Genomic DNA, 144,179 nt, shown 5'->3' with positions numbered 1-144,179 from the left:
TGTCACCAAACAAATCTTGTATAGGATGATATTTTCCTTTCTGTATTAGTTATTATTACCAGCAACATTTTTACATACATGTCTAGAATGAAAGTGCACAGGTATTTACCATTTGTTATCTAGATATCAGCTCAAATATTTTCTGAAAATATTATAAAATTAAATATTTCTCAAGATAAAGAATAAAAAAGAAATTTGGTAAATGGTGGCAGTACTTAAGTTAAGCTGAAGAAAGATAAAACAAAACAAAACAAAACAAAACAAAACACTGTAGGTTGAAGGAACTAACAATCTCTAGCCAGTAACTTAGGGTCTACAAAGCAAAATATTCTTGGCAAAAAAATCATAAAATAAAAGCTATCTTCAAGTTTACCCATTACATTTGTAATGGATTTTGAGCATTCCCCAAGTGACTCTATTAAGAGCTACAAAGCAACATATCTCTCTATTGCTTTATTTCTACATTATTACTATTGTTTTATTATTATACCTTTGTAGCATATATTTCAGTGGACTAATATTATATGACAATGGTAATCTCTCCACTATTATTTTCTTTTAAAAATCTAGTTATTTATTCTTTTTTAGATGTAATTTATAATTACTTTTATCAAATTTCTAAAAAATAATCATTGTTAGGAAATTAAATAGAATATAATTAAACATATACATTTTAATAAATTTAATCTAAAAGAATTGACCACTCTACAATATAATATTTTCCCATCAAGTTAAATTGGATTTACTTACAATTATTTTTAGTTATGTTCTTTAGTAAACTTTTGATGTTTGCTTCAGAAAAATTACGCACTTTTGTTAAGTTAATTGCTATGTAAGGTCTTATTTCTGTTATGAAAACAATCTTTTCCATTATGTATTCTGAGTTTTATTGGCATATAAAAACACTTTATTTCTTTAATAAGTGATCGTCTTTGTAAATTCCTATATAATTTTCTAGTTAATTTTCTGGGTTGTTTTTTCCCCTCTAATCTACTGGTAATCATAATTTTGGCTCTCCTTTAATCATAATTCACAATCTCCTATCTGAAATTCAGTTTGAAAATGGAAAGTGCATAAGTTTGGCACTAAAATCTGACTTGAATGGATGTGATGCTGTTTATATCTATATGTTTCCACTTTGTGTTAATGATCATACATTTTAATCTAGAAATATTGCTGATTACAGAAATCTACGTCAGTTTCTATTATTACATGATACATAGTAATTAACTTGTCTAAAATATGAAAACTTCTAAATTCTAGAGTACATTCAAGCCCAGAGTCAAAAAAGGAATGTGGACTATATTAATATCTCCTTTCTTTTACTTTTTATATTGAACTAGAGGCCCGGCGCACAAAATTCGTGCGCGGGTATGGTTCCTAGGCCTAGCCTGAGATCAGGGCCATCTTCCCCGGCTGCCGACAGTCGGCCCCACCCCCCACTGCCACCCACCCCCGGTTCCCCATTTGCCATCGGGCAATCGAAGCCTGCTGGCCAGGGGGAAGGGACAGATTGGTTGGCTGGCAGGCCCCAATCAGGTAACTGGGACCTGCGGGCTGGGGGCAGCGCCTGCATTGAGTATCTGCCCCCTGGTGGTCAGTGCGCATCATAGTTACCGGTCGTTCCACCGTTCGGTCCATTTGCATATTACCCTTTTATTATATAGGATTGGCTAGAATTTTCCATGTTGAGTAAGTGATAACTTTTATATTGTTTTTTAATTTAATAAAAATGTAATGTCTTAAAATTGAGTATGATAATGGCTAAAGTCAAGATAGACATTCTTTATCATTATGGGGAAAAGTATCTTTATTAGATTGCTAAAAGAGATGGATTTTTCCCTTCAATTATATATTTTGTACTTATTGAGGTGATTCTATTATTTTTCTCTTTTAACTTTGTAGTAGTTCTCATCAATTCTTTACCCCGCACATGACTTGATAGTTCCTCCCACTTAAAGAAAAGAGTATTGTTTCTCCATCCCTTGACTTTGGATTCAGTCACGTAACTTGTTTTGGATAACAGAATGAGGCAGAAGTGCACCCGTCCTGACCGTGTGCCTTAAGAGCGTTCGATATTTCCATTTGCTCTCTTGTACCCTTGCCACCATTGTGAGAAGAATATGTCTTTGCTAGTCAGCTGGTCCAAAGAAGGTGAGAGACATGTGACTATGAAATAATAAGAGCTAATTTCTAACAAGTCACCTAGGAAGATTAATCTTATTAATTTAATGGTATTTCATATAACCTAATACTTTTTAAAAGTCTTTTGTAACTAAAGACACTATACACATGACAACTAGTCAGAGCTGGAACATTTTGGCAGTGATTTGAGAGGGATTGGAGGAGGTGTATTTTTGAAAGGCATCCTGCTGGATGTGCTGGCTTAAGGAGCAATATGGTGTTTAGGTTTTTTCATGTCCTGTAGCCTGCCCAGACTCATCTGAAATAAGGAGACTGGCTGAGTGCAGCACACAGTTAAGAAAAATGCCAGAAGTGCCATAAAAGAGGAGTTGGTGATTGACTACTTAAGCTCTGAGTCAGTCCTTACCTGTATATTTAAGGGCTATTGGTTCAACTAATTGAGGTGACAATTTGGTGACATCACAGAAAGTCTTTGTTAAAAAGTTCCAAAGAGATTTCTTTTCCGGGACTTCATCAAGTCCAAAGGGAGAGGCAATTTTCATGGCATCACCAAATGCATTTTTGGGACTTGTCTCTAAACCCAGTCCTCATAGGATGAATACTCACATACTATCGTGAGAAGGGGACAGTGTGAAGATTGAAAAGGCTACTTTTCTAAATTCTAAGATACTAGGGCACTTGCAGTTTGACCTGATAATTCTCTATGACACTAAAGGAGACCAACAGATGATCTGCGCTCTTTCCAAGTGAACACTCTGAAACGTAGGTCTCCCTTCTCCGAGAGGAGAGAGCAGTTCCCACTGTGAACATTCATAAGCAGACACCTCTTTTAAAATGGAGTTGGGAGCTGGAAGAGAGAACTCTCACACACAGTCACTCAATCCACACTACCGACCCCAAGAGGAAATCACTATACTTTGAACTTTCATTTTCCTCCAACGGACTTTTCCTTTACAACAGCTCCCCTAAAGTCCATAAAAGAGTGTTCCTCTTCTTCGTTTCTCTGCACTTGCATGTGGTTTGCCTTTAGACCCCATGCAATTCTCTGTCTCCCTGCTGGGAAACAGAAGGGCAGAAGCAGGCAGAAGGACTAGATTTGTTATTAAGCATATGTGAGCCCCCTACTGGAGATGCCGAGAAATACTTGTGCGATGGTAGGGATTTGCTAAGAGACTGGAAGTCCTATTTTAGCAGTTGAAGCCAAGCATCTATAAAATATGAACTAAAACTGCACCCTTATCCTAGCCATACCTATAAACTGGGAGATAGGTTTCAGCTAGGTATCACAGGAAGGTAATTGTAATACTTAGGATCAATAAAGGTGACTTCAAATTGGGAGCTGTTGATGTTCCTCTTGAGATCTTTGGCAAAAAGATGCTTGAATCATACTTATTTGAATCTAGAGGATGCAGAATTATTTTCTCAGGGGATACTATTATATTTGCAGCACTTGCTGGGTGCTATAGAAGATGCAAAAGAAATATAACTATCCCTGCCCTTGGAGGCTTATGGTCTAGTAGAGGAGATAACTCAGGTGCATTAAAAAACTTAGAAAAAAAAACAGAAGTGAGAGTTAGAAATACACAGATATTTGGTTGATTCTCATAACTAGTACTTGCAGAGCCCAAATTGGTGGACTTGAGGTGAGCCATTCCCCTAGGCCAGTGGTTGGCAAACTGTGGCTCGCGAGCCACATGCGGCTCTTTGGCCCCTTGAGTGTGGCTCTTCCACAAAATACCAAAGCCTGGGCGAATCTATTTTGAAGAAGTGGCGTTAGAAGAAGTTTAAGTTTAAAAAATTTGGCTCTCAAAAGAAAGTTTAATCGTTGTACTGCTGATATTTGGCTCTGTTGACTAATGAGTTTGCCGACCACTGCCCTAGGCTAACTTGAAATGAAAAAACAAAGCAGGTATTCAGCTTTCATTCAATCCATCTTCTAAACTCTTCTTCTCTTTGTTTGGATTTTATGTGTAACTGTCACTTTACTTTGTCACCATACAAGTGGAAACTTGCTGGGCTTATACCTATGGCTAACATTGACTCAACTTTACATGTATATTTCCACTGCTTAGAAATTCCTTTGTTTGTGCCAACTCCATAATTTTATTGCATTCAAACTGATTGGATAAATTAAATTTATAAATAATCACCTTTATAAAATATTTCATCTAATTTAGGAAGCCATTGATTGTAAATGCACCATTATTTTATGTACCAGTACCACTAAGGGGAAAAAAAACCCTGCCAATTAAACTATACCACTATGCTTTCTGATCATTTAGAATTTTAAACTAATGTTTATTAAAAGAGCTCTTCAAATATTTATAGAGAGAATTTTATCATCTATTCCTCTTGTGCTTATATAACAGAATATGTAAGCAATATAAATTACTTAAGATATTCCTGAAACTTCACATTTTAGAGTTCAACTCTTCTAAATCACTCTTTAAAAAATGTATGTGAGCTCTGGCCACTGTGGCTCAGTTGGTTGGGTGTTGTCCTATGTACTGAATGGTTGCCAGTTCGATTCCTCTTTGGGGTACATGCCCAGGTTTTGGGCACGATGCCTGATAGGGGGCATGCAGGAGGCAGCTGATCAATGTTTCTCTCTCACATTGATGTTTCTCTCCCTCTTCTCTCCTCTCTCGCTAAAAATCAATAAAAATATTTTTAAAATAATTTATTTGAGAATTTTACATGATAGGGGTTGGAATCCATTTTCATTTTTTCTTTGATGATCAGGTGTTCTGATAGCATTTAAAAATAATCCATACTTTCCCTACAGATTTGCAATGTCAGCTCGATCATGTATCAAGTTTCCATAAATGGATGGGTCTGATAATGGGATCTCTATTCTTTTCCATTAGTCTATTTTTCTATCCTCATGCTTCAATATTAAATTACTTAAAGATTAAATCTTATTAATTGACAAAGTAAGTCTCCCAGTCTTCCTTTTCTTTAAGCCTGCCTTGGCCTCTCTTTCTCAGCTGTTTGCTCTTCCCTATACGTTTTAGAATAAGCTCATCAAAGTTCTTGAAAAATCTTATTGGAATTTTGATTAAAATCTTATTGAATATGTAGCTCAATTATTGAATCATTGATATGTTTATAATAGTTTTCCTATTCATGTATATGTATTGTCTCTCAATTTATTATATCTTCTTTAGGTTCTTTCAATAAAGTTTTATATTTTTTCTCACCCATCCCCCACCCCTCTCCCCTCTGGCAAACAAGTTTATTCTCTGTATTTGGGGATCTGTTTTTGTTTGGTTTGGTTTATTCATTCGTTTTGTTTTTTTAAATTCCACAAATAAGTGAAAACATATGGTATTTGTCTTCCTCTGTCTGACTTACTTTACTTAACATAATACCCTCTAGGTTCATTCATGTTGTCACAATGGCATGATTTCCTTCTTTTTTATTAGTGAGTAATATTCCACATTCTTTATCCATTCATCTATTGATGGACACCTAGGTTGCCTTCATATATTGTCTATTTTATCTTTAAAAATATAATATATTTTATCTTATTTAGAGCACTTGGCCTCACTTCAGTCTGATTAGTTTTCCTTATTCTTTTATTCTTCCAATAAATATTTATGTTGAGCACCTACTGTTAAACCAAGAAGCTAGCTCAATATTTTTACCTCCGTTTAGCTTCCTTAAAATATTTTATTTTATTTTTTAAAATAAATCTTTATTCAGATTATTACAATTGTTTCTCCTTTTTCCCCCCATAGCTCCCCTCCACCTGGATCCCACCCCACCTTCTGCCCTTACCTCCCCCGCACTGTCCTCATCCATAGGTGTATGATTTTTGTCCAGTCTCTTCCTGAACCCCCCATACCTATTTCCCCCTGAGAATTATCAGTCCACTCCCTTTCTATGCCCCTGAATCTATTATATTCACCAGATTATTCTGTTCCTCAGGTTTTTAATTCACTTGATTTTTAGGTTCACTTGTTGATAGATATGTATTCGTTGTTCATAATTTTTATCTTTACTTTTTTCTTCTTCCTCTTCTTTAAGAATACCTTTTCAGCATTTCATATAATACTGGTTTGGTGGTGATGAACTCCTTTAGCTTTTTCTTATCTGTGAAGCTCTTTATCTGCCCTTCAATTCTGAATGATAGCTTTGCTGGGTAGAGTAATCTTGGTTGTAGGTTCTTGCTATTCATCACTTTGAATATTTCTTGCCACTCCCGTCTGGCCTGCATAGTTTCTGTTGAGAAATCAGCTGACAATCGTATGGGTGCTCCCTTGTAGGTAATTAACTGTTTTTCTCTTGCTGCTTTTAATATTCTCTCTTTGTCTTTTGCTCTTGGCATTTTAATTATGATGTGTCTTGGTGTGGTCCTCTTTGGATTCCTTTTGTTTGGGGTTCTGTGCACTTCCTGGACTTGTAAGTCTATTTCTTTCACCAGGTGGGGGAAGTTTTCAGTCATTATTTCTTCCAATAGGTTTTCAGTATCTTGCTCTCTCTCTTCTTCTGGCACCTCCATAATTCTGATGTTGGTACGCTTGAAGTTGTCCCAGAGGCTTCTTACACTATCTTCAACTTTTTGGATTTTTTTTTCTTTTTGCTTTTTCGGTTGAGTGTTTTTTGCTTCTTTGTATTTCAATTCTTTGACTTGATTTTTGTGTTCCTCTAGTCTGTTGTTGGGTCTCTGTATAATATTTTTTATTTCAGTCAGTGTATGTTTAATTTCTAGTTGGTCCTTCTTTATATCTTCGAGGGTCTCGTTATATTTATTGGCCTTTTCTAGGATATTATTGAAAAGCCTTATAACCGTGGTTTTGAATTCTATATCCAGTCGTTTGTTTTCCTCCATTTCTTTCGTTTGTGATCTGTTTCTTTGATGTCGCATTTTCACTGCTTCCCTGAGTTGGTAGGGTAGATTTGTGTGCTAGGTTTCCTATATGGCCCAGTGGGTCGGCCTCCCCAGTTAACCTGAGGTGGATACTCTTGGTGCACCCCTTTGTGGACTGTGTGTACAGCCTTGTTGTAGTTAAGTCTTGATTGTTGTTGGTATCACTGGGGGGAATTGACCTCCAAGCCAGTTGGCTGTAAGGATCAGCTGTGTCTACGCTGGGAGAAGTTCGGTGCTGGAGACAGCCTTATAGGATTAGACTTGCCAAATTGCAAAAGTTTCTGTGCTCAGCTTGGGTGGGGTGGAGTCTCAGGGCGGAGCAGACAGTCTTGGCTTCCAGTCAGCCTTGCCCTTGCACACACGCCTCCAGACCTCTGCCTTCGCGGTTCCCGAGTTTCCGCCTTATAGTCCAGATTTCGCCTGTAAGAGCATGGGTCCCCAGGGGCTTGCCTGGAACTGGGGTTCAGTGCAGTCAGAACTGGGTCTCAGTGCAATCAGGAGCTTCTGACTCCCTTCCACTAGGGAAAGCCTATGGCAACCTCCGCAGCCTTTGTGCGCGCTGGCACGCACGCGCCTTCAGACCTCTGCCTTCCCCGGCTCCTGAGTCTCCGCCCAAGAGTCCAGATTCCCGTGTGGGTCCCCAGGGGCTCGCCTGGAACTGGGGTTGAGTGCAGTCAGAACTGGGGTTCAGTGCAGTCAGGAGCTTCCGACTCCCTTCTGCTAGGGAAAGCCTGTGGCAACCTCCGCAGCCTTTGTGCACACTGGCACGCGCGCCTCCAGACCCCTCCCCCCCGGGGTCTCCGAGTCTCCGGGTGCCTTTCTCTCTACCTGACAGTCCAGCCTCCCCCTGTATGAGACTGGGTCCACGGGGTTTTGCCCAGAACTGGGGTTCAGTGCAGTCAGACCTGGGGTTCAGTGCGGTCGGGGGCTTCCTTCCCCCTCCCGCCAGAGAAAGTCAGCCAGGCTCTCAGCCACCCTTCCTCTCTGTGTGCACAAAGACCCTTTGCCGTACCTCCAATTCTCTGTGAGCTTTTCTCTTTCCTTCTAGTTGTAGAATTTTCACTCAGCCAGCTTTCCTGTGGTTCTGGATGGCGTCCGTTCTGTCTTTTAGTTGTAGTTTTGAAATTGTTGTGCAAGGCAGCAGTTTAGGTGCTTACCTATGCCACCATCTTGGTTTCTCTCATCCTTAAAATATTTTAATAAGACAAGATAGCTTTTTTCCTTGTTCTTCTTAGTCCTATGAGATCTTTTTTTTTAAAATATATTTTATTGATTTTTTACAGAGAGGAAGGGAGAGGGATAGAGAGTTAGAAACATTGATGAGAGAGAAACATTGATCATCTGCCTCCTGCACACCCCTTACTGGGGATGTGCCCGCAACCAAGGTACATGCCCTTGATGGGAACCGAACCTGGGACCCTTCAGTCCGCAGGCCAATGCTCTATCCACTGAGCCAAACCAGTTAGGGCCTATGAGATCTTTTTGTAATCAGTGTTTAGGAACAAATGACCTTGAAATCTGGATGCTTTGAGTCCATGTAATATTTTTATTCCGACTCACTTAGTTGCATCTCTCTTCTGCATTAATTATAAAACAATGAAAACTGGATCAATAAGTTTAGTCTCTAGGCAACAACAACAAAAAAGCACCAATAAATTTAGCCTTAGGCAGAGCCTTTTGTAAACCTGATTCTTTAAAACCACTGGACTTTTCTTAAACAAATAGATAAATGTAACAAGTTTTAAAACATTTGTTTTGTTTGATATTATTTTGTACTCTAGATATGAGATCTTTTAGGAATATAAAGCACTTAATAAGCAAGTTGAATCAATCAATGTTGAACATTTATTGAAGAGAACAAAACATTTTCATCTTCCTTGTCTCTTCAAAAACGGAGACTAAAAATGTAAATGCCATGCAAGACAAAGACAGACTAAGGATTCATTCCACTTTAAAAGAGGCTATGGAGATATGATAACTAAATGCAGAGTGGATCCTAAAGAAGATCTTGGAACAGGAAAAAAGTCTATAAAGGACATTATTGGCACAATTGGAGAAATTTGAATAAGGACTAAGTTAGAAAATAGTATTGTATTATGTTAAATTTCCTGATGTTCTCAGAAAATATATTCTGAAACATTTAGAGGCAAAGAGAAAGAGAGAATGACAAGACAAATAGTCACACTTAAATGGCACAATTGGGTGATGGGTATCAAAGAGTTCTTTGTAATATTTCTGTGAAATTTTCTGTAAATTTATTTTTCTTTTTTCTGTTAATCCTCACCCGAGGATATATTTTTCCATTGTTTTAGAGAGAGTGAAAGGGAAGGAGGGGAGGGGGGAGAGAAATAACATTACAACAAAGAAATATTTATATGTAAGTATCAAAGTTCTATAAATTTTAAAGTATCCTATACAATAAAAGCCTAATATGCTATGTGTCCGGTCGTCTGGTCAGTCATTCAACCAATCAAAGCATAATATACTAATGATATACTAAGGCCGCTCAACCGCTTGCTATGATGTGCACTGACCACCAGGGGGCAGATGCTCCAACCAGTAGGTTAGCTGGCTGGTGGGATCTGGCTGTTTGGGACTGAATGAGATGGGCTGGACACACCCTGGAGCCCTCCAGCAGTCCCTCCCTGGCTGGCCAATCTCCTGTGTCCCTCCCCAGCCCTGATCGTGCACTGATGGGGTCCCTTGGCCTGGCCTGTGCCCTCTTGCAATCTGGGCTGAGGGGATCCCCCCCCTCCCCAGAGTGCATGAATTTCATGCACCGGGCTTCTAGTTTTAAAATAAAAAAGTAAACAAACAAATAAAAATATAACAATGTTATAAATATGGTACCAGAGAGAATTCCCTTGGTAGAAATCAGAACCCAACTGTTAAGTGAAATTTGTGTTTCATTTATCCATGCTTCTTATTGTGAGTCAATATGTTATATTATTCTGGACTCAATGTAGCATAAAAACTAATTTAGCTCTTTTATAGTTAATGGTGATTGTAAGTTGTAGAAGTTTAAATTTAATTAGGGTAACATGTTAAAGAGCCTAACACATTTTAGGCTTGCAGTAAATCCTAGCAGCCTTTACTCCCTTCCTCCTTTTCTTTTGCAACAATTTTCAACTGGATGTTGGACACATAAATATGATACTATCAGTTATGATGTCTGGAGGAGAATTATGCATCATGCTCAAACCCAACTCAGAAGCATTTATATCAGTTTTTATGCTCATGAAAGTGTCTCATATCTGAATCAGAATTGAGATGAGAAAAAGATTGAAAATAGCTTCCTCACAATATTGATAAGTGTTCAGTCATATTCCATTTTCTAGAATAATTTCTTACAAATTCCATATCTTAGAGCTTAAGTGTCAAGAAAATGAAATTCTTTCTAGTGATTTTAGATGGTTTTCTTTTATATTCGGTTATGATCTCCTTTATTTTATTTACATATTTCCAAGCCTTTTCTGTAATTAGGTTAAAAATGAATAAGAGCAGGATCAATGTTTTTTCTTAAGGTGGAAAATAGGTTATCTGAATAAAGTGGGTGATCGTTTTCTAAACAGAAGAACAAGAAATATGACCTAACAACAAATTGTTTAAGACACAGTTTAGGAACTATAGCCAAACTTCAAAATGTTGGGAGCTTTAGGATATTTCAAAGGTACAGGGAAACAATGGGAAAAATATTGAAATTAGGATTTGTCTAGAGAATTTGGGCTCTATTTACTTTATTCAACAAGTATGTCCCAAACAGAATTCAACTTTCTTTCATTATTTCCTATTTACTAATATAGTAAAGACAATAGTAACATATTGACTTTCATTTGTGAAGAAACAACTTATGGATTTATTTAAAACTTTTAAAAAATATATAGATAAATATTTCTTTAAGTGTTAGGTTGTTATATTTTAGCCCAGAATATTGTTCCTCCAATCTGTGTTAATAACAAATTTGAATTACATTCTATAGGATTTATGCATTTAATAAATCATTTGGTGCAAATTATAAATAACTCCAGATCCCTTAAGGACAATATTTAAGAGAAGAAAAATGTAGTACTCTTATTAGAAATGGCTACTTGCTGGACTTGTTGGTGGTACATGTAGAGGTGAGTTCCTCCTGTTCAGCAGATCTGAGGGTGGGGCCACCGAGTAGACGCATTAATTTTATCTAACTATGGCATGGTCACCAGTTTTAAAAGACTTCCCGGAAGATTCTGATTATCAGTTAAGTTTAGGTAACATGGGTATATAGTATATATCTTCATATCTTATAAAATATTTTTTGGTTACTATATTTATTTAAGACTAGAGGCCCAGTGCATGAAATTGTGTGCGGGTAGCTTACTGCCGCTTGCCGTGGCTCGCCACCCCGCCTGCCCGCCACCGCTTGTGGACCAGGGGGAAGGGACCGAGAGGTGGTCAATGCACCTCATGGTGACTGGTCGAGCCGTCATTCCAATTGTTATGCTTATGGTCCCTGGCATTTTATTATATAGGATACTATGTTAAACCTGATATCTGGGGGAAATTTTATGAATTTAGTTCAACAAACAATAAATATCTACACAGCTCAGAAGTTTAATATAAGTTATCATGATATTCAGAATAATGGTGTTCACTAAAAAGAAAAAGTCTAAATTGACTTAAATAGATTAAACTTATTCAAAGTATATTGTTCGATCACAGTGCAAGGAAATTAGAAATCAATAACAAAGAAATTTAGAAAATTTACAAAGATGTATAAATTAAATAACACATGGTTAAACAATGCAGTCAAAGAAATATCACAAGAGCCCTAGCCAGTTTGGCTCAGTGAGTAGATTGTTGGCCTGTAAACCAAAGGGTCCCAGGTTCAATTCCTCCAGTCAAGGGCACGTACCTTGGTTGCATGCTCCTCCCTGGCCCGGGCCCTGGTCAGGGCTCATGCAGGAGGCAACCAATCGATGTGTTCCTTTCACATTGAGGTTTCTCTCTGTCTTTCCCTCTCTCTTCCACTCTCCCTAAAGAAAAGAAAAAAAAAAATCAATGGAAAAATATCCTCAGGTGAGGACTAAAAAGCAAACAAACAAACAAATATCACAAGAAAAATTAAAACACATTTTGAGATGAATGAAAATGAAAACACAACATGCCAAAACTTAGGGGATACATCTGAAGCAGTGAGTGGAGGGAACAGTATAACTGTAGACGCCTATATTATAAAAGAAGAAATAGAAACCAATACCTTAAACTATGACCTTAAGAAACTGGAAAAAGAAAACTAAACTGAAAATAAGCAGAAGGAAGGAAATAATAAAGATTAGAGCAGAAATAAATGAAATAGAAAAACAACAGAGAAATCAACAAAACCAAAAAAGTTGGTCCTTTGAAAAGATGAACAAAATTCACAAACCTTTGGCTAGACTTGCCAAGATAAAAAGAAATAAGACTCAAATTAATAAAACTAGTAGCAAAAAAAAAAGAGGACTTACTGACCTTATGGAAATAAAAATAATTACAAGGGAATAATCGTATGTCTATAAATTAGTTAACAGATGAAACTGACAAATTCCTAGAACACAAACACAAGAGAAATAGAAAAACTGCCTAGAACTTACTAATTAAAGAGATTGAATTAGTAATCAAAAGCATTCCTAAAGAAATGTCTAGGCCTAGATGACTTCATCGTGAATTTTACCAAATGTTTAAAGAAAATTAACAGCAACACTTCTACAAACTTTTTTAAGAACTAGAAGAGGAGGGAAATTTTTTCAATTCATTTTATGAAGCCAATATTATTATCCTTATACCAAAACCTGTAAAAGATATATCAAGAGAAGAAAACAGTAGACCAATATCTCTTTTGAATATAGACACAAAAATTATTAATGAAATACTAGCAGACCAAATTTAACAATGTACAAAAAGGATTAGACACATTCCCTAATGAAATTGATCCCAGGAATGGAAAATTGGTTCAGCATGTGAAAATCAGTCAATGTAATACACCATATTAATAGAAAAAAAGGACAAAAACATAATCATCTTAATAAATGCAGGAAAAGCATTCAACAAAATCAAATAGTCATTCATGATAACAGTCAAGAAACTAGGAATAGAAAGGAACTGTGTTAATATGATAAAGGGCATTTTCAAAAACCCCACAACTAACACACCACTTAAAGGTGAATGACTGAAAGCCTTTCCCCCAAGATCAAGAAAAGACAAAGATGTCTCTCTCACCACTTCTAGTCAACATTGTACTGAGGGTTCTAGCCAGGGCAATTATTCAAGGAAAAGAATTAAAGGCATAAAGATTGGAAAGGAAGAAATAAAACAATTCTTATTTACAGATGACATTATCTTGTATATAAAAGTGCTAATAAATCCACAAGAAAACAATTAAAGCTAATAAGCAAGTTCAGTAAGGTTGCAGGCAATATACAAAAATTAACTATTTTTATACAGTAACAATGAGAAATCTGAAAATGAAATTAATGAAACAATTCTATTTATAATAGCATCAAAAGACTAACATATTTAAAATAAATTTAATAAAAAAGTGTAAGACTTTTAAACTGAAAACTACAAAACAGTGTTGAAAGCAACTAAAGAAGACCTAAATAAATGGAAAAATATTCCATTCTCATGAACTGAAATACTTAAGGTTGTTAAGATGGTAATACTCCCAAACTGACCTATAGATTCAGTATAATCCCTACCAAACCTTTTTTCTTTTTTTAGAAATTGACACATTGTAAAATTCATATGGAAATCCAAAGGATCAATAGTAATCAAAACTATCTTGAAAAAAAGAAAAAGAACAATGTTTTGAAAGCTTCCAGTTTCAAAACTTACTGTAAGTCTACAGTAATTGACACAAAGATAGACATAAAGATCAATGGGATAGAGTCCATAAATAATACACTTTTAAAAGAAAACATGAAAATAAATGTTTATGTGTTGATTAGACAATGATTTCTTACATATGACACCCAAAGCAGGAGTAATAAGAGAAAAATGGATAAATTGGACTTCATCAAAGTTAAAAACATTTGTGTTTCAAAGAATATCATCAAGAGACTAAAAATAGCCCTGACTGGTTTGGTTCAGTGGATAGAGCATCGGCCTGCAGACTGTGGGGTCCCGGGTTCGATTCATGTCAAGGGCATGTACCATGGTTGCAGGCATATCCCCAGTGGGGGGTGTGCAGGAGGCAGCTGATTGATGTTTCTCTCTCATCGATGTTTCTAACTCTATCCCTCTCCCTTCCTCTCTGTAAAAAAATCAATAAAATATATATTTTTTTAAAAAGAGACTAAAAATACAAGTTACAAAATGTGACAAATATTTGCAAATTCAATATCTGATAAGGGAATTGTATCCAGAATATATAAAGAATTCTTACAACTTAACAATAAAAAGATGACCCAATTTTAAAACAAAAGCAAAGGATTTGAATAGACATTTTCCCAAAGAAGATATACAAATGGCCAATCCTATATAATAAAAGGGTAATATGCAAATTGACCCTAAGGCGGAACAACCAGGAAAACTGGTCACTATGATACGCACTGACCACCAGGGGGCAAGATGCTCAATGCAGGAGCTGCCCCCTGGTGATCAGTGCACTCCCACAGGGGGAGTGCCGCTCAGCCAGAAGCCAGCTCATGGCTGGCCAGCGCAGCAGCAGTGGCGGGAGCCTCTCCCTCCTCTGCGGCAGCGCTAAGGATGTCCGACTAACAGCTTAGGCCTGCTCCCCGCGGGCCTAAGCCATTAGTTGGACATTCCCTGATAGCTCCTGGGCTGCCAGAGGGATGTCTGACTGCCAGCTTAGGCCCGATCCCCTGGGGAGCAGGCCTAAACCATCAGTCGCTCATCCCCTGAGGGGTCCTGGACTATAAGAGGGCGCAGGCCAGGCTGAGGGACACCCACCCTCCCGAGTTCATGAATTTTCATGCACTGGGCCTCTAGTAAGCATATAAAAAGATGTTCAACATCATTAGTCATCAGGAAAATGCATATCAAAATCCTCTGAGATACCACTTTACGCCCACTGGGATGGCTATAATTTTTTTAAAAAAATGAAGAAAATATAAAGCAGCAAGTGTTGATGAGGACATGGAGAAATTGGAATGCTCATACTTTTCTGGTGGGATTATAAAATGATGCAGTTGCTTTGTTAAATAGTTGGACAGTTCCTAAGAATGTTAAACATTGAGTTACTATAAATCGTTGAAATTCTAACCCTAGTTATATTTCCAAGAGAATTGAAAACATATGTTCATAAAAAATGTGTACATGAATGTTCGTATCAGCATTATTCATAATAGCCAAAACGTGGAGACAACCTAAATGCCCATGAACTAATGAATGAATAAACAAAATGTGGTAAATCCATGTGATAAATTATTTAGCCATAAGTGGAATGAAGTATTGATACATGCTACAACATGGATGAGCCTTCAAAACATTATGCTGAGTGAAGAAGCCAGTCACAAAAAGGCTACATATGATTCCATTTATATGGAATGTTCAAAATAAGCAAAATCATAGAGCAGAAAAGGGCTTGGGGGAGAGGGGGAAAGAGGAACATTTGCTGGGGAGTATGGGATTTTTGAGGGGGTGATGAGTATGTTCTGGAGTTAGATAGTGGTGGTCTCACTGCAATACTTCTCAGAGACTACTTATAGTAATATATATTGTAATTCTCAAGTAGGGAATACAATATGCAGTGTTACTTAAATTTATCGGGCACTGAACCACTTTTTTATAGAGCATCTCACAAGCCCAGTGTGACACAGAGCACATGCTGGGAAATGATGCCCTACACAATAACTTAAGGAAAGCCCTTCTAGTTCTAACATTCTGGGGTGAGCTGCCTCCTGCACCTTAGAGTTGTCCAAGCTCAAGGACATCTGAACCTCTCTGAGTTTCAGTTTTATGTCTATAAAATGGGGACAATTGCTATCTGTTTACCTCACAACTTGGTGGGAGGATTAAAGAAGGTGTTTGAAAATGCCTTATAACTATAAAACACTCCAAAAAAGCAAGGGTCTCTTCATATCATTCTAATATTTTTTAAAAGATGAAGGTTTGCTGAGAATATTCAAGAAAATATAAACAACAGATGTATGCACATGTTTATACCAAATTCGAAACAGGAAAGTGTGCAAAATTTCTTTCTCCCACACCCAGAGAATTTCCTGCTTATTGTTTGGGCTTGGGTTTAATTAAAAGGAGGCATTTTTAAAGTATTTGTGATTTTTCATACTTCAAAATGCCTACTGATATAATTTCTTAACAAGTAATTAAACTGTGAAGGCCCACTGGGCTGTGTAGTTGCTGAGGGAAAGAGAACGCTCACAGAGGTTGTGTTTTCCATACCTGTTCTCACAGAATACTCCGTAGTTTCAATGCCATTTGTGTGTGGCAAGTAGAATGGTTAAAGGTTGATAGGTAAAGATATAGATATGTGATGAAACGGAAAGAATGTGTTTGGAGCCAGAAGAACTGAGTATAGTTCTGATTATTCCATTCACTGGCTGAGTGATTCTGGGCAAGACATATCCTTCTGACAATGAGATTTTTCCTCTATAAAATGTTTTATATTTTTTTTAAAAAAATAAAACATTGTATGTCTGCTGTGAAGAAAAATTGAGAAAACCCTTTGTAATTCCAATTTACTATAGAAATACTATTGTTATGGCTTGATAAGCTATTTGAAGTATATCGATTTTCTCTGCAATGATAAGTAATATACATATGGAAAAGCCATTGTGTTAGAGTGGAAGCTGGCATGGTCAAATGGATATAGTTAATATGGTCTGGCAAGAACTAGTATGAGCAGTTGACAAGAAAACAAAACAGTAAACAAGAGAGCCTAAAACATGAGAACGACAATGACAACTTGAGAAAACAGGTGACCTAGATTCTACTTTCCCATGGGCCTATGCATCTGGATCCCTGGGCGGAGTTCCTGGTGCAATTACAACATCACTAAAATTACATGATCAACTAGGGAAAACCCCAAAGACATTGATAGATTAGATGAATATACTAAATGGTGATGTACTAGAATCTTTCTATAATCTTAGGCTCTAAATGTGGATGTGACACATATTCTTAGACTTGAATCAAGAAAACTTGCCATGTATTTCTGAATGAGGGTGGCTCTAATGCAGTGAAGTTTCCAGTTTATTAATGGGAGAGAGATGTTCCAAATCCCTTTGGCAGATAGGTTTCTTGATGTTCAGGCCAAATTTATTTTTGTGACTTCAGGATCACGTTTATATGTGCTTTCTTATTTTTGCAAATTATATGTATACATAGTTTTTTATCCAAATGATATATTTTTGCTCATCTAATCTTCCTCTTTAAAGCAACCACCTAATTCCTTAACTTTCTCTTCTATGAACTGTTTTCAGATGATTTATAAATGCTTAGTAATGCCTGGGCTGTTCACCTCTTCTTTGGGGAAATAGAAGAAAAAAAAGGAAAGGCCATTACTTATTATTTTTGTCATGTTTTAAATTAAAATGACCACAAATTACTCCCCTTGTAATATGTGACATTACAGGTCCTCTCTTTAAGGTGTTAGTCTGTATCGTCACCCTTTGACTATGGGTTGGCCATGTGACTTGCTCTAGCCAATGGAATATTAGCAAACCTAAAGCAAACAGAGACTTGAAAACTACTTGCATACTGGGGATTACCTTTTTGCTGGGCTTAGAACCTTGAGACAGACCACCAGGTGAACAACCAGATCTAACCTGATAGAAGATGGAAGAGAAATGGGGATCCCTAGGCAATGGCCTGCCAACCATTAGATGTGAGTGAGGGCATCCAACATCATGCATTCACTATGGAATGTACCAGCTTACCACCAATGCATGACAAAGCCCAGGAAAGATTAAATGAACATGTCCAGTTCCAAAGAACTATCTAGCTGACTCACAGATTGTAAGATCAATAATGATGATTAAATAAAGTTCCCACCCTGTATAGATGTTCTATTGCTGTGTAATATACCTTCCTCAAATTTAGCAGCTTAAAACAATAAACATCTATGATCTCACAGTTTCTGTAGGAATCCAGGCACAGCTTAACTGGGTGCCTCTGACTTGGGGTCTCTCACAAGACTTAGGTCAACATGTCAGCTGAGACTGTAGTCATCTCATTCAAATGTCTACTGACAAACCTCAGGTCCTCACTGGTTGTTGGCTTCAGATATCAGTATCTTGTCACATGGGCCTCTGCTCACAGCTGCTCACATGACAGCTTACTTCCTTCGGAGAGATCCAAGTGAAAGAAGACCCCCAGGGCAGAAAACACAGTCTTTTTATAACCTAGTCCTGAAGTTAACATCCCATTACTTCTGCCACATTATGTTAACACAAGTCACTAAACCTAGCCCACATTCCAGGGAGGGAATTACACAGGAGCATGATAGCAGGAAGTCATCTTTGAGATTTCCTATTTCACATACCCTAGAAAAAGATAAATTTTTCCATATCCGTGGACATGAATAGTCACCATACCAACGTCTAACCCATTTAATACATCAACTACAACTTGCCTCATTAAACATGCTTTTGTAAGCCCAACCAATCAGTATTAGCTTCTCACTTCTGTAAATCAGTCAATCCAGAATGAATTCATTCATATAAGGACATCTCTGAGTGTGCCAACCCATCAACAAAAGTCTCACCCAATGTACTATGATTCAACAGATAATGTCAACTCACTTATGACTCTGAAAATCCACCAATATTTGAATTCCATGAATCCCCCAGACCCTTTATCAGATTGGCAGTCTGCTGTGCTTGGAGAGACTATGCCTGATCTGCATAATTCTCCCCTATCATATCAGCAATAAATTCATCTTTGTGTTTTGTTTGTTTGTTTGAGATATTGAGTGATGGTTTATCACCCTCTGACAATCCAATAGATGACATTTCAAGCCACTAAGTTTGGGTGGTAAATTGCTAGGCAGCAAAAGTTAACTCATTTACTCTGGCAATTAACAGATCCATCACAAATCATTCCGTTTTTTATCCTCAAAAGAGTAGGATCCTGGATCATTTAACATGTAAGTTGGAGACTATAGATTGTCAATTATTTATGGAAATTATGGTTTGTGAAAGTGGGTAGGAGTCAAAGATATCACTGTCGTAAATTCTGATTAATTTATGATTCAATACATTTTATTTTGTCATTCCTGTTAAAGTCTAGAACTTCAGATGTCTTAAATCAGCGGTCGGCAAACTCATTAGTCAACAGAGCCAAATAGCAACAGTACAACGATTGAAATTTCTTTTGAGAGCCGAAAACCAACTTCTGCGCATGGGCCACAAAGTTTCAATCGCACTGTACGTGCGCGCCCGCACGTGGTATTTTGTGGAAGAGCCACACTCAAGGGGCCAAAGAGCCACATGTGGCTCACGAGCCGCAGTTTGCCGACCACTGTCTTAAATGTTTCTGGAGGAGTTTTCTACTTGGCCTTTACATGCATTAGGGGCTTTTCCTTTATCTTAGAATAATAAGGATGCTGCTGTTGATCTTGTAAGGACATGTACTCTCATGTAAGTGCAGAATGATTTATGAAAAGCTGTTATCTAGAAGGCACATTTTAAAAGCTCTGATTTATTTTTATGGTGGAAGAAAGAGGAATTATTAGGAAATTCTTGGAAGTGGGCTATGGCTAGTTTTTATTCCCCTCCTACATACACAGGCTTTCATTTGAAGTTCCCTTAGTGAATCATTGCTCAAAACATGCTCCATGATATCTTGTGTTATTTTCCTGAAGAACAGCACATTTTTTGAAATTCTGAGGTTTGTCACATGCTGGTCTACAACCAGATGATCAGTGAAGGAGGAATATGGCAAGAAATAGTCTGAAAAAATAAAATTGTTATTCCCACAACCAATTATATTCATTACACATTTAACATAACATCTTGGTGTGTAAAATGAACTGGGTTGAGGGCTGGAATTAGAGATAAAACCAAGAAAGTTGAATCTTAAATGGTATAATAAGTAATTCTAAGTATATTTTTAAAGAGCACAGGGAGCTTTGGAAATGGTTTAAATACAGCAATGACATAATTAGGACTGTGTTTTAAGTATATCAATATGGTATGTGGGTAGGATAAATAGTATTGGGAAAATAATAGACGGAAGAACAGTTAGGAAACCATCACAGTACCGTATTTCCCCCTTATCCACGTTTTCACTTTCCATGGTTTCAGTTACTTACTGTCAACAGTGATCCAAAAGTATGAAATGGAAATTCCAATAAACAAACAATTCTTAAGTTTTAAATTGCTTGCTGTTCTTAGTAGCATGATGAAATCTCACATTGTCTGCTCCATCCCGCCCGGACTTGAATCATCCCTTTATCCAGTGTATTCACACTGGCCGTTGGTCACTTTGTAGCTATCTATGTTATTAGATAATTGTCTTAGTATCAAGTAACCCTTATTTTACTTAATTATGACCCAAAGCCATATGCTAAGTGTCCGACCATTCAGTTGACTGCTAGACCAGTGGCTGTGATGCACACTGACTACCAGGGGGCAGACGCTCTGACCGGTAGGTTAGCTTGCTGCTGGGGTCCGGCCGATTGGGACTGAGCGAGAGGGCCATACATGCCCTGGAGCCCTCTTGTGGTCCCTCCCTGGCTGGCCAGCCCCCATTGGCCCCAAACAGGACTGGGCAAGTCAGCTCGGATCGCCAGCTAGGCCGATGGACCCCAGCCATGCAGGAATTGGTGCACCAGGCCTCTAGTATTATGATAATTTTTATTTTATTATTGTTGTTGGTAACCTCTTACTGTATCTAATTTATAAATTAAACTTTGTCATAGGTATGTATATATAGAAAAAGCACTATTTATAGGGTTTGGTACTATCCACAGTTTCAGGCATCCACTGGGGATCTTGGAATGTGTACCCTATGGATAAGGGGAGACTAGTGTACTCCAGGTCATGAGTTCATATCCCTGTTCTATCACTTATCAACCATGTAACCTTAGAAACCTAACAGTGGCACCTCCACCACTCCATCAGTAAAATGAAGTGACGTTGACTTATATGATCCCTATGGTCCTTTGTTGAGCCTGAAAAACCAAAGCCTAACTCTTTAACACTCTGGGTTCTATGAAGCAAAATTAAAGCAACATCAGAAATGGGTCATTGAAAGAGCAAAAACAGCCTTGGTAAGTGTTGGTCAAGGGAAAGCCTCCTTTGTTTACTTCAACCACCTCCCAGTGCAGAAATACTGCCTACATAATAGTTGACAGATGGCCCCCAGTCTGTGCTGCAATACCTCCAAGTGATGGGGAACTCACTCTTTTGAAGGATCCCACTTCATCCCTTACTGGGCAGCTCTAATTGTGTTTTCATTTGCTTTTATGTTGAGGTAAAATCTGCTCATTATTTTCAGGTCTGCTATCTGGAATTACACTGAATAAGGCTATTTTCATCAGCATGACTGTAAAACTTGAGATTAGTCCCTGTCAGGTAACCACTCTAAAGTATTTTAACTGCTTTCTGAGGATGTGTGTTTTGTACCCTTCCTCATCTTGAGTATCCAGAGCACAATGGGTGCAGTTTTGTGAATATCTGAATGCTGCTGGGACAGCCCCAGGCTCTTCCACCCTTCTGCCACACACCCTTCCATTGCTGAAGGAGCGAGCACACAGCTCAGACTCTAACTCCCTGATCAAAACCTGTGGCTCTTCAGGGATGGGGCTGGTGGAATCACCCAGGAGCTCTCTGTGGATTGTTAACCACTGAGCTAGCTGGGACTGAAGGTCCCATTTTCCCAGTGGGATGGGCTGTACCTGAACCCAACTTGCCAAGAATAGGGTGGCCTCGGGACTGCTGGCTTCTTTCCCACAGCAGGAGGGGCAGCTAATTCCCATAGGCCCTCAAGGTCTATGCCCCTACCCCTCACCCCCAGCAGCTAGCATTGTCAGTATTTCCCTAATCAGCAGGCAGTTAAAGTTGGCTCAACCCCTGAGTGCAAAAGTGATGGTCTCGTCCACTACAAAGTTCACTTTCCAGTTTATACTATCAGGAGAGCAGGGGGCTTCAAGCCCCCTCAGATTACTTGTTTCCCCAGTAAATCTTGCCCCTGATGCCTATTCTGAAGTTGTAGAATTCACCTTCATCCACTTCACCGCATTGTCCCACCCCCCGTCCCCCGCCCCACACTTCCACGCATGCGCGCGCACACAGACATACACACATATATGATATGCACGCAACCATTTCCCCTCCTAATTTCTTCCCTTTACTGAGGAATTAGATTGGAGTTTTAGCATTGGATGTAAATTCTGTTCTTTAAACCATGTGGGTTAAATTTTTCACTTATTGGTTTTTCTGAAAGCAGAAGTATTAATTCCAACCTTCATCAGGAGGTGATACACGTTCTTAACCCCAAGGACACACTGTTATCCCTAGGTATGCCTGCTGGCTGAAGGTAAGGTCTGGGGGAAGGAGTCGGGGGCCTCCCCAGGCTTCCAGAACAGCCCTCTTTGGCTGGCTTTTCCATCCATCTGCCTTTGGAGAGCAGCCAAGCAGGAATCAGGGGCTGGTGCTTGTCTAGGCAGATTTTAATCTGTGAATTTAAGGGTTCTGGAAGGTGAGGCTTTTAGTCCCCAAGAACCTGAACTATTGTTATTCAAGCTGGTTTCTGGCCTTCCGTCCACCATGATACAGTTGATCCTCCAAACACCAGCAAGCAAGAAAGGGTGATGTCTGCTATTGACTGGGGGTTCCAGGGTGGCAGCTGGCAGTCTCCCTCCTGGGGTGGAACTAGGGAACCTCATGGAGATGAGGGGCATAGAGGCATCATCCAAAGTACAGGAAATCTAAGGGAATAGTTCACACTTGTTCTTTATCATTTGCTAAGAAAACACTATATTAACTTAACCAGGTAATGAAGCAGAGCCTTTCCTCAGATCAGAAAGCCTCATCTACCTTAGTAAAGGCAGATCATGTTTCCTCTGAAGGGTAAGCATTTGAGCATGCTTCCTGGCTGTGACACTTCATGATGACTTATGTCAGCCTGCTAATAAGAACTAGTTAGTGTTTATTGGACTACATGCAGTCACAGTTCTAATTGCTTTACAAATTTTAACCCCTTTAATCCACAGAGCAGGACAGCTGAGTGGCAAAGGCACTGTATTAACTCTGTTTTACAGATGACAGAATAGAGGCACTGGGAGTTAGTATCCTGCTCTGTGTCACACGGTGAATAGATATGGCAAAAGCAGGAATGGGACCTAAATAATTTGACTCCAAAGCCCAGGCCTAAGCACGGTACCACCCTGCCTTTCCAGGTCCTGCCACCGCTGCAGAGTGGCCCCCATTTACCTTCCCAAGTCCATCTCTTCTTTTTCTGTACAAGAACTGGAGCATCTTCTGAACAAAATCCATTCTCTGTGTTCTTTCGTGATTTTTTTCTCTGCCTAAAATGCCCATCTCTGTGCTCCATCTCACCCCTGTTTTTAGGGAGAGTTCATCTCAAGGATACCATCAAAGCAAAAGAAATTAACATTTGCTAACTTCCTACTATCTTTTGAGTACTGTCCGAAGGACATTAAAATAAAATATTTTAATTAATACTCAATCTAACCCTTCGGCATGGGGTAGGTAAGGAGTGGCTCTGAGATGAGTAAAGGGCAGAGCTGCCCTGACCGCAGCATGTGCCCAGGGGCATTGTGGGCACTGGGCGTGTCCTCCTTTTCCTTGTTGCTCTCACTTAGCACTCTGTGCATCCCTCAGGAAACTTGACCACACCTCACAGTGCAGGTATCTGTGTGATACCCCAACAATAAGACTCCGGCAGGAGAAACTGTATCATGCCCCTTTTCCTTGGGTGTCCAGCCTAGTTCCTGGTGCCTAAGTCAGTTAATAAATATTTATGTAATTGAATGTCACCAATCGAGGATCAGGGAGGCAACCTTCGTGGGGAGGACAGGCTCACGCTTGCCAACTCCAACACTTCTTCCAAGTTCCAAAATAATGAGTTGTCAGTTCCCTTGGGTTGCTAAGCCTTTTGGGAAGGAAGAAGTGAGCAAAACAAGCAAGTACATGCCTCAATCCAGGAGAGGAAGCTCCTGCTTTCAGACATGACGAGCTTCCAAAATATGTGGTGTTAACTCCAACAGTGTGCATCTAGCACAACTTGCGACTGTACAGGCGTGTGCGAACCAGCTCGGGAACAAAGAGACACCCTAACCCTAATATGCCAAAATACATGAAAACACCACAAAAGCAGCTTAACTTGAATATTACATGGCTCCTGTAAAAGAACATAATTTGTTTGGTAATTCTCTTTTATCATATGCCATGTTTTCACTTAACTGTGTCTAATAAGCCTGTTTGTTGTGTGCCAGGCGTGTAAATAATTACTAGCAGATAAGGAGCCCAAGGCATTATGTCTGTTCCACCATTCCTGGATCCCGAGTTCCAGAAAAGGAGAAGCCTAAAACCAAGAAATGAAAAAAATGCTTTTCTTTTCATTTTCTGCTGCTTTTCCTCTCTCATTCTGAAGCAGAAGGCTGAGAGCCATAAAGATAATCTATTTTTTAAATGTATTTTTCTTTCAATCTTTATTGTTGAAACTATTACATAGGTCCTCCTTTTCCCCCCATTCACCTCTTCCAGCCCGCTCCCATTCTCCTCCCTCCCCGCCCCCCAGGCCCTCACCACCCCATTGTCTGTGTCTGTGGGTTATGCATCTATGATTTCTTGCCACCCACCCTCCCCTATCTTCCCTCTGAGGTTCAACAGTCACTCATATGTGGGATCTAATGAACCAAATAAACTGATGATCAAAGAAAATCTATTTTTTTTTCTTTTCAATTACAATGTACAGTCAATATTATTCTGTGTTAGTCTCAGATGCACAGCAAAGTGGTTAGAAAATCATGTGCTTTACAGAGTGGTGCCCCTGCTGCTTCAAGTACCCACCTGGCCCCATACATAGTTATCTCGATATTATTGACTATAGTCCCTGTGCTGTAATCTACTGTAATTGAAATATTAAAGTAAAAAAATTATGATTGTGGATGTATAGATCCATTTCTGGACTTTCATTTCTATTTCATTGATTATATGTCTGTATTTATGCTAGTACCACACTGCTTTAATTACCGTAGCTTGTAGTAAGTTTTTGAAATCAATAAATGTGAGTCCTCCAGCTCTTTTTGAAAAGAAAGAAAGAAAGAAAAAAAAGATAATCTAGCCATTCATGAGCTGCCAAAGAGTTTCAAGATGCCAGCCCTCTTTATCTTGTTTTGATCCCAAGGGTCTGAAAAACAGGATTGGTTTTAAAATACATAAACCTGATGATACAATCACCAATAAAGTACTGGAGGAAGAAAAGGAGCTTAGTTAACTTTTATCCTACACATGAGAACACAGGAAGGCAAAGCAGTGGTGATAGGAATTGGATTTAAAGTCGATTAAAAAGGCTGTATTTGGAGGGAGGAAAAAACCTGATTCGAGGCAACCCAGAGGAAACCATTGCAGTCGTTTCTGAAAGATATAAGGTCATCAGAGGCCAGTGTTAGAAGGAAAGATGAGGCAAAGGTGGGAAGCATTGTACTTGAGAGGGGACAGGGAAGTGCTGGAAATTGATTAAGGATTGGTGAGGGATGAAGGATGATTTCCTTCTGTAGGCTGAGATATAAAACACAGGAGCAGCAGGAGGTGTGAGGAGAAGATGATGTAGAAGTTGTATCAGCGTAAGGCTGCTATCTCCAGTTTTCTGGGTAGAGTACGGTAGGAAGTAGTGCCACCTGCTAATAATGAGAGGAGTGGGAGTGTGTTAGGGCAGTGGTCTGCAAACTCATTAGTCAACAGAGCCAAATATCAACAGTACAACGATAGAAATTTATTTTGAGAGCCACATTTTTTAAACTTAAACTTCTTCTAACGCCACTTCTTCAAAATAGACTCGCCCAGGCCGTGGTATTTTGTGGAAGAGCCACAATTAAGGGGCCAAAGAGCCGCATGTGGCTCGCAAGCCGCGGTTTGCCGACCACTGTGTTAGGGCCTTGAGGATGATGAGGATTTACAATGGTAAGTGAATATAGAGAAGATGCTGACCAAAGGTAACCAAAAATGAAGAGCAGAACTGAGGCCTCGGAGCCGGGAGAAGATAGCCTGGCAGGGCAGTGTGATTTTCTCCAGCAGCGTCAACTGCCAGGCTGTTAGAGGAGAGAGCAGAGCGTGGCAGCAATAGGCATAGGTGACCTTCCGCATGATGTGAGATTACTTGGTTTAGCATTTTCTGATCACCAAAATCCTGCCTGAGACAGACAGGTAATATCTACCGAGGCCAAATACTGACCCAAACAATTTGTGTTTTAAGCGAATCACTGTGTAAAACAATATGCTTAGCGTTATTGGTTTGAGAAAGACGGAAGGGAGCTGTGCCTGGAAGAAGGGAGACTAGCCAGGAGAGCAGGCAGGGCAGAAGATAAGGTTCTGGTCTCAGGCAGTGTTGGTTGACATATAACTCAAGACTTTATGACATCAACAGAAAGATGGATTTCTTTGTATTTTTATTTGTTTGTTTGTCTGCCTTAATGTATGATTGAACCCTTAAAAGATAAAAAATGCAGGATATATCATTTTTAAGAGGCAGTATGCTTTGGCAGGTAAAACCACAGGTGCTGGTAAATCAGCTCCCTGGGTTCAGATCCCAACTCTGCCACGTTAGAGTTGTGCGATCTTCAACAAATTACCTAATCCTCATCTATAAAGTGGAAATAATAATCTTACTTAGTTACTATATGGTTGTTGTGAGAATTAAATAGGTTAATACATTAAAGGGCTTGGGAAAACGGCCTGGTATATATTAAAAACTCAGGAGCAGCAGGAGGTGTGAGGAGAAGATGATATAGAAGTTGTACCAGAGTAATTAAATATTGATAATTAAATATTAACCCAAGTAGCCTCATCTCAAAGAATCATCTTGTTCTTGATAGTAAAATGAAAACGGCCCAGGGTCTGGTCCTATCTGTAGTGCCCCGTCGCATAGATTTTGATACATTCCTGTAGAAGATTATAGCAGCTCTTGCTCACTAAACTCTTCTGCTCATTTCTCATGTCCTGTGGTTGTTCCTTCTTTTCCAACTTTGTTGGCCCAAATGTAGACCACAATCTCTTGTCCTAGATTTCCCCAAAGTATCTTCATCAGAAAGCAAGGTAGAAGAATTTTAAAAATTATTAAAAAATAATTCACTAAAAAAATAAATGCTGCTGTTGACTTTTAAAATAAGTTTTACCTCATTAAATGCACTATATTACAATTAACAAATGCTACATAGTGCTGTTCTAATATAAATGTCCACCTCTGTATATCAATAATTCATGTACTCTAGTAAAAAGCCTCCTTTTATACATTGTACTACTATTTTGTGGAAGTTCACATCAATGTTTGTGAGAGAGATTAATTTACAATTTTCTTTTATTTTACTATTTTAAACAGTATTTTTTGTGTCCAGGTTATACTGGCCTAAGAAAATGGGTTGGGAATGCTTATTCTTTTTCTCTTCTCTGGGAGAGTTTTTGTAAAGGTATTATTATTTCTTCTTTAATGTGCATAAGAGTTTACAGGTGAAAACACTGAACCTGGATTTTGTGTGTATCTTTATGTATGTAAAAGTTTGTTGATGGGGTGTTTCTTATATAAACTTTTAATGTTTCTTATATATAAAAAAAGAAAAATTAGTTATAAATTCCTATAGTGCTGGAAACCGATCATTGTCTCACTAATTAGAAAGGTGTGGACAAGGAACCTTGGAAGGCTGGTCAACCTTGAAGCTCTGAAAGGTCAGAGCCAACCACTCCCTATCTAATTGAGACAATGGTAATTGAGGCAACTTCCCCATCTTGTAATCATGTAAATCCTTACTGATATGATAATCCGCTTATTACCTGCTTAAGGGCTATGGGTGTTTCCCAAAGCTGCTTAAGGGTAATGGGTGTATCCCATAGCCTCAATAAAAGGGATAGCAAGGCCAGAGCCTAGCGGTAGTCCTCCCACTAGAGGTGGGCTCCCGCCTGGCCCCCCATTTTCCCAAATTAATAGTTTTCCAAGTCTCTTTTCATTTGTGTGCGGCCTTCTCCAGAACCCGAACCCTGAACCGGAACCCTGAACCACGCAGGACGTGAAAGGGGTTCCCACACTATAGCCCATAAAACCTATACAAGCATGAGAAAAAATAAATTTATCTGCTGAAAATCAACAATGCTGTAAAAACCATAATATTCAAAATTAACAATATTATTTCAGTGTGATGGATAATTGTTTTCCTTGGCTAAGTTGCAATTTCAAATGTGAATGAGGTGTTGTTTGGGTCTTCTGAGATTGCTCTATCTAAGCTCTCTTCCATCAAAGGATTACTCAAGTTTCCCATCCCTTTTCTTCATTCAAAATATGAGAAACTTTTCTTATAAGGTACACAGTGACCTCCCCCATAGGTTTGCGCAGGAGCTAGTCTGCAAGGCCGGCCGGGAGAGAGTGCACTGCCGCCCTGCTTCCATGCAGCACCACTGGGCGGCCCAGAGGCCCACTCTGCGCCCCCGGACTGCAGCGTCCGGCTGCGCTCACTGCATCTCCACGTGGGGACTCGGGCGCCATGACTCAGGTGGAGGGGGCGCTCAGAGGCCCAGGGCCCAGGTGCTTCCCAGAGATCAGCTGGGACCTGCCCTTTCACGCCTGATGCTAGCGCTTCGATTGCCGGCCAGGCCTAGGCACCGCACCCGAGCACAAATTTCATGCAACAGGCCTCTAATCCTATCTAATAAAAGAGTATGCAGATTGACCATCACTCCAACACACAAGATGGCTGCCTTCATGTGGTCAAAGATCCTGCCCCCATGTGGACACAAGATGGCCACCACAAGATGGCCAGCAGGGGAGGGCAGTTGGGAGGGACCAGGCCTGCAATGGAGGGTAGTTGTGAGTGATCAGGCCAGCAGGGGAGGGCAGTTGGGGGCAATCAAGCCTGCAGGGGAGGGCAGTTAGGGGTGACCAGGCCGGCAGGGGAGGGCAGTTAGGGGTGACCAGGCCGGCAGGGGAGGGCAGTTAGGGGCAAACAGGCTGGCAGGGGAGCAGTTAGGCATCAATCAGGCTGGCAGGGGAGTGGTTAGGGGGTGATCAGGCTGGCAGGCAGAAGCAGTTAGGGGCAATCAGGAAGGCAGGCAGAAGCAGTTAGGGGCAGGCAAGCAGTTGGGAGCCAGCAGTCCTGGATTGTGAGAGGGATGTCCGACTGCCCATTTAGGCCCGATCCTACCGGGATTGGGCCTAAACGGGCAGTCGGACATCCCTCAAGGGGTCCCAGATTGGAGAGGATGCAGGCTGGACTGAGGGACACACCCCCCCCATGTACGAATTTTGTGCATCGGGCCTCTAGTGGATATATAACATTGTATTGGTTTAAGGTGTACAACATAGTGATTTCATATGTGTATATATTGCAACATGTTTACCACAATTTTAGTCAACATGTATCACCTCACATAGTTATAAAATTAGTCTCTCCCTGATTCAGGCAACCACTAATATGTTCTCTGTATCTATGAGTTCTGTTTTTTAGATTACATGCATAGTGAGATCATACAGGACTATCTTTCTCTGTCTGACTTATTTTACTTAGCACAATGCCCTCGAGATTCATCCATGTTGTCGCAAATGTTGCAAAATGGACTTATTTTATACTAACTCTTGCTCTTGAGTGTGATTAGAGGGTGATTTCAATACTACCATGACAAAGATCCTAAACATCATTAATGCTGTAGCTGATATAGTGCAGGGAGAATCAACTGATGCTGAACATTAGGTCTAATTTCATGTGATTAAACTTAAATATTATGCATAAAAATAACTCCGTTGTTTTAGATGCTCAGCTTTGCATTTCTTTTAATACCCAGTTTCACACATATATTTCTGCTTAACAAGATTGGATACTGGTTTTCCAGAAAAACTCAGGAATAATTGAAAGGGAACTACACACCTATTTATCACATACATATATGTATTTGGGACAATTTTAATTATAACCTAAGTGTGGGGATTTTTTAAAGGACCTTAAAGATAGTATGAGAGTAGAGGTATATTTACAGAGTCAACACTTGCAAGTCAGAGAGGATGTACTGGAATATGCATTCAGGCCGACATCCTGGAAAGCTCATAACCCGGAAAGCCTGGCCTGTAAAAGATGTTGAAAACTTGCAGGATGTGGAGACAGGATTGAGTGGGAAACCCTTACTCAGGCTCACCTGGGCCCTTAACAGCTCTCAGCTGCTTTGTTTTCCTGCACTTCAAACACAATTGGTTTAATACGTTTGTTTGATGGTCTTTTCATCTACACATGCTTCCCTAGGTTTTCCTGAGCTTTGACCTGCCCATATGGATATTATGTGCAGAACTCTCAGCCGCCAAAATGGCAATTTACCTCTTAAGTTCCTTCAAAGGAGCATTTTACAACCTCTGCCCCTCAGCTTTTGGGTGTGAGGAAATGATCATTTTAAACAAGGGTTGCAATAGACCTCAAATTTGGCACCTTCTTTGTTAGATGTAACCATTTTAGGAGTAAATATGATGGCAGAGTGGGAGCTCTCATCAAGAATGGCCATTAGCAGAGCTTAATTCAAGAACTAAGGACCCTGATGTTTGTAAACTGTCCTTTACATGGAAGTACATAATTTGCAATGTAAATTCTTCAGCAATGCTGATGAAAACCCATAAATGATTTGTGACCAAGCAAGGATCCAGCTGTTTCCTCCATCCTGACAGCGCCCTATCCAGCAAAGTGAGTGTGACTGACAGATGACTATCTCACAGGTAGAATGACCATATATCCCCATTTCCTACGACAGTCCTGGTTTATGCATATTGCTTCCACATCTGTCCAGTTAATAGCTCTTTCATTCTCAAGCATGTTCAGATTTGGATAATAAACTTAATAGACAACTTATTTATAAACAAACAAGAGGTCAAGAAAAAGTTACATCAGGATATGTAGCATCTGCTCTTGTCCTATAGGATTTTTGGGGTTTTGATAAATTGTGATTTCTGCTCACTGAATTAGAAACTTAATGGAAACATTAGGGACACAGTGGGGGTGGGTCCTTCACACCAATCTGTACTCTACTGAGCACTGTATCCTCCGCTTAAATCATCACTTTGCTTCCTTCCCACTCTTTCTCTTCCTCTTCTTCTTCCTTCTTCTCAATTGTTTCAGATTGTTTTATTTTTACTTATTTTAATTTTTTGTTAATCTTCATCCGAGGATATTTTCCCATTGATTTTTAGAGAAAGTAAAGGGAAGGGGACGGGGAAGAGAGAGAGAGAAAGAGAGAGAGAGAGAGAGAGAGAGAGAGAGAGAGAGAGAGAGAGAGAGAGAGAGAAACATCAATGTGAAAGAGACATATCTGCTGGTTGCCTCCCGCACGTGCCCCTGACTGGGGCCAGGGATTAAACCTGCAACCTAGGCAAGCCCCCCTGACCAGGAATCAAACCCTCCACCATTTGGTGTGTAGGCCAATGCTCTAACCACTGAGCAAAATCACCCAGGATTATTTATTTATTTTGTTTTTAAAATTAAATGTATTGGGGTGGCATTGGTTAATAGGATCATATAGGTTTCAAGTGTACGTTTTTATGATACAAGATCATTATGTTGCATTTGTATTTATCAGTGATATTGGTCTATAGTTTTCTTTTTTGATGTTATCCTTGCCAGATTTTGGTATCAGAGTTATGCTGGCCTCATAAAATGTGTTAGGAAGTATTACCTCTTCTTCAATTTTTTTTGGAGGAGTTTGAGGATAGATTTCAAATCTTCTTTGAATGTTTGGTAGAATTCACTAGTAAAGCCATCTGGTCCTGGACTTTTATTTTTTGGGACGTTTTTGATGGTTGTTTCAATTTCCTTACTGCTGATCAGTCTACTTAGATTTCCTAACTCTTCATGATTTAGTCTAGGAAGGTAATATATTTCTAGAAACTTATCCATTTATTTTAGGTTATTAAATTTTGTTGAATATAATCTTCATAATATTCTGGTATGATCCTTTCTATATCTGTGATGTCTATGATAACTTTTCCTCTTTCATTTCTGATTTTGTTTATATGGGTCATTTTTTTATTTTTTCCTTAATGAGTCTAGCCAGGGGTTTGTCACTTTTATTAATTTTTTTCAAAGAATCAGCTCTTGTATTAATTTTTTGTATAGTCTTTTTCTATTTCATTCAACTCTGCTCTAATTTTTATTATTTCCTTTCTTTTGTTGCTTTCATTCTTCTTTTTCAAGTGCTTTAATACATAATGTTAGGTTGTTTACTTGGGATTTCTCTTGTTTCTTGAGGTAGGCCTGTCATGATATAAACTTCCCTCTCAGTACTGCTTTTGCTGCATCCCAGAAGTTTTTATGTTGTATTGTCATTTTCATTTGTCTCTATATATCTTTTTTTAAATCCTCACTTGAGGATATGTTTATTGATTTTAAAGAGATGGAGAGAGAGAGAGAGAGAGAGAGAGAGAGAGAGAGAGAGAGAGAGAGAGAGAGAGAGAAACATTGATGGGTTGCCTCCTGTACATGCCCTGACCAGGGATTGAACCTGCAACTTAGGTATATGCCATGACCAGGAAGCAAACCCAGAAGTTTTTGTGTATAGGATGGCACTCCAAGCAATTGAGTCACTCAGCCAGGCTGTCTCTATATATCTGTGATCTCACCTTTTATTTCTTCTTTGCCCAGTAATTTTTTAGTAGTATGTTGTTTATTCTTCACATATTTGTGGGTTTCTTTACTTCCTTTTTGCAGTTGATTTCTAATTTCAAGGCATTGTGGTCAGAGAATATGCTTAGTGTAATTTCAATCTTCTTGAATTTGTTGAGACTAGTTTTATGACCCAACATATAGTCTATCCTTGAGAATGTTCCATGTACACAGGAGAAGAATGTATAATCTGATGTTCTGGGTTGAAAGGCTCTGTAAAAGTTAATTATGTCCATTTGGTCTAATGTGTCACTTAAGGCTGATATTTCTTTATCGACTTTATGTTTGGATAATCTATCTAGAGCTGTCAATGGAGTAATAAATTCCTCAACTATGATTGTGTTTTGGTCAGTGCTCCCTGGTTGGGTGCATGTATATTAAGAATGGTTATATCTTCTTGATGTAGTGTTCCCTTTATCATTATAAAATGTCTATCTGTGTCTCTTTCTACTTTTATTATCTTGAACTCTATTCTGTCAGGTATAAGTATGGCTACACCTGCTTCTCTGTAGATGTTATTTGCTTAAGGAATCATTTTCCACCCTTTCATTTTGAATCTACCTTTGTCTTTGCAGCTTAGATATGTCTCCTGAAGAGAGCATGTGGCGGGGTTTTGTTTTTGATCCACTCTGCTACTCTGTGCCTCTTTATTGGTGTATTCAGTGCATTTACATTTAGGGTAATTATTGATGTATGAGGATTTCCTATAGCCATTTTATCTTTTGTTTTCTGGTAGCTCTGTGCCTTCATTGGTTCTTTTCCTTTGTGTTCTTATCTGTAATTTCTGTTTAGTGATATTACATACTCCTTTGCTCTTTTTTTAAGCTGTTTCTCAGTTCTGGTGTTTTGTGTGTAGTTACCATTAGGTTTATGAAAAAAGTTTCATGTATATAGTAGTTTTTTTTTTCTTTTGAATGCATCTGATCTCCACTCTCCTTTGCAAATTCAGACCTTTATTCCTTCCCCTTTTATATTTTTGTTGTCACAAATTATCCCTGTTTATCTTGTAAGTTTGGTGGTAGTCTTACTTATAGTGTTGTGACCTTTCATTCTATGTTTCAGATAGAATAACCTCATTGAGTATTTCCTGCAATGGAAGTCTTCTGGTGATAAATTCCCTCAGTGTCTGAAAAAAAAAACACCTTTATTTATCCTTCATATTTAAAGGATAACTTTACTCTATGTATATTATTCTTGGCTTGTAATTTTTCTCTATCAGTAGTTTGAGTATTTGGTGCCACTAACTTCTGACTTGTAGAATTTCTGCTGAGAAGTTCTATGATAACCTAATGGACTTTCCTTTATAGGTTACTTTCTTCTTTTCTCTGTCTGCCTTGAGAATTCTTTTGTCATTAATTTTTGGCAGTTTTAACACAATGTGCCTTGGAGAAGGCCTCTTTGGACTGAGGTAACTAGGTGTTCTGTTTGCTTCTTGGATTTGAGGATCTACTCTTCCCATAGGTTTGGGAAGTTCCCATCCACTATTTGTTTGAAAAAGCTCTCTGTTCCTTCTTCTTCTCTTCTTTTTTCTGGTATGCCTATTATTCTTTTTTTTAAAAAAAATAAATCCTTATATTTCAGATTATTACAGGTGTTCCTCTTTTTTTGCCCCCATAGCTCCCCTCCACCTGATTCCCCACCCCACTCCATGCCCTTACCCCCCCACCCCCCGCCACTGTCTTCATCCATAGGTGTAAGATTTTTGTCCAATCTCTTCCCGCACCCCTCACACCCCCTTCCCCCTGAGAATTGTCAGTCCACTCCCTTTTTATGTCCCTGATTCTATTATATTCACCAGTCCATTCTGTTCTTCAGATTTTTTATTCACTTGATTTTTAGATTCACTTGTTGGTAGGTATGTATTTGATGTCATTTTGTTGTTCATAATTTTTATCTTTATCTTTTTCTTCTTCTTCCTCTTCTTAAAGAATACCCTTCAGCATTTCATGTAATCCTGGTTTGGTGGTGATGAACTCCTTTAGCTTTTTCTTATCTGTGAAGCTCTTTATCTGACCTTCAACTCTGAATGATAGCTTTGCTGGGTAGAGTAATCTTGGTTGTAGGTTCTTGCTGTTCATCACTTTGAATATTTCTTGCCACTCCCTTCTGGCCTGCATAGTTTCTGCCAAGAAATCAGCTGACAGTCGTATGGGTACTCCCTTGTAGGTAACTAACCGGTTTTCTCTTGCTGCTTTCAAGATTCTCTCTTTGTCTTTTGCCCTTGGTAATTTAATTATGATGTGTCTTGGTATGGTCCTCTTCGGATTCCTCTTGTATGGGTTTCTGTGTGCTTCCTGAACTTGTAAGTCTATTTCTTTCACCAGGTAGGGAAAGTTTTCTGTCATTATTTCTTCTAATAGGTTTTCAATATTTAGCTCTCTCTCTTCTTCTGGCTCCCCCAAAATTCGGATGTTGGTATGCTTAAAGTTGTCCCAGAGGCTCCTTACACTATCTTCATATTTTTGGATTCTTTTTTCTTTTTGTTTTTCTGGTTGGGTATTTTTTGTTTCCTCATATTTCAGATCTTTGGTTTGATTCTTGGGGTATGTTGATCTACAGTTGAGTTTCTGTATATTCTTTATTTTAGACAGTGTATGCTTAATTTTTGACTGGTCCTTTTCCATTTTTTTTTGGGGGCATTCTCATTAAGATCCTTAAAGGTCTCACTAAGTTCCTCAGCGGTTTTTAGAAGATTCTTGAGTAACCTTATAAATGTGGTTCTGAACTCTATGTCGTCCAGTAGTTTGCTTTCCTCCATTTCTTTCATTTGTGACATGTTTCTTTGTCTCCGTGTTTTGGTTGCTTCCCTGTGTTGATGGAGTGGCTTTGTGTGGTAGGTGACCTATAGGGGCCAGTAGCTCAGCCTCCCCAATCACCTGAGGTGGACGCTCTTGGTACACCCCTTTGTGGGCTGAGTGCAAAGTCTTGGTGTAGTTAAGCCTTGATTGCTGTTGGTACACTGGGAGGAATTGACCTCCAGGCCAATTGGCTGTGAGGACCCGCTGTGTCTATAATGGAAGAACTGCTGTGCTGGAGACATGCTTATGGTGCAGGACTTGTGTCAGTGGGGCTTTGGTGCTCACTGAGTCTGCCTCTTGAATGTGTCACTTATGGATGTGAGGAGTTGCAATCTGGTGTCTCACACTGACCACTAGGTACACTGGCTTCTGGATCTCCAAGGGGTGCAGGTCAGCTACTGTCTGAGGCCACCCAGCAGGCACTACAGCGAGACTACAGTTTTCTCCTCTTTGCTTGGGGTTTGGAGGTTTTGGTGCTGTCTGACCCAGGCTGCAAGTTTGCTAGGTTAAGTTGCGATAAGGCAGGCCATTCATTTGCTAAAGCCGCTGCTTGGAGCTTGGGTGGGTTTATAGGTTGTGCGGGGCGGGGTCTCAGGGCATCACTAGGCTAGGGCATGGCAAACAGCAATGGCTGCCAGTTAGCCAGCTCTGCGTCCCCGCGTCCCATGCCCCAGCACAGTAAACAATTATTCCTGCGCGCAGCTCTGCAAGCAAGCCACCCTCACTTTCCGACTTGATGGCAGACAGTCCAGCTTCTCCCCGTAGGAGTTTGGGTCCCCCGCGTCTCCCCAGAAACTGGATTTCAGAGTAATTGGGGGCTTGTCTCCCTTCGGGTTGAAAAAAGCAACACCTGCCGCCAGCCTGGATCGCGTGCCTCCGTACCTCAGCTTTTCTGCGCTTGTGCACGTCTCAATGCTCTTTTCTCTTTCCTTCTAGTTGTAGAACTTCCACTCAGCCAGCTTTCCCATGGTTCTGAGTGATAGACGTTTTGTCTTTTAGTTGTAGTTTTGAAATTGTTGTGCGAGGCAGCAGTTTAAGTGTTTACCTACGCCGCCATCTTGGATCCCTCCCTATTATTCTTATTTTGATTTTTTCTGATTGAGTTAGATAGTTCTCATAGAGCTCTTTCACATTTTTTATGGTCAAGTCTCTCACTTATTCCCTTTGTATCATTTATAGATTTCTATCTTTAATATCATTAATCATTCCCTCCATATGGCTGGCTCTATTTCCTATGCTCTCTAGTTCATTCCTGATCTTTTTTATTGAGTTCTTCATCTCCAGAATTTCTGTTTGGTTCTTTTTTAAAGTTCTAATATCCTTGGTAAAGTACTCATTTTGTTCATTAATTTGTTTTCTGAGTACATTAAATCACCTGTCTGTATTTTGTCACATCTTACTGAGTATTTTCACAGCTGAAATCTTGAATTTCCTGTTATTTATATCACATATTTCCATTTATCCAAGTTTACTTTCTGGAGACTTTTCATTTTCTTTTTGAGCTGCCTTGCTACCTTGGTTATTCATGATATTTGATGGGTTCCTTCTCTGTCTAGGCATCTAAGTATAAGTGGCATTAGTCTAGCAGATTACTACAAAGAGGTCTTTCTGTTCTTTTCCAAAAGGTGGCACTGAATCACAAGTTTTTTAGCTTTGTGAAATCCAAAAGCCGACACCCCCCTTCCCCCACCCTCCACCCCATTGACTGCCATCAATGGTCAGTGTAGCCACAATGCTTGGGAATGGTATTGTCTGGGGGAAACCTGCTCCTTTTTTTTGTTTTGCGCTCTCAGTAATGATGATCTTAGAGCTCTGTGGTGGTCCTCCCTCCCCCATGTGCCCCAACCAAGGATCAGTCAAAGAGTGCACCCTTTGTTCTGGGAAAATAGTGATTCTATAGTAACACTTCTTTTGTTTGCAGATTATGTGCTCTACAACCCAATACTGAGAGTGACAAGATGTGAGTTTTGGGGGTCTATAGGATGACAGGGTGCCCTGGCTTTTTTTCTTTGTCCAGAATTCCACTCTACAACCACGGCAGAACCCCTGGGCTGTGTTCTTGCCCAGGTCTCTGGGCAAGGACACAGCTGCACCTTGCACTGCTCACTCCTGCAGGAGTGCTCACTGAGGTTTTCTGCTCCTCCTGGCTGAAGGAAGCACCAGCACAACTAGCTTCCTCCTCTCTCTGGGCTGAGCCCTGCCATGAGCTCCTGGCTGCAGGCCTGCATCTGTGGCTAGTCTGATCCCTCCTCCCTCTCCCCCTCGCCTGTTTGTTCCCTCTTGCCCACTTTTAGATGCTTCAGTGCAGGGATCTCTGAGGCATGCCTATATGTTGAGCAGGGGATCCTTATTGAATTACAGCTGCTCAGATGGTTGAAATTTCAGGGGGCAAGACCAAGGGGATTTCTCACACTGATTTTCTCTAGTAGTTTTTAAATTACATTTTCTATTTTAGGAATCTTTGCCCAACAATTGTAATACATAATACAGCTGCATGTTAAAAATTTGTCTTAATTATATGCTTTACTGGTTACTTGTTCTATTTCTTCTATTCTTATTCTGTTTCTTGTATCCTATGCCATTCCATTTCTTGGATTACATTTTTACATTGAGTAATATTTTCAGAAGGTTATGTGGGTGAAAAAATTTCTAAATTGCTTGCATATTTGAAATTATCTTCATTTTGCCTTCATACTTAAATGGTAATTTGCCTGGGAGAAGTTTCCAAATGCTTTTCACTCATAATGTTTTGCCTATTTCTCCATGGCTTTCTAGCTTTCCCTCTTGCCAATCAGAAGTCTGATGCCAGACTCATTCTAATTGATTTTTCCTTCCTTCCACCCTCTCTGATTTTGAAACTTTGTGGCATTTTATTTTTATCCTTGGAAGTCATAAAAATCACCAAAATGCATTGTTTCTTAATATTTTTATAAAGCACATGATCAGCCCTTTTAATCTGAACACACATTTCTTTCTTCAGCATATGGAAATTTCTTCCATTTTTTTTTTATTTTATCTTTCCTCTATGCTCTCTGTTCTCTCATTTTATTGGGTAAATATTAGTCCTCTGGATATCACTCCATATTTATTAACTTTTCTCTCATTGTTTTCATTTTTCTTTCTTTTTCTGTGTTCTTGGTAAAGTTCTTATCTTAAACTTCCAGGTTACTAAGTATGCCTCTAGTCCTCTCCATTCTTCTATTCATACCTTCTACTGAATTTTCATTTGAGCCACCAGATTTTTTAACTTCCAAAGAATTATTTAGTGTTCTCATACTTGAATTTCATATTTTTTTCTTATCATTTAATAGATATGATTTTCTTGAATTCTCAGAAGACATTTCTGTAAATAACTTTTTAGTATTTACTTAATTTCTTGCATTAATTGTGCTTCCCTTGAAAGTAATCCCTCTGTTTATTCCAATAATTGGCTTTCTTTTTTCTTAAATGTTGGGGCTTGGCTCTATAGTGGGTGGGCCTGTGTGATGGGTAGGTTCCTCTGAAGGCTTGAATCTTTGTGGTTTCTGAAGGGGCAAGGTGGAGCACAAAGTGATGCCAAAATGTTAGACAAAAAGTTGACCAGTCCTCTGATGATGGGGGCACATTTAGGGCTTTAGCAGTACAAGTTTGATTGTAGATCGTGTTCCTACAAAATTCTTTCAAGAAGTCAAAGAATGTTTGGAAAATGAATTTCCCGTGGAATCCTGTGTGTAGTTCATGAAGTTATGAACTTCTTTTGCAGATTGTATTGTATATGTGAATGTACTGTGAAGAACTAAAACTATGCAAGATTGCTATTAATCCTGATGAAATTCTTTTGACCTGCTTTTCTTTTTTATATTCCCAGTCACCTAACTTTATAAAAGCTAAATTTTTAAAAAACAAACACTCCATATTGTAGGATTACTTCATACTTCACCCATGTACTTTCAAGTTCACAGACAGTAACATCACACTAAGCACTAAGGAGAAAATTTCAAATAAACTATAAAAATTATGAAATACTAATGTTATAACTTGATGAAAGATTATGAAAACAAAATAATACACTCAAATTTTTAAGCTGTAACTTTATTTGGAGCAGAATTATTTTTACAAAAAGTTAGCAGTTTTAAATACCTCAGAACAAACTATTGAAAAAGTAACACTTTATTTCAAAAGGGTCTTGCTTATGTGATCTACCCTCTTTTTGTTATTGTGAATATTTACTTTATAAATATATTCTCACTGTAATCAAATCAGGTGACTACTGGTACTGAGATATCTGATATCAGAAAACTTTGTTCAGGTCATTTAGGATTCACATCAGCACAATGTCTATAAGAAACTGATAATACATATTAATGTATAAAAAAAGAAACATTCACACAAAAAATGGGCAAAGAATATAAGCAAACCACTTTCCAATGGTTATAAATATATCACTAAATATATAGTCAGATTTATGCTAATTAAAATAATGAAATACTATATTTGCTCACATAAAGACAATTATTAAATAATGAGACTACCAAGAAGTTATCAAATTATAGGAAAATTAGTACTCTTGTGTACTACCAGTGAGAAAATAAATTTATGCAGTGATTTTGAGAGTAATTTGACAGTTTCTATTAAATTAATAATGTGCAGGCTGTATGACCCAGCTAGAAAAATATTTGCACATGTATATAAGAAGATATGAATGATAGCTGCATAATTCACTGCAGCGTTTTTGTGATGATAAAAATATTAGAAACAACAAATAACTCTGACTTGAGGAGTAGTTAAATGAAATGTGATAATTCATACACTGGAGTTACCATAATTAAAGCAATAAATGAAATCTTTATATAAATCAACAAAATATACCTTAAAAATACATTGAATAATAAAAAGAAAGTTATAGAATAAATATACCATATAAACTTACCTTTTAAAAGGACACAAAACAATTTTATGTTTTATTTATGATATAAAAACATAGAAAAAGTTCTGTAAAGATTCACAGAGAATGTGAAAGAAGCTTCAAAGTCTATTAAGTGTCCAGAACTGACATAGGGTCATTTCAACTATTGGTCAAAGAAAGTCTCAAGGCCAGCTCAGATTCAAGGGGACTTCATTCCTTGATGGGAGGAGTGGCAAGTGTATGGGCAGTGGTGGTGGTGGTGGTGGTGGTGGTGGAGGAATTGATGGGAACCATCTTTGGAGACTATCTACCATATTTTCCTTTCCCTCTTTAAAGAAGTTAACATCCTCCAGTTCTTGGCACTTTAACTCTCCCCTATATCTCCATCAAAGCTAGCTTTTAAGATTTTATAGGATTCTTTTACTTTAATTGTGAACTTGAAACAAGATAAGCCATTCTAATGGACCATTTACATTTTATATCTCTCTCTGATTGTGGCAAGAAATGATTTATCTTTCTTAAGACAAGTTCGGGCATTAACTAGAGGGGAAAGTGCTTTTCAGAGTTTTGCGTTTGAGTCACACCTCACGGTTTTCTAAGTGCTTCATCTCCTGTACCTTCTTAAAAGCCTGCTGGGGATAAAAGGGTAATATTACCCTTCAGGGACTGAGTTCTCCATTCACGGATGCTGCCCAGAGCTTGGCTCTGAGCTTCTGAAAGGTGTTCTGTTACCTGAAACAGAAGTGTACTGTAACCACTTTCCCATGGCTTGCTGAGCCACAGTTAGTTATTGGCCACGTTAGATATCAAATGGGAGGGGAGGGACAACAAGAAGTCAGTGAGTCATCTACTCAAAACTATTTGTTGAGGTCAATGTAGCTGGATACTATACAAGGCACTGGGTGTACCAGAAGTGAACAAGACAGTCAGGGTCAGCTCTCACAGAGCTTATAGTCTCGTGAGATATAGAGACAAGGAAACAAGAGTAATATGTGTTAAGTACAGATAAAGGGAAATTATAAGGTGCTATGGGAAGACTGCAGAGGGATCTAAACAGTGGTATGCTGGTGTTTAACACCTGGCTCTACCAAAAAGACAAAACAAAACAAATGCCCCCCAATCGTTTGTAGCATTTGTCAATTCCCATGGTCTAAAGACTCCAACCAGTTTCAAGCAACCATCATGATGTCACTGATGGAGTTGTAAAGAGGTACAGACCTTGAAAGCCAGCACAAGACCACTGTAGCACTCCACTGGATCTAAACGAGTTGGGGTAGGGGGAGAGGGATTTCAGATGTCAGAAAGGATCTCTGGAGGTAGAACCACCTGAGGTGAGAACTGAAGGATGGGGAAGAATGAACCAGATGAAGAGGATCACAGAGAAATGCTCCATATAGAGGGAACAGCGTGTGTCAAGGCCTGAAAGGTGAGAGAGGGCATGGCACACTCGAGAATTACAGAGGATCAGTGTGGATCAAGGGCATAGTACTGAGTAGTATGTATGTGTGGGTCAGGGAGGGAAGGGGCACGTGTGTATGTGTTGTGTGGTGTGTATGCATTCATGGTGTGGTGTGTACATGTATGTATCTGTGTGCATGTGTATTCATGGGTGTTGTGTGGCAAATATATGTGTACATGGTACAGTAATGGGTGTGTGTGTGTGTGTGTGTGTGTGTGTGTGTCTTGGCTCTAGCCGCTATAGCAAAATACCATTGACTGGGTGGCCTAAACAGTAGACATTTATTTCTCACAGTTCTGGAAGTTGGGAAGTCCAAGATCAAGGATTCTGCAAATTTGGTATCTGAGAAGGGCCCTCTTCCTGGCTTGCAGAAGGCTGCCTTCTGGTTGGGCCCTCACATGTGAGAGAGAGAAAGAGCCCTGTTCTCTCTCTCCTCTTCTAAAGGTGCTAATCTCTTTATGGTGTAATGAGGTCATCCTCATGACCTCAGTAGTGGAAGCCCTGAAAGTTGTTTTTGTTTGTTTTGTAATGCAAGTGGCTGATTTAACACTTTGATTGCCAAAGCATCTATTTCAAAGAGGTACCCACTTCTAAGACAGGTATCTCAAACAAACACAAGCCAGGCGCTAAAAAAAGAGCCAGGCTGCCTCCCTGCACTGAGGATCCTTTGTTTTAGAGATCTTGGACAATTTCAATAACTGATCATATGGAATGCTTGTGTGGTTTCTCTCTCTCTTCCCATGCTTTAAATTCCCACTCTTAATGTTTTAAATTCACAATAGAGAATGACCTCACAAAAACTTAGTTCTCCACCCTTCACCCTAATAAAAACAGAATCCCAGACTCATCTTCTATCTATCTATCTATCTATCTATCTATCTATCTATCTATCTATCTATCTATCATCTACCTACCTATCTCTATCACTCTCTCTCCTCCCTGCCACCTCACTGTGTGGCCCCAGGTGTACTATGTAATTTCCAGATCCCATGATAATAAACCCTTTTCTTTTTTTTTTTTTAAGTTTCCTGATGGTTATTTCTGAAAGGCATCTTGCAATCATAATAAGAATCACAAGGCTGGGCTGGCCACTATTTTGGTTATGGATAGGCTGAGACCAATACAAAACACCTCATCTAAACCTAATTACCTCCCAAAAGTCTAACCTCCGAATACCATCAGATTGGGAGTTTCAACATGTGAATTTGGCAGGGACACATTCAGTCCACAGCAGTATGTGTGTTGCTGATGAAAGAAACATGGGACTGGGATTTGAAGAGTTGTATAAACCAGGACGTTATATCCTGGCCCTTGAATTTAACACAAGATCCTGCCCAAATTGTGGGGCAATCTGTCTTTCAGGGAGATTTTGATAATACCACAAGAACCAGGCAATTTTACAACTTTCACTTGGTAGGTTTTCCTGTAGCTGAAGGCTCCTCTATAGACTCAGAGGGTTCCTAGGGAGGATCCAGCCCAGTTCATTTGTGTTTTCTGTGGGGAGGGCTTTGATGAAGGAAGGGCCTTTTCCAGGTCACCTGGCAGGGAGGCGAGAGATAGAGATAGATAGATAGATAGATAGATAGATAGATAGATAGTTCTCAAACTTGCAGCTCTCCCATGAGAGTTGGGGTTGGAAGTAAAGTAATGTAATTTAGTTAGATCATGCTAAATAAATAGCCCAAATCCTTCCGAAGACTCTACTAAACAGTACTTTATTTAATAGCATTATTAAATAGAAAATGATCCATGTGATAAGCATCCTTCATAGATATACAATCATTTGATGACATAGTCTGTCTTATCCTTTCTTTCCTGCAAGGCAAGGTGAGGACTACTGTCATCTTAGCAGCTATACCCCTTCAACAACCTATCAGTGGCTGACCAAGATTTGTACCTTTAGAATAAAAGATAATGCAAAATGGCAACTATTTTTGGCCTTCTTTAAATTGCCGCGTTCGCATAGGCTGAAAGAAATGCTGATTATACATCTGGGAACGGAGGTTTGGGCTGCAGACCAGGTTTAGACAATCTCTTATTCACCAAGTAAAACTTGGTGAGTTTCCAAAATTTTAAGTTGAAAAGCTGACAGTAATGGAAGAAATATGCCCATCACTTTATGGAGAACAGTCACATTTTCCTGTTGAGATAATAATACCAGAACCTGACTATAAAGTAATCACTCTCACATGACTTATTCACAGATAATCCTGATAAAATGCTCCATGACCCTGTGCCAGGGAAGCTTAACAAGAAAGTACTGGGTTTCTGTTTTTATCTCTCCAGGGCTGGTGGAAAAACCCCACCTGAGTGACACAAACGTAAAGTCAAACTGAAGCAGGATAGTAAGAAGCTAGGGAAATTTCTTGACAAGTGGAATAAGGGAAACTGAGACAAAATAATTAAACAAGGCCAAACACTTAGGGCAATTTTACAGCCTGCTAATGAATCACAAGGTCTTATCTTCCCTGACCAAGGACATAAGGAGCAAATGGTTTACATATTCCAGACTCTCTCAGGCAGACCAGCCTTCGTCAGGTCCCTCTTCAATTCTTCCTTTAAAAATTAAGCTAATCAGCCCTAACCGGTTTGGCTCAGTGGATAGAGCGTCGGCCTGCGGACTGAAAGGTCCCAGGTTCGATTCGGGTCAAGGGCATGTACCTTGGTTGCAGGCACATCCCCAGTAGGAGGTGTGCAGGAGACAGCTGATCGATGTTTCTCTCTCATCGATGTTTCTAACTCTCTATCCCTCTCCCTTCCTCTCTGTAAACAATCAATAAAATATATTAAAAAAATTAAGCTAATCATAAAATAACCCTGAACCCTCTATACACACATCATAATGAATCAACATATGAACGGACACTCGTGAAAAGCTAATGAATATTCTGCTAAACCCTCCCCTGGACCTCCCCTAGGATTCCCAGGTGCCTCAAGACCAAGAATCACGGTGTAGCTCTCACCAGCGATACATCCACCTTGTATCTCTGCTCTCTTTCTCCTAAACTCTAAGGGTCCCCATGAGACTTGCAACCAGCAGGGCAGCTCATCCAGGCTAACCCCCTGAATCTGCCTTCAAGGCCCCCCTTTTCTCTGACTTTCCAATGAGATGACAGCAGCCCTGCCTTGGCTCACTTTTTCCACTGTGACTTTTACTTCTCAGTGAGCCAAAGCAGCCCCGCCTAGGTCTCTCCTGTTGCTTCTTCTATCTTAAGCATTTTCTTTGTTTCACTGTCCCCAGCTTTAATACACATCCTCTCAAAATCACATGGACTCATATTATGAAATCTTTCCTGCATAAAGTCAAGAACCCACACATGACTGGCTGACCCGAGGCATTCCTGCTCTGGGTCCAGTCCCCATCCAGTAACAAAACTAAGAGGAACGATTGCTGCCACGGAGCCTACTGCTAGAACTACACACTGCCCTGGCCAGGCTTGAACTTAGGAGACCATGAGGTCAATTGCAGTGTGGTGACCATTTTGCTATTACTCCTTGATTTCTGGGCCTCCATTTCCCTTTTATAAAATGGATATAATAATTTCTTCCTAATGGATACAGTAATTTTTCTACTAAGCTAATCAATTAAACTGAAATCAGATTGATTTGGAAAATAATTCCAATTGCAGTGAGTTCATGTTTTATTGGGTTACCTTCTGTAACCCTCCTTTGGTCTGGCCTGGCCCCCTCAATCCCACCTCACACACACACACACACACACACACACACACACACACACACACTAGAATTCGAGTGGCATATGCTGATGGTTACCATACCATTTTGTACTTCCGTGCTCAGAAACTCTAGAAAAAATGAGCCCCATATCCTTTTGACCACAGAAAGCTAATACATTTTTTAATTGACTTTAAGAATTTTTATTTTAAGGTGAACCATTATTTTATATGCCACTAGAAGAGGAAAACTGCTGCCAATTAAAATGATATAAAATGCTGTCTTTTCTCTTTTTATTTTTGTCAGTCTAGCTAGAGGTTTATCATTTTTATTAAGTTTTCCAAAGAAAAGTTTTGCTTCATTGATTTTCTCAGTTTCCTATTTTCTGTTTCCTTGATATATGCTCTTATCTTTATCTCTGGGTTAATCTTGTTCTTCCTTTTCTGGTTTCTTAATGTAAGAATTTAAAATACGGATCTGTGCCCTAACTGGTTTGGCTCAGTGGATAGAGCGTCGGCTTGTGGACTGAAAGGTCCCAGGTTCGATTGGGGTCAAGGGCATGTACCTTGGTTGCGGGCACATCCCCAGTAGGAGGTGTGCAGGAGGCAGCTGATGGATGTTTCTCTCTCATCGATGTTTCTAACTCTCTATCCCTCTCCCTTCCTCTCTGTAAAAAAGCAATAAAATATATTTAAAAAAAATAAAATACGGATCTGAGAGCTTTCCTCTTTTGTAATATAAGCATTTAGTGCTATAAATTTCCCTCTCAGCACTGCATTAAGTGCATCCTACTTATTTTGACATGTGTATTCATAATTACTTTTGTGATTTCTTCCATTGTGTTTTGCTTTCATAGGCACCTATCAAATAGTTCTTTCTAAACTGTCTACTGGTTATGTTTTGGCTTTCATATTGAATTTTTTCATTTTGGTGTGTGATGCAAGAGAAAATAGCAACTCTTTACATATGAAAGAAATATGTCAAAATAATTTCAATCAATTAAAATATAATATACTAGAGGCCTGGTGCACAACATTTGTGCACTGGGGTGGGGGGGTGTCCCTCAGCCAGGCCCTCTCATAGTCCAAGACCCCTCGGGGGATGTCCGCGGGGAGTGGGACTAAGCCGGCAGGCAAACATTCCCCAACGGGTCCTTAGCGCTGCTTGCAGAGAGGCTGCCACTGCGCTCGCCAGCCGTGAGCCTGGCTTCTGGCTGAGCAGCGCTCCCCCTGTGGGAGCGCACTGACCACCAGGGGGCAGCTCCTATGTTGAGCGTCTGCCCCCTGGTGGTCAGTGCGCATTATAGCGACCTGTCATTCCGCCCGTCAGTCAATTTGCTTATTAGGGTTTTATTAGACAGGATATTTATAATTCCAGGCCCCAAAAGCTTATTTCTAAACTTATTTCTTCTTTCAATCAGTTTCTTCAACATTGTCCATTAAATAGTTAGTGCAACATTTTTATTGGGAAAAGACAGTCAGGAAGGTGCATCCTACAGAAGCCAAGGCTGTACATACTGCTTTTGCACAGGAGGCAGAATGCTGAGTCAAGAAAAAAATGGCAAAACTTGCAATCTGGTAAATAAAAATCAAATGAAACAATTTCTCCTATTTCATTTATATGTATCTGCAACAAAGGCTGAGAAAGCTAATAAAGTTGATTTTTTGTTATCCTGGGCCTGTCTAGGTAGTACTGGGTCTCAACTAAGATTCAAAGTGATTTAGAAAAAGTTACTTTTAATGAAATATCTGTATAAGACAAGAGTTATATTAGCATACATTAATAAAGCAAAAAAGAAAAACCAACAGAAAAAAAGAAGACTCTTACACTCCAAAGTTGAAAATTTCAACATTAATTACAACAATACCATTTCAATTAATCGTATCCTGGTTAGGCAGGAATTGTAGAGCTCCAAGCTAATCACACCTGGCCCCAGAGAGATGTAAATAAGACATATTAGAAAAATGAGTAGCATGCTATATACTGAGAAAATATATTTGCAGTCTGACAAAGGACATATATCCAGAATACAAAAAGAATTTGGCAAATCAACAATAAAAAGACAAGCCTCCTAATTTTAAAAATAAGCAAAATACTCGAACAGGCACTTTACAAAAGGAAACGTGACTGGGCATGGAACACGTGGAAGTTGCCAACACTAACCATCAGGGAAATGAAAATGAAAATCACAACAACATACTATAGGGTGTCCCCCAAAAATGTATACACACTTTGAATGACTATAAAGTCAGTGTTTATTAACATATAGTTCGTTTTCAAAATTTAAAAGAATCTACAGTAATGAATAATTTTTTTTGTCAATGCCTGCTTTCAAACTGATGAGTGTTCTGGTCCAAGCACTGCTAATAACGTGAAGCAATGGAATAGCAAACATCAAGAATCATTTCCTTCGGTATTTGTGACCCTCAATTAATCAACTGTTGCCAGTTTTATACCATAAACTTTATCCATTATGTATCCCCATAAAAAAGTCTGGTGGATAAATTTTCTTTGTTCAAAGCTTAGTCTAGCTTCACCCATTATTTCAACCAGTTAAACCTGAAAAGGAGTGAAAATTAAGTGAGTTATCAGAATTTGTTATAATTATAAAGGCAGTGTTTGTACTTCAACTGTGCTTTCAAACTTCCAGTAGCCTTTTAGGATGAATTTCCTTTGTTCAAAGCGTAGTCTGGCTGAAAATAAAGAAACATCAATTCAACCATCAGCTGTTAACATATGACACATGTTTTGGGGACACCCTGTATTTCACACTAACTTGAAAGGCTATCAAGTACAAAATACAACAGCGAGTGTCAGGGATGTGGCACAACTGGAGCTTGTATACATTACTGGGGAAAAGGAAAATGGTAGAACCACTCGAAGAACTATTTGGAAGTTTCTTAGGAAGTTAAGCAAACACTTTACCATATGAGCCATCATTCCCACTAACAGTCCATTTCTGCCCAAACCTCAACACTTGCGTGTTGCTTTCCTCTCTCCCAAATCTTCCATGTCTTCATCTTACTATTCTCATGTTTCTTCTAGTCCCTCTTTTTTTTTTTTATCTCAAATGAATTCTCCCTAATTAACCATAAAGGGATGCATTTCTTCCACATTTATTCTAAGAGGTATATGTGTGATGATATAAAATAAATATGAATTAGGATTAGCTGTGTATTTTGCCTAAATAAGATGGCAACTATTTTTGACAGTTACAGATGTTAGTTCTATGTCAAGAGTAACAATGAAAATAGAACAAAGACAATATTTAGATTAAAAAATTTTTTCTTATATAAATTATTCAGAGTCTTTAGCAATGGAAAAAAATCACATCATAGTCATTTTGAAAAGTTCATTTATTATATACCAATATACACTTTCTGTAATAAAAAAAGCCTCCCAATACATTGAACCCTCTTATAAATGAAATAAGAAAATAAAATTTTCATCTGTTTACAAATGGGGTTAAATTAACCATATGTATGTCTGCCCTGCAGTCTGAATTCATCCCGAAATGGCCATGAGAAAGAAATGGTGCTTCATTATGGGGCACTGTAGTACTGCTCTTGAGTATTTATATAATTACATATGTTGACATTTTTAAGTTAGTCATTTCAAATGTAAAACATTCAAAATATATACAGATTTTACAGTTTTCCATTTTTTTGGTTAATCATTGATATTTACATTTAAAAACATTAAAATTAAACATTTTTTTAACACTCAGAAAGTACCTTTTTCACTTGCTATCTCTTCAGATGAATGGAAATATATCTTAAAGATGCTGTTTGGAAAATTTTTTCCAATAATAGTAATTTAAAAGTTATGATAGTTTCTAGTAATGTTCAATTTCCATAACAAAGTACACCATTTTACAGTATTGTGCCTCTAGAAAAGAATACATAAAACAAATATATATTTTCTTACAGCACATTCCAGAAAAACTATTGGAATATGATTTAATATTATCATACTTATATGATACTTGTATTTCATACTTGCCTTTACTAAAATATAAAATATAGAACAAATGTTCTTGCTACTGATTTGAAAAAAAAAAAAGTAGCAAATCCAGAAATTCCAGGCGGTAAGTACTATTTTTTAAATCCATTTTATGTATGTTGTAGAAGTGAGCAAAAATAATAGTTTGCTTCTATTTGTAGTGTTAGCATTTATTTTTATGGAGAACCACTCAACACTGTATTAAATGGCAAATAAATGTCAGCAAACACCTGTCTAAGATATAATGAACTAAATGCTATTGTTATGCTAAATTAAATGAACATTATTATTAATAATTATTTGCAAATTAAAACTTATTTTCTTGTAGGTGATTATGATATTACTGTAAACATTGAAAAGGAACATTACTGAGCTATGTATAACTTAGGTTTCAAATTTAAAATATCCCCAATAGACAGATACATACAAATGGATTTTTGAGCCCATCAACTTAATTCCCTGCCCTCACCCCAAATAATATAAATGTTTTAACTGTAATGAGAGAAAAACTACACATGTAAAAAATAAAAATCAAATGTACCATACGTTAAAATTCTGATGACTACAGAATAAGATTATATACACAAACATATAGCAATCACAGTTTCCTGCACTGAATGTTTATCAAATAAAAATGTATCAAACAATACTGGGTAGTGTACCTCCACATGAATTGTGGTCTTCTAAAAATTCTGAATGAGAATGGAAGACGAGAGGGAGAGCATTGTTCAATGATAAAAGTATGATAAGAGGACTAGGACTAATATGAAAAAGCAAATGCTTCCAGAACAGGCAGTTTAGCTATAAGCGTTATTTTTGTTGTTGCTCTATAATTTACATAAGACCCCTCTCTTGATGTTTAAAACAAAATCTAAATGAAGAAGTCATTAATTCAATGTCACAAATAGGATGGGCAAAATATTCTTTTACTATTGACAATATGATATTCTAGCCTAGTGTCTGATCATTCATGTATCTTACAGGGACAGTTTGTAAGACATGCCTTTTGTCTCTGTTATTAAATAGATTCAAAGTGTTTAGTGCAAGATTAGGGGAAGGCATTAAGTGGTGATAGCTTTGCCACCAGGGCATTTCGTTTGATGCTCTGAGAATACAAGTATTTGGTACTATGGAAAGGGGGCGGGGACTATCTGATGACCATTACACTCAGCTACCCTTATTCTGCTTGTACAACAGCAAAAATACATCATCTGGCAAAACCTGGGTAGAAATGTGCACCACAGATTTTAAACACATAAGCAGCCACTCTCGACAAAAATGATTTTCTCTTCTGAAGGTGCCTGGTGATGTTACTGGTGAGCATCTTTGGAATCTTCTTGTTATTTCCTATGAATAACATTCCAATCATCAGGGTAAAATAGCTCATATGTCCTTTGGAGCATAATTTGCAACCACTTCCAGTAGAAAAAGGAAGTATTTTTCTTTGGGTTAGTGATGCTTGGAATTCGGGGGGTTGTAAATCCAGTCAGTGATAATGAGCGCCATGCTTCCACTCATGAAGATGATGCCAACCACGAGGAAAATTAAAGCCTGTAAGTCAGAGAGACCTTGTTAGGAACACAGAAACCATCCTTACTTAGCAAAGCTTGTGCTAAGTCAGTAAACAGTAAATTGTTTACCTAAGCCAGCAATCTGATTTGCTTATTGAACTGTATTATTCTTATAACTCAGCTATCCATGCCTAGCAATTCAGTCAATTTAGAACCCTAGTTCAGGAAAGAGGGTGAATACATTAGAGAGATTTTAACCCAAGTGTTCAAAATATGGTAACAGTTCATTGATTTGGTACATCAAAATGGAATACCCTGTAGTCATTAAAAAGTCAAGCAACAGAAAACAATTTAATGACCAGGGGAGAGCTCACAATCTTTTAGGTGAAAAAAAGGCAGGTCATAAGAGAGTAGTAGGTGTGATGAAAATTTATAAAGCAAACAAATAAAAATAAAATCCTAAATATGTTGCATATTCCTTGGGGAAAAAAAAACGAAGTGTGTATGTGTGTAATACAATGTTTTAGAATAGCAACACTAGAAACAGCCTTATTTAGTACCATACAGGTCAATCTCCCAATTCTATATACTAAGAAGCAGCTGCTAATTTCTTTTTAACTTGAAAGAATCTAGAATATAATTTTACTCATTTTTACATCTGATAAACTGAAAATGGGTCACAAAAAGGACAAGTAACTTGCCAAGGTCACACTGCTAGAAAGCCCAAGGAAGACTACATAGAGTAGAAACTTGGGGGTGAGATGACTGGAGGAACTTTGATACCAAATTGTCCTGAAAAACCCCAGAGGTGAATGACTCCCAGGCAAAATTCAGGGTAATTCAGTAAGAGGCATTATTTTCAAGTCTTAATATCAGACTTTATTAAGCAGTCATGGATAATATGTAATTATTGGAAAAACTATTATTTCTAGTATATTTTCTGTAGCTCTATTACAGAAAACAAGTACATACTCTCTAGTTTCATAAAACTATATTTTATATCTAAAGAGGTTAACTGGCAAAGAAGTGCTTCTGCTCTGGATCTCAGTCCACACCAGAGGACAACAAGCTCCTGCGGAGGGGAAAACAAAAGCAACATCTTTTCTTTTGGCCTTACAAACCTAACGGATATGGCCAAAATGTTTACATTCTTTCTTAACACTGTCCTTCCTGCGTGATTTCCCATAAAATAGTGCCACAAAAGCTGTGTGGGGAGACTAGGATGCATGTGCGCCTGTGGGAGAGCTCCATTAGCCTCTGACAGGTAGGAAGAACTCAGGTATTTGAAGAGAAGAAATCCTGGAATCATCTGAGCCAGAACTCCAACCCCCTTTCTCTCCACCAGAGAATTCCAATTCATCTTTGATTGTTCATTCTTGTTCAGCAATTCACATTTTTTTTGAACCATGTGTATTTTCAGGTTTATTCTGAGTAGTCAAAGAACAACTTAAATAGGGAAAATTGCAAGCCTTACTTACCCCAACCTTTTGGGGTGACTGAAGTGGTTCTTTCTTGACAAGTTTAAGATAAAAAGCTGCTGGGAGAATGAAGATCAGCATAGTGGCAGAAGAAGCCCCTGAGGAGAGAAACACGAGACAGGTCAACGTCTTACATAGCAGGTCTGACTCAGCAAGGCAAAGACCGGGGCCACAAACTTTAAAGACACCAGATCTAAAGCTGCCCTAATCTTAGCACTAAATCCACTATAAGATCCTCTGGGTGCTTATTCAAAGAAGATATGTTTATAAGGAAAATTAAACTGTACCTAACATCAATAGCTGCATACTAAGTACACATAACCTATAATCAATAATAAAACGACCAAATGTTACAAATTTACAGGAAATTAATAATACTATAAGCATCTACTAAGGAGACTGAACTCACCACACACCCTTCCTATTTACTTCTAACTTTTCAAGTTGCTTATACCTAAGTTTTAGAAATTTTATACAGTATTGTATTTAAAGTTGTAGTAAACCCCCAAATCAGCAGAATAAAAATATTAAATACTAGAGGCCCGGTCATGAAATTCGTGCACGGGGGCAGGGGGGAAGTGTCCCTCAGCCCAGCCTGCACCCTCTCCAATCTGGGACCCCTTGAGGAATGTCCGACTGCCTGCTTAGGCCCGATCCCAGGCCTAAACGGGCAGTTGGACATCCCTCTCACAATCTAAGACTGCTGGCTCCCAACCACTCACCTGCCTGCCTGCCTGATTGCCCCTAACTGCTTCTGCCTGCCAGCCTGATCACCCCCTAACCACTCCCCTGCCAGCCTCATCGACGCCTAACTGCTCCCCAGCTGGCCCAATTGCCCCTAACTGCCTTCCCCTGCCAGCCTGGTCACCTCTAACTGCCCTCCCCTGCCAGTTTGGTCACCCTTAACTGTCCTCCCCTGCAGGCCTGGTAACCCCCAACTGCCCTCCCCTGCTGGCTCAGGAACCCCTAACTGCCCTCCCCTGCTGGCCTGGTCACCCCTAACTGCCCTCCCTTGCCAGTCTGGTTGCCCCTAACTGCCCTTCCCTGCAGGCCTGGTCCCCCACAACTGCCCTCCCCTGCTGGCCTAATCTCCCCCAACTGCCCTCCCCTGCTGGCCCGGTCACCCCTAACTGCCCTCCCTGCTTGCCTGATTGCTCACAACTGCCCTTTCCTGCAGGCCTGGTACTCCCCAACTGCCCTCCCCTGCAGGCCTGGGTCCCTCCCAACTGCCCTCCCTTGTTGGCCTGGTCACCCCCAACTGCCCTCCTCTGCTGGCCTGGTCACCCCTAACTGCCCACAACTGCCCTCCCCTGTAGGCCATCTTGTGTCCACATGGAGGCAGCCATCTTGTGTCTTGGAGTGACAGTCAATTTGCATATTACTCTTTTATTAGATTGGATATTAGCAGGCCACACAGTAAAGGGAAATAATATGCTTTACAAAATCAATCTCCTCCTCATCCAAAGATATCCTTAATTCTCAGCTAATCACAGACCTGAGAGAGCATCCCGAAGGTAAAATCTGTCTCCCTTACTTTTTGATGCAGACTTAAGACCTAATGCAAACCCTGGGTCCACTCCAAGGTATAGGACTTGACTTCTATGGGGCTCAGTCTCCTCGTCTGTCAGAAAAGGCAGCTGGACTAGACCTGTAAGGTAGCTTTTGGCACTAACATTTCCGGATCATGTGAGTAACTTCCATGTCACCTGGGAAGGAGGGCAGGTGACAGCTGGCGCCCCCCCGGGACTATTAGGAAACCTGGAAGCCTGAGACAGATGGGGATTCTTGGCCTCCCAGCAGAGGCTCCCTGTCTGCCATTTAAGGGGCTATCAGCTTGAGCTGACTACATGAAAAGGTGGAGGGATTAAGAAGTATAAGTCGGTAGTTACAAAATAGTCACAGGGATGTAAAGTACAACATAGGGAATATAGTAAAAAATATTGTGATAACTATGTATGATTTCAGATGGGTGCTGGAAATTTCAGGGGGAACACTTCGTCAAGTATATGGTTATCTAACCACTATACGGTACACCTGAAACTAATACAAATTAATGATGAATGTAAACTGTAATTGAACAATAATTTTTTTTTAAAAAAGTAGATGGAAGAAAATAAAAGCCTTTCTGAAACTTACCTATGAATCCAAAGATGTATTTTATAGTTGGCACAAGGATGACCAAAATATTGTTAAGTGCAATAAGCATGGCTGCAATCAGGATATGTCTTATCCAGCTGAAGGGCCTTCTGGGAAATAACAGTGTTGTCACTGACGTACGAATCTGCAACAAGAAAATTCAAAGGCAAGGTCACTGCTTTGTTTTTTACTTTATTATTTAAAACTAGAGATCTGAGCTGATCGATGTTTCTCTCTCATCGATGTTTCTAGCTCTCTGTCCCTCTCCCTTCCTCTCTGTAAAATATCAATGAAATATATTAAAAAAAATAAAAATAAAATAAAACTAGAGGCCTGGTGCATGAATTTGTGCACGGGTGGGGTCCCTCAACCTGGCAGGCGATCAGGGGCAATCAGGGCCGATTGGGGCCATCGCGCCCAGTCTGGGAGGAGGGACCATGGGAGGTTGACTGGCCAGGGGAGGTTGTCTGTGGGAGCACGCTGACCACCAGGGGGCAGCTCCTGCATTGGGCGCCTGCCCCCTGATGGTCAGTGCGTGTCATAGCAACCGGTCGTTCGGTTGACCGGTTGTAACCATTGCTTAGGCTTTTATATATATAGATAATCTCATTACTCTGGAGCATTTTCTTTGTTTCTCCTTTTTCTCCCAGAAAATACCTTGATGCTGATATTTTTTAGAATTGTCTTACTGTGGTAAAATACACATAACACAAAATTCACATCTTAACCATTTTTAAGTGTACAGTTCAGTGGTAATAAGTAAATTCATATTGTTGTGCAACCTTGATGCTTATTTTCAATGTGTTATATTTCCTTAGTGATATATTTATCTTGTGCTCACTTTCATAATTTTTTCTTAAAATCTCAGTCAGAAAGAGATAAAATAATAGACAAGAGACATAATTCAGAGACAGTAAAACCCTTGTTGATTTCTAATTATGTCTTGTCAGACTGGATCAGGCATTAAGGGCAAGCACTGAATTGATTTGCATGGAATTGCAAATGGAATCTTTACAAACCTGGGTTTTTCTTAACTTTGCATTGTACTTAACATGTTTTCTTCCACCTGATTTTTAAAAATTATACTGTATTTACTCCTTTCTCTTTCTACCTATTTAGTGCCCCCCCCCCAATTATAGATTATAAATGCACAAAAGACAAAGAACAGGACCTAAGAATGTTAACATTCCTCATAGTTTCTAGCTTAGAGTCTTGCATACAGCAGGCACTCAGTAAATGTTGAATTAAATGGAACAGAACCAATCTTTCCCCTCTTTTCAGGGTCCTTGACAGATTTCAGTCCTATTTTAGTGACTGAAATAAGTAGGTGAAGGGTCAGCAGAGGCTCCTTTGGCAGCAGCTGCTCAAGTTACTCTGATGTAACTGGATGAAAAGGTCCTTTTGAGTAGAGGGAGCGCCAGTTATGTTTGAACAGCTTAACAAAGTGGGAAATACTCTTATCTCTGGAATCTTAGAAGACACTTTTGACTTTGTGGAATTAGTCTATTGGCTTTTCAATAAGCGAGCACTTCATTTAAGCTAGAACGTCACATTTATAGAAATGCTGGGATTGATTTACACTTTAAAATTTTACTTCTGAAGTTTCCTAATGGCATGGAGATTGGAATTTACTTAAAAGAGAAAATGTAAAATAAAGTATTTTGAAACACATGTATGAATGACAAAAACTTCGAACTGAATTGCTTGCAGTTTCTAATGTGACATTCCTTTCATACCACTCCACCAAAATGAAAGCCATCTGTTCAGGTTTAAAAAGCAATTTCATTTCCAGAATGGCAAACCAGAGAGTCTCTGGAAATGGTTTAAGAGCGACTTTGTAACGGGTTTTAAAAATTGGATTAGCAAAAATTATGAAAGTCATTGTGAAAAGGACTGAGGAAAGCAAATGCCTTGATTTTGTTTTCCCAGCAGCTTATAAATTCTACATTATGTCCTATTTAATACTGTCCAATCTGGTCTAATTAGTGGGCTTGAAATGAGCTTTCTATGGTACATACATAGTGCTGAAGGGTTTATTTGTCTGCAAGTGCTAAATTTATAGAATAAACAACTAGAATATAGGTTATTTCCAGGCAGAGGTCACATCTCTGTGCTTTTTAGTCCTTTGTTAAAATAATGCATTTAACTGAATAAGCTGAGTTAGAGGCAATCCTGTATGTACAGTATAAATGGTTTCTTAAGGTCATATGGCTCCCAGAAGGATGAAGGTTTAGCATAATGAACACTGGCTGGAGTGAATGGTGAAAGCTTGCTCCTCATGGTGAATAAGGAATAACAAAATCCAAACGGAACTGGAGATGGATAGAGTTGCCAATGTATTCTTGAAGAGGGCAACAGGGCAAACAGAGAGTCAGCAGGCTGCTGGTGATGGCAGGGGGAGGTGGGAAAGAATAGAAAGAAACCTGCTGGCCATTCCATGTTAAAATGCAGCCTTGAGATGTGAGCCTGGGATCAAAAGATCCTCAGCAATTCTGTTTACCTATGTCAGGATAGAGATCACTCTGGCTTATTACCCACAAAGCACTGCCTGCTGTTTCACTTATCTAAGTGCCCTTTTCTCTACAGACACCAACTGATAAAAACCTGGAAATGTGGGTCAGATGCTGTGGGTGGGGGAAGTCCCCAGCAACCGCCATAGCTTCCAACTCTGGATGATTCCAGAAAAGTTCCAGAGCTCTAGAGAAAACTTGTTATTTCCAGAGAGAGTGTTCTGAACAGGAGCCTTACTTAGGAGGTGCTATGTTCTAATGTAGGACCCAACGTGAAAGTCAGAAATGCGGAGGGAGAGGAGAAAGTGGGAGCCTTAGGTCTAAATTCTAAAAAAAAAAAAAAAAAAAAAAAAAGTGAAAGTGAATTCTATTGCTTAGGAGTAAATCACAGTTTCACTCTGTAGGTTTGGTTAGGACAATACCTACGGATCACGATTCTATTCCAGTTTTCGTAGCAGCATCTGCCATATTTCTATGCCTACATCTACATACACTTAAAAACAAATCTGAAGGCAACAGACATGAAAAGAATGACTTTACTATGATAAAATGAAATAGAAATAGCTAGAGAATCTGAGAATTGATCTCTCTTATCTCTTTTTTGTAAGGTGTGGCAGGTGGAATTTGAGTCTCTGTGTTCTTGATAAACCTGTAGAATCATTTGTTTTTCTGTTTTTCATGGTGTTGTGTGTACTATGTAAAGGGAAGTGTAAGCTAATATGCATTATTAGTCCTTGGGGAGGGCTAATAGACACCCTGCCCCATATCATCTCCCTTCTACTACTAAGAAAGAGAAATGTTGGGCTGCCACTGAAAAAGCTCGCGTCTTAATTCACTTCATTTATTCATCTGTTCAACAAACATTGCAAGCTCTCACTATGTGCATTTGACTAAGAAGGGAAAAAACTAATCTAACTGAGAAAAGAAAGATAGTAAATGGATTGATCAAAGGAAAAACCATCCAACCATCATACAGCAACAAAACCATTCTCATATCTTCCTGGGTTTGTAAGAAAGAGAGCCCAGTTACATGTTGAAAGAAAAAGAATAAAAAAAACGAAAACCAAAAACCCAACCCTAAAATTGACATATTTTAATCCAGGTTAGGTTTTATTTGCTTTTTTGTTTTATTATTTATATGGGGATATTGAGGCAAACTAAATAAAATTCTTATTGGTCAAGAGTTTGTTAACACATAGAAACCTGTCAAGAGAACCATGCTGAGACTCAGCATTTGACACATTGAAAATCCTGGCTCTAAATTGTAAGAAACAAATAAAAACAACACTAACAACGTCCTCTGTCACCTTGGGGGAAAGTGAATGTCGCCTTGTGGCACTTGGCTGGGACAAGGAGGCTGGACCCATCCATCACATCCACAGAGCTGGGTTTATTCCGCCCAGATCCTCACCCAAACTGGAATTGCTGACAGATGTCAGCAAGGGGACTGGCCTAACACTTTTGCTAGAAAAGGGCGTTTGTACATCTCAGGAAAAGGCAGATTAATTTGAAGATGGTTTTCCTTGGAAAACATTGCTGATACTGTCCTACGCCAGTCATTCCCTAACCTCCAGGGATTCACAACCAGGAGAGAGGTGGACAGGTATACAGATCATCTCAGTGTAACAGTGTAAGGGCAAAACAGAATTACATGCACCGTGTTTCCTAAATGCAAAGGTTGAGTGAAAATAAATAATGAAGGATAGTAGTTACTTTTCTGAAATTTGTTTCTAATAGTCAACTCTGGTTCTAACAGACATTGGGGGATATTTCCAACCTACTGCCCTTCCTGATGGTAGTGGTGCCTTACCTATCACATAGAGGCAGAATTTCCATGGGGGTGTTGGGATTATTAATGCCAAGGTGAAATGGTCATCAGTATATGAAAAGCTGACTTTTACTTTGCATTGCCACATTAGTTTAACTGGTACTGATTAGCTGTGTGACCACAGCCAAGTCTGTTAATCCCCTGACACCAAGACTTAAAAGCACTGTATTCAGGGTTTATGAATAAAGCAATACAGAAGCACATACCAGATTTCTTTTACAAAATTCTTTGATTCAACAGTGATGTGCCTTCTATGTGCCAAAATGTAGTTAGTGATCTTTACATACAAAAAGAAGGGCTCCCAATATTCTTTCCCAGTGATGTGATTTGCTTAGAAATTCTACCCTATAATACACTTTCTGTTTACAGCTGCCTCCTGTCTTGTCTCCATGATGGAGCTGATTTTAGGCTAAAGCTGTATACCTGTCATTTGAAATACGTTCAGATATATGAGAGGCAAGACATTATTTAACAGAAAATATTAGCCAACATAGTAATAAGGATATTATTTCATGCACTCATGAAAAAGGAATGTGCCAAAAATATTTCAGCATACACACTGCATTTAAAGTGACCACAGAGTCATTATATGTGCAGTCCTCCTCTGCTTGGCCCTGTATGGAACGTTCTGTACAGGACAGTGCCGGTTACTGTGTCGCTTATTTCCCCCCCTAAAATGAATGAGTAAATTCAGTGTTTATGAAAGGAGAAGAGTTGGCAGGAGAGCACAGACCTATGTTTATCCATAGGTGGTGGTTTTAACTCACGCAGCCCAAATCTCTACAACCAGCCCCGCTCTGTGATCCCAGAAAAACTGACGCCAACGCACGTGCCGGGAAGGGGCACATCAATGAGGACATGTGTCAGCTTGGGGGGCAGTAGAAGAGCTACATGATGGATAATGTAACTTTTCCAAAAAACTTGTTTTTAGGATGCCATTTACTTCACATGAATCCCTTTTAATTAGTCTTCAAGGAATTAAGTTAAGTAATGCGACTTTTGGATGTTACTGTGTCACAATAAATTGGGGCGGGGGGATGAAATACCTTCAAAACTGTGGTGAAATGTAATATGAGTTAAGAGTTATTGTGGTTTTGGCTTTCAAGTGTCAGAAGTTATATGAACTCCTACTCATTTCTACTAACCCACATGATAGAAGTTCAAGATCTGTTTTTTTAATTTGAATTTAAAAATAAATGTCAGCCTCAATAAGGCTGGAAAATAAATAAAAATAAATTTCATGATTCCCCCCCCCCACACACACACACTTTAAAAATACCTAACATCTAAAAATACTTGCTCTATAGTCAATTTTAAGTGGCTCCAAAATGCTGTATAGAAATAATAATATTCCTCGGGGATTGCAATTGCAAACTCACATTATAATTAAGCCCATATCAAGTCAGAACATATGCACTAATCTACAGAGTCAAGCAGGATCCTTTCATCAAAGCTCCATGTACTTACTGGGAACAGGACGATGGGCACAGTTAGTGTTACTGCCACAAGGACCGCCAGGCGTACCATGAGGAGAGGGGTGTCAAAGGTGTACACTTTGATGTAAGCATGAAGTAATTCATCTTCAACTTCTCCTACAAAGAGGAAGAATAGAAAGAGTCCATTTTGGTTACCTCTGGCAACATTCTACAGAGGGAACATAGTACAGTAGAAACAGCTCATGTCATTGAATTCCGACACTTCTGTTTTTACCATGTCTCTGAGCTTATTGGCTGTGCGACCACTGAACAAAGGGGCCCTGAAGCTTATACATTGCAGAAGCTATTATGAAATTGCTGAGGGGCTTCTCTAGCTCATTTGCATGGTGATAAATTTATTTCTGCTCTACTGAAGCATCACAAAATAGATGATAGACTGAGGCGCTCTGGTTCAAGGTTATGAAAGGCCCAAGCACCACCAGTGTCCCTCACATCCTGTCACCACCACCCCCTGCCCCCACCTGCCAGGTCAGCCTGAGGCAGCTTATCCTAACCCAGTATGGAAACCCTAGTACAAATGATCTATAACATTTTTCAAGCTCAATGATTATGACTCCATGACAACACTGAGACACATACATTTGGAATTTTCAAGTTTTTGCTTGTCTTATGAAACTCAGAGTCAATATAAGTAACATGCAAGGATGAGTTAGTATGAGTTTTACAGGGTCTCTCAATGAATATTGCGCTAAGATTAAGATGGTGCCCTCCTGGAAAACACAGTCATTTAGAATTTCAAGCACAAATGACAAGGAGATGCTGATAGAATCAGATTCAGTCTGTTTTTCCCATTACTCTCCTCAAAATCAGACAAAGAGGATAAAAAAATATATTCAATGGTATTGACCGGACTTTCATTAATTCACAACCAGCAAGGACTTAATGCCCACTCTAAAGCAAGTACTTGGTTAATAGCCAAATATTGGTCAAATAGAATAAAACTCAATCAAATGGTGCTTTCCCTCCCCCTGTCTTTTCCCCCAACTTGTCTTGCAAACACTTTAATTTACGAAGTCACTCAGAAAAATGCAAAAAGTTAAGTTTATACAAAAAGTATATTTATGATTGGTCTGAACAAATACTAGCAGGCCAATGTTTGACTCCCTGAAATTTGTCTGTAGGGCCATGCTTCGTGGAAGGGGATGACAATCCTATTCCTTTTGTTTTCTGTTAAGATGCCATAGAGGAAGTGTTTTAGGCATAATCTAATGGGGCCATGTCACATTTTGTTTTGATAGTACATTCCCAGATTGAAGGGAATTCTGGCATGTACTTTTCTTTCTTTAGGAAACCTTCATTATAACAGAATGAACAGGATGAGCAGAAAATGTTGCCTAATGCTCCAAGCCCTCAGATTCGACTTAACTGGTAAATGAAAAACAGGTTCTAACTCTAGAATGTTGTACTTTTTCTGCCATTTGTTTGGTAGGTAGTTATTCTACCAGTAGAGCTTTACAACATGCAATTGGATTCACTCTCATTGCTTCTAGCCTGAAATGGACTAGGGAGTCAAGCCAAAGAAATACCACCTATCCCAGAAGGAAAATACTTAAATTTGAGGAATTAAAAAAATATATGAATTTACAAATTGTTGTAACTTGTTAGCCAAGCTGGTTCAGGTTTTATTTTTTGGGGTCAAGTGACATGGTTAAGAGAGCATGTTAACCAAGTACTTGTATTTACAGTTCATGCTGCTTAAGAGGGTAATTAAAAGAATGATACCTACTGGGGTTAATGACCATTTCAGCCAGGATTTGCACAAAGAGAATGACTTTGACAGAGTGACCTACCATAAAATGTTAGGTAACCAAAGAGGGCAGCAAGCAGGTACATGATGAGCATCCCCGTGATGGAAATATTTGACACTGTCTGCATCTTCCTCCGGGACCGACTGGAAATAAAATGAACACTGAGTTTTGTTTTTTTAAATTTATGAACAGATCACTGTTTAAAACTAAAATAAGAAAATAATGAAAGCATGTATGTCATTATAAAACCTCATTTCTGATGCGGAAGCATAGCTTATTTAAATTTGTCTTATAAAGGATTTGTTTCCATTTTTCTAAAACATTACTCCTTCGGTCTGAAAAACAACCACCTTCCTAAAAGAGGACAAGTTTATTTCCTGTTAACAAGTAGCTTGTCTACTGAGTATTTAACAATGTAATTAACATGAAAGCCTTAATATTTCATAGTGAGGTGGGCTTAATGAGGACAAGTACCTACGTGAATCAGCAAAGCCCTGCCTCTAGGAGTTCTGATATTATTACCAGGATACTTGATATTATTACCTAGACAGCTTCTAGAAACCATTCAGGAAGGCGTCCAGTGGCTTGACATCAATTGTCAGGCCTCTAGAGTAACTGCTACATGTGATTTTCCAAGTTAATCAAAGACGTCAAAATAATTTAAAATTCCAAAACATTTTTATGAAGTAAATCAGAATTTATGGGGAAAGTTATTGCTATTTAGTAAAAACGAAGACTGAGATTGTTGATGTCTGTGTTAGAGAAGCTAAAAATTATTATATGACATTGTCCCTTAAGGGCAAAGAGGAAAACTGCTATAGTGGGCTCAGATCCAACTCATCCTCAAGTGGATGCAACAACCTCAAAGGGCAAAGAGTATTAATGACATACAATATCAGCTGGAAGAAACAAGATTGTCTAGCCAGTGACTCCATTGTACAGTTAAGACAATGGAGGCCAGATATTGGCACATCTCTGTGGTCAATGTCTTCTAGACAAGGGGTAAGGACTGACCACAGGTGACATCAGTGGCCTAGTAAGGTCACCCTAACCATAATTTTTTTTATCTTTATGAGTGTGGTAGTTTCCAGTTCAAGTGACATCACTTCTTTCCACCAAAATTAAAATTTGAATTCTCCGTGCCTGCCAAAATCCTTACAGCCACTGGCTTCTCCCCTTCCCGGGATCCTCCCCTGGACCATTAGAGTGGAGGAATAGAAGAGTAGGATGTAGAGAAGGTAGTGCGGTGAGGGGTCTGACTCACACCTTTCTGAAGAATAGTTATAGCACAGACTCTCTGAAGAGAAAGCTATAAACCATGCTACTGAATAAAGCACCTTTGAATATATGAGCCCATTTTCAAAGCAAATTAGAATGCTGAAATGATGGCTGCCTTACTTTTTAAGTTCACTGTAGATGGGAAGGACCTCAGGGTGACACACAAAAGCAAATGCTAGGATAGGAATTGCATAGGCCGTCTGAAAAACAAAAACAACACCGCATGTTTAGCATGCCAACACGGATGGCAACCCCAGGCCACCTCAGCTTATGAAATAAACGCTCAGAGGCCTCGTTGCTAGGCTCATCAGAGACCCAGGCCTCACACTTACCCGGGAGTTGAATACAAAGTATTTGGGTTGACACTTGTCATCACTGTGTGCTTCATACTCTACTCCATTGCCATGAAGAGAGTCCTTGGCCTGGTTGTCATCGAGCCCTGCAGGATTCTGGTGGGTGTAATCTATCATGAAGTTCACACCACTGCTCTCAGAGTTGTTGGGTAACATTACCATGTGCATTGGAAATGTATTGTTGAATGTCACATTTCCAACATTGTGATCCAGATTGGGCAGAGGGCAGGGTATTTGGAATTTCTTATAAATCACCTAGACCCAATCATAAAAAACAACAGCATTAGCCTTTTGAACACAATGAAATAAAAATCTGTATGTGTGCCTTATGGGATGAAGGTGAGGGGCCTCTGCTGAGGATTCCGTTTAGACTAATGGACAATGGAGACTCCCTCTAGCCTCTGTCCTAAGGAAAGAGCTGGAACTATGGTTGGAAGCCCTACCCCTTAGAGTCAGTAAGACAGTATTCTGCATGAATCCATCCTAAGCTTCATTCATACTCTTCCATGAGAAAGATGATCATTTCCTTGCTCTGCTTCATGTCTTTTATTTTTTCAAACTAATAGTAATATGGGTTATTAAAAACTCCCTTCCCCTCCTTTACCTCTTTGGAGAAATGCTGTATAAAATCTGGCACTCATGATCTTACAAGAAATTCCTTTTTGGTGGGGATTAGGGAGAGGTGAGGAGAGGGACTTCTTTAATTCCACTGTGGTTGCCCTCTCTTCATAGGTAGGATGATTAAGAGAAAATGGCTAATTCTTGTGGATATGGCTAATTCTGTAGCCTACTCATTTCTCTTCTGGGACTCTTCTTTTTCTTCTTCTGCCACCTTCTAAATACTAGGTTATTGTTATGTTCCCACTTGAAGTATTCTTTTGGTCCAAATATACATTGGGTGCCTAAAACATACTATTAGCAATAGTCTTAACATTCTAACTCAACTATTTTTAAACTCATGACTGTTTTTTCTCATTCCAAATTAGAATACAAAAAAATATATATATTGTTTGTGATGCAAGAACTATTTCATACGAGTGATGTGCTTGAACAACAACAAAAAATAACACTAATTCGGGCACTAGACGCATCTCATGTTCCCCAAGCTATAAGAATCATGTCAATTAATCACTTACCACGCTGACAAAAAACACCATGCAGGTAAGAGAAAATCCACTGGTATAACCAAGGTAACCTAGAAGTTAGCAGAGAAATTCTGGAAGGTGAATATGGCATCTATAATCAGCTTACTATAAATAAAAAACAAAAATTAAAATTAAAAACATCTTTACCTAAATTTTTAAGTAAAGAAAGTGGGAGAATGATTCCAACAGACACAAATATGACGAGGTAGTTGCCATCAAGGTACCATTCCCTAGAAGAGAAAGACAGTCCAGAATATTGGGATTGGAAAAGACCAACTAGAAAGTCACTTGACATCACAGAGATAACATAAGACCTACCCAGTATTTTCTTCAAGTCCCATGAATGCTTTGATTACTTCAGGTAGTTCATATTTAATGATGAAGAGGTAGCTTGACATTGCTAAAATGAAAAGCATGACAGCTTAGTAGAGTGCACAGCATTAAAGTCACGGGCAAGTTGTGAGAAGTCCTTGCATTTGGGATATACATTCTTCCCAGCAAGGTGCACATTTAGTCCCCCAAATGGCAAGGAAAGTTACCCACTGTGTATTCTGTACTGCTTCCAAGTTCTTTCCAAAAATAGCCATTTGGCCCTCTGGCTCTTGCGTCTGGAACTTCACTAACAGTATCAATACGATTCTGTGTTCATCTTGCTCTGAGGTTTTCAGTGAAGCTGCACTTTGAATCTTTTCCCCTTATTAGTTACAAGTCATCATGGACTGTGCTGGGTGATCCCGTCTTAATGTCTATAACTCAAGGAGAGGCCTGGCAACAAAAGGCCTGGGTGCATCAGGGTAGACTACGTGTCTCTCTAGCTCTCCCCAGGTGGATGCCAGTCTAGTCCTCTGTATCCAAACCTCAGACCACTGTCTCAACTGCCGTCATACTTGATTGATAAAAGAATATAGGAGTGGATAGCTCCTCTCCCCCGTGGCCAATGAAGTTTTTCCTCCTCCGCATCCTGGCCTTCCTTTGGCCAAATAAGAAATTATACAAAGTGGCAACATTTCTTGAGTGTTTAGAGAAGTGATAGATGTGTGATCATGCACTCGTCTAAAAACCTGATAAAATCTAAAAACCCAATCCCTGGAAAAACGTACAGTATATGTGTATATATGCGTAATATATAATTTTGCCTACAACTGTCGGGATTTATGCAGCATCCCTTTCTCAATTCCATCCACTCAGTGATTTGTTATTTGACACACCGTCAAAAGTCTCAATTAAAAATAAACGGACGGGTTTTACATTGGCAGCTTCAGCTGAATGCTACATCCTTCTGGCGAATTTTTGCTAACACATTTTAAAGCAGTTACTAAGTTGTAAATTAAACTATTAACATTAAACTAATGAATATTAAAGATATCTCCTTAACCTCAAATGGAAGTAATAATGGTGATAATAATCCCCCACACTTTTAGTTCTGCACATCACTCACTTAAACAGCAAGAGGTACATTATTATCTTCATTCTGCCGCTGAGGCCAGAGGGCTTACATGGCATGTCCAAGACCATGTAGCTTGAAACTGACAGACCTCATCCAAAATGCAAGTTCCCTGCTTTCAGGCCAGTGCTTCTCCTCTATTGTGGAGTGAAGTGATTCTTACAATACCTGCTGTATCTTCTGCAAACACTATTTGGTTAATCTTTACAAAGCTTGGCTAAAGTGAAATCTTACAGAGAGTAAACAGAGGAGGTATTTCTGATTAACTGGCTTCGTGCGGTATCATTCAATTTTAGAGAGCTATTACTGCTGACTTTCAGTGACGTTACCACTGTTAATGTGTTTGGTCTTCAGAAATTCAGAATGATCCCGACCTGTCTGGGTAATGTCAACATTATTCTGCCAGTGTTGAAACATCCATGGTAAATGTTAATTTTCAGGGGACTGAGAAAATTGAACGTTCTAAATGTGGAGTTGCTAAATACAGAAATACAAGTGATTCTCCTTAGGGCAAAATAACCACTCATCAAATAGAGTAACCAAAGTGAGAGCGTTTTTAGGAACTATATATAAAATTTTATCTTTCTCCCTTAAAGTCACACTTCTTGTCATGTGTGTGGCTTCATCACGAGACCACTTTATAGTTTATGCCATTATTGAGAAGCATAATAGTAGCTATACTTTGAACAATAGACGGTGCTATTGCCACTTAGCCTATTGTAGTCAGGGCTAAATATGTGTGAGGTCATTTCAGTTGTCTAAACAAATAAAATAGATCAACTGTAGCTAATTTTATGAAATGCTTGATACTTTAAATCCTAATAAGGCTGAAAATTTGAACCAAATGTAGAGCACTCTATTTGGTGGAGGATGGGGGGCTTACATGCTTATGACCCCAAACCAGTAAAATGAATGAAGCAATCCTGTCAATACTGCCAAATTCTGCCCAAGATTGTAGTCTTAATATATAAAAATATGAGAAGAAACAAATATAAATCAATATATTCCTGGATTTTATCTGCTTAACAACTATCCATTATCAGGAGCAGATATAGTTAGATAAGCTTATTAAAAGAATTGCTGCATTCCAGAAATCCTAGAAAACTCCAGTGATTTTATTTGTCAAAAAGGGATACCTATTTGCAAGATCTCTGTGCAAGTTTATTTACTGCAGCATCGTCTATAAGAGTTAAAAACGGGAAACAATCCAACTGTCCATCAATAAGGGATCCAGTAAGCCAATTATGCTACGCTGGCACGATAAAAAATACAAAAGCCACTAAAAAGAATAATACGTGAATACAGTCAGGGCATATTGTTAAATTTAAAAAAAACAAACTGCAAATCAGTATTATAAGAAGATGCAATTTTAACAGAAACAATATATTTATTAAATTTGGCATACAGAAAAACCTGAAGTTGTTATTTCCAAGGGTGACTTACATAAACACGTCTTTGTCATCTATATTTTTAAGTAAATTTTAGTTTTTCACAGTTAGCATTTATTTGCCTTATAATTATAAAAATGTCCATTTAAAAAATAAGCAGAAGGGCTCCAGACATGGACATTGGATCCGAGAACCAGGGAGGAAGGAAGCATGTGCCATATGTTGTCTTCTTTCATCCTTGCAGTGACCTTGTGAGGATGGAATATTACTCCCATTTTCACAGATGGAAAATTGGACTCAAAGGAGCAATGTAACTTTCCCAAGGTCACAGATAGTGACAGAAATGGACTCAAATTCAGGTGCATCAGAATCCAAAAGCCTACCATCTATGCAAGAGTTTTAAATACCTTTTAAAAATAGTAACAGACAAGATACCTACAAAGAGAGCTAAGGGAGCCCAGAGGAACTAGGGAACACTAGTTCCTAAAAGCTTAGAGAAGTGGTGGGTTGTAGGAGGGGAGAGAAAGAGAGAGAGAGAGAGAGAGAGAGAGAGAGAGAGAGAGAGAGAGAGAGAGAGAGAATCTGTGTAATTGTGTTTGTGTGTTAGGGTAGAGAACCACAAAAACAGGGCAACTGAATATAGTTTGTTATGGGATGACACAGGACACAGAAGATAGATAGATAGATAGATAGATAGATAGATAGATAGATAGATAGATAGATAGATGATAGATGATAGATAGATAGATAGATATAGATGATAGATAGATAGATAGATAGATAGATAGATAGATAGATAGATAGATAGACAGATGATAGATAGAGTTGAGGGGGTTGGAAGGAAAGGTATCAGAAAGGTAGGGGAAAGATGATGAAGGCCCTTATGTATCAGGCCAAAGAGTTTAAATTTTACCTTGAAAATAACGAGGAAGAATTTTATGCACAGTAGAAGAAAGAATAGATTTGATTTGAGAAAGTTAATCTGTAGGATGAATTAGAGATAGGAGCAGGGGAAACTCAAGTTCAGGTGATCACTGTAGTGGTGAGAACAGAATGAGAGGAAAGATTGAAGAGGTAGGTAAGAGATAAAATGAACAGGAGCTGGTTGGCATTTGATTGGATGTTCAGGGTTAGGGAGAGAGTGAAAAACTTAGGCTGACACTCAGATTTCAAGGAAGGTTTTACTCTATATTTTAATTCTAGAAGTCATTGGTAGGGTTTTATATAGTATTTCATTGTTACATATTGTTATTTTTAATTAAAGAGGGACAGCTAGTCTATTTTTAAAACTTATTTTTTTAATTTAGAAACTACAAAACAGCTATTTTTTCTGTATGTAAAGTGCTCGTGTATTGCCATAAGAGTTTTCTTACATAGTAAACATTCTTTAGAAAGTTTAAGTAGCCTGTTGAAGGCTATATCTCCTTACCTCCAATGTTCTGCATTGTAATGGAAATAAAAGCTGCAAGTTTCCCAGGCCATCCAAATGCTTTTTCCCCCAATTTTTCATAAATCAAAGATCCTACAATCAAAGATAAAATAACCTTGTTTAAAAAGATTGTTTTAATGGCTAAAATATTTCTGTAATATAAATCTACACTGGAGTCTCAAATGTATGAATAAGAACCATTTATAAATGATAAACTCAAAAGATGCACTATCAAAAACCAATGCAAAATATGTTAAAATATTCTGCACACAAGAAGCAGTGGCTTCATTCATGTGAGCTCCATGCAGCAAGTTGAAACTCATTATTTGGATTATTCACCAAAATCTTTTTATCTATTTGGCTTCAACTTGAGCCAGTTGACTTTCACGTCTCTAAGTTGCTCAAATAACTAAAAACATCGAGAGACCATGTCATTGGGCTCAAAAGAAAATGAAATGTGAAATTGACCAAAATCATCCTATAGTTATGGAGCTATAGACTGAAATACCCTTTAAAGAGAATCAAAATAGGACATTTGGACTTAACGGGTAGCATACCTCCTTCCTTTGAAGTCTTTAATAAGAGGTGAACTGAATAGAGTGATAATATTGCCACAGCAAGCAGCATGATTCTGTGAGGGGAATAGAGAATAGAAATAAGTTTCTATAATACATAAGACATAATAACAGATGTTACAATAAATTATCACATTGGTCTTTTCAACCATTAACTTTCCGAAAGTATGGATTTGGGGGAAGCTGAGAAATCCTTTTCAGAACTCCACACATACTCTTTAATGTTACAAAACTGGAATGTGCTATTACTTATGTACCAAAACCTACTACTTTTTTTTTTTTTTTTTTTTTAGTGTAACCCAGTAGTAAAATCTGGTTCATAACTTAGGTGCTAAATTAGCAAATACCATATCTGCTTACTCAGCACATGGGTCTATATACATCATATTTGCATGATAATTGTACCAGCATTTATAGGGCTATTCAAGTCTGGCTAAACCTTAATCTAAAACCTAAAAATAGAAAAGCCGAAGCGAGCAGAGTCTGAGCTCCATTACTACTATTCCAGCACATTAGGGGTCAAGTGGTGAACGAGAGGGTCAGGCAATAGAGAAACAGAAAGGTAAGTGTAGGGTGCAGGGAAATTGCTTTCTTGTATTAAAAAACATCATTTCTGGTTCAGGACCCTCCACATGTCTACATGCATATATGATTTCTTTAACGAGATAGTTATCAGTGTCTCTCCAAAAACAAGACTTGAAAAACAAAAATAATATAGAGGCATTTATGTAATAACTTAAAGAGCAATACTAAATGTTATCTGACATTTAAAAAAATCATATTCTTTGTCTGTTTTCACATGAAGAGAGCACACTAAACATTTTCCCACCGTTGATCACGTCCTTTGGTAACTCCCGCTGCAGTCAGTGTAGCAACTGTACATTTGGACCACAAGTTACTAATTTTTTAATGACTCTAACTTTGTTGTGCCAGAACTGACTAATCAGTGACTTGTTCATGTGCTCTTCTGTGTGCCTTATGAACTTACCCGTTCTTAAAGAATTAGATAATGCAGATGATATTATTTTGTTTCTTGGAAAAATACTGGACATTCCCAGTATGAAACACGGGCTTGCTTTGGCAGAAAGTACTCAGAGTAAAACCAATGAAACGCTGTGTCATTTGCTGTGAATTGAGGGAGAGGGCTGAATCCAGTCTGTGCTGCTTACACATAAAACATACCCACAATGTAGAGCAATTTAGCTTCTCTGGCCAAATTAATCTGCCACGTTTTTGTAAGCCTGAAGTAAGGCCCTTGTTTCTAAAACTGGAATATTCTCCTCCCATGAAAATGATCTGTGGCTCTGGCATTGGGGGAAATGTTTAGTTTTTCTGTTCATCAGTGATCTATGCTAACTTCCTAATTATTGATAGTATGTGTAATTAATGAGAAGATATTATACATGCAGCTATATATGTGAATACATCTCTAGCTGGGAAGATTCAGAGAATTTAAAAAAAATGAGTTTATTTCAAACATGGCTTATAAAAGTAAAGTTGATATAAAAACCCATTCAGCTAAAAAATATTATAACTAAAACACTTGAATGAAAGCACTAACTCAATATAAATATTTATAGTCCTGCCTGATCCTTAGCCCTCAAATAGTTGTGTGATTATCTAATCATAAGTGATGTTCAGAACATAAATAGCATATATTTGTAATATAAATATTGCATTCTTAGACAGTTATTTAATGCTGTAGCATTGCATTAGAGATTGTGATCTGCATTCACACTGATGCCTGACTAATATCAGACTTGATTCCTGTGAAGAATTCCAGTGCTGCCAACTGTGTCTTGGAAAATACCAGGCAGAACGTAATGCACACAAGCATCTGTGGCTGTCTGTCACCGACAATGCAGTATCCTCCCTCCAGGTCAGCTATGTGACATTACTAATCTTAGGCAGCTTTTGACCACGTTTGATTAAAGTGCGTAGGGTTAGGAATAAACTTGGGCCACTCCCCAAATATTCCCTGTGCCAAGCCTGTACCAGGTCTTGGGGATACAAACATGTGATGAGTGAAAACAGACTTGGACTCTACTCTCTGGAAGTTATAGTGTAGCAAGGGAGATAGACATTAATCAAATCATACAACTACACTGAAACATTAAAAATGGTGAGTAAGTGTATAATAAAGGTGGTAAGGTGGTTTGTCCCAGTCATGGAGGTCAGGGAAGGCAGCACGGATGTGAGGCTGAGCTGAGCTATCAGGAGTTAACTACATGAAAAGGAAAGAGGATTTCCAAGAGCATGTGCAAAGGCCCTGTGGTAAGAGGAAACATGGCACCTTCGTGGAATGGAGAGCAGGCCAGTGTGCACAGTATATCTGGTGCCCCGGGACATGAGGGATGAGGTGTGACACAGAACCAGGGTATGCAAGGCCCTGCTTTAAAGTGGATCTTTTTCCCAAAAGTGTTAAAAAGTCAGCTTTGCTTCTGAGAAAGATCTTTTGACTATTAAACACCAAATTATTTTAAGCAGCCACTAAATAATGAACTAGTGTTTTTTAATGGTCCTATAGGCTGTGGTGGGGAGCTTCTCCATCGCTATGGTTGGTTGAGAACATAAAGTTTCTGCCATTTGATTAGGGACAGTTGGTTGAACATGTACTATGATTTGACTACTCTGATTCTTCCTCAGGTTGCTGTTTTATCTAAAATCAAGAAGAATAGGCTAATTTCTCAGATTTATTAAAGATCAAATTTCAGATTGTTAATTAAAAGAACACCAGGTATATATGGGCTTCAAACCAAATGTGGACATGTCCATGCACTTACACAAACAGTATGATCCCTGTGTTGGCCATGGCATAGGACAGGCCCAAGATTCCACTGCCCATAATGGCATTACTCAGGTTAAATGAAGACATTCCAAACGAGGTGTTGCCAGGATGCTTGAAGAAAAAAGGGACACATTATAAACAAATATCTACCAGAGAATGGATTATTCTTATTTTCACATTATCTTTCCTAGAGGAGATTATAGCCTGAGATTGAAAACTAAGATAATAAATATCACATGAATAAAAGCTTTTTTATTGACTCAACTTCAATAAATGCATGTAATTTTCAATGGAATTCAGTGCTTAGCTCTAGCAAGGATCTCAGTAAAAAAAAAAAAAATACAGGTTGAGTAACACAAAGAAGGGAAAACATGTATGATTGCAGATTACATTTGGGTTAGAATGATTTCTCCAAAAAACAAATAAATTTCATAAATGATTTATGTAGCCATATGGCGAACAGGAAAAACAAGCCTTTATTCCAGTAAGGGCCTGAATAAACAGAGAATGTGCTGATCAAGGCTTGGAAAATTTCAGTCACACTGTTTTCCCACAGAGACCTGGGTAGATCAGACACCCTCAAGTCCTGTTTATTGCCTGAAAACAGAGATTCACTTACATGTTCATCATCATAATCTGCCAGCTTCTTTTTCCCCAAAAATCCATTTGTCAGGAATTTCTGACTTTCATCATCTTCATTAGTAAATTGACTGAAAGAGAATAGAAAAAAGAAAATAAGAAAGTAAACACATTTAAGCAAATGCTCTGAATTATATATATTTCAAGTGATTTAAGTAACTGAATAAGGGGAGGAAAAACAGGACGTCTAAAACTTTTTTCTCTTTTCCTCCATATAAGCGTCCCTTCCAGCCCAATGACTGAGCTCCAGTTAGGGGAAGGAAGGAGGAAGTTATGAAAGAAGAAAATATTGGTGCTTTAGTTAGAATTTTTAAAGCCACATTTCTTCTCCTCTTATTAACTATGCAATAAAAAGAATAATTAGAGCTCACTTTGTTCCCACTTAGAGCTCTTCCAAAGGAAAGATAAAGACCAGTAATGGAGGTTTTTCAACTATTCCCACACTATAATCAAATCATTTTATTAATTCAATAAATGCTTATTAACTGACTAGGCACTGTGGTCCTCACCTCATTTGATGCTCAAATATACCCATGAGAGGGCTTTTTGTGCCCTGAGTCTAAGGACAAGGTGACTATGGCTCATATAAGTGAAGTCACATGGTTACACCCACCAGACCCCAAGTCCAGCATCTTCCACATGCCGTCCCAGGCAGGGGCCTGTAGCTGATATTTTCCTCTTTTCTGTCTCCACCTGTTTATTCATATAACCCTCTCTAGAAAGTAGTTCAATGGTAGCTCGATGCTGTGTTTGGTTGTTTCTGTTGTGTGTGTTTGTATATTTTAGTCACTCTGAAAATAGGCTTGGGTGATTAGACAATGGATGAAACTAAGAAAACATTAAAGAAACCCAGTGAATTATTATAAGAGTTGAGAGGAAAGCAGGCCATTAAAATGTCACTCTGGATAGAACATGTGCTTATGGTTTACTTGTGCACAGGCTGGAAGCTACACACCCCTAACTGTGCTGGTTGGTTCTTATAGTTGCTTGCCAGGGGCTTTGAGGGTATGAACCTAGTACCAGCCACATTTCCAAAGGCTTGACGAATGAGTCCAGCTGCCACCATTGCATATGGATACTGCACAATATCACACAGGGTTTCTTCTGGTCATATGAAATGCTCAACTATGCATGCTTCTTCTAAGTGCCTTATAATGAGATGGATTGTGATTTTTAGGACATTTCTTACATGTTAGCATAAGATAAAAAAATTGGGGAATGTTTTATTAAAATAACCCTTATAAATAAAAGAGTGGAAAATAATAATTATGGGAGATCTGTGCCAATTATCTATACTAATAATAAAGGAATATGCAAATTGTCTGAGACGCCATCAAGTAATGACCAATCAGGATGGGGGCAGGGCCACAGGGGAGAGCTCTCAGCATGCCTGTGCTGGGGTCTGAAGGGCACGGAGAGGAAGGGAGAGCAGATAGGCAGTCAGGGGAATCAGGCCAGGAGGGGAGCGCAGATAGGCAGTTAGGGTGATCAGGCCAGGAGGGGCGTGCAAATAGGTATTTAGGGCAATCAGGCCAGGAGGGGAGTGCAAATAGGCAGTTAGGGTGATCAGGCCAGGAGGGGAGTGCAGATAGGCAGTTAGGAAGATCAGGCCGGCAGCAGAGAGCAGATAGGCAGTTAGGGGGATCAGGCCAGGAGGGGAGAGCAGATAGGCAGTTAGGGGGATCAGGCCAAGAGGGGAGAGCAGATAGGCAATTAGGGTGATCAGGCCAGGATGGGAGCACAGATAGGCAGTTAGGGTGATCAGGCAAGGAGGGGAATGCAGATAGGCAGTTAGGGGGATCAGGCCAGCAGGGGAGAGCAGTTAGGGTGATCAGGCTTGTAGGGGAGGGCAGTTAGGGCCATCAGGCCAGCAGGGGAGCAGTTAGGGGCATCAGGCAGTCAGGCAGGGGAGTGGTTCCGGATTGCGAGAGGGATCCCAGATTGGAGAGGGTGCAGGCCAGGCTGAGGGACCCCTCCCCCCATTATGCACGAATTTTGTGCACCAGGCCTCTAGTATTTAATAATATGAACTAATCCTGAAATGAACCTTGTGAGGAAGAGGGATGACGAGGTTACTTTTTGAGAATAGAGAACAATTATCACAGGTGTTGACAGACCAGCATACAAAATCACAAAGTTCTATGTGCTTTCTAGAACCTAAGGTGTGGGTTTTCAAGACCCTCAAGTGTACATCCAAGTTGGAACATTTCCTGGCATTGTCCTCCTATTTCCCATAGGAAGTGTAACACCCCCAGATGCTGCCTTCTTCCATCTCCACCCCTTTGTGTTTTATTTAGTCTGTAGTATTTAGTCTGTACTCCACGCCTTTGTGTTTTATTTAGTCTGTAGTATTTAATGTACTTGCTATGTGGAGACTGGTATATAATATTCATAATTGGAATATGAGACAATAAGATGAAATTGAGCCTAAAATGGGCCTAAGGATAAAAACAGAAGTGATTTAAACTCTGGAATACCCAGCATTCTACTTTTTACCTTAATCAATAAACTAGAATCCTTTAGTCCATGAGAAGTTTTTAAAATTTAGAATGTGGAAGTAATTAGATTTTTCTCTAAGGCATTTTCATGCTCTTATTTTGGCATGGGATGAATTGTGCTCAAGAAACATGCCAAGATTGTACAAAATATGAGGAATGTCCCAGTGTCTTAAATGTTTTCATACTGAACCCTGATATTGAAAACACAGTGTAATGATTCCAAATAAATGTATTATGTTGAATTTCTCAAAAATTTACATTTCAAACCAAATAAAAACAAAACCCATTTTAAGGTGATTATAAAATTGGAAACCGATGACCCCTGTTTGAATCAGAAGTGCAAAGGTAAGGCACTGTGAATGGTCCAGAACATGCTGTATGACGCTTAACAAAAGCGTTCATTCTCTTTCCATTACGGCTTTTAGAGGAGCAAATGGAACGGCTCCACAGGGCTGTTCTTGGGACGGTGTCTCCTTCAGCTTGGCCACTCTGCAGAGCTCATCTCTGTGTGCATCCTTCTCAGAAACAAAAGAGCCCTCAGACTTGGGTCAGTTTACCAAGGGTGATGCAGTAGAGGAGAAAGAACAAGTTTGCTGAGTATCATCTATATTCTAGGCATTCGTTTTATGCTCAGAAAAGTGGGTGCTCGTTTGCCATTCTGCATTTTCTACTAACACCCCAAGAAGATAAATACCTTCTCCAGTGTTAGGCAATTACTATGCAGACTCCAAAGCCCCATGTTTTACCACATTGTTTTTTCTGCTGTAGAAAATACCATCATTTACATCTCCAAGGTCTTTCTTTTTTATTTATTATTAATAATCCTCACCCAAGGATATTTTTCCATTGATTTTTAGAGAAAAAAGAAAGGAGGGAGGGTAAGAGGGAGGGAGGGAAGAATGGGGGGAGAAGGAGAGAGAGAAAGAGAGAGAGAGAGAGAGAGAGAGAGAGAGAGAGAGAGAGAGAGAGAAGAGAGAAAAGCGAGTGTGAGAGAGAAATATCAATATGAGAGAGACACATCAATTGATTGCCTTCTGCACATGCCCCGACTAGGGCTGGGGATAGAAACTGCAACTAGGTATGGGCCCTTGACCAGGAATCAAACCCAAGATCCTTTGGTGTACAAGCCAACACTCTAACCACTGATCCCACTGGCCAGGGTTCCAGGGCCTTTCTAGTCCACCAACTAAACTCACTGCATTGACTCCTTAGGCAGTGGTTCTCAACCTTTCTAATGCCGCGACCCACAGGTTGAGAACCACTGCTGTAGAGCCTAAGACCATCGGAAAACACAGATATTTACATTACCATTCATAACAGTAGCAAAATTACAGTTATGAAGTAGCAACGAAAATAATTTTATGGTTGGGGGTCATCGTAACGTGAGGAACTGTATAAAGGGTTGCGGCATTAGAAAGGTTGAGAACCACTGCCTTAGAGGAAGAACAGTGCTTCCTCCTGATGGCCTTTCCTAGGTGTTGTGAATAAAATGAGACATCCTTGTTTGAAGATAATATTCTTTTTGTTTGTTTGTTTGTTTGTTTGTTTGTTTGTTTAAAGTATTACATATGTCTCTTTTTTCCCTGATTGACACCCCCCCTCCCGCCACTCCCACCTCCAGGACAAGCCCCCATGAAGATAATATTCTTTACTTCAAAAATTCCCTTCTGGGTATCTTAAGTCATGCATAATGTGTATTATATAACATTGTTTGAGAAATTAATTTACTTATCAAGTAACTATTGTGCACCTGCTATGTACCAGGCTGTGGGACATATGCTGGGACCACAGAGGCCATTAGCCTGCTGTAGTGGCATGATGAGTATCTGGATAGGGGAGGGTGTACACAGGAGGGGGTGCCACTATTCCCTGGGGGAAGGCTTCATAGGAGACCTGCCCTTAAGCTGAATCTTGAAGGTGAGTGGAGTCACTAGAGAGAAAGGGAAAGGTGGGTAGGTGATACTAAAAGAGGGCATTCCAGAGAGACCGAGAAGAATGCGTGAAGGCACAAGGATCTGTGAGCGGCTCATCAAGGCGAGATAGGAGGGTAACACAGGGAGCAGGCAAGAGATAGGACAGGAGAGTGAAGTAAGGGACAGATCGTGAAGGGGCTTACATGCCAAACAATGTATAGTCTCATCCATCTTTATCTTACAGTTAATGGGGAGCCATGGAAAGATTTTACCCAAGAATGAAACATGAGTCAATTTGCATTTGTAAAAGATTACTTTTGCTCTAGCTGTTTTGGTGCAGTGGATAGAGCATGGGTCTGCGGACTGAAGGGTTCCAGGTTCAATTCCTATCAAGGGCACATGCCCAGGTTGTGGGCTTGATCCCCAGTGGGGGGCATACAGGAGGCAGCCAATCAATGATTCTCTTTCATTGATGTTTCTATCTCTCCCTCTCCCTTCCTCTCTGAAATCAATAAAAATATATATTTTTTAAAAAGATTACTTTTGCAAGGAGGTGGAGGGCTAGTTAGAGGAGAACAAAATGTATAACAGGGAGCCCAATCAGGTGATAGACAGGTGAGAGAGGGTGAGGGCCTATAGTAGGTAGCAATAGAATGCATACAGAGAAGAGAGTGAATTTGAAACATTAATGAGGTGGACCCAACTGGATGTGTTGTTTGGGGTAGGAGATATGTGGTTTTACAACTGAGGTCTTTTGGTTGAGTTGTTGAATGACAGTGGGGACTTTCACCAACATGGGAATTACTGGAAGAGGAGCAGGGTTTGAAAGGAATCACAGGAGTTCCATGTTAGACATTACAACTTTGACCTCATAAATAAGGCAGTTCAGATACATGAGTCATCCAGTCGAGATGTGTAATAGACAGGGGATATAATGATTTGGACTTCAGTTAAGAAGTCTAACAGGCTAAAGATACGGCATATATTTAGTGGGTAAAAACCATGATAGTTATGAATGAGCTTCCTGATAGGGTGCTTTTAGTGAGAAAATAATCCCTACAGCACTCTGGAGATGGAGCAAATGTTAAAGGGTAGTCAAAGGAAGAAGACTCTAAGATAGAATGGTCCAACAGGTAAGAGAAGTGTTATGCTAATATCATTTAAGTTATTCTATATCATTAATGAGGATAGGAACAACGTAACTTCAATTCTAAATTAGCCACACAAAGGACTGACATATAAAAATGGTTTAATAATCAGTACTTTCGGATCAGGGAGTTGATGTGTTAACATCAATATCATTGTTATCTCTCAAATAGGTAATGCAATCAATTCTTCCTGACAAACACCTTGTTTTCCATGTCCATAAACCTGTCTAATTTTCCCATGGAACCTGATCATTTTAACCTCATACCTGCTCATTGCTGCCTTTTCTAAGTTTCCCATCTCAGAGTAGCTATCTTGAGCACTTTCTCCACTGCTGCTCTCGTCATCGGGTCCCATGTTCACATTTGTCAGTTCCACAGGATCCATTTGAGCCGTCAGCGCTTCCTTGTCCACACACGAGCTCCTTCAGTGTCAACAATATACTGTACCTCCAGCTCAAGGCTCTTCCACTTTGTGTTGGTGTTCAGTACACTCTGTTCTGCAAATAGAACATAAAATAACTCATTATAATTTTCTTTAATGATAAAATATGAATCACCTATTTTGTGTATATTCTCTCTACAAACATGGAAAGGAAATAAACTCCTGAAAACTTCTCATAAATATTCACAGAAAGATTGACTTGAATTGCAGGAAGAAAGAAAATTATTAGTAAATTGCCAAATCAGCACATATTTATATAGTGCCTATGTATGTGAACTTGGCAGGTGCTTTGCTAGTAACCATGGGAAGAAAAAAATAAATCATAAGATGTAGCAACAGTCTTCAAGAAACTTTAGCTATGTTTTTTATTTTTATTGAATGTATTGGGGTGACCTTGGTTAGTAAAATTACATAGGTTTCAAGTGTACAATTCTACAATACATCATCTGTATACTGCTTGTGTGTTCACCACCTAAAGTCAAGTCTCTTTCTGCCACCATTTATCCTCCCTTAACCCTCCTCTACCTCCAAACCTTTAGGTATTTGTAATCAGATTGCATGACTTAAAAGAAAGGAAACAAAAGTAAGTTGATGACAAATAAGATCTACCAATGCAGAATCTATCAATGTCTCTAATAGAAGTAACATCCCAAAATTACCACTTAAATTTGCTAATCGTGCATGAAAGAATTAACACCACCAAAATGCTTGATAACATGCAACCCAGGGTAGGATTGGGCTCAGGGAGCTACTTTCTAGGCACTTGGATCATGAAGCCAATGGTAAGAATAGAAACAAAAGGAAGTTCAGGTTTATCTTTGAATCAGCATCAGTCACCATCTACATAAAATTAAAATACATTTTAACAACAAAGATATTTAGCTTTTAGACTCCCCTCTATCTTTAATTCATGAAATCTCAGCACAAGTTATTTAATTATTTGCCTCTTAGTTTCCTCAGTTGTAACTAAAAAAGGGTGGGCTGGCATTGAGTAAAAAAAGAAAAGAAAACATGCTATGAATCCATCATGTTGTTGATACAATTTCATATGAAATTTCTGTTATTAGACTCATTCATTTTTGTTGAACCATTATATTGGGGGAAATACTATCACTCTTGGAAGGTGTGGTTCTTGGATGTGCACTACCCATTTGGTAATGAAATCCTGAGCAGAGAAACAAACATAAAAATACTTCAGAACTCATTAGACCCATAAACCCCCTAACAAATATATGTATATATAAGCACATGGAAATGCTTACACAATCTGGTGTTGATGCAGCATATTTGTGGAAGGCAACTCATCTACCAAACACATATGGAAACTCCTTGGGAGAGTGTCATAGGCATGAGAACAACAGCATTCACACCTGAGTTAACTACAGATAGCAAAGCAATTAAAAAGGGACTTTAAATTAATATAATAAAAATAATAAATAGAATCTTTAGAATAGAAGATCAGGCTGGTTTTTAAAAGAGCCAAAAGAGAATTCTAAAAATAAAAAACATAGTTATTGAAATAAAGAAAACCACTGAAGGGAGAGTAATGAAACTGGAAGATAGGTCTGTGGAAATTACTCAAATTATATCACAAGGAGATAAAGAAAAATATGACGTTAAGAGACATGGGGGAAAACAAGAATAAGAAGTTTAAACACACTGTAATAGGTATTCTAATATGAGAGAATTGTGAGACTAGGGAGTCACAAAATAGAAAGACATAATGGTAGAGAATTGTCTGGAACTGGAAAAAAGATGGTAGTTCTTCGGGTTTAAAAAAAACACATAGTACTTCAAGCAGGAGGAGTGAAAATGAATATGTTCATTAATATGAGGTAGTTCAAGACGTCAAAGATATAGAGAAACATCTTAAAAACCACCAAAAAGAATAGAAGTCAGAGGGTTGGAACTTTCAGCACCACACCCTCAACCTCCTGGGTGTGGGAAGGGGCTGAAGGTTGAGTGAATCAGTAGTGGTCCATGATTTGATCAATCCTGCCTAAGTAATGAAGTCTCCATAAAAATCTTAACAGAATTGTTGCCAGGGTGGTACACCAGGAGAGAGTGTGGAAGCTTACACCCTTTCCCCATGCCTTGTCCTAGGCATCTCTGCCATCTGGCCGTTCTTGAGTTCTATATTTTTATAATAAACCGGTAATCTAGTAAGTTCTTGAGTTTTATATTTTTATAATAAACCAGTAATCTAGTAAGTAAACTGTTTTCTGTAAGCAACTCTAGCAAATTATTGCATTCAATTTACAGCTGGTTTGTCAGAAGTACAGGATGTCTGAACTTGCAATAGCATCTGAAGTAGGGGCAGTCTTGTGGAACTGAGCCCTTAACCTGGGGATCTGACAGTAATGCCTAGTAGATAGTGTCAGATTTGAATTGAATTGAAGGATATCCAGCTAGTGTTAAAGAATTGGTGAGTGTGGGAAAACACACACACACACACACACACACACACACACACACACACACACACACAATCAGACAGAAGTATTGAGAATAGAGTAGAAAAACATTATTTACTTTTAACCTGTATCCATTTTATTTTTCAACCTGTCCACTAAATATTTTTCACAATCATGTTTTTAACTTCTAATAATTTGTTCCTATCTTATTCCTCTTTTTTCATATTACCTTTGTTGTCTGTTTTCAGATGCTATTATTTTCTTAACTCTTTCTCAGAATATTGATTGGAAGTTTCTAAGGGTTCCTTTTGTTCCTTAAATTATGTATTTTTTTTCTGGAGTTGTTAGTTATTCTGCTTGTTCATTCTTGGCTGTTCTCTTTCATGCTGCTGGTTTTCCTTACATTCTTAGCAATCCTCAGTTGTCTAGTCATATTTATGAATGGAGAGGATATTGGTTAACTTCGACAGCGAGTACTCAGGTTGCTCTGATGTCTTGCAGGCCTGTCATTGATGGCTGCTCTCTTGGAGGGCCTGTCTGTGTGGAGTGCCCTTGGAGGAGCCCACGCCCAGACACAGCTGGCCCTCTGGGAGAAAGAGGTTCCTCTGGGAGCAAAATGCTGTGATGTGTTTTCCTCTTGGTGGAGCTTCCAGTCCTGCTTGTTACCCATCTTTGTCGGCTGTGGTGGCCCTTACACCTATTCTAGAGTCCATCTTTAGATTTCCTTTACAACCAGCCTTATCCTATGGGCAAAAGTGGCAGCCCAAACTGACCAAGATGTCCAAACGGAGCTTGCTTGGTGAATACTGGGCACTGGCTGCCTGTGATCCAATCCTCCTCTTTGTATACATTGACTTAACTTGAACTGCTACCAGGCTCCCACGGTCCCTCCCACTCCATACCCTGGTTGACCCTGGTTTTTTATTTCATGGATTTCCCAGCTCTATCTGCTTCCTGGCTCCTAGGAAGTCTTCAAATTTTCTGTTTGTTAATAACACTGCTGTTATTTTTCAGAGCTTTTGTTTTGTTTTGCTCTTCTTTTTAAAAGTATCGTTTTGATTGAAGTTTCACTGCTTGAATTCCTCAAGGCTAGGCCCTGAGCCCCCCTTCTTCCAATCCACTCCTAAGATTTCATACACCTCAAGGTCATCTTCAGCCCAGGCCTCTACTCTTGTCTCTAGGCCCATGTGTCCTGTGGCCTAACTGATGTATACACTTGCATACCTCAAAGGTAGTTTAAACTCAATGTGTCCAAAATCTAACTGGTGCCAGTTTCCTCTTCTTCCAATGTTTCCTATCCAAAGAATGTTGTCACCCCTTATCTAGCTACTCAAACCAAGAAATAGCAGTCTACTATTATAATGTTTTCTTTCTTCCCCTTGGCATCCAGTCCTTCACAAAGTCTGAATGACTTAACAAATAACTAAAGTATTTCTTAAATTAGTCTACTTGCATTTCTTCCACCATCAGTCTTGGCTGGTACTATTTTTGTCCTTATTCCCATTTTACAGATGAGGAAATGGAGGCACAGAGAGATTAAGTAGCCTGCATGCTCTGCCACCTCTGGACTGCTTGCTATCTCTGCAACAAAGAACTCAAGCCCACATGGGGAATAGAAACTCTGGCTTTGATGATAAATAAAAGTGGGTATAAATCCTGGTCAAATTAGCTAACTTCTTACTTGTGTCTTCCCACATGTAAAATGAGGAAAATATCATTTACCATGAAGCAGTACCATGAGGGTTTAAATTATACTATGCATGTCCAAGTTTGGTGTGTAGTGGGCCCTTAATAAATTTAAATCCCTTTTCCCTCTTCCAATAATCAGTATTTTATACCTATATCTACACATGCATATAAGTATACCTTAGGCAATTACAAAAGAGAACTTTACAGTTCTCAGAACTCTCACAAACATTGTAAGAAAGGTAGGTACCCTTCACAAATAAGGAAATTGAGACCTAAATTTAAAGCTACTTTACCATATATAAAATACTTATTCCACTCTCTTTTGAGGTGATATAACGTGATGTTATGCCCCTTGTAGTGGTTTAAGACCTGGGCCCCTCATCCTAATTTTGGCCCCAGTCAAGAGACATCTTCTCACAAAAGTTGGAACACTTTTGCAGAGCTCACATATTTAGCTCTGAAGATTCTATTACTATTTTAAGGGAACAACAGCTAAAAGCAAAATTTTTAAAAAATGGAACATTAGGAGAAACTAGATATTCTGAACCATTTGCCTGCAGCACAAAGTACATGCTTTGAAGCATTTACACTACATCATAATGGCTAAAATTTATTTTCATGATTAATTACACTATTCTACTTCAATGCAGAAGTATTTTACAGGTGGCATTTATTTATTCATTCAAACAATATTGAGAATGAAACACGAGCCAGAAACTGGATTTTCCCATTCCACCCCAGGACCTTTTAACATTCTGTTCCCTCTGCCTGGGATGCTCTTCTGAACCCAGGTTTCTCAAAAAGTTAGTTAAAAGAACCTGAAAATCTTTAAGTGCCACGTGGTCACAGAGGCCCCACATTGAAACTAACTCCCCTGTTACATGTTCTCATAGCATGTTCTCCTCTGCCTCAGAGTACTTGTCACACTTCGCACTTACATTTTTAGTTGTGCTTGTTTAATAAATAACTGTCTCTTCCACTAGGTAGAAAGCTTCATGCAGGTGGAAATGATGTCCAGTTTGTAGACTCTACATGTTCCGAACATCTAGCACGTTGCCTGGTGTTATATTCTACTAAGACCAATGTACCTTTATATGGTTTCCTTTGTAGATACAAGTATGCATGGGTTAATATTTCAAAGTGAAATGGAAAAGTTTTCCTCTGGTTACCAGAAGAATAGCTTTGTTGCACAATGAATGTTCAAATTATTCTTAAAAGAAAAATCAAATTTGATTTGATGGAACTTTGTGTAGTCTAATCTTTCTTTCTGATGAAGTTGTTATTCTGTGATACAAAGATGTTTTGCAGAAACAGATTGGATATTCCAGTGCAGAATTATTGCTTCAGTTCACTCATTCATGAAGATGCAAAATCAAAACTTGAAAAAAAAAGTATTTAGAATATTATCAGCATTAGAAGATCTTGTTTCATGACATTTATTAAGAGATGTCTAAATATTCCAACTAGCTGATTCCTTATATCCAAGTTCTTGTTTTTTAAACACTATATTGTCCTGTTCTTTGAAAAGGTACCTAAGAAACTCAGTATAGAAGATTCTCAAAAAAGCAAATTTCTCAAATTTTTACTTATGTTGTTCAAAGAAGAACATCAACAATCTGGAAGCAAACCTGTCCTTGAGTCAAGAGACAAAAGTTATGACCTTCCCTAGTTACTGCAAACATTTATTTTGCCTGATAAGTGAGAGTGAGAAGGGAGCTTACGTGGCCAGAGCATTTCCCACCATTCCTATCTGTTCTGTCTTTCATGCCAACCAGCTCTGACGAATCTACTCTGAAATCTAGATTAAGGTAGCAGATAGCCTCCCATGCCATCTACCCTTTGGTTGAGCAAACAGGGTGTAGCTGGTCATGCAACTTCTAAAAGCCAACTATGTTGGATCCAAGGAACTGATTTAAATCTACATACAAAATGTATTTGAGATCTATGAACATAGCTTTGGCAATGAAATCAATCTAATATCATTTTTTTATTAAATTCTCTTAAACAACCTCCCAAACAATACTGTTCTAGTCGTACATTGATAGTCAGATGGCTTGTTAGTCTCTGACATGATTTCTCACAGAAATTAACTTCCAGAGAAGCATTCACTACAGTCAGTCTGAGGTACATCTTAGAAAAGAAATGACGTCCAGTAACAGCAGAACTGTGTTTACTTGACTACTCCCTATTGCTGGTGCTAATATTATAGCATTTTCATTCCTTTCCTCTACTTAGACACAGCTTAGAAATGATATCTAGGGAGAATTAGAAAAGTTAAAATAACCCCATATTGAGGCATTTTCTTTTTTCTAAGAATATTACATGCTTGCTAATATAAGATTTAAAGCAACCATTTGAAGAGGTATAAAGGACTGTTCATAAAATCTGAATATGTTATTTTGCTTACAAACTTTCTAGTTCTGTTCTTTGGAAACATGAATTCTCTAGTCATCTTAAACATGAAGAAACATCTTAAATTCCTGCTTAATTGTAGTTCCTATTTCCCCAAACAGTAGTTTCCATAAATGTACAGGGATATGTAGCATATATGATATTAACATAGTAAACTCTTTATGCTATACATGCTAATGCATGATATTCAATAACTTACAATAAATTGTGGGTACAGTAAGTTCCAAAATGTGTTCATTCTACATAATTGATAGTGAGCCACCCCTGGAGGTAGTTTTTCTTTATGAAAATAAATAACATAGTTAAAGAAAACTCAGGAGTTTAGCCGCAATACTATACACTGAGTGGCCAGATTATTATGATCTCTGAATGCATAATAATCTGGCCACTCAGTGTATATCCTATATAATAAAAGGCTAATATGCAAACTGTTCCGTTGACCAGGAGTTCGACCAGCAGGCAGGCCGGCCAACCGCCCATGTGCCCTCCCCCTGGCCAGACTGGCCAGACCCCACCCATGCATGAATTCATGCACCAGGCCTCTATATATATATATATATATATATAGAGGCCCGGTGCATGAATTCGTGCATGGGTGTGTGTATATATATACACACACTGAGTGGCCAGATTATTATGCTTTCAGAGATCATAATAATCTGGCCACTCAGTGTAAGTCTCAATACTTAAACATTGAAGTGTTTATACTTCTTAAAAATATAAATAGAAAGACTTGTAAGAAAAAAACCCAAAACATTATCTAAATATAAATCTGAATGAGTAGAAGAGGTTGACCTGTAAAATAAATGCCAATCTTTTCTAGAATACACACCTAAATTTCTTTAGTTTATCAAAAAATAAAAATAAAACTTTCAACCAACTGTCCATGAATATGATCTAGGTCATCAGTCAAATTAAATTTTCACTGAGTTATAAAGCACTGTTCATTTTATCACCTGGGCATTTAATAAAAACCATCACCATAGGCTCTATAAGATGCCCCAAATGCAAAGATACCCACATCCCCTGAGAATTCTCCTCCTGTCTAATTAATGCGAGTATAGCTCTAATTTTAGATAATTGATTTCAGTCCTTCACAATCTAAAGCTGTGCTTCTATTCAATTTATCCATTTCTTCCAGTAAATAGCTCTAAAAATACTATATTAAAATGGTCACACGAGAAGACAAGGTGAGACACACTCTCTCTTTTTCATTTAACAGTGACACAGCCCAAGCCCTTACTTAGCCTTTCCCATTTGCTGCATGTGATATTCCTTCTTGGTTACTCTTTTTGTTTTCAAGATAAAATCTTCAATGTTATAAATTGAGAATGTATTTTTAAAACTTTATATTTTTGCCTAAGACAAATTATGTTAACCCTTCACTTTATTCAGTGACTAACCAAAAGATGTAAATAACTAAACCTTTCTACCACTAGGTTTGGGCTGTTTTCCTTTCCTATTATCCACTGTCCTGATTTTATGCTCAAACGTAAAATTATCTGCAAAGGAAAGCTGCAATCAGAATCTGAGTAAATAATTCCAATGTCTGACATTATATTCAGTGGATCCTTTTTTTTATATTGAGAAAAAAACGACCCAAATAGTATCTTTAAACTTTTAAGTTTGTAGTAAACAATAAACACTATAAAAAGAAGAAAGGAAGCATTATTTTAACACTGCATATATTCATGTAAAAATAGCTTTACCTTAATTATTCATCCAGTCCTGGGCACTCTTTCCAGAATTGTTTGGAATGCAGAACCCTGAAACAGAGTTGACTTATATGAACCTCTGGGCATCTAGACAATGATTTAAAGACCAGTGGGCGTAAAAAAGACAAGCCAATCACCACCACCACCTTGCCCCAACACCTCCCTCTGTCCAACTTGCGTCAGTTCTTTAAAAAAAAAAAGAAAGAAAGAAAAGCTAAATCAGTTTACTGTTTTTCATTTGGATTAAACACCAGTTACACCAATTTCTATTTGCTTTTAGAATTTTGGCTTTTATTCAACAAAATACCCATTTACTGAAAGTTCTACCTTGATCGTTGTCATTCTGTATCAAGATTCTGTAATCTGGTTGACTGGTAAATCTAGAAATGTTAATTTTTCCAAAGTAAACTGAAGTCAAAGTAAAACAACACACTAATTATAGTTGTGGAGTTAGACTGTTAAATAAAATATTATAACCCGAATACATAGAAAAAATTAATTACACAGCAGAAGAATGGTTTTCTTTTGAATTGTTGACTTATTTAGAGAAAATGTAATAGAATGACAGACACTTCCAAATGGCACCAAGTTACTCAAGGTGCCCTGAGGTTGGAAATAAGCCTGTTATTGCTGCTACCATTCCAAAGGAAGTGTGCAGAGTAAGCAAAACTCTACTTGGAGTTTTTAAAGAATTTTTAAACAGACATTTTTAAAAAACGACTTAGCTTTCCACGTATCAGAGAAAGAATTAAAATGTGTTGGCAAATAATTTGTTCTGTTACTAGAGGCCCGGCGCATGAAATTCATTCACTCAGGGGGGGTGTCCCTCAGCCCAGCCTGTGCCCTCTCGCAGTCCGGGAGCCCTCAGGGAATGTCCAACTGATGGCTTGGGCCCGCAGGGAGTGGGCCTAAGCCATCAGTCAGACATCCTTAGTGCTGCCACGGAAGTGGGAGAGGCTCCCGCTGCTACGCTCACCAGCTGTGAGCCCAGCTTCTGGCTGAGCGACCGGTTGTTCTGCTGCATATTAGCCTTTTATTATATAGGATAAAAAAGGATCAAATAGGCTTAGTCTGAAAGTAAAGTGAGAAAAACATATTAGAAATCATCCATGCCCTGGCCCTGGTTGGGGTGAGTGTAGGAGACAACCAATCAATGCGTCTCTCTCACATTGGTGTCTCTTTCTCTCTCTCCTCCCTCCTTCCCTTCCACTCACTCTGAAAAAAAGCAATGGAAAAAAATCCTCAGGTAAGGATTAACAACACCAACAAAACAACACCCCCAAATCATTCAGAATTAAGGGTTGTTTGCCTTTTCAATATATCTTTATACTGTATATTGAAAAATGTTATACTTTTTCAATTTTAAAAATTGAAAATTTGTAGAATGAAAATCAATTTTATAACATGAATGAACAATCTGATAAGCTATTAGAAGGAATGTTACATTGTAAGAGTTGTGTTAATTCCCTGTTTCTAGAAAAAACAACTAAATATTGTTCTTAGAGCAAGAAATTCTAAGTTAATGCAAGATCTTAAATAGTAAATAAAATGCCCAGTGCTCATTTCTCTTTTCCTTATCAAATGTGCCCATTTGGTCTATTAACTTTGATATGGTATGTTTCCTTTTATTTGTCTTTTAGTTAACTTGTTCTTTATTTTTCAGGGTTATCCTGTAGTTTTGTTATCAGATGAAAAGTATTATGGTCTAGGGAAAAATAATAACAAATGTGCTATTTTAATATATGGAAAATTTGAAGAATATTTCTTTTCAAACAATTTTTGTCATTTAATTGTGATCTTTTCAACTTAAAATGTCCATCTGTTTGCAAAGTTACCAAATGAGTATAAGATTAAGCAAGCACAGTCCTGAAATAATTGTTAGCAAATTAAATACTTGTATCCTAGTAAAATCCCACTGGGTAGTGGGTCAACAGAAAAAGAATGAATGTACTACAAAATGGGAATTTCATGCTATGATACCTTCATATAAAATCGGATAGAAATAAATGTATATATACCTCAAGTTTTACCTCTTTAAATCTTTAAAGTTCTAAATTCCTTATAATTCTGATCTTCTTCAAGTGTAATAAATAATTTCAGTAAGTTAGCATGTTGGATTAAAATAAAAAGCACGCAAAGGGACTTCTATTTCTTTTGAAACTACTCTAATTGCAAAATTCTTATCATAAAACTTGCCTAATTCTGACTCAAAAATTGAATATACACATGAAAACTATCTTGACAAAAGTTAGCTGAATTAAAATAGCTCAGGGACTTGTTTATTTAGATATGCCAAAATTAATGAAGAAAGGTATGGTCTTGACAAAACTCACAGTAATTTTCCTTCCATAAGGAAAACACAGACTTAAACATTATAGTTTAATGTTCTGAATATTTCTTAAAATCATACCATAATGTAATTTCATATACATTTGGTAATAGGTGTAGGCTCTTTTGATATTTAGAACATGACAAAAGTAGAGAGGTAATGGACCAGAATATGTCTAGATTTTACAAAATGAAAAATACGTCAGTAGTGAACAATGAAGGAAGTCTGAGCAATGAATGGGATGACAAACACTTTAACTGATCCTTCACATATGGGATTCACATAAGTGCCACCAAGAACTGGTATATGAGACTTGGCGTAGAGCGGGGCACAGTGAGTTGCAGAGGGTAAGAGATATACACATATAGGGATAGCTGGCTTTTCAAACTATAACAATTAATGTTAGTAGAATTACACAATATGCCCAGGACTCGAAAAGAGTCCCCAGGGGCTGAGGCCATCCACAAAGCTTTCAGGGAGCCCATGTACCTTGAGGAGGGCCTTAAAGTCCAGGTGAAATCCCAATAGATAGAGAGGAAAGGGAGAGGCATCCTGGACGAAAAATGCAGACATGCTAAAAAGATATTCTGGCAACAAAGAGAACCAGTCTGGCTGCACTGGAGACTTTTTGGACCAAAACGGAACCAAATGGAATCATCCAGACCGTAAAAGGCATTTAGTATAGGAAACCCATATTTTTAGTGATGAGGATCTCTTGAAAGCTTCTAAAGGAAATCAGGGAAGGAGTGCAAGTGGGATGATGGGATAGAGACGGAGGCCAAGACTGATAGATGGCCTTGGCAATGTTTGCCCGTCTGAGAATGATGGCCGAGGAAAATGCACATGGGAAGAATTTTAATTGGGGTCAAAGGTAGTTTGATTCTTTCTTGTAGTACTGTTTCTGTTTATCATTTCACTAGCTATACTAGTACATGCTATGAAAACTTTTATGTAATCATCCAATAAGAAACAGAAACTTGCAATAAAACCTTCATTTTTATTGACATAGAGAAAGAGAATATACGGTATGATTCATGCACTTCAGCACCCCTTTCCTCTGTCTCTGGCTGTCGTTTTCACATAGTCCAGAGAAGGTCCTTACAGGGGTGGGCAAACTTTTTGACTCGAGGGCCACAATGGGTTCTTAAACTGGACCGGAGGGCTGGAACAAAAGCATGGATGGAGTGTTTGTGTGAACTAATATAAATTCAAAGTAAAGGAGCGGAGGGGAGAGCAAGAGAACCCTCCGCTCTTTCGGCTCCGCGGGCCGGATAGAACAGCCAAACGGGCCGGATCCGGCCCACGGGCCGTAGTTTGCTCATGGCTGTAATGTACATTCCAATATACTATCTATTGAATGTACAAAATTGTTTGCTCAAAGAAAACAAAGTGATTCAGATCATACTTATGCCCATATTTAAAAATTACTGATCATTTTTAAAAAAAATTTCTACCTTCAATGATGTCCTCAAAGAGAACGTGCCAGCTGGACCAAGTCAAAATGAGTCAACAATTAAAAAAAAAATCCCTTAACCAGACCATCATGGCATTTTGCAATGACACAGGGAAAGATAACCTCTTGTTCTAATCACGACTGTACCCAAATTTCTAATTTTAGTCACAGGACAAAATAATACTTGGAAACAGAATCTAGTTATAGCCAAATTAGAAGAAAACAGGTAGAAATAATGATAACTAAGAAACCAAATTCCCTAATTTTTAAAAATTTCATATTCCCTTTGTACCTGCATTCACTTGCTTTTTTTTTTTTTTTTCTTCTCCCACTTCAAATACCCTTTAGGTCACCTTCCTTTTTTCTCCTTTCTGTTTCTTTTTAACCTTTCTATACTACCCTGCTTTTACTATGCCTTACTAGAGGCCCGGTGCACGAAACTCATGCATGGGGGGAGGGGGTGTCCCTCAGCCCAGCCTGCACCCTCTCCAATCTGGAACCCCTTGAGGGATGTCCGACTGTCCATTTAGGCCTGATCCAGGTAGGATCGGGCCTAAATGGACAGTCGGACATCCCTCTCACAATCTAGGACTGCTGGCTCCCAACTGCTCGCCTGCCTGCCTTCCTGATTGCCCCTAACCGCTTCTGCCTGCCAGTCTGATTGCCCTAACTGCCCTCCCCTGCAGGCCTGGTCACCCCTAACTGCCCTCCCCTGCAGGCCTGGTCCCTCCCCTGCTGGCCTGATCACCCACAACTGCCCTCCCTTGCAGGCCTGGTCCCTCCCAAATGCCCTCCCCTGCTGGCCATCTTGTAGCAGCCATCGTATGTCCACATGGGGGAAGCCATCTTTGACCACATGAGGGCAGCCATCTTGTGTGTTGGAGTGATGGTCATTTTGCATATTATTCTTTTATTGGATAGGATTCTCCAAGAAGAGTTAGTTACCTTTCATCACTTTCAGCCTTCAGATTTATAAATGCAAAATTTAATGAAGTAGATCAAGTCCCAAGAGTATATGTCTGTCTTCATCCTATACCCACTATTAGTGCTTCCCAATATAATAAACACTTACATTGATCCAATTGTTTTTATAGTATTATAGGTAAATGTCTATCTGACCCACCAAGTTATTCCTAAAATTGGAAGACACTAGCACAACTGCAGTTAAGAACAAGATTTTGGTGATTCCTTATTAGCCTAGGATTTACCCTCTAGCCTTTTGGGTTTCAGACTTACAGTGATGAAGAGAATTTGTGATCTCTTTTAATGACCTACTTTGGCACTCCAAATCCTTTATTTTATCCCTCTTAATATGGATATGGGCAAAAAGGACTAGGAGGAAGAGGAGGAGGAGGCGAAAATTCATACAGAAATATTACAGAAATCTTCCCAAATCATTCAAATAGCAGAATCCCATGTTATTCTGAAAGTGAATTGAGTACTTACATACTTGTGTTACTATATCATTTTCAGAGTGATGAAAGCTTAGTATGCTAATAGGTATCTCTCTTCATAATTATGTAGTTATTAACCTCAACTTACATAACAAAAATCTAGACCTGGCCAGTGTGGTTAGAGTGTCAGCTCACACACCAAAAGGTCACAGGTTCTATTCCTGACCAAGGGAACATACCTGGGTTGCAGGTTCAAACCCCGGGGTCCCAGTCCTGCCTAGTGCGAGAAGCAATGTGTCTCTCTCACTTAAATCTCTCTCTCTCTCTCTCTCTCTCTCTCTCTCTCTCTCTCTCTCTCTCTCTCTCTCCCCTCCCCATTCCTCTCTCCCTCCCTCCCTCCTACTCTTTCTAAAAATCAATGGGGGGGAAATCCAAAACAGGATTACTAAGTTGTAGTACATTTTCAATGTTCCTATTTAACAGAACACCACCTTAACACACTTATACTACAAATGATGATACCTTCAAAAAGTCTAAATCTGGGACCTTCCTGAATATAAGGCCCCAAAGGGGTTCCCTGTCCAGGCCCCTTGGGAAAGGCCCTGCTTTTCTGTTCTGAAAACTTCCCTACGAGAAATGTGATGACCCAGGTGTGCTGAGGACATTGCAAAGTGGATGGCATGCCCCTCTCTTTAGCCCAGCCTACACCACCTTTACAGTTATACAATGGTGCATTTGGGAAATGTTTGAATAGTCAATTGCTTCGTTGCAAAATTAGCAAACAAGTTTGGTGAGGGTTAACAAACTTACTGACTTTGCCACAGACCTAAATAGAAAATTTCTTTTAGCCTCAGCTGACAAACAAAACAGCTCATGTTGTTGATGATATTAGCTCTCTGCCTTTCCCTTTTCAAGCAACTCACATCCTTCTGGTCAATTCCATTTCTTGATCCCACAACGAAAGGATGGAGAGGAAAGAGTATTACAAGTTCATTCCCAGCTTCTACCTAAGCAGATAGATCCTGGTGAAGAAGGAAAACAAGGTCTGTAAGCCTCATGGCTGAAGTAATGTACTGATTCTAAATGTTAAATTAGAGCTTTTAGAAGCTTGCTTTAAAGAATGATTCCTACCATTAAAAATGCCTGCTTGAGAAAATAGCACCACTAAGAGATATATAATTATACTGATAACTATAATGTAACTTCCTAAACCACTAAATCATCTTGTTAAATTCTTCATATAAAATGCTATATTAATGCAGTGCTAGGTTGATTTAACTGCCTTACTAATTCATAATAGCAATTGATCATTTTTAAAAATTTTGGACACAGCACATTCATTTCCATTGCTCTCTTTCATGTGCTACCCATCCCTTTCCTTTAAAAACAAATTCCCTAGCAGAATGGTGTCATTGCATTTTGATTTTGTAGGTTCATCAGTGACTGTACTTTGTAAACCTGTCATCTTGCTTAAATTCGGACCCCCAACAGTATCTTGAGCTGTGACCCACTAGGCTGAGTGGCTAGACTGGGATGAGACAGGGCACAAGCGAGGGCGAAGAGCACTCAGCAGGCTCTGTAATGGGGAGGCTCTCCTAGGAGGTGATAGCGCAGACCTATGCTGGGAAAGAAGCAGTGTCACTGATAATGAATGGTATGCTAGGCTGGCATTTTCAGTATCCTATTCAGAATGTTGAAATAAGGAATGCATGTCGACCATAAAGTGGTCTTCAAAGGAATTTAAGCAGAGTGAGATATATATATATATAATAGATAATATATATATATATATATATATATATATATATATATATATATATATATATTAGAGATTAACATTTCTTAATGGACTTTTTGGTGACTGCAAACAAGGATTTCCTGAGTCAGGTCTCCTAATGAAGAGGTAGGTTTCCGCCTGGGGTGCTTGCCTCTCCTGCTGGTCTGTAAGCAGTTCCAGGGCTGGGCCCTGCTGTAGGCAGAGCTCCAGGGCACTTTGCTACAAGGATCAGCAGTGACCAACATGGCAAGGTTAACTGAGCTTGTTGTTGTCTATGGGTTGCACGAGTTGGGAAGTATAATTCCTGGAGGGCTGGGTATAAAGTTGGTAGTGCACTCTTTCTTTAAATATAGAAAAGCTGTCTCAAAAAAAGTAAATGTCTTTTGACCTCATTCAGGATGACCACAGCAGAGGGGGGATGTCCGGGCAGATGGTATATTTAGTAGGATTGGGATGGATCCAAGCATTCCAGACAGCCAATTTCGATTAGTGGTGAACAATATCTTTTGTCTGTTTACCATTAGGCCATGCCTGGTTCATAGTAGGTACTTTATAAACGTTGAATAAATGAAAGTCTTTATTAAAGGCACCGATTCAATCTGTACCTCCAAAACAATTCTTTAGAACTTATTTAAGGGTTTCAATAAGAAACATTCTAATAAGTATCCCAATTGGTGGATCCTGCCTTGTATTAATGCAGTAGTCTGCTCTTATGGTCAGAGCCCACTGTGAGATGGTAAAGTGAAAGTTCATGCTACATGCAAGGAGCCATTAGTCCCTGTATAGAGACCTGCCTTCCCGGAATTCTAAGCAGTAATTACCAATCATGTGTTCAAAGAATATTCAAAGAATAATAAAAGCATGGCAAAATTATAATTATAGTAAGGTTTTAAAAGCAAGATACAAAATCTAATAGTAATATGATCCCTGTGCTATTTTTAAAATTATGCATATGATATATAAAAGTATTTGCAAAAAAAAAAATGCCTGAAAGAACACATACCAAAATATAAATAGTGGTTATTTCCAGATTGTGGAAATGTGGATCATTTTTATTTTTTTCTCATCTTTATTTGTCAACTAACCTTTAAAAAGTATGAATTGCTTTTACTCCAAAAAAACAGTAGTGTTGTTTTTTTAAAAAGCAGCAAAACCAAAGAGTTCTCTCTTAGGTTTTTTAACAATTGTTAATCAATCCCAGACATGAGCCACTAGCTAAATCCCCATTTTTAATGAGAATGTTTCACATGCTCGACCAGCAACAATCAACTCTCTAAAAACATCTTCAGTTCTGAGTGGGCACTTATGAGTTATTTAGAATCTACATAAAATTATATATGTCCAGTTTGTTCTGGAAGATGGATTGTCTTTTTCCATCAGCAAGAGGTACTCTAATAGATCTCAAAATATTGTTGAGAAAAGTGGAGATTTTAAAATATATTTGGAGCCTCAATATTGTTCATAATGCTGTGAGATCGTCAATTTTTATTATAGCATAAGGAATAATCCTCATTTATTCATTCAATACATATTATTGAACACCTATGTGTCAGGCTTTACCAGAGGCGCTAAGGCAAAAGAGACAATAAAAAAATAAGAAACAGTCTCTGCTCTCAAGAAACTCTGGTCTCTCATTCTGCTATAGTGTGGTGGGCAAAATGCCTGGAAGTGTGGCACCCAACTCAGAGTGAACAGGACAGAGAAGACTACTCAGGAAGGGGATAGCTGGGCTCCGACTAAAAGAATAAACAGAGCTGGCCAGGAGCAAAGGGGTGGGGAGAGATCAAATGTTAGAGGGACAGCATGAGCAAAGGCAAGGAAGAAGGAAGCAGCTCCTGGCCACCTGGTGTTCCTGGAATGCTGAGAAATGCGACTGGAGAGGTCACTGGCGGGATCCCAGGGTGTTTGGATGCTATGTCTTGTCTTTGTTCTGTCAGTTCAAATCAGTTCAGAAAAAAGACCGGGCTAGGGTGCCACATAGAGCTCCACATTTCAGATAGGTGAAGGAAATGTGCTTGTTTGTTAACAGCTGTGATAATAAAGGGTACTACAAACTAAAAATTATCAGGGTAGCAAGAGGCAATTCTTGCCTGCATCGAGTCCTTGGAGAGAGTATCTGCCTGGTATATGGGCTGGGTCTCTACTTTGTGCTTGGACCATTAGAATTGTTGTATTATGATTTAGCTACAGGCAGAAAAGTTCAGGTCATGAGGTGTTTTGCTTCAAATAATGTAAAATACATGAAAAGGGAGCTAATTACAAAACTTAAAAAAATTGAACTCTTAACTACAAAAAAATCTTGGCTCTTTCTCTAGGCCTTCCTAGATATTTGAAGGTTATTTTTAAGTTAGACTCTAAGGTTCAACATATTTAAACTTTTCTTCATGATTTAAAATACATCTAAATAAAGATTGATGCCTAAGTAAATCATGAGTAATTTACTGAATAATATTAATGTCTTAATTTGCAAGCATTTATAGACTCTAATTCTTTTTTATAATGTCTAATGTAGTATAAGTCACAATTGAAAAAAATGGTATTTGCTTTATAATGATGTATGATTTTACATGTGCATAAGACAATCTTATTGGTGCACATAATTTTGCTTATGCCCTCGCCTAGAGTTTAAAAGGCTGATGGCACATCCTTTGAAGCTTAAGATTTTTAACATTAGCTTTTTCAGAGAGAGCTTGAGAGCTCACTTTTTCATATTGCAAGCGTCTCTATTCATCCCTTCTAATCGGCATCTTCCAACGCCCAAAGGTTCTACATGGCTGAACAGGGTCTGCCTCCTTTGTTATGCTAACACTTAGCAGTAGATTTCCATTCCACAGATCTGAGTTCAAGTTCTAACTCCATCACTCACTAGCTATGGAACTATCAATAATTTGGTAAACTCTCTGGGCCTTCATATTCTCATTTATAGAGTATATAATTCCTGGGTTAAAACAGAACCATTGGGAGAAAGAAATGAAATTCACTCATTCATTTATTGAGGATCTACTATGTGCCAAAAATACACTTATACACACTATATAGGTCAAACTGGCAAAATAGTCATTTCTGTATTCATGTGGAGCTTCTTTTGCCACTGTTTGGACTACAAAACTTAGAAATGTAATTAGATGATAGCTACACTTAATAGCGGTAAAAGAAACAGAAAGTGGTTGTCCAATAGAGGCATGTTGGACATACAATTCTGATAATGCTGTCATAAAATTCTGATTCTAAATATTTCTTCATCAATATTTTCACCAAAGTTAAAAGTTGAACAATGGACTGAAATGTCTTTAGTGGTTTTTTTTTCTTTCTTTCCCTTTCCTGTTTCAATCAGTTAATCAAGCAAGTAATCACCATAAGTAATTGCTGAGCATTTATTGTGTCCGGTATGATGGTCACCAGTGATTCCGTGTCTTCTGGCTTTCCTTCTACTTGGAGACATCTGCCTCTGTTTTTATCTGACTGGCCGTAAGCTTTAGAATAACTGGGGAGCTATACAGTTGATTTGACACACAAAAGAGTTCTGTCCACATTTACATATATATTACATAGTATATGTTACATATATGAAGAGAGAGATCTGCATACCTGTATTGATGTCTACATCTATATCTACTAGGTGTCATAGTTGGGGGTTTTTCCTATTCAAAGGAGCTCAGCTTTTTATCCTTTGGTTCATATGCTATGTTCCTATAAGTGCAGTTTTGTTTTCTCACTGTGATTCCAAATTCTTTTTATCAAATACGAGGCTGCCCCATAAAATGGAGAGCACACTGGAGTTCAAGCTCAAGGGTACAGATGTGAATCTCATCCTGCTGCCTACTCTCTGAGAGGCGTTAAACAGGACAGAATTAATCCCTCCCTCCCCTGAGCTGCACGCTTTGCTGTTGTGCTACGTGCTGAACTAACATATTTGCCTCTAGGTCTGCCTTCTAGACTTTGAAGTCCTCAGGAGCAGACATCGTGTCTTGTTCCGTATAGCACAGGGTCAACTAGTATAGATTCTGGAGCTCAAGTGACTAGACTTAACTCCGATTCTCATCACTTATTAGCTGTCTGGCTTCGGGCAAGTTGTTTGCCATCTCTGCACCTCAGTGTTCTCCTCATCAGTAAAAAGATAATAACAGTGCCTACCTCACACTGCTACTATGAGGACTAACTAAGTTAATATTTGTAGAGCATTTAGAAGAGTGTCTGGCACACAGTAAACATTATGTATTTGTTACACATGTCTATTTAAAGAATTGTCTCCAACTTCAAAACCTAATTATGGTTCTGATTTAGTAAGTCTTTGCTGAGTAAGTAAAATCATATAAATATTCTGGAATTCAGTTTTCTCTTTAAAATTGGGTCTAATAAAAACCATTAAACAAAGTTACTGTGAGGGTTAAATGAGATCATGGATATTTACGCATTGTAAACATAAAAGGTATTCTCATTACTGTTCATTCATAAGGGCATTATGACATCAGCAAAATTGGTCATAGAATTAAATTTGTTTCAAAGCCTTTTGCTTCGGAGGTGTATTGCCACTGTTCAATGGACCATTATTTCATTTGTTACACTATTGATTAGTGCTGTAGAAAGGCTAGAAAAACGACAGATTTTGACCCTGACCCATGGAATCTCAGAAAACAACCACGTAATAAGACATGGTTTGCAATGTGTTTGTTTAACGTTAACCAAACTGTGAAGCTGAACAGCACCATGGTGCATATTTACCCCTGAACCTGTCCTCAGAGCCAGTGTTTAAACATGAAAATGTGCTGGCAGATTTGGGGGGATTTGGTTGGGCTTTCTATGGTTCTTTTTCTTTTCAGTCAGATTGACAAACACGAAGACCCAAAGATGTACCAAGGCACATTTTCCAAATGCCGAAGTAAGTGACCTACATTTTGCTTACATTCTAGGATTTCAGATTGCTGGGCATTTTAGTACTCGTTTTCAAGTTGGCCAGCCACATAATTTTGATCTAATCATAGTTTATTCAAGTGTAAAACCCTTTGAATCATCCATGGATTAGTGCATGGATAAACTAGAAATAGGAATGGATGACTGGCTCTTTTTGAGGCAGCTTGCTGATCAAATAGGACTGTATAATTGATTGGCGTTTTCCATCTTTACATCTTTTAAATATAAGGAAGTCTTATGAGCATGCATATATGCTACTTCTCATTAATTTGAGGTTAACCTGGATAACACTGCATAGAATTCGAGTTGACGTCTGACAGTCTGTAGTGTTAAACCCTTTATTAGGTCCAGCACAATTCATTCTCTAAAATTTAGAAATGAAGAGACACATATGCAGGTGTTTTCAAATAGGAAGTTTTATAGAAATTAAAAACAACATTTCTTAAAAACCTTTAGTGTTGTTATAAAATATTTTTATGCTCTTTGAGAAATATAGCAGTTTATTTACCTATTAGGTGGTATGGGTAAAAATGGGAATAAATATAATGCTGATGGAAATTGGTGATGCCCACTCTGGTATGTGACATCATTTTCATCTCTTCCCCTTTCAAACAGTTGGTCTTGTAGTTGCTGACATACTGAATTGTCCTCTCAGGAATGTAAATATACTGACATGAATAAGTGCCTGTTTTCCTCCTAAAAGAATAATATTGAAGTACATTTATTACAGAGGTGCAGATGTCTCTAGGCTTAGTGCCTATCCAGAGTATTAAGATTCATGGTCTCAACAATCCAGCTTAATTTGTATAAGGCAAATTTAGATTTAAAAAGGCAGTAACACTATTTGGTGGTAGGATAAGAATAAGTAGTCTGCTGAATTATTCAGTTGTCTAATGTGTAGTCATCTAGACTAGTTTTCCTGGGGCAATTGTTAAGTAAACAAGATTTTTATTACTCCCATACCCAATCGACGGGAGCAAGAACTGCAATATGAAATAGAGAAAATGAGCTTCAGTGGGCTCTTGAAACACCTCCTAAGATTTTTGCTCCATATTATCTGGTCATAGTTTGGTTACAGGAAACATTATTTAAATATTTCTTTATTAGTCAGCATTACTTATTTTTATCACACTAATATAAGGATTTAGAAATATGTGGCAAAAAGATGAGGCACATCTTTAGATGCCCTCTCAACAGAGAAATCTCCTTAGGATTACCTCAGTAAACTAAATCACCCCAGCTATAGTGAAAAATTTGAGGCTCTGTTTATTCTTTTTTCCCTAGGACTTCAGCAAATAAAAGTGCTCATGTGTATTATCACAAATATTTAGATATACTCATGAGAAATATTAAGGCATATATTTATTTATTTTCAATGTGCAGAAATAGATAAGGTCACATGACTGTGGCACATGAGTTTTCTAAAATGTTAAAAAATAACTTTCAAAGCTTTGCATGATCTAATCACACTTAGGTATTCTATGTGTTACTGCTGAAATTATTTGAGAATAATTGACACAGATGTACATGAGATAGTATGCCTGTGTTGAGTACATTTGGGTGAAGTAGGGGGATAACTTTTCAAGAATTTTAAGTAGTTAGAAGGTATCTATCTCACTCTCTATATGTGGCTCTATGAATCTTGAGTAGATTGATAAATTAAGGCCTATTTTTATTTTTTATTCTATTACTCTTTTCTTCCTTCCTCCCTGCCTCCCCTCCTCCTCCTTCCTTTCCTTCCTATTTTCTTAATTTTGCACAGAAAAATACCATATTAAAGAAAAAAAGTGTATACTTTATTTCCTTTTCTGCAAGTCAAATAGTACATGTGAAGAGCTTACAACAGGGCCTGGGATATAGTAAGAACTAAGTAATATTAATTGCTGTTCTTGGTTGTATGTATATTTTTAAATCAGTGAACCACATAAAATAGCCTAGGTACTTAATATTTTTATGAGAACCTACTCTTAAACAGTTTGTTATTTTTGTTCAGAAGAATAATTATCATATATTAACAAAACCGCAATTCAAAAATTTCGTTCTGCATTCTTGGCTGAAAACTAGATGACAAATTTATTTCCTAGGCAAACATTCCAGGAATGATTCCAAAACTTCTGTTATTTGCAATATTCACAGATTCCCAGGAGATACAGCTTCCTTTAGTGGGCCCCTTAAAATATTCACCCACATAGATATTAGCATTTGTTGCCTTGTGTTAACTTGTTATGAAGTTACCATTCCATGTATATGGAATCCTGAAAATATACATATTTATAGCAGAAATAATGACACAGTCTTGATACCTCCAGTGCTACCTCAGTCTGATGCAATGTCTGTTGTTTCTGGTCTGGTACTCAATAAAATATACAAACTTGCCATAGCAACCACTGTAACATGGGCTTATATGTGTTCCTAAGTTAAAAAGAACCTTTTTTTTTTTTTTTAAAGAAACATACAGAAATATGTTAGTTGTACAGGTACAAATTAGATATTCTGCAAAATGGAAATGTGTATGGCAATAACATTTCCATATAAAACCATAAGAATATTTGTAAATACAATATTTCTAAGTACTTATTATTATTTACAAAAGGAATCTTAAATGTGTAGTATATTTGGATGCATAAAAATGACTCTGGCAAAGAATGCACAACCACAGCAAAGTAAGAATGTGGGTTAAAGACTGTCACTTTATAAAAAACACAATATGTAAATATAATGCCTTATTTTTATTTTGCTTAATGTTTTCTGAATATGTTTGTTAAAAGTGAACCTTGAGGAACCTGAAACAAAATCACTCTGAGACACCTATTTCTAAAGAACTAGTATGAAACATTTCTTCTATTTTTTTGTGTGTGTGTGCAAAAATGATTGGTATTCTATTATCGGGTGGGCAGGTGACTAGGTATTCTTTCAGTCTCAATATCCTATATAAAGCCTAATATGCTAAGTGTCCAGTCAACCAATCAAAGCGTAATATGCTAATGATATGCTAAGGCCGCTCAACTGCTCACTATATGTGCACTGACCACCAGGGGGCAGACACTCCAACCGGTAGGTTAGCTTGCTGCTAGGGTCCGGCCCATTAGGACTGAGTGAGACAGGCTGGACATGCACTGGAGCCCTCCCGCAGTCCCTCCCCAGCTGGCCAACCTCCTCCATCCCTCTCCGGCCCCGATTGTGCACCAGTGGGGTCCTTCGGCCTGGCCTGCACCTTCTCACAATCCAGGATCCCTCGTGGGTGTCGGAGAACTGGTTTCAGCCTGATCTGCAGGCCAGGCCGAGGGACTCCACTGGTACACGAATTTGTGCACCAGGCCTCTAGTTTGGTATATTTGGTGGCTTAAATACCATGAAATTTGAAGCCCACCACACTTGACTATTTCCTTACTTTTTCTATTCAAAAAGTTGCTGCCTTCATTTATTGTTCTCAGTTAATTCTGATGGAGAATAAAGGAGTAAAAAAAGTACTCACATGGGTTTTTTAATTGCTTTTCTAAATTTTTTCAAAACTTAAAAAACATACAAATTTAGAAATTCAGAAATTCATATATATATATATATAATATTAGTTTTATTGAAAAAATTACAAAAGGGCACAAATTGGCTTTTTATTTCAATTCTGATCAAAATTTATGTGCAGGAAATGATAGCTCAAAGGGATGGGGAATATAGAATAACCTCCCACAAGATAAGAGGATCAAATTCCTGAAAGTCCATGACAAGAGGATTCCAGGTTGAGTAACTTAACAGCTTATGGGGAGGATATGGTTATAGGGTTGGGGCCAAGCTTGTGTGAATCTGTAAAATATTTTTACATTCATAGAAGGAAAATATTACCAATGATATTGCTACATATTTTAAATTGGTAATAAGAAATACAATTAAATTTCAACTTTTCATCTTTAGTTTACTAAAATGTTTCTAGAGTCTTAAATTTTGCTGTTGCATAGCTAACTGCAGTTAAAATTTAATTACTATTAAATAAATTACTTAAATGCAACACTAATGAAATAATAGAAAATAATTCACAAAGCTCAAGATCCTTAAAATTTATTTTCTAGTATATATGGCTAGTGTAAGCATAGGTCATTAAATTTTCCTGTCTTTTCAATGATTGAACAGAATAAAAAAAACTCAGACTAAAGTTAAAAGCTGGTAGATTTTCACCTTGGAAAATAGGGCCTGCATGTTCATCTGACATAACAGCAAGAAATGCTTGTAGACGTGACCTTCATAGTCCATCCTAGCATATTTTCTTATGAGATAACTGAATGGTTTAGGTCATTCCTCTTCTAGGAGTCTTGTCAGCTATTGGTAGACTACAGGTACATGTCAATGAGTTTCGCCACATGAGAACCTTAAAGGCAGCTTGGGTAGATCACAAAACCTATGAAGCACCTCTGCATGGCTGGTATTTTCAATCATTCCAAACCATTTCCTTAAATATTGAATATTTCGTATACAATAATAAGAATATAAAATAATGAAAATAATATTTAACATAAAATGCTGAATTTTTTTACTTCAAAACTGACTTGTTTTTAGGCAAACCAGAATTGCAGAATGAGAAAAGCAGTGCTTTTTTGTTCCTTAGACATTACTATTTTTATTCAATTTATTGGGGTGACATTGGTTAATAAAATTATATAGGTGTACAATTCTATAATGTATTATCTGTATGCTGTATTGTGTGTTCACCATCTTATACATAATTTTTTGATGATTCTTGGCAAAAGTGTTACAATATAGACAGACCCCCAAAATGAAATGCTTCATTACTTAGCTAAGGTAGAATGATAAACTCCATTTTTATTTCTTATTATGGAAATTTTCAGATTTATACAAATGTAAATGGAATTCTATAGTGAAACCTCACATATGTATTATCTAGCTTCAAAATTATTAGCCATGGCAATCTTAGTACATCTAAACTACCACTCCTCCCACCATTATTTTGAAGCAAATTCCAAATATATATTTACCTAGTAAATATATCCTTATATAATAGGAACAGAAAAGTACTTTTTAAAAAGTAGTCATGTGGCACAGTTGTTAAAATCAAAACAACCACTACTGTTTACTGGTGATGCCTTTCAATCTTAGAGAAAGCTGAGTAAGCACTGGGTAGACCAGTACACATTTTGAAACCTGGTTGAAGGGGCACTCCAGGTCAGTCGGGTTCTATCAGGAAGAAGTGTTAGGTAAGTCATGGAAGATTTACTGAGGAGGAAGGATATTTGGGCAAAATGTAGGTCCTCAAGAAAATGAAAATCCTCAAGGAAACAGGCAAAGGAATGACAACAAGGTACAAATTTTCTTTAAAAGAGAAGCAATTTTATGAGATTGAAGAAACACAATACTCAAGTTTGAGAATGACATTTTAAAGGTTGTATAAACAAAATTCAGAATATGGGAAATTCTATAGGACACATGACTTGGTCTCATCATCAAATAAATTGTAAAACAAAATGAGAGGGAGAGAGAGAGAGAGAGAGAGGAGAGAGAGAGAGAGAGAGAGAGAGAGAGAGAGAGAGAGAGAGAGAGAGAGAGAGAAGGGGTGGTTGGTTGAACCTATGGACTAAAACAGACTTAAGAGACATATCAACCAATGAGTGTATGAGCCCTGTTTGGATTCTGATTCAAACAAACTAAGTGTAAAACAAAAAACAGAGACAATCAGAGATATTTGAAAACTGCCTGGAAATGTGATAACGTTAAGGAAATGTTGGTTTATTTAAATGTTGGTTTATTTAACTAATAATATATTAGTTACGTGTTCTTCAAGACTTCTTTACCTTTTTGAGATACATACCGAATCACGTATGGATCAAGTTATATGGTGACCTGGAAATAATCTAGTAATGATTACGATAGGAGTAGCAGGGAAGAGAGGTGTGGGTATAGATCAAATACAACAGACAAGTATTAATAATTTCCTAGTTTAGAACATATATATTTCTTAACATTCCTCCCAAAAGTTTGGAAGCAGAAGGAAGATCCTATGAATTTCTTCAGCCAACAGAGGTTTCTATTAACAAGCACTTTTGAGTGTTGTCATTATAACTGACTTTAACAATGGCGGACCTAAGGCACTCTGAAACATCGAAAGATTACATTATGTTCAAAAAATTACGTAACAAAGCGTTTCTCTATATCCTCAGCTAGACAAGGGAGACTTTTAAGCAGAATTTCCCTTTTCTGTGCCTGTGAAATTTATACATATCCATGTGCACATGTGCACCTCACCGAAATTTTGAAACGTTCTGAAACACTTGCATACTTAAAGCTCCAACCACCTAACAAAGAGTAATTGTTTAAGGGTGGCCTTGGGACAGGACGAAATAGGAAGCTGCATGGGACCGCATGCCTCATCCCAAACCCAATCTGCCTTGCTATTTATTTAAAGTGTTGCCTGTTCTGTTTGTAATTGCATGCTGTGGCCCAATCATTTTTAGATCTGTAATTCAAAACACAAAAGGGATTTGTTTAGACATCAGTGTTAACCAAAAAACTGCTAATGGTTATGCCCTTGGTTTGATTGAAGCCATGCTTCAGTGAAACATCAACCAATTTGTAGGGGAATATCAGAAAACCTAATGAGTTTGTATTTGTAGATCAAACAACCAGTTAAGTGACATTTTCACTTTTCTAAGCCTTCAGGTTGTGCTTATAAATACTTCAAGGATAGAGGACTCATCATGAAGCAATTTTAATTACTCTTTGAAGCTAATATCTAGCATTTGTTCCCTTCTTTGTAGAAACTCATTCATCATTTGATTACCTCTTACTAAAATAAAATCTCTGCCAAGCCACACATATTTCTGTTCTATCTAAGAAGGAAAGAATCATTCCATTTCCATCTGTTTGTGTCCAATCTCAGTGGGTGGCAACTGGAGACTCTCTCTTCCAGGTCGATGGGTGTAAGAGGACCCTGCCCCTTCTTATGACAGCAATTAGGGTTGACAGACACAGAGAAGCCTAAATGATCACGTTTTATGGTCTGCATCCTTCCCTCAGACCGTAGTGCTGTTAATTTTGTAAAGTCTGAAATCTCATTTTTTTAAAGCTCTCTTTCGTAATCATCATATTCATGATAGCCCAACACTGTGCCAAGCACTTCACATGTATCACATCAGTAATATCCTCACCTTTCGGGGAAGTGTAATTATTATCCCCATTTTACAAATGAGGCAACTAACACTCAAAAAGATTGAGTAACTTAAGTGAAAACCAAAGCTGGTGAACGAATAGCTGAGCTAGGACTCACACCCCCATATCTGACTGCAGAGCCCCCTCCTAATGATATTCCATGACCATTGGGAACCTTCTCTGTGCTGGACATTATTCCTAACAGGAGCACCATCTGGGAGACATGGAAGTGAACGGAGAGCTCAGCAGGAGAGCCAGGGCAAACACAGCAGGTTTTATGGAGGAAGAATGGTATGACTTCAGAGTGAGGAGAGGGCTCCAGGCAGGAGAAATGGGAGAAGTTTAGCCACAAAACAGCTAGAGTTGGCTTTAGCGCAAATGGCATGTTTGTAGAGAGTCTGGCTGAGGTTACCTTGACGGCCAGGTTAACGACTTTAAACTTTATGGAATTCTGGTATATATATAAAAAAATAGTGTAAAGCATTGTGTTTGGTTTCATTCTTCCAAATGTGGTACAGCTATAATATTACACAGTTGTTTGAAAGTAAAGCTAGGACTTGGTTTTTGTCTCCATTGACATAGTACATAAGGCATTTCTATTTCACTTTTCTTTCAGAAAAACTCTATTTCTTCTCATTAAAGAAAAAGTTCAAAAGGCAAATAAACCTTCTCATTACCCCTTAAAAAAACAATGCCTGTGAGGTTGGAAGCCATAGCCAATGTGTTTATTTCCTGTCACTCCCCCTATCCCCCCCGCTATTGACTATCACCATTAGTCAAATAAGTAAACAGCATAACATCAGAGAGGTCCACAAAATTCAGGGGACCTTTTGTTCAGTCGCCCGTTTACAGAGAACTGTTCAGCCCTTCAAGATGATGGGGCTGAGTCATCTGCCCCACCACATGCTGTGGGATCTTACAGCCCACACCCAGGGGAGAGGACCCAGAAGAACAGCCTGCAAAGTGACATGAGGTATCTAATGTTTACACAAAATAAATCACACACACAGCACAAATGATTTTATTCCATTTCAAAAGATTCAGAGAAGCAATTTTGCCTATGAAAGGAGTTATAAATTATTTTAGCTATGCCTGTTCTTAGAATGTTTAGACTTCGGACCAGCTTTCCCTACCTAGCCTCCATCCTCGGGAAGGGTCTGGGACAAGCGCTATTTTTCGGATAACAGAAATCACTAAAATGAAGACCTAGGGCAGTGACTTTGGTTAGACTTGGGTCTAGTAAGGGCTCCAGACTGATAGCTTGTATGATTTCATGAATTGACAATACATCTCTGAAAGCCCAAAATGTGAAATTCTAAAAACTCAAAGGGGTGTTTACACTTGCTGATACCAATGGGAATCTTATTCTCTCCTCTGCTTGGGGGGCAGGATGGTGCGGAGGAGAGCTCTCCAATGGGTGCTGGCTAAAGGGAGGGCTTGCACCTAACGGTTCCAGTTGCTATTCAGAAATGATGCCCTTCCCTGAGCTAGTTACAGCCACCAATGTCCAGAGTCCCCATGCCTGTGAGAATTCAGGTGAAGAATAACATTCTCATTTGAAAATCCGACTTCAGCCACCTCTGGGAGCGGCTTCTCTCACCGGCAAGTGGGTTGAAAGGACAGACAAGTAGAGCACTGACCGTCTCTGGACTCTTTTTTTTTTTTTTTTTTTTTTTTTTTTTTTAAAATATATTTTATTGATTTTTACAGAGAGGAAGGGAGAGGGATAGAGAGTTAGAAACATCGATGAGAGAGAAACATCGATCAGCCGCCTCCCGCACGCCCCCCACTGGGGATGTGCCCGCAACCAAGGTACATGCCCTTGACCGGAATCGAACCTGGGACCTTTCATTCCGCAGGCCGACGCTCTATCCACTGAGCCAAACCGGTTACGGCCGTCTCTGGACTCTTGATAGTTGCCCTGGGACTGAAGATGCTGTTTGACTCTCTGAGACCTGTGTCAAACTGGACAACCACCTGCTGTCATTTCCAGCCATGCCTGTCCCTGACTTATCATCTATGTGACTGAACACAGACTGGCAGGGAATTTCCTATAACAGAGGCGATGTTCTTATTAATTTTTAAGAAATATAAGTTGTCTTAACTAAAGGTAAGATCACAGACTAGATTATCATGTGGGTGTGGAAATTTTTAAAGGTGCCAGGTTTTATACCTTATTGTCTGAACACATACTTATCTCTGCCCTATTCTCTTTCTTCTTTCCAATCCTCCACTGGCCTCTGTGTTAAATGGAGATGTAGTTTATACATCCTTTTGCCCTAGCACACACTAATTGTCATTCTGAAGAGGAAAAACTTAATCAAACTTTGTCCCCACACTTTTTACATCACCATAAGTCAGTGGTTCTCAACCTTTTTAATGCCTCGACCCTTTAATACAGTTCCTCATGTTGTGGTGACCCCCAACCATAAAATTATTTTCATTGCTACTTCATAACTGTAATTTTGCTACTGTTATGAATCGTAATGTAAATATCTGATATGCAGGATGTCTTAGGCGACCCTGCTAGTGGTTCTCAACCTGTGGGTCGCGACTGTAGAGCCTAAGACCATCAGAAAACACATTACATTATGATTCATAACAGTAGCAAAATTACAGTTATGAAGTAGCAATGAAAATAATTTTATGGTTGGGGGTCACCACAACATGAGGAACTGTATTAAAGGGTCGCAGCATTAAAAAGGTTGAGAACCACTGCCATAAGTGATGTAAGTATATCAATTCAGAGAAAAAAAAATACCATTGAATATAGTCAAGCAACTGGAATACTACTAGGCAATAAAAAGGACCCAACTATTCATACAACTTGAATGTATCTCAAAAGCATTATGCTTAATGGAGGGGGGAATCACAGAAAGGTTACATGCAGTATGATACCATTTATGTAACATTCTATACATAAATAAATAAACAAACAAATAAATAAATAGATGGAAAACATCTGTTTGCCAAGGATAGGGAGAGGAGATGGTTTTGACTAAAAGGGTAGCACGAGGGGGATCTTTGTGGCAGTAAAAGTTCTATATCTTGGTTGTGGTGGTGGTTACATTTTAGTGGCTAAAATGACATAGAAACTCTACATACATATTGTGCCAAAGTCAATTCCTGGTGTTATTGTAAGAAAATTATGTCAGAGGAATCATTAGAAGAAACTGAGCAAAAGGCATTTGGAGCCTCTCTGAGTTACCTTTGCAACTTCCTGTGAATCTACAATTACTTCAAAATAAAAAGGTTAACTACATATGCCAACCAACTGTGTGGACTGCTGTACAGCAGGTGTGACTACAGCACAGCAACACAGGCCAGACAAGTGTCAGGTACATGTTTAAATGCGCTGTTACCAAAGAATTGCTTCAAAGACAAAAAGGAATAAAACAGTGATGAAATGTGTTCTCAGGACTATAACCCCCTGTTACGCAGTGCTCTGAACCCGTGAATGCTTTTCAGGCATTCCCAAAGCCAGGCTCGAAACACGAACCCTGTTCAATCACTTTAGCACTCAGGTCAGCGTGGTCATAGAGTTTACAAGAACATTCGCATCCATACACCACATTCCTCCTGTGTGGAGACATGCCGGAAGGACCGGAGCCTGTGTGGCCACACCGAAACGTTGCGTAAAACAGAAAGGGCTACTACAGTCTCCTTCAGGAAGCCTCCCACTTCCCTCCTTTTCCAGTTCTTTGCTCCTTCTCCTTTCAAGCTCAGCTCATTCACTCGCCGGTCTCTCTAGCAAAGGCAAGCAAAAGCAGACAAACCTGTGAGCGGTGCTGTGTCCCCAAGGCGTTGGCCTCCCGTGGTGCTCCCTGCGCGCCAGGACGCAGCTCATGCTCAGGGCACCCGTGCACGCCCCGGTGGTGGCCCGCGGGACGCGCGCGTCAACCCAGAGCCAGGCGACACTAGCCACAGCCGCAGCGGGATGCTGCTGGGCGGGAGTACCAGCCCTGCAAACAGAACAGCAGCTCCGCCAGCTGTCAGCCAAAGCGGCCTCTTGCTCAGTTACATCTTTTTCTCTTTAACATTTTTATAGTACCGCGAGTGTACCCAATGTTATAAAAGTATGCCAAAACAAAGAGCAAAGTCCTTGTCCTGAGGAGTATGCGATGTAAAAGGTGCCAATGACGCAAGGCACAATGACAGGACAAACACAGGGTATAAGTGTGAAAGGTAAGATAGAATCAATAAGACTTAAATGGACCCAAAAAAATGGAAAAGCCAAGTCAGAGCCCCGACTCCTCATAGCAGACAATAGAAGTAAATATTTGCAATCAAAGCAATAGTAAAAGTAACATTTTTTCAGTGTTTATTATGTACCACGTAGTATCATCGAATCAATTCTGTACGGTAGGTACTGTTCTGATACCTAATTAGAAAACCAGGGTTTTAAAAACCTGTTGAACAGACACTTCTCATGCTTCCAAAGTGCCAACTGTTCATCTTTACACATATTAACTCATTTAATCCTCAAAAAATCCTTATGAAATAGGAACTATTTCCCTCATTTTACAGATGAACGGAATGAAGCAGTCAGGGTAAGTGACTTGCCTAAGGTCACTCAGAGCCAAAACTTGATCACAGGAAGTCCAGTGATAGAGCCCAGATCTGAATCCAGGAAGCCCAACGCTAGGATGACACTGGGATTCATAGCCACACGCCCTGACACCCAAGACGGCACACGTGAATCTTGTGCACAGTGAATACTGAGTAAATAATTTAATTTGAAAATATTTATATTGACTATCAACAATGCACAATTCACTCTGCAAAGGCCTTAAGCACTGCAATGAAGAAGTGTCTAGTTAAAGAAAAAAAATGAAACAGGTTTTCCTTCCTCCCTTCATTCTACAAACATGCACAGGTGTCTGTTTATTCCAGGCATGATATGAGGTATCAGGGTGACAGCAGTGACCAAAAGAGACAAAAACAAGAGAAAACAGGAAACTGGAGAAGATGTTCATTTTAATGATGGACACACGTTAGTTTATCAGGAGCAATAGGGGCAAATAGCCAACAGGAAATAAGGGGACAATTCAATCTTATTATATAGGAAATGACACTATTGTGGACTGGACGGTTCTACATATGTGTTATGCAGCCTTTTTTTCATTTCCTCTCTTCTGTTTCTCTTCTGTTTCCTTCATTTTAGTTACAACAGTTAGAGGAAAACACATTATCAAAGAACATTTAGCATGGACATATGTTAACATTTCAAATAATGCTGCGGGTGGCAGAAGTAATAACACAAATAACAGCTATCTCATATTGAGTGCTTACTATGCATCAGACATTAGTCTAAGCATTTTACACGTGCTAATCATTTCACCCTTATAACAATCTCATGAGGTAGATGCTATTATGATCCTGATTTTATAGATGAAGAGATTGAAGCTCAGAAAGATTAAGAAACTTGGCTCTAAGGCAAGGATATAATGCTGAAGAGTGGAGGATTTAATCTATTAACCGAAATTAGGCTTGGGGTTATTTGCAGATTTCATTTACCCTTTGATCCCCTTCCTAATAACAATATAACTACCAGTATTTTACAAGTGTGAGAAGGGTGACAAGGCATGCAGCCCTCTGAGCCTGGAGTGAAAAATTGATATAAAAGATTCCTAAAGAAAAAGCGGCATTGGGCATGAAGTTTTCAAAGTCTGTTATCAAAAGCCAGAATCTTAACTGGCATAAACATCTATCTGTTATTCCTTCCTGTTATTCCATTCCCCATCTCACTTTATTTTTAATACGCTTTTATTTCCTGGCTCCTCTATAACACACTGAAATAAAAAATAAAGCTATTAAAAACCAAAATAAGGAGAGAAATTCTTCCCCCTCCCTTCAGTTACCCCCCAAGGAAAAGCACAGAAGAGCATTTGCTTGGAAGTCTTTTTTCAGAATTGCGTGGATTGTGTCTACGCTAAAATAGAATATCCCCTGGAGAAACAGAAAAATAATTTGGTTTTTCCACATAGAAGACAACAAAGTCTAGTCTGTCCATTTGAGTATGGGTTTTAAAACACTATCTAGGAGTCTAAATAACTGTAGTTCTCTATTATAGGGCCACAATAAAATGATAAAATAATAAAATGCATTGCTAATTCCTGTGCAGCAGGTACTCAAATAATGTCCTTTTGTCCAACGTCATTTTGGAGGAGCTTGACTCTTGTTTATATCAGTTAGCCAGCATTAAGATTGGTCCTGTTATATGCCTTTCTGTTTAAAGTTGCAGAGCCTATCAACCACGTTAAGTGAGGACGTACTATATTCAGTCATCTTGTTCCCTATAGCACAGTTCACTTCAGAGCTTCAGGGGAGGGGCAGAGCAATGGGACACTTGCAGGGAGAATGTGCAAAAGACCTCCTAGACCGCATGTCCCTCCCAGACCCCTCCCTTGCCTTCTCCATTTTGAGAGCTGAACTCCTATATTCCCAGAGTGGCTCCCATTTTTTCTTTTCTCTGTTCAGACTGGTCTCTTTGTTGAGCATCCTCCCGCACTTCCCTTGTCCAACTAACTTTTATTTCTGCTTCAAAACCTAGCTCAGGCATTGCCTAGTCTTGGCATGTTCTCTGATCCCTTTCCTAAGCCAGGTTCAGTGGCAGAGTACTCAAATCTGATTTCCCCTGGCCCTTGACATGCTGTTAGTGTAACTGTTTATTCTTTCCCCCACTAGACTTAGTCACTTACTTAACAAACATTTCTTGAGCACTTAGCATTTGCTCAGGACTGTGGTAGGTGTCAGAGAGACAGGGATAAAAGAAACTTCCTAATACCGTTTCTGGAAGATAATGATACTCTATGATTGTCTGGAATGAATGAATAGAATTAGGTCATTACAGAAATAGGGGAAGGAAGACCAGAGGAAGATTAGCAGTCACAGGGAAGTGATTCAGTTTTTCCATTCTCCCACCTCTCACATCATACTCTGTTGTGCAACACCGTTCTAAGCCTCTTCTTTCCTTGAGCGTTTGTTCTCATAGTAGTCTCTCCTACTGCTGTCTTTATTGGAAGCAAACTTTGACACAGGAGGGACATATCTGTCGCTTCCTAGCTGTGTGATCCTTGACTCTTTCCTTAATTTTTCTGAGCTTCGATTTCCTTCTCTGTTACATGGAGATAACCAATACCTAAAGCCTTGGGTACTGCGTGCAGATTAAGTGCGATTCACATATGTAAAGGGCTTAGTGCAAAGTCTGACTTAGAGCATCCTCCTTAGCTTCCTTTGGTCTCTCCCTGGTGCCCACCCCTTACCCTTCCTACAGGGTGTCATCATGGCAGGATGGCATGTGAAATGATTTCAGGTGATACATGGAAGCAAATTTTTTTAAAAATGTATGATTATTTTGATATATATTAAAATATGTAAATAGTCATTAAACCCCATAAAACTTTTGATTTTTATAGAAATAATTGCATTGGATATGTAAAAAGTAAAAGAAGAAGAAGAAGAGTTTAGGTTTTAAAAATAGAAAATATCAATAAGTCAGTACAAAGAATAAGGGGGAAAGGAATAGATGCCTGAAAAACACTGATGAAAATGAACAAAGGCAATGGCATAAGAGAAGAAAAATATTTAATACAGAGTCCACAAGTTGCTATGTTTATTAAGCTTGCTTTCAGCATTTGATAAACTGATAGGTAACCATAGTTATACTATGCATTTCTCAAAAACCACTTGTTCAAGCAATCTAGTCTTGGGGCTGCAAAGAGTTAGTCTTTAGCTGCATGATTACGTCATTGTCTTTCTTAGGCTAGGATTAGTCTGTAATAAACCAAGTCAGCTTTGGGTCCCTAAGAAGTCACCTGTCCAGTTCTGCCCATGATAAAGTACAAAGTGAAAGAGAATTGTTCGTTTACATTTAAGAATAATTAATGTCCAAATAGAACTTCCAGTGGTGTTCTCTGTTCCCCACACTGTGTGTCCCCATTTCCTGATCTTTAAAACAGGTATAATAATGCAATCTACTTCATAAGGTTATTATGAGAGTAAGTGATAACATAAAAGAAGCACCTGGTAACAGATAAGGAATATTGTGTGTATATGAACCACTCTGATTGGTAACCTGGTGGAGACTAGCTCCTGGAGCCCTGGGCATGGCACTCTCTAGCACAGAGCTCCCTTCCCAGCCTGTAGCCTGGATGGCTATTCATCCCCGGACGCCAGTCTTCCTGCTTGTAGATGTTTGGGATAAAATCAGCTTAAAAGCTTCCTGTCTCTGAACTCAGATGGTATTCGGTAATTTGGGAAGAGCAGGCGTTTTCTTCAGTGTCTCTGACCTTATGGACTTCCACCAGGAACACAGATTTTTTTTTCTGTAGCTTCATTTCTTAGAATGTGAATCTATTGCGCGCGCGCGCACACACACACACACACACACACACACACACACACGTTCCATTTAAGACAGTTCACCAATCTCACTGACTCTTTAGAGACTTGTTTGCAGCGAGGGGGAAAAACACACCCATGGGCTAATTTTCCCACTCCAACCCTCACCCCAACCCCCAAAAGGTAAGGTCTACAAAAGGCTAGAACCAAAGCTGAAACAAGCCCAAGCTATCACCCTGGCTACCAGGCCCTGGGGATTGTGATCTAGGTGTAGGATGCTCTCCTTACAAGTAAGACATTTTAGTTATAATGATTGATTGCGCGGCGAACTACAGGTGAATATTGGGAAACAGGCCATCCAGGGCCAAGGCCTGGCGGCTCTCTCCTCCCTGTAATTAAGGGTGAGAAGCTGCATCGCTCCGAAGCGAATAACAAGGAAGGCAGGTCCAGGGCCTTGGGGAAGGGGCAGCCTCCAGGAGTGCCTGGCCTGGATCGCCCACAGCTCTAGGGCCGCAGTCACTTCACCTCAGTTCTCGGGTGTAAGATCCCCCGAGACAGGTAGAGATGCACCTTTTGCACTGAGACTCAGGCAGCTGGAGTCAACCTTCCTCCCCGGGGAACCAGCCTCAGGGGTCTAAAGGCTCTGCGGGGGACTACGGCTGGGGGTCTCTCACGACAACCTCAAGGCTCCCAACTGCTTGCCCCTCACAGCCCTGGCACCCCGGCGACTAAGTCTCCCTGGCCTGGGTTCCCCAGGTTAGCCAGTTTAGCCCCTTTCCTCTAACCAAGTCGGCAGCTCGCTATGCAGCCCCAGGGCGGGTCCGGGCGCGCACATTAGGACACGCCCTGCTGAATCACTAAGAGGAAGAGGGGGACTCGCCGGTCCCCCTACTCCGCGCATCCATCCTCCGCGGCGCCCACCTGGACCTCCAACAGGCGAGGAGCTTCTCCCCGCGCGCCATCTCCCGCGACCCGCGGGCTGGCCCCCGCCCTCACCCCTAGACTCCTGGACTCCGAGGTGCTCCCAACGCACTCTCCCAGGGGCTCCCCAAGTCCATGCTTCCTCCTCTTCGCTCCATTCATTCTCTTTTCTCCATTTCCCTCCCACTCCCACCCTCTTGGGGTTTGGACTCTTATTACTCTTGCTTTCCCCCTCTTCCCCGACCTCCTCTCTCGGCTCCACAAATTTCATCCCCCTTCCCGCTCGGCGTTTCTGCACCGGCCCTGTCTCCTTTCCAGCGTGACCCCTACCCCACCGCCAGCGGCGCCTCCCGCGGAATCGCGGCCTCAGTCTTCGAACCCGTCCCGACCGGAGCCAAGGACCCCGACCCAGCACTGCTCCGGCTTTCATCCTCCCTAGAAGGAGACTCCCCAGGGCTCCTGGTGCCAGACCCCACCCCCCCACCCCACCCGCGCCAGCCCCAAACCCCGCTGGCCTCGGGGTGGCCCAGCTGTCAGGGACGACGGGTCTATTTTAAGTCCTGCACCCAGTGCTCCCACTCTGAGGACGCGGGCACTGGTCCTGCGACTCGGGTGACACCTTGCCAGCTCCATCCTGAGCTGAGGCAGCGCCAGCTGCCCCCGTGGGTCGGACTCCTCCCATAGGCAGTTAGCTCGGCCACTGGCCATGGAACTCAAAATCCCAACACGGAGGGAATCCCGGGGTGCGAGCGCCCCACGCCCGGCCACCCCTTCCCGCCCCCCCCCCCCACCCCCCGGGAACTGCCTGCCTTGGCACAGCCAGCTCTCGAATGGCAAAGGGAGCCACTGGAGCCCTCCCAGCCAGACTCCTTTACCTCCGTGTCCCGGTTACTTAATTTCTATTCAGTCCGGTCGTTAGCCTGCAACAACCCACCCAGAGTGTGGTCCTTTGGGAAATAATAAGAATTTGAGGCTACCAACAAGTTATGAAGAGCCACAACGCCTAACCTAAGCCCCAGACGAGATGCACACGTGTGCGGGTTTCCTAAGCCCCAGACGAGATGCACACGCGCGCGCGCGCACACACACACACATCCCTGCAGGGATCCAGCCACAAGTTTGCACATTGACAAGTCTCTAAGGCTAACAGAAAGTTTAAAAACGTCCACTCACCCACCTCTTTTTCCGCCCTCTAGGGACTGGGATCCAGGGGAAGTATCAGAAAAGGGTGGATTGAGAGACCCTATTCCTTTTCTTTTCGCCTTTCTAAGACTGGAAATTTCCGTCATGTGATAGGGGGCAGCATCCCCAGTGTCGCGTTTCCTGAGGACCTTCCCTTCCAGCCCAGCCGCCAATCGTCAGGCGGCAACCTGATATGTAAACAGAAGCATCCTCCCAGGTGGGGCTGAGTTGTCCTTTGTCCCCCAAGAGCGAAGCCGGGGAGCTAGGAGCCCCTGCTCCCTCTCTCCTGGGTCCCCCCAAACACAGAGAGAAGCTCTTTGTGTGACTGGGATTTTTTTTTTTTTTTTTTTTTTTTTTTTTGCGATTATGTTTCATTAGTCAAGGTTGCATCTATTGGATCTGTTCTGTATGGGGGATACATGTTGATCTTCATTCTGCAGTCTGTAAAAAGTCTTTCTGGTAGGTGACCAAACTTCCTCTGGGTTTGGGGATGTCACTCCTGAACTTAACATGGGGGGGGGGGGGAATAAACAAATAAACAAATGGGGAAGAGGTACAAATGAAAAACCTATCATTCACAGTTAAAGTCACCATAGGCAAGAGGAAAGTGGGGGATAACTTGCTAACACTTAACTGTGGATAGGGGGCTTTTGTAGGGGTAATTTTTTTTTCTGTGAGTCCAGTATAAGCATAATCCTCAAAGTAAAAAAAGAAATTAGGATATAATAAATGACATTTCCATTTCAATTCTATTTATTGAAGGTACTAACTACCATTTTAAGAAAAAATATTTATATTTAAAATTATTTTCTGGTATTAACCGCAATTCTTGTTTCAAAGAAAGCCCATGTAACAAATATGTTCACAATCCCCTGTTTTATTTAGCACTCATTTCTCATTCTTTAGGGGGGAAATATTCTCCTATGGAGACCTGATCCCACACTTTAGCAAACTCATCAGGCAACAAAAATTACTTTTTGAATTCTCAAATGTCCAATTTAACTTTATTCAGAAGGGTCTTATTGCTTGTTCATAAAATGAATACCTAGAACTCTTTCATTTCACAGGTCCCATTAACTAAAATTCCAGCAGCACCTTACCATTTTAAGAAACTCGGTATTAACAACAAAAAGCCATTGAGATAATTCACAATAGTAAGGAACATTAAAAACATGACTCACACACACACATCAAGTTGTACTAAAGCCATTTGACAATACAAATTCAGTAGAGGGTGATGTAATAAATATTTTCACTGGAGTTATTATTTGGAATGGAGTATATGAGAAATATTTGTTTTATGAAAGCTGATTATTCCCCATCTGACCAAACACAATATACCTCTTCAGTTTCTCATAACATTTCCATTTTGTAAAATTAGAATACATCAGAATAATTTTGAAAGTCCTTTAAACTTGTTAAAACTAGATTACCTTTACACTAGCACACTTCTCCATTTGATTCTTAATAAATATAAGCATCTTTTATAAAACTACTAAAATGTCAAAAACAGTAGGTTTGGGAGAAGATTCGTGAGAGATCAAGACAGGTATGTATTTATCTCTGTCTAACCTGAGATTTAGTCAAAGTAAAACCAAGATTTCTAAAACCTCTTCCAGAAAAAAAGCACAAATGAAGATGGATCAATGCAATTCTAAGAGAGATACTTGCTTACGATGCAACTGCTCAACTTTGTAAAGCACTGCTTATTTAATCAGCTCTTGGCATCTCTATCTGAGCTAGTACAAAAAAGATCAAAAACGGGTTCCTTTCCCAGAGAACTATGGGTTACTCATCCATATATGCTGTTAATATTAATTATTAACAGATTGTGGGGTGAGGTGACATGAGTTTCATTCATCCATAAAACTATGGAGTGCTGAGCAAAGTTCAAATTCATCATCTTTCGTAGCTACATCCTTAGAGTTTTAGAACAGCTCAAAGCAATGTCTGGGTGGTATGAGACAACTGATAATCTATTATCTTCTGTGCTATAATAAAAAACTTGAGCCATTGCCTGGCCGATGAGGCTCAGTGGCTGAGCATCAACCTATGAACCAGGAGGTCATGGTTCGATTCTGGTCAGGGCACACGCCTGGGTTCTGGGCTTGATCCCCAATGTGGGTTGAGCAGGAGGCAGCCAATCAATGATTCTCTCTCATCACTGATGTTTCTATCCCTCTCTTCCTCTCTCTCAATAAAAACATATTTTAAAATTAATTTTAAAAAACTTGAACCATTAATGACTATGCTGAATCTACCCAACAATACTCAAGGGTTTATTTTAAACTGACACTTGAAAGAATGCGAAGCAGCTCTAACCAGCAACATGATTATCCAGGCAGGACCACAGTGTGAAACATTTTGATTTATCATCAGATCATTCTCTAGCTCTGGAGCAAAATAGCTTGAGTTCGAATCTCACAGCCACCACCTTGGCAAAGGCGCTTAAATTCTAAGTGACTCAGTTTCTTAATACATTCTTTTCCTGACTTGTTTTCAGAAAACTGCCAACTCACATAGTGAAGGAGGAACATAAACTATTTGCAATCAAGAAAAAAAAAAAGCTTACAGAGCAGTTAGAATTTATTACCATTTTGACAAAGCTGAACTGATTGAGGCTCTCCACTCTAAAACTATATTAACACACTGGTCCTAGAATTGGTTATTAGTTTTGTTGTGGGTGCTTGTGTTTTAAGAAAAGTCTATATTAAAATATTCCTGCTCTGGCCAGTGTTGCTCAGTGGTCAGGCATCCTCCCATGCACCAGAAGATTGCTAATTCAATTCCTGGTCAGGGCACATGCTCGAGTTTCGGGCTCCATCCCCAGTAAGGGGCATGCAGGAGGCAGCTGATCAATGTTGTGCTCTCACATAGATGTTTCTATCTCTACAGTTCCCTCTCCCTTCCTCTCTCTCTAAAAATCAATAAACTATTATTTTAAAAAATTCCCAAAATACATTCTTTTGAACTAAAGCTAATACTTGAAAATGGAACTCTATGCTCCAAGAAGTTTAGAGAACATTGTATTAAAAGTTATTGTGAAGTTCCTCAGAGGTTTTAACCAGTGTTTCTAAGTTGAGTTGCAGTGTGCAGTATTTCTCTATGATCATGAGCCCTTTTTGGAGGAGTATCTCTAAGGTCTAATGGTCTAGAGAACAGCCATTACTAATTTTAATATAAAAAATACCATAAAAAGAAAGAAGAATACAGTTATTATTCAAGCACTTTTCGTATGAAGTTTTTTGGCTTATGGATTATCATTACAAAGCTTGATAGCAGTAATTTTAGTAGGTTTTTGTATAATGTTTTTCTTTGATATGAGAATTTTAACCTGGATTATTTTTCCAACTAATCCTATATAATAAAGAGTTAATATGTCTTCCAGGAACTACCAGTGGGCAGGCTGCAGGGCTGAGCCCCTTGCATGAATTTTGTGCATTGGGCCTCTAGTCCTATCTAATAAAAGAGTAATATGCAAATTGACTGTCACTCCAAGACACAAGATGGCTGCCCCCGTGTGGTCAAGATGGCTGCCCCCATATGGACACAAGATGGCTGCCACAAGATGGCCTGCAGGGGAGGGCAGTTGGGAGGAACCAGGCCTGCAAGGGAGGGCAGTTGTGGGCAGTTAGGGATGACCAGGCCAGCAGAGGAGGGCAGCTGGGGGAGACCAGGCCAGCAAGGGAGGGCAGTTGGGAGGGACCCAGGCCTGCAAGGGAGGGCATTTGGGGGGACCAGGCCTGCAGGGGAGGGCTGTTGGGGGGAACCAGGCCTGCAGGGGAGGGCAGTTGTGGGCAATCAGGCAAGCAGGGAGGGCAGTTAGGGGTGACCGGGCCGGAAGAGGAGGGCAGTAGGGGGAGACCGGGTCAGCAGGGGAGAGCAGTTGGGGAGGGCCAGGCCTGCAGGGGAGGGCAGTTAGGGGTGACTGGGCCAGCAGGGAAGGGCAGTTAGGGGTGACTGGGCCAGCAGGGGAGGGCAGTTAGGGGTGACCAGGCCTTCAGGGGAGGGCAGTTAGGGGTGACCAGGCCTGCAGGGGAGGGCAGTTAGGGGAAAACAGGCTGGCAGGGGAGCAGTTAGGCATCAATCAGGCTGGCAGAGGAGTGGTTAGGGGGTGATCAGGCTGGCAGGCAGAAGCGGTTAGGGCAGGGGTGGGCAAACTTTTTGACTCAAGGGCCACAATGGGTTCTTAAACTGGACCGGAGGGCCGGAACAAAAGCATGGATGGAGTGTTTGTGTGAACTAATATAAATTCAAAGTAAAGGAGCGGAGGGGAGAGCAAGAGAACCCTCTGCTCTTTCGGCTCCGCGGGCCGGATAGAACAGCCGAACGGGCCGGATCCGGCCCGCGGGCCGTAGTTTGCCCACGGCTGGGTTAGGGGCAATCAGGCAGAGGCAGGCGAGTGATTGGGAGCCAGCAATCCTGGATTGTGAGAGGGATGTCCGACTGCCAGGTTAGACCCGATCCCAATGGGTCCCAGATTGGAGAGAGTGCAGGCTGGGCTGAGGGACACCCCCCCCCCCCATGCACGAATTTCGTGCACCGGGCCTCTAGTAATTATTATAATTAGTAAAATGGCTTTAGGTTACAAAGCACCTTAGCATATGCCATGCTACTTGATAATAACATAAGTCAACCACATAGGTATTATTATTTTCCCTATTCAATGGGAGGAAAAATTGAGATTCAGAGAAGTTAAGTGGCTTCCCCAAAGACACAGAGCCAGTAAATGACAGTCTCATGAACCAGGTTTCCTGGCTTCAAAATCAATGTCTCCATTTCCATAGCTCACCTCTCTTCTCTTCTGAGCATTTTCTTTACTAGGACTGTTTAATTTTTTTCTGCCTACAGTATAGCCAACCCTAAATGGCATGCTTACCTATAAAATTATGATTTTAAAAATAACTGCTATAGAAGTGATTATCTTCTTATCATAATTATACAAGCCTCTATGAACTCTAATGTCAGCATAATGATTTTCTTTTCTGTGGGTTTAAATTTGGTTTATGTGAGAAACTGAGTAATACCATGACTTATGGTTGAGTTTCCTCAGTGCAGGTTCTCTAAATGGGCTACTATTTCTTACTGGCAACAGGAAAAAGATACTTGAATAGATCGCTCACCAACTCAGTTTCACACATAATGTAACAACTAGATATTGGGTCTCAAAACAAAAATAGATTTAGGATCTTAGAAGACCCAACTGTAGTATCCAGGATTGGAATGTCAGGGCCCAGACTCTGAGGGCCCATCCAGGAGGTGAAAAGGGAGAGCAGGGCCACGCTGTACCTGGATACAGCTCTGAGAGGAGAGGATGCTTCCTGTGCAATCTCGAGCCACACCCAGCCTCAGGGAGGTTGGCTTTTGTTTCTCTGGTCAGGAAATAGCACTACATGTTGACAGCTGACCAGTCACGTCCACCTTTCTTTTCCATCTTGATGCTCATGGTACCGGTCAACTGCACTCCTCAGACAGCCCATATTTTAAGCCGCTCACCATCCCCTGCTCCCCAACATCACGGTCTTCCATGCCTTAGTGATTTTGAACATACTGTCCCCACCTCCTAGAAGCTCTTGCTACTGGCTCTGCCTGTCAACTTTACCTGTTACTCATCTTTCAAGCCCCGGCTCACATGTCACCACTTAAGTGAATGAAACCTTCCCCAACTCCTCCAGCTATTATTTTCCTCTTGGTAGGCTGGGGACATGGAGTGGTGGAGAAGTTTGAAGAAGGGTGAAAAAGAGAATTAAACTCCATTGGACCTGGAATTTAGTACTTACAACTCCCCCAGCATCTGGATGTTCCAAAGCTGTGGTACTGTTTCAGTCTTTTTCACTGTATAGCAGGTTGTTTGCAGGGTTCCTCTTGAGACTGTAAGTTCTATAGATGCTTTTTTCAAATGTATTTTCTGAATAAATAAATGAATGAATGGGCAGGTAAATCAGTTGATGCTTCTCTGTTTTTTTAAGAAGTTGAAAAACTGAGTGATAATTTTCTTAAAGATAAAGATGGAATTTAACCAAACAAAAACATTTCAGATTGAAATACTCTTGTGAAGAAGATTTTAGAACTTACTGGCTTGAAAATTATAACTTGGTTTACTGGGAGCCAATCTTACTTCAGTCTGGAGGGGATCTTCGTAACCTATGTGGGCCATTGGAGAAGTTGGATCTTCTTTGGGTATTTTGTGCCCCTCCATGCGGCTGCCACTGACCGAGAGGAAGCCCACCTTCTGTTCCACCTGGGAGGCCAGGACTCTTCCGGCCTCCTCTCTGATGGGGCTCTCAGCAAAGTGGAGGAGGTCCACTCCCTTCTCTTTCCTGCCGTCCTGCTTGGTCAGCCTTCAAAAGCCCACAGACGCAGGACTAGGTAGATATGCCAAGTTCTGAAGAGTGAGGCAGTCTCAGAAGGGTATTCCAAGGTGGAAGAGTCAAGGTTGAAATTCTGGCTAATTTAACTGCACAAAGGAAGGCTCTGATGCCTGGTGGATGCTACTTCATTTGCGACACCTGTCCCCTCTGGACTCTGCATGCCTATAGGTAGCTCCCTATTCAAATCTGGTGAATCCATCTCCTCCCTCAGCAAACCCAGTTCAGTCCCCATTTGTGCATCCTCTGATTTAACAGACATTTTGGGGGACCTCCTAAGTGCTGGGTGTTAGGGACAGAATCATGAACAAAATAGACACAACCGCTATCCTCTTAGAGTTAATAATTTGGCAGGAAGAAATGTTTTAATCAAAATGTGACACTAATAAATATAAAATGACAAACACTGCAGTGAAGGAAGGAAGCACTGGGCCTAGGCAAAGACTCCCCTGGGGAAATGACTCTTGAAGATGAGTGAGAGGAAATTGTTTCTTAAGGGCGTAGCAACTTCAGCATATTTATACGCCTATGGAAAGCTCAGGCCTGCGGTTGAAGCAGGTCATAGCTGGTGCTCCTGAGATGGCAGCAGGGGTGGATCCATATCAGGTGGAGCAATTGCCTTCGGTAGCAAGTCCTCTTTCCTGCCCAGTTCTTCTCTACTCATTCTCTCCAGCTGGGATAAATACCGGACCCTGATTCTAGTTTTGTCTCCTGCTAGTGGGAGCCATGGGCTGGCTGGTCTGTGTTCCTAGTTCTCCTGTCAATCAACAGGCCTGCAGAGATAGGCTCTACTCATCTAGAGGTAACCAGAGTTACTCCTCCTTTTGCCTGATCCTTTAGGAATAACAGGACCCCATCCCACCCCAAATACAGTGCTTCTGACTCTTTCTGTCCTGCCTTAGGCCAGCCACATGGCACAGAACATCATAGCACACTGGTTGTCAGTTTGCTCCCTTTGCTGTCTAGGAGGAATGATCTAGCTTCATGGAATCTTTTTTTTTTAAAATATATTTTATTGATTTCTTACAGAGAGGAAAGGGAGAGGATAGATAGTTAGAAACATCGATGAGAGAGAAACAATGATCAGCTGCCTCCTGCACACCTCCCACTGGGGATGTGCCTGCAACCCAGGTACATGCCCTTGACTGGAATCGAACCCGGGACCCTTCAGTCCGCAGGCCGACGCTCTATCCACTGAGCCAAACCTGTCAGGGCTAGCTTCATGGAATCTTTTTGGTACCAGGTCTTCTGCTGGTGAGCAAGGTTGAGGAGGGAGAAATCTGTTAGTTCCACTTGCCACAAAGAGTTCAGGAGGAAAAAAGAGTTTAGTTCTAATAATAAGTCAGATTGTAAACTGAAGGCAGCGTCTGACAGTTGGTAAAGAATGAGCCTCACCCGCGGGGGCATTGAGCACCAGCATTTTGAGGAGGGCTTGGTACATGAAACACAGAGAGGTTCCTTTAAACCTTAAACATAAAGCCCAGCTGGAGTGGCTCAATGGTTGAGCATTGACCTATGAACCAGGAAGTCATGGTTCAATTCCTGGTCAAGGCACATACCAGGGTTGTGGGCTCAATCCCGTGTGGGGCATGCAGGAGGCAGCTGATCAATGAGTCTATCTTATCATTGATGTTTCTATTTCTCTCTCCCTCTCCATTCCTCTCTGAAGTCAATAAAAATATATTTTAAAAAATATATAAATAAATAAATAAACCTTAAACAAAAGAACAAACAAAAAAGTGGGAAAGTTGATTTGAACTGAAATTTACAGTCAGTCCCCACATTTCTTCGTTGACATATTGCAGCATGTAGTATGTTAGGAAAGTTGTGTCGCAATATTCTATAATATTTAATGTGTAAAGGACAGAGTCACACCTCGATCATGAGTTCTGGGTTTTGTGTTTTTTAATGTAACCATCACTCTAGCATGTTTTCACTCGAGCATTTAACTTACAGTGTAAAGGGGAATCCCACCAGGTAAACATGGTCATCCCGATACAAAGGTATGCGGTAGTGCACAGGTTGGTCAAGATGGCCAAGACAGTTGGTTTCCAAACATCAATTCCAAATATCCTTTTCAAGTTGAGTCTTCTGCTCAAAGACCTAGAATTTTGCTTGCTCTCTCAATAAAACCCCACTTCACAGGGCCCCCACTCTTCACCTAAGCACATCCATCTTTATGTTGGCCTTAGACAGGAGATTGAATCAGATGGAACGTGACATTGGCACACTGGCCTGTTTCCCCTTGGAGTGTCCTCTGGTCCCTGCATGCCTGTTCACTACCTTATTCCTATTTTTGCAGGACTAGAAAGAGCATTCTGTCCAATCGGGAAGGCAAACTCCCTACTTTGCTCCCTAGTGTAGTGTCCCAATCTCTGGACACCCCATCAAACAATGTATTTTCCTCATTTTACCAGGAACCTGTTCTTACTGAGATATGAGGCAGATTGAATATTTAGGGCAAGCAAGCCTTTAGGTGCAACCTAAACCACACCCACAGAGAGTTCCTCCCTCTGCCTGCTTGCACAGCAAGCCCTGGAAAGAGCTGTCTAGTAGCAGCCAACCTAAGAGGTCTCCTGAGATGGGAGAGGCACCAGCCTTTTGAGAATAGAATCATGAACCTCAGCACAAAACACAACCATTTGATGTATCTCATGTGTCTTCAGCTTTTTCTTGCCCCATGGGAAGTGGTGTGTGTGGGGAGATGGGGGTGGTCCCAGTGTCCTCATGGTCTCACCCTTCTCCATATCAAAACCTGCTCAGAGAAAAAGGCCTGATAAACTCACTGGCTTTAAGACGTAAGGATGTAAGGTACTATCTTGTGTTCATTAAGCAACAACTTATTGAACATTTACATGCTGGACAATGTCTAAGATACAGAGACAAATCAGGCGTTCTCTGTTCTTCGGCATGTGTGGTTTAGTGGCCGGGAGTGTACGTGTACCTAAAAATTATTCTAAGTGACAGTAGTTGTTGGGATGGGGTGGAGGACAGTGGTGAGGAGCATGTGTGAAGAAAAGTAGAACCAAGTAGCCTCATGGTTCCAGCTGGGACATATCTCAATACCCTCTTCAAAATAACTGGTAGTGTTTAATGTTAATTACTTCTGTTCTTTAGCATTGGAAGGAGTCCTTTTTCCTAGAAATGTTTAATGTTAGCAGAATAATCAAAACAACCTTTAGGCCAAAGGTATGCATCTCTAACTGTGGAGTTTCAGGTGCCAGGAAGAAGCATAACCGGGTCCCCTGCAGTCCCTCCTCGCTGACGGGTCCACGCACAGGTGTGTACCAGGTTCACCTGGTGCACACAGTGAAATCAGACTCCCAGACTCCGTTCTGGAGAATTTTATTTAGTAATGTCAACTGTGGCCTTTGAATCCATATTTTAATCACATACCTAAGGTCATTTCAATGTGTGAGCAAGTTTGGAAACTACTCTGCTATCTCTTGAAATGCCTGAAGTTATGCCAGGTTGGGCGTGTCTGTTGGAAGCAAGCTCTCGCCCTTTCCTGGGGCCATCACTTAATGCCAGAGTATGACGTAAGACTGGGTTCTTGTGTTTCAGTGTCCATACCTATTACATGATGCTGCTTGCTCTGGAATCCTGGTTCATGAACTTCAGCAGGACGGTGCCAATGGGCATGGGGCCTGGAACCAAATCAATGTTTTGCAAAGCAGGGTCCCTGGACAGCCACCTAAATGAGAATTCCTCAGGGAATTCCCTAGTCCCACCCCAGGCCTACTGAATCAGAATCTCTGGTATGAGCAGTGGTTCTTGCTGCTGCTAAGACCGAGAACATCTAGACTAGGCTCCCCACTGAGGAGATAGATTTGAAGGCCGTGCTGGGAGGGTGGCAGGCCCAGCAGGCCAAACACAGTGCCTGAAGGATCTGGTGATGACCTGCGGCAGTATGAAGGAGCAAGAGGGCCAAGTGATGGGAGTAGCTGCAGAGGAAATTCCAGAGGATGGTGTGGGGAGGGTGGAGCGAGGCCTGCTATAAGAGACTCAGACTTAGGTCACAGGGTTCTCTGAGCAGAAGGACCATGGTTGTGGCACTGGGAAGTGAAGGCAGGACACCAGTCTCTCAAAGAAATTGGAGTCCAAGGCTGGTTCCCAAGGAAGAATTTAAATGGAAGAAAAAATTTAGGAACACACTGTCAGCTCTGGGTACACCAATGACTGGAGGGAGAGTCCCTGAATATAAGATTCCTCTGAACTGGGTTGAAATTGATTCTGCACATGGAAAATCAGGTGGCCACTGTGAGTTGAAGGGCAGTTTAAGGTGAGGAATTATCGCTAAGGCCAGTGCCCAGAGGAGCTGACCCCAGTGCCCTCACGCTGGGAGAATCAGGTACGGAACTTCAGGCGATCATCCCAGTGAACCATTTCTTCATATAATTTCAGCCCTACAATAAAATAATTATAAGGAAATAGAACTCGGAGGAATTGCAAAAAAACAAAAAACAAAAAACATTCACTTCTATTTTCAATTATGAAAAGCCCTGCTTTATATAGCAATAAAATTAATTTGCATAACTTGTGCCCATTTTAATAACAAAAGAAAATTAAATAAAAGAATGAAAAGGAGTGTACATAACTATGAGAAGTACACAAATAGTCCTGTTAAAACCATCCCATTCTAGCCCTAGCTGGTTTGGCTCAGTGAATAAAGTGTTGGCCTGTGGACCAAAGGATCCTGGGTTTAATTCCGGTCAAGGGCGCATTCCTTGATTGCAGGTTCCTTGGTTGCAGGCTTCTGCATGGCCTGGGAGGCAACCAATCAATGTGTTTCCCTCTGTTTTTCCCTCTCTTTTCCACTCTCCCTAAAAAAAAAAAAAAAAAAAAAAATCATTGGAAAAATATCCTCAGATGAAGATTAACAAAAACTGGGGGGAAAAAATCCCATTCTGGAGGTGATTTTTAAAAAAATAATACTTTACCAACAATTTGTATTATGTGAATTAGAACAAATAAATTTTTAAAATGTAAAATTAGGCAAAAGGATAAACTCACTCCCTGTCTCTTTTTGCATGTCTATTTATTGTATAAAGGCATTATTCAGAACTTTAATGTCTTGAAAATGTATGTGTGTTTTTTTTCAGTCATAAGTATTTATTGCCTCTTTATTCTAAGATACAAAATTCTACTCCTATATAAGCTTATATTTAACTAGGGGTCCCTCAGCCTGGCCTGCGGGATTAGGCCGAAACCAGCTCTCCAACATCCCCCAAGGGGTCCTGGATTGTGAGAGGGTGCAGGCCAGGCCAAGGGACCCCACTGGTGCATGATCAGGGCCGGGGAGGGGCACAAGAGGTTGGCCAGCTGGGGAGGGACCATGGGAGGGCTCCAGGGCATGTCAGCCCATTTCACTCAGTCCTAATCAGCCCGAACCCAGCAGCAAGCTAACCTACCGGTCAGAGAGTCTGCCCCCTAGTGGTCAGTGCACGTCATAGTGACTGGTCGACCGGTCAATTGTCTGCCCCCTGGTGGTCAGTGCATGTCATGGCGAGCAGTTGAGCGGCCTTAACGTATCATTAGCATATTACGCTTTGATTGGTTGAACGGACAACTGGATGACCAGACACTTAGCATATTAGGCTTTTATTATATAGGATGAATGGTAATACAATACCATATGATCTGACACAATATATAATATCATATATAATATCACATAACATCACATAGTACTGTATATTATTGACACATAAATATATCCTACATAATAAAAGCCCAGCAACCGAAACAGCAGAATGACCAGAATGACCAGAGACCAGAACAACTGCAGCCCCTCACCCTGGCCTGTCCCGCCCCCCAGCGGGGACTCCCACCCTGATCTGGGGCCCCCATCAGGGCAGGCCGGCCGGCCCCCACTCGTGCACTGGACCTCTATTCTATGTAATAAAAGAGTAATATGCAAATTGACCCTAACGGTGGAACATCCAGAACAACTGCTCGATCAGTCACTGTGAGGCGCACTGGCCATCTCTTGGTCTCTTTCCCCGGCCAGCAGGCTTCGATTGCCTGATGGTGAATGGGGAACCGGGGGTGGGTGGCAGCGGGGGGGGGGGGGGGCGGTTGTGGGCAGCCAGGGAAGATGGCCCTGATCGCAGGCCAGGTCTAGGGACCGTACCCACGAATTTCTGTGAGAGCGTGGGGTCTGGTTCTTCTCTTTCAGGGTGCTCCTACTTATTTCCAAGTATGTCCAAAAAGGACACCTCACACATGCCCACATACCAATCACTGTGGTGAACTGCAGTCACTATCCTGTTCCTCCTTCCTGCTCTGTACCTCCTCCCCACTGCTGTCCCAGGAGCCACTTGGTAAAGCTCAGAGAAGGACATTCTGGTCCACACCCACAGTATGTCCTGCAGAATGCCCAAGTGTCCACCAGGGCCTGGATGAGCAGGGACAATGGTGGGGAGAAGGAACTTCTCTGATCCTTGCATCTCTGGGCAGAAGCAGAGGCCACAATGGCTCCTGCATCCTCCTCCTCCTTTCAGCCTCCAACTCTCCAGATGGTGGTTGTGATAGTAAGCAGTGCTGGGGTGGGAGAAGTGGTTTCATTATTCTCCATACCAATGACCAAAGCCATGTCTGATTAGAGATCACTTGTAGATCACCACTCTTGTTTCAGACATAGTTTGCTTCCAAATTTTAAATAATATTTCTGTTTATGTTGTCTCACAAGAGTAATATCCACTCATTAAACCAGACTAATGACTTTAATGTGTGGCCAAGGCAAATGATATTGGCCAACTTCCTGCTTCTCATTATCCTGAAATATAAATAGAGCCAAGATTTCATTTGTTATTGTCTCTACAATATTGGAAATTCCTACAAAATATCAGCAGAATCTTTTAAGGTATGTCTTATTAGGTTGAGCCTAAAATCTTTCCTATTGGGGTTCCTTAGCAATATTGCTGATCTTTTACTGCTTCTGGTATTTAATTTTCTGACCTGACTTTTTATTAGCTTAGGCTTTAATTCCTGGAATATTTCATTGTTGCTGTTGTTGTTTCATTATGAAATATTTCATTCATACAAAAAAATACAGAAACATATAACAAACACCTGTGTACCCACCCCTAGATTTAAAGAAATGCCAATATCTTGTATGCTTTGGGATTTAAAAATAAGTAAATAAAACATTACAAATGTATTTGGGGTCAAATAGGTATAGGGTATTTTTTTTAACGTTCTTATTGATGTCAATATTTTAAAATTTTGTTAAGAGAAATTTTATTTTAAGAAGTGCATAAATTTCTTCAGAAAATGTTTTCCTTTTAAATGACTGTGAAGTTAGTCCTTTATATCTCTGAGTCCTCTCACTGGGTCTTGAGTTATGTTTCCATTCCTGGCCTACTACTGAATTCCCTTGACCTTTAACTTTGCCTTGTATTTTCTTTCGCCTGCACTCACCCTTAAGACTTGATGACTCATTTAGCTGCTCTGGCACCCAGCCACTTTCTCCTTGGCCATCCTACTGCCCTCATCCTCAGCTGTTGCAACTCTTGGCCAAGCTAAGCAACCACCCCACTGAGCCCCTCCCTGACTTGTCCATGTGGAGGAGAAGTGGCTCCTAAAAGAGATCACAGAAGATGAAATCAGGGACTCAGGAGTTTGCTTCTGGGGCTGGAGAGAAGTGGGTGAGGAAGGTGCCAGTGGAATTTACCCAGGAAGCCAACTTTGACATTTCCTTCAACAGAATTCAGTACTATTTTGTGTGTGTGTGTTTTTGTAACAATATATGTTAAAAACAAAACTTATAAATGAGGAGAAGGAAGTACATTTATTCAGACCATGTGCTGGGTGCTGGGGACACTGGGGAAGAGGCTCCATCCCTGATCTCACAGGGAGAGCTTTCTATTTAGCAGGAAATGTGTGCAGACATTAAGCAAATAATTACACACCTATTTGCGTCAGTACAAAAGTTGGGACTCTGGGAGAGTTGACCTTCTTTTTTCACTGAAAGGTGGAAGGCAAGGTCACTTGCTGAGAAAGGGAATGGAGTTGAGCAGGAGGCCTGAAAGGAATGAAGGTTAGAACAGGAGATGTAGGGAAAGAGGAAACAGACAGACCAGGCATATGTAAACAAGAACAGAGCTTGGCAGAACTTTTTGCTTGCATCTCTCTAAATTCAAGTCCCAGAACTTGACTTTAAGCTGGCATGTCACATATTTGCTTTTGAAAAGCAAATTCTCTTTCTTTCAGAATCTGTTAGTTACTGCTATCTTTTTAACGTGGCCAACAACAATCTCCTTTTGTAGAAGTACCTCCAATTCACAGTAATTGTACCAGTAATAGATAAGTCTATGGCTTCAGGTCTGAAGTGACAAGATAGATGTTTAGATTACAAGCAATACAACTGTCTATGTCCTCATTAGGTTCTTAATTAGATTTTAATGCGCTGCTCTTAGGAGTCATTCAGCCGCTTCCCCCGGGCTTACAGGGAGGGCCATTGCCTTCTGGGCAGAGGCACCGCAGCCAGACTTAGGTTTCAAAAGTGTTACTAATTAGCTGGCTCCAACTGTATCTAGCATATTTAACAAATATGTCTAATTAAATTCTTGTAAATTGTAAGTGTCTCAGGACATTTTTTCTCAGTCTCAAATGCACATTTCTTAATATCATTTACTAATTTATGATAATATAGCTACTGAATATTGAAAAAAAGTGAATCGAAAATAAGACAGACATCTCTAACATTTTTCTCTTGTATGAAATAGTGTAAAATAGCTTACTTTAATTTACCCATCACAGGTTTTATCTTCTATATAGTGAATTTCTAAGTGTATGTAGAATTTGCTTTCCAACGTTCGTGCTAAAATCAGGTGTTTTCAGACATTAAAGAATAAAAACAAAAAAGTTGTGACAAAAAGAAGTATTTTACTGACACACTGATAGTTTATAGATAACTAATTAATTTGTTTTCTGTGTATCTTTTCTATATTCCCTCATTCCTCTCATTTGCTTTTATAGGGTATCTATCTGGGGCAGGTTGATCTGTTATGAGCTGTGAGCAAGAGGAGACAAAGAGAGAAAAAATATGTTGCTGAAGTTCTAATAACTCTCTGACCGTAGTAGACAAATACTTATTCAATTGAATTAATTGAACCAGGATCAAGGACATGTGGCTGATGGTTGAAATATATATTGCTTTGGTATCATGTTCAATCAGTAGTGCTGGGGGTAGGAGGAGGAGGGGAGGGAGAAAGGAAGGAGGAAAAATACAAGAAGAGTAAATAGAAGCAAGGTTAAAAGATCACAAGCACAGAGACTGATGCATATATGTTATATATGTTACATAGATATATACACTACTACACACATACACATACATACATACTGCTGGCCCTATGTACATATGTGTAATGTAATACTCTCCATCCTTGTGTGTGTGTGTAGCAATAACATTACAAGGGCAAACTTTAGTAAATAAGAAATAGTGTTAATCTTAATCACATCTAGTCCTTTCATTTCAAACTAACATCTAAATTGCCACATCCCCTCATGTCACACAATGATCCACATAAATGGAACGAATCTCAGTAGACTGAAGGACAGTACAATTATTAGAAAAAAAGTTTTTTTTTTAGCTAAGGTCCTCTCTTATCCATGGGCTGACCTCTTCCAGCTGATTTCCTTAGTCTTCTATTGCATGTGGGCACCATCTCATTTGTCTGTGCTTAGAATGTCAGAAAGGCAAAACAGACTAAAAAAGAAAGAGAGGAAACAGGAACAACAAATGAATGTGTGGCAGTCTTCTTAGCTGCACAGCCTCCCACCCCCTTCCCCTGTCTGGGGAATGCCTCACCTTTTGAGTCTTGCTGGGTGGTTCAGACCCTGCTCATCATTAAAGGGGAGTATGTCAGGGACTTGCTTTCCCCACTTCCTTTGAAGTGAGAGCCAAAAGTAACTCAGGTGTTACCAGCACACTCCACTCGGGGACTTGGAGGATACTGTCTCTCTGGCAGCAGTGACAGGAATGCCTGCTCTGTCACCTGCAGGATACTGGGCTCAGGGAGGTGGCAGCGATGGTCTCCTGAGGCCCACCCTCTGGCGTGATGGGGTCACATCATATTGTCCACCCAAGGCCTCTGTGAGCCTGTTGAGGCCTTTGTGTGAGAAAGAAAAGGTGCCCCCTCCTGGCAGGTGCTCTGCTCTGCCAGCACATTTGATTTTTATTTCCAGCAATTTTGCTAAACTCTTCTTATTTCTACTAATCTTCTGAAACTTCTTTTGAAATGTTTATGCACAAAATAGCACCATTTGCAAATAATTTTGTTTCTTCCTTTCTAATTCTTATAGCTTTACTTATTTCTACTTGTCTTCTTTGCAAGCTTCAAAAGGAACTGCTGCCCTAGCCGGTTTGGCTCAGTGGACCGAAGGGTCCCGGTCAAGGGCATGTACCTCACTTGCAGGCTCCTCTCCGGCCAGAGCCCTGGTCTGGCTTGTGCAGGAGGCAACCAATCTATGTGTTTCTCTCACATCGATATTTCTCTCTGTCTTTCCTTCTCTCTTCCACTCTCTCTAAAAACCAATGGGAAAATATCCTCGGGTGAGGATTAAAAAAACAAACAAAAATAACTTTAAAAAAAGGCGCTGTGCTGTTGTAAGTAATGTATTACACAAATTCCACCATTATTTGTACCCATTTGCAATAGTTCATAGGTAGTAAGTGAAGAGGTAAATATATAATGTAGAATGTTTAACAAAACTATTCAATGTCATGTTAATGAAGATTTCTAAGATGTTGCAATGCTATATCATTTTGATGCCAGTAAGTAAACTTTACAGAACTATCAAATTGTACCGCATTAAAAATTCCATTTGAAGATTGTTCATTGGCCAATTGGACTAATATATCTGATTATCTTGAACTAGTAAGTAAATCTTTGATGTTGGTAGCATCACTTTTTACAACACATTTGAGAACAGGCATTTGCATTTATATTTTTAAATCAGCTGGAAGAGGTCAGCCCATGGATAAGAGAGGACCTTAACTAGAAGAAGAAGAAGAAGAAGAAGAAGAAGAAGAAGAAGAAGAAGAAGGAGGAGGAGGAGGAGGAGGAGGAGGAGGAGGAGGAGGAGGAGGAGGAGGAGGAGGAGGAGAAGAAGAAGAAGGAGAAGAAGAAGAAGAAGAAGAAGAAGAAGAAGAAGAAGAAGAAGAAGAAGAAGAAGAAGAAGAAAAAGACACCACACTTTCAACTACTACATCAAGCTTTAGAGATTTATTTTTCACAAAAGAACACCTTCTATAATAGTATATTCATACTCTAATTTTGACTTAAATTTTCCCTAGTGTTTAATTTGTAAATTGATTTGGTTTTATAGTAGTATAAGAACTATAAGTACACATTATTTATGCCTAGTTTCATATTTAAGTAACATTGTCATTAAAATAGGTTTAATAAAGCCTAGTCACCTATGAGGGTTTTTTTCTTTTGAAATAGTGTCTCATCTTATTACTTACATTTGAGAGATTCTGTTCTAACAACATAGGAGACGCTCCTTAGTCTCACTTGGGGGACCCTGCTTTTGCAGGTCTTCCTAAATGTGTGGGTTTCCTACTTGTGTGGGTTTCCTACTTGGGTGGGTTATATGTACCTTACTCCATCAGTTTCTTCCCTGTGTGGGCTCCTGAGTGCTTTAAAAAACAACAACAACAAAACACACAAATCTGGTTCTAACCTTAGCCTACTTAAAAGTATTCAATAATTGTCCTTTATTTTTGAGATCATGTTCAAAATTCTTAATATAACTTAGAAAGTTCTGTATAATTTGGTTCCTACTTACTTCTCCAAACTCTTTGCAAACTGCTCCTCCCAGGGTGGACTCAGTTTCAATGAAAACTCCATTCTCTTTTTTTTTTTAAATATACTTTATTGATTTCTACAGAGAGGAAGGGAGAGGGATGGAGAATTAGAAACATCGATGAGAGAGAAACATCGATCAGCTGCCTCCTGCACACCCCGACCGGGGATGTGCCTGCAACCAAGGTACATGCCCTTGACCGGAATCGAACCTAGGACCCTCCAGTCCTCAGGCCGACCACTGAGCCAAACTGGCCAGGGCTGAAAACTCCATTCTTTTAATTTGGAGAGACTGTTGGCTCCTCCCAATCACACACTAATCAGCTAATCATTCAGGTTCTACCTCAAAATATATACAGAATCTGACCATTTCTTATCTATCACTTGCATACTGTTGTTGCCTGGACTAGTAATTTTTGCTAAAATTTTACAGTAATTTCTTATTAGTGTTCATGTCCTTATTCCTCTATTAGTTTCCTGTTGCTACTATAACAGCTTATCAAAACTCAGCATCTTAAAACAACACTAATTATAATCTCATAGTTCCATAGCAACCCAATAGGCTTGGCTGGTTTTCTGATGCAGGTAGGACCTACAAAGTCTAATGTGCTGGCAGGGCAGCATTCCATTCTTGAAGCTCTGGGCATGAACCCACTTTCAAGCTCATTCAAGTTGCTGGCAGAATTCAGCTCCATGTGGATGTGGGCAGCATGGCGCTGCTGTCCTGAGAAAGACTTGCAGGCTGAGGGTCTTTGCAGATGGTGCCTGCTGCTCCAGTGGCTGAGTTGGCTCTCACTGAGCACATGCACATGCACCCACACTGCACTGCAAGAGTGTTTTATTCATAATGTGCTCTGTGTGTGTGTGTGTGTGTCTTTTAAAGAAAATATTTCAAATATAAATGGTGTTATAACAAATCAATGCTACATACATAGGCTGGCTTTAAAGGAAGTGTGTGTGCATGTGTATGACTTTAATATAAGGCTCTTTTCCCTGCTAAACTGTGAGCTCCAAGAAGGTAGAACCCCTGCTTGTTGTGCACCCCTCTGTCCTCAGTGCCAAACATAGTACCTGGCACAGAGAAAGTTCTCAGTAAGTATATGCTGAATAAATAAATGGACAACAGTTTTATATTGGTCAGTGGAATAACTACAAACATGTTTTAAATCCTAATATTAGCTAAATGTTACCTTCATAAGCAAGATGAAACTGTTGAGGCTATAATCTGTTTCTGAGTGAGTTTAGGAGAAAGTAAGTCTGTGGGAAGTACACTTCTTCTGCTCCTGGCGCAATAGTCCTGGGGCAGATCAACCAGAAATGAGGAGGTCCTGTTTAATGGATGGATGTAGGGTGAGGCCTAGCCCTGGGCAGGTTGCAGCTGCTGTTGTATCCAGCTCACTAGTTCAGGTGATGTTTTGAGACTGGCCTGTTCCCTCTGCCTTCTCCCTCTGGGCAAGAATGGAGATCAGCAGCAGTCTAGTCTTGGTCTAAGAAGGAGCCCTAAAACTACATTTGTCCCAACCACAGCTCCCCAAAGGCAACTATTATAAAATGACTCAGAATTTATCACCTTAGAGATAAAAGAGCAGGCTATATAGGGGATAGTCTTCCTATACAGGAAGAAAGTCTTCTTCCGGAATTTTCTTTATTGTCTACTATTCCCTTTGAGTAGGCCCTTCTTCCTTTTCTAAGGGCTCAGCATTGAAGGCTCAGGTTGATCTGACAATGTGGGTGGATTACAATGGATGTCTTTAATTTCACTCCAACCACTTACTAGACAAGAGATCCAGATGAAACTTTGCAAAATAAAGAGAATGAACCAATGCCATTTGTGAATATTTTTCTCTACTCCCAATAGTACAGAAGCTGTAGGAATGATTGTACTGCTTTGTGGAGTCCATTCCATAAACCAGAAACTATTCAGTGAGCTAATGAGTAGGCCTTATAATGAGCCTGACTCTTTAAACAAGAATCTTAGTTCCACATTTAAAAAGTAAGCACATTCCATGGACATTTGAAATAATCATCATTTGATTTTTGTGAATGGTCCAAAAAGAAAAGTCTACCGGATAACCCCCTGTGTGTCCTGGACTTCCCAGTATAGTGAACAGTTACACACCAGGGCCAAAGCCAAGGAGACAGACACTTTGTGGTGAGGCTAATGATCTGCCACATGACTTTAGATGTGGTTTTCTGATCTCTCTGAGCTCAGTTCCCTAATCTCTGAGAGAGGGTGAACATTTCTCCTTAAGTGTTTTGAGAAATAATCAACGAGCTAATTACAAAACACTTTGCCAAAACACTCTGCCACACAAGTGCTCAACAATAAATGTCTCTTTGTAATTGCAGAATGTTTTGAAAGCAGATCAGAGATGATGAGGGTGATGTTAATTTCAGAGCTAAAGTTTGGTTAATTTTTTCCGTCCTTGTGGGTGGTCCTATGAGGAGGGTTGCACATCAGGGCGGCTGGGGAATCAGGTCTCCGCAGCCTGTGTGGCGGGCACTTTGACAAGCAATGCAGAGACATCAATGAATAAACAGTTCTTGCCTTCAAGGAGTTTAGAAAACAGGGAAAACAGAAACATATTCCAGGTGGCAAGTGCCACGTACTATAGAGAAGGGGAACCATAGTAAAGCAGCTAACACCTGAAAGAATTATGGAGGGAAGGAGAGTCTAGAACAGTGCTCGGCAAACTGCGGCTCGCGAGCCACATGCGGCTCTTTGGCCCCTTGAGTGTGGCTCTTCCACAAAATACCACAGCCTGGGCGAGTCTATTTTGAAGAACTGGCAATAGAAGAAGTTTAAGTTTAAAAAATTTGGCTCTCAAAAGAAATTTCAATCGTTGTACTGTTAATATTTGGCTCTGTTGACTAATGAATTTGCCGACCACTGGTCTAGAAAATGGTCTCAGGAGAATTGTGGCTTTTCCGATTTCTATTCTCAAGGGAGAGGGGGAGAATAACCCAGTGAGTTTGGCTTTTCCTCGGTGTTTCTTTTCACAAAGCCCTGAATCTCCATGCTGGGCACCTGCGAGGCTAGGTGGGTGAAGACTGCCCCCCTCCTTTGTCCTCTAGGGCAGCTTTGAGATACTGGTTAGAGCAGTAGTTGCTCAAGAAGTACCCCCACCCCCCCCCCACCCCCCAACCCCATACTCCTTGCATCAGCATCACATGGGAACTTGTTGGAAATGCAAATTTAGGGGCTGTACCCTACACCTGATGCATAAGAAGCGTTCAGGACAGGGCCCTACAATCTGTGCTTTAACAAGACCACCAGGTGGTTCTGATGAAGCTAAAGTTTGAGGCTCACTGGACCAGAGGGCAGCAAGACAGGATGTTGAGGAGCCATTTAGGACCTTTTTAGTTACAACTAACAAGTGCGAAGGGCCTCCCAAGGTATACATAACTTCAAAACAAGATGTGGCCAAAGAAACACTGAGATGTGGTTTTCTAGGATAGCGTAGGGCCTCTGGTCGGCTACCAGTGGAGGCAGAGGCAGCGCTGGCTTACCCGCTAACTTTTCTCCTCTGCAGCCAGTGCTGGTCTGATTAACCAATTAAGGGATCATGAAGCACGCAAGAAAAATAAAGCCCAAGTGGCAATTAGTGGTATTAGGCAGTGCCCATTATGTGCTCTTAAACATATCAACAGGTTGCTCTGAGAAGGGAATATAGCCACATGTGCATGAACTGCAGGCTCTCGGGGTCCCTACAGTGAGTCATAGGATGAACTGCCTCTCGAAGCTTCAGGTGGTTTCGTTCTGCCATCTCACAAGTTCATCTCTCAGCTGCCTGTTGAAGACCAGCTTTGGTTTCTGCATGATGCTGCGAGGGTCCTGGAAGTGGAGAGCGGTACAGTATCCGGTTTCTTGGCTCCCTGCTATTCCTAGCTGTGATTTTAGAAGTGGCTGGCTGTCAACATCCAGAGACGTGGTAAGTCCTTGGGGACCATAGGCCAGGGTGCATGTGTGAGTGGGTGGGTTTGATACAGAGTCTGTGCCCAAGAGTCATAGCCGCTCTATTTGTGGAGCGAGAGGCAAAGAGCTCGGGCATCTTCAAAGCCTGACTTGGCTCCGTGGCTTTCTAAGTGATGCTAAGATAAAATAACTCTACTCATTTACTGCTCTGCTTGCAATTTGGCCGGTAAAATGTCTAAAACTTTTAACACTTTTCCAACACATTTTAGGGGGAAATTGGCAGCTCTCAAAAATGCTCCTTTCTTGCGCAGTCAGCATGGCTCAGTGGTTGAGTATCAACCATGAACCAGGAGGTCACGGGGTTCAATTCCTGGTCAGGGCACATGCCCAGGTTACAGGCCCCATTCCCCAGTGTGGGGTGTGCAGGAGGCAGCCAATCATTGATTCTCATCGTTGATGTTTCTCTCTCCCTTCCTCTCTGAAATCAACAATAACAACAACAACAATATATATATATATGTATTTTTAAATGCTCCTTTCTTGAGAACTTCCTTAAGATCTGAAATTTCTTGACAACTGCTGTCTTCATAAAGAGATAGTACTGTGAAAAGGAAAGAACCTGAGTGTTGGAATCAAACAGATTTGTGTTTGAATAACAGACCTGCCACTCAATAGTTGTTGGACTGGTCAAGTGACTTAAATTCTCCAAGCCTCAGGTTTCCATCCATAACATGAGCTAAAAGCCCTGCTTTATGTTGTTAATCTGAGAAAAACAAAACAATACATGTATACACACCTGGCATGTATTTGGCACAAAAACCTCTTGGTTTCTTTCTCCTAGTATTAAAGATAATTGCTTGATCTTGATGTGAGTTTTCCCCCATAAGTTTAAAGTGTATGAAAAAATCCAAGGATTTATGATTGTTTGCTTTCCCCCCTTTTCCCCCCTCCACTGCTTCAAGTCAGCATAAAGTTAGTCCTGAGGTTCAGGTAGTTCTAGTCCATTTGCCAAGGTTCTGATCACTCCTTTTATGGCCTAAAAAATGATATTCATATCTGGAAAGCATCCAAATCATAATGATACTTCAGTTCATGTTTGTCAGATAGGACTCCAAAAAACTGGCTATAAAATATTAAAGGAACACAATTCTTTTCCTATACCCTTAAGGACCCAATCAATAAAGAGCCAATCAATAAAACAACTAATGCTTAAACCAGTGTGACCAAAATCATACTGTGATATATGATTATAACAAAATGATAAAGCAGGATACAAATTGCTTTTATTCAACTCAACGAATAATAAACTCACTCTCTGTGGAGTACATTAAGCCTTTGTTAAATCTTAAAGTAAGTTTTTCTTTAAAATAAGGATTTAACATGTTTGGGGTGAGAAAAAACCAACAGGCATAGAATCTAGCTGAAAATCAGTCTTGTTAGACAGAATAGTATTTTGTAGAAATTAAATCCAAGTGCCTTTGGCCAGGCATGCATTCTCCAGCTAGCCTCAGTTTCTACCACCCTTGTAATTCCATGCCCACTGGCCCACCTGTTTCTCATATTATGGGGCTTGCCAAGCCCCTGAAGGCATTTAAGTTTGTGGACCCCAACCCCAACCATTTAGATCAAGTTATTGAGTTCCTGCTCAGACAACTGGGTTCCACCAGCAGGAGCCTTAGCGGCACTTCTGACCTGGCCTTTGGGTCAAGTTTCCCTCTTCAGCACAGAGATGGGCAGCAGTTTCCTGTAGTTATTAATCTGTGAGTAACTTGACCTTACTGTCTCTTGCTCCTCCAGAATTTTCAATAATCTTGTAAAGAATCTCTATATTAAACTTGATCTGTATTAACGTTTGAAATACCTAATGTGATTTCTCCTTTCCTGTTTGGACTCTGGTGGATACAGAGCCAGACTGAACACAACTATAAAGGAAACTGGAGCTCAGTATGTGCACTTACCAATACTCATAAACATAAGCAGAAGGTCAAGGGTCACTAGGCATTTGAGGAAAACAACACCATGAGAGAGAAAGACCAAGGTGAACAAGAGAAACACTAATCCTAGAGAAAAGGAGATAACTTGGTGAACAAACAAGAGCTTACACTTAAAAAAAAAAAATTAGAATTAAGATGATTTTGCAGCCAAAATAAGAACAAGCTGCTATGAAAATGAAGCAACCCAAAAATGGAAAAGACTTTGTTGCCATTAAAAATACAATTACCCTGCCCAAGGGGAGAGGCTCAGTTGATTGAGCTTCGTCCTATGCACCAAAAGGTTGCCGGTTGATTCCCAGCCAGAGCACATACCCGGGTTTCGGGTTCAGTCCTGGTCAGGGCACACATGAAAGGCAACCAATCGATGTTTCTCTCTCACATCGATATTTCTCTCTCTCTCCCATTTCTCTCTATAAGCAAGTCCTTGGGTGAGGATTTAAAAAAATCCAAATGCCCAATGGAAAAAAATAATGAATCATTTGAATAATGAATTGGATAACTGGAAAAGTTGATGGTAGGGATGGAAGGAAATTCAAGGAACTCTTTAGAAAACATAAAGAATCAATGAGGTAGGAAAACATAGTAGCACTTAATATGTGTCGTACTATCCTGAGTGTTTTGAGTGCTTTAGTTATAATAGCTTATTTACTTTTCATAACAACTCTCTGCTAAGAATTATATTCACAGAGATGTTAAGTAACATGCCCAAAGTCACACAGCTGATGAGATAGCACAGCTGAAATTCAAATCCAGGGAATCTGACCCCAGAGACCTTACTCTTAACTAGTATTCTACATTGCCTATTCAAAAAGTAGGATGTAAGAGATATAAAAGATATATTCAGGAAGTCCAATAGCCACTTATCTGTAGTTGCAATAGAAACAAACAGGATAAATAAAAGGAAAGAAATGATTGAGAAACAATAGTAGAAAATGTACTGAGCTGAAGAAAGATTTGAAAGGTGCTGAGAATAATAGCTTTAAATATAAATATAATAATTTTTAAATAAGTAACATATCAAGACATACACTTGTAAAATTTTAGAACTCCAGGAGAAAGAGAAAAATTAGCTAGCTACAGAGTACTGTAAATCAGGTTAACATCAGCTGTTTCACATATAGCAATGGCATAATGGTTTGTAAATTCTGAAGTTTTGCATTTAAAACTGTATATGTAGATAGATATTAATCAATTTGGTAGGTAAAATAAAATCATTTTGGACATGCAAGATTCAGATATCTAGCATCCATTGGTATTCAAACAGACAAACCAACAAAATATAAAATGTGCCTCAGTCAGCTTGGGCTGTTGTAACACAATACCATGGACTGGGTGGCTTATGAACAACAAACATTTTTTTCTCACAGCCTGAAGGTTGGGAAGTCCAAGAGCAAGAAGCCAGCAGATTCCTTGTCTGGTGAGCCTTGGTGACCTCATATAAGCCTGATTCCTGATTCATAGACAGCTATCTCCTCCCTGTGTCCTCACATGGCAGAGGGGTGAGAGAGCTCTGAGGGTGCCTTTTGTAAGAGCACTAATCCTATTCATGAGGGCTCCACCCAAAGGTGATTAGGTATCCAATACCTTCATATTGGGGATTAGGTTTCAACGTATGAATTTTTGGGGGACACAAACATTCAGTCTATAGCAAACTAATTCTTAAAGAACAGGAGGACTTGAGATACAAGGAACATCAGCAGTTAAGTATGATTCAGAAATGAAAGACTTCGGAAAAAAATTAAAAGTGAATTCATTTGGCTGGGGCTTGTAAAAAGTTCTCTTAAAAAATAAAATAAAAAAGACAATAATATATTTACCTCTGATCAGTACTTGGTGCTACTAGCAAAATAGTTACATAATCATAGTATAACTAATATAATGTAAATGAGTTTTCTAATTCTCATTTGAAATTTTTTTAAATAATGCTCATATAATTTTTAAAATACCCAATTAATAACAAAAAAATTACTATGGACCATTAGTTACAAAGAGATTTAAACAAAAAAACAAAAACAAAAACACAAATAAAAGAGAGTTATCATGCAGAATTTGACTGAAATCAAACAACCTTTCCCCACTTTGGGAAGGGTGGGAAACACTTTGCTTCTACATTTTATTTATTTATTTATTTCTTACTAGATAATGAGAACAAATTTTTTCAAGAACAGTGTCTCAACTATTCTTGAAAAAGACAAGCAGCAACACCTCCCAGCCACCACAAGGAAATTGTTACGCAGTAATCTTAGCAATTTCCTTGTGGCTTGAGACCAACTTAACAATTTAGATGTGCTCTATCTAAATTGACAGAGTAAACAGATTAAGTTAAGATGTAGTAAATATATTGGCTAATACCATATAAAATTATAATCATATATTATAAAGTTTTCTGCCTATTTTTCTCCTGCTTCCTCAACTTCAATAACTTATTTATAGCTATCATGGTATCTTCATAACCTCCTACAAGAAAAATATCAAACTCAAAGCAAATGTTTCAAGGTGGTGTGAATCTTCACAATAAAATGAAAGCAAATCTCACTCAAAAGAAAATATTCCTTTTATCTCTTATATGTCCCAATAGGCTTATAAAGATTAATTTTAAAGTTCTAGTATGCTATTACAAATTTAGTTATCTCTTTATAACCACCAAAGTGGATTGAATTTATTAATTCAATTTCAGAGTCATATTGGTGAACAATATCTCTTTGTCTTCTGGAGTTGGTGGGAGGAAGCATGTGGGAAGACGATTTAAGAGTAAGTTTAACTTACTTTGAAGTCAGAGTTCTTTGAACTAAGAGTATATTCTTATACCTCATATGTCTGTGTTGACTTGCATATGGGTAAAATTCAGCTTAGTTTTGGAGCTATAGTTGAGAAACTAATATACTTCATCTGCCTCCCCCACGTCAGGATGTAAAAGTCAAAGTTAGTGTATAACAGAAGGCTACCAACAGTAATCGGAAACTTTGATGGGTGTCATATAGTTGGTTACTCATTAATCTTTCTATTCA

At 39.6% G+C, this 144,179-nt stretch overlaps 1 protein-coding gene across 4 annotated transcripts; it reads right to left on the bottom strand.

Moving 5' to 3' along the window:
- Positions 1–48,973: 48,973 nt before the first annotated feature.
- SLC38A4 (solute carrier family 38 member 4) lies at positions 48,974–110,650 on the bottom strand. Of its 4 annotated transcripts, XM_080661383.1 has the most exons (18): positions 110,408–110,646; positions 87,610–87,666; positions 84,427–84,866; positions 79,210–79,440; positions 73,365–73,455; positions 72,741–72,856; positions 69,940–70,013; positions 69,383–69,475; positions 65,440–65,521; positions 65,269–65,351; positions 65,113–65,171; positions 63,956–64,231; positions 63,744–63,823; positions 62,388–62,488; positions 60,569–60,693; positions 54,764–54,908; positions 52,628–52,725; positions 48,974–51,189 (listed from the first exon to the last, which is right to left on the bottom strand). In XM_080661383.1, the coding sequence occupies exons 4-18, from the start codon at positions 79,326–79,328 to the stop codon at positions 51,088–51,090; spliced, it is 1,644 nt and encodes a 547-aa protein (XP_080517509.1). In that variant the 5' UTR covers positions 79,329–79,440; positions 84,427–84,866; positions 87,610–87,666; positions 110,408–110,646; the 3' UTR covers positions 48,974–51,087. The 4 variants fall into 4 exon arrangements, with proteins under 4 accessions (XP_080517509.1, XP_080517508.1, XP_080517511.1 ...); XM_080661382.1 differs by lacking the exon at positions 84,427–84,866 and having other exon boundaries at positions 110,408–110,649; XM_080661385.1 differs by lacking the exon at positions 84,427–84,866 and having other exon boundaries at positions 79,210–79,435.
- Positions 110,651–144,179: the final 33,529 nt, after the last annotated feature.

This window comes from Plecotus auritus (genome assembly GCF_963455305.1).
Source record: "Plecotus auritus genome assembly, chromosome: 3".
Lineage (NCBI taxonomy): Eukaryota > Metazoa > Chordata > Mammalia > Chiroptera > Vespertilionidae > Plecotus > Plecotus auritus.
This window is presented reverse-complemented; position numbering and strand designations above follow the sequence as displayed.

What these genes read in the sequence shown, in the direction of transcription:
- SLC38A4 (XM_080661384.1), bottom strand. Translation starts at nt 79,328, where the DNA reads ATGGATCCTGTGGAACTGACAAATGTGAACATGGGACCCGATGACGAG. An exon ending in TTCTTTACTTAAAAATTTAG is followed by an intron (nt 65,172 to 65,268) that starts GTAAAGATGTTT and finishes GCTAACTTCTAG; the next exon opens with GTTACCTTGGTTATACCAGT. An exon ending in ATCTACAGTGAACTTAAAAA is followed by an intron (nt 62,489 to 63,743) that starts GTAAGGCAGCCA and finishes TTTTATTTCCAG; the next exon opens with TCGGTCCCGGAGGAAGATGC.